Source organism: Schistocerca gregaria, chromosome 3 (assembly GCF_023897955.1).
Source record: "Schistocerca gregaria isolate iqSchGreg1 chromosome 3, iqSchGreg1.2, whole genome shotgun sequence".
Classification (NCBI taxonomy): domain Eukaryota; kingdom Metazoa; phylum Arthropoda; class Insecta; order Orthoptera; family Acrididae; genus Schistocerca; species Schistocerca gregaria.
Window position 1 is genome coordinate 894,223,658 of NC_064922.1, and position 121,896 is coordinate 894,345,553.

Genomic DNA, 121,896 nt, shown 5'->3' on the forward strand with positions numbered 1-121,896 from the left:
AAGTAGATGAGTCACATTCTGGAATGAGAAAGTACGAAAGGGGGCACGAGGTTGTTGGGCGTTGAGTTTTTGGGGTAGTAGTTTCTGAAGAAGATTGTGCTGATGTTGTATTTCGGGTTGTACCAAATCGAATAAAGGAAGACTTGACATCTTTAATAGAAGAACATGTGGAAAAAGGTTCTATAGTCATGTCGGGTTGGTTTGCTATGTTCATGGGGTTGGGTGAAATGGATTATCATCATTTGGTCGTCAATCATAATATTCAGTTCAAAGCTTATAAGAGGAGGGCATGTACTAATACTGTCGAGCGGTATTGGGTGGGGGGGGGGGGGGGCTGTGAGATCTGTTGCCGGGCAGGGAAAGAGGGGTGGGGGGGGGGGGCTGTGAGATCTGTTGCCGGGCAGGGAAAGAGGAGGATTCCAGTGTTGCAAGGCCATTTAGATGAATACTGTTGGAGGAAGAGTATTCCAAAAGGTTATTGTTTATTTCTTGTCTTTATGACTCTGAGCACTATGCGACTTAATTTCTGAGGTCATCAGTTGCCTAGAACTTAGAACTAATTAAACCTAACTAACCTAAGGACATCACACACATCCATGCCCGAGGTAGGATTCGAACTTGCGACCGTAGCGGGCGCTCGGCTCCAGACTGTAGCGCCTAGAACCGCACGGCCACTCCGGCCGGCTTCTTGTTTTTATGAAAGTAGTCAGCAAAATGTACAAGCCTCGTTTTGTTCGTTAGGTGTTGGTGGGTCTGATACTTTTTTCTTGTTTTACGTTGCGTTTTTTTATGTTACTGTACTGTGCGAGTGTTAGTTTTTTGGTTTCTCTGGAGGTAGGTTTTTCTGTCGTTTTAATATTTTCACGTTACAATGGTGGGCCGAGAGGTATTGCTGTGTCTCTGCCGGAGGGTGTATGTGACTGATTCGTGGTTTCATTTTTTTTATTATTTAAAATTTTGCGTCTGATTGAGGGCGGGTGGTAGGAAAGAACTGATTTGTGTGGTACCTCATTCGTGCCTGGCAGTTCGTGTTTCTTATTTTTATTTTCCTTAGTTATTCTGATTTTGCTTCCTTCGTTACAGTTTGAGCTTCAAACATTATTATTTCTTGTTATGTCCTTATTTTTTTCTTGTCAGCCTCGATCCTTGACTGCTTTGGAAGTTCATATGCGGTAAGTTACTATTTATGTAGCCACTTTCATGTTTTCCTTTTTGATGTTTTTGCTCTACTGCTCTTAATTTCACTTTCATTCCTGATGTCTCAATTTTACTGAGTGTTGTTTTGGAGTTACTGTACCTTGTGTCACTTTCGTGTAGTATAGTTATCGGTTCCAGGGTCTGGTCATTTTTGCGTTTCATTTCTTTGCATGTGCAGTAATGTGTGTAAAGATTTTCATTTTTGGAAGTCTAGTCGTATTCTGTAGTTTCCTAACAAAAGATCATTTTAAGCGAGTTGCTGATATTAGATTTTTGCATAACAAACAGTAATATTGGAATCGGTAACAAGAAATGACCTCCTACATAGGTTGCTTCTAGTTAACGATTCCAACTATTCTATGGCTCATTATTTAGATCGTATTTGCAGTACGTGTGGAAAATATAATATATGCACTAGTAATTGCTCTCGTGTTCTTATTTATTTCAGTCACCTTCAACTCGTTTAAATGAAATTCGCGCGTAAATAGTAATGGCTCCAGTTTTTGTACTGGCTCCAGTTTTAAATGAAGGCAGTATATGGTAATGGCTATAATGATGTCGTTAAAGATGAGACGATAAATACCATCAGATTCGTTTTTCTACAATATTTGGTGGCATCCAGTAGTGCTACAATAAAGAAACTGCGACAGTTTCTAGCTTTGTGACATTCAGCAGGTCGAACATTATATAAATGAACACGTTTGTTAGCAAGAAGCTGTACAAAATATTGACTCATGATACCACTGAAAATAGCTGTCCTGTATTTCACTACGTTACGACATTACCGTATCTACAAACATAGAGCTAATGCACATCATTGATTACAACTAGCAACATTATGATTTCGCATATACGATGTTCCAGGAGGAATAGTAAATATTTTATGTAGTGGTAGTATATTATAATTCAAATAAAACATTCCCCATAACATGTATCTAAATTTTATTTGCTACAGAGATTCTGAAGGCTACTAGAGTAATATACAGGGACAGAGAAACTATTTACAACTCGTATAGAAACCAAACGGCAGTTCTAAGAGTCGAGAGACATGAAAGGAAAGCAATGATAGAGAAGAGAGTGAGGGAGTGTTGTAGTCTATCGCCAGTGCTATTCAATCTGTACTTTCAGCAAGCTGTAAGGAAACCAAAAAAAATTGCCATAGGAAATAAAGTTCAAGGAGAAGAACTCTAAACTTTGAGAGTTGTCGATGACATTGTAATTTTGTGAGAGACAGCAAAGGACACAGAACAGCAGTTGAATGGATTGACATTGTCTTGAAAGGAGGACGCAAGATGAATTCAACAAAAGCAAAAATTGGATAATGGAATGTAGTCGAATTGAATCAGGTGATGCTGCGGGAATTAGACTAGGAAACGAGATACTTTAAGTAGTAGATGAGTTTTTTTCTATATGCGAAGCAAATTAAGTGATGATGGCCAATGTAAAAAGGACATAAAATGTAGATTGGCAATGGCAAGAAAAGCATTTCTAAAGAAGAGGAATTTAACATCGGGAATAGACTTTAGTGTAAGGACGTCTTTTCTGAAAGTATTTGTATGGAATGTAGCCATTTATGGAAGCAAAGCATGACCGATAAAAAGTTTAGACAAAAAGAGCACAGAACATTTTGAAATATGGTACTACAGAACAATGCTGAAGATTAGATGTGTAGGTCACATAACTACAGAACAGTGCTGAAGATTCGATGGGTAGGTCACATAACTTATGAAGAGATGCTAAACAGAACTGGGGAGAGAAGAAATTTGTGGCTCAACTCGAGTGAAAGTGAAAGTAGGAATCAGTTGATAGGAGATATTCTGACACATCAAGGTACCTCCAGTTTAGTATTTGAGGAAAGTGTGCGTGGGTTGGTGGGTGGGGGGGGGGGGAGTAAAATCGTAGAAGGGAGACGGAGAGATTGAATACAGTAAGCAGATTCAGAAGTATGGAGAGCTGCATCCAACCATCTTCGAACTGAAGACAACATCAAAATTACCCAAACAAATACTAACAGAAATTCTTAAGCGAAAGCAAATGATTAAGGTGAAAGTCAATTTTCATAACTTGCATCGCCTACTTCAATCTACTTTCGAATTCTCTTGGCAACACCATGTGTTCTATGGTCACCTTGGGGTTCTCCCTAGGGGGGTGGGGAGGTAGGGGGGGTGGAGCGACAGTATTCATAATCCGTTCGATCAATTCGTCCCTTTCGTTTATTTTTTCTATCTCGATTTTGCGTTTCAACCACCCTCGGGGACCCTGGTGGCCAAGAAACGTGGCCCTTTCTACCAATCCATCTTCTAGAGAATGTTAGGTTAAACGATGTGCCATCTGGCAGCCAGAATGCGCAGAGCCAAATTGCGCTGGAAGAAATTACTTCCCTCAGCGCCTAAGGAACCTACCAACTAAATGTCTTCTGTCCTATCCACACACTGTTCGTTAGCACGTCCAGATGAAATATGACTGCTGAGCTCAGCACCATTCTCACCCAGTTTACTGACAACACGAGTAGATACACATCAGTCTAGTACTCTGCGATTAGGAAGTTCTTTATCGTATTCTCTACAAGCATACAAGCAGCGTCGGTAACTCTATTACGAAACCCTTGTATAAATATCATATCGGCATACTCTGCATTTTTAAATACGTCCAGCAAGCTTAAACGATGCTATAGAATAGGCCAACAAATCACAAAAATTTAGAAGACATTTGCTTTTACTGCAAAACATTTATGTCGCAGACTACTACAGATGAAATTTTGTGATAATTAGCTTTCAAAACAGTGATGTGTGAGTCATTCATTTTAACAATGGAAACGCGTCATTTCTCAGAAATGTTTACTCACAGAAGGTTCGATGAAAGAATTTACTAGTTCCATTATTGTTTATTCACACTATTTACACGTTACGTGGACTACACTGATTGCACACCAAGCAAACAATACACTCAAACAAAATTGTAATCACATTTTTAATACTCAGAAAAGTGAAGTAAACACTAGAAGTTGACTTTAACTGCCACTAATATGTACTAAAAGGATAGTCTTTTAAGCTCAGATTACCGTTGTTGTTTCATAAGAGAGAAGTACTGTAACTGCTCGTTGCAATTTAATATTGAAGCACTTTTCCATGAAATTTACTGGTATAATATCACATTTTATTAGCTTAGGTGTACTAGCGGCGAATTTAAGAGAGACAGGACTAGCTATGGCGCTCTCTTTACGACTCTGCGATTGTATTTAACTGGTATCTGATATGCGCTAGTGATCCAGATATTACGTAGCCAGCGTAATTCCAGTGTCAAATTTATTCAGATGAATTAATATGGGTGAACTCATATGAAAGCTGGAGAGAGTATTTTTATTCGTATTAGTTCTAATGAATTTTTGTAGTTTCGAAAGATGGTTCGTTTTACGCATTTTCGCTGTTTGCCATGCATTTCATGTAATCTGCAACACGCCAAGGACAATAAGAGCTCTGTCAACTGTTATTGCAATTTATACGCTACATTATAACGACGGTTGTAGGCTCTCGTAGCTTTTTGTTTGAATGTAAATTAAGTGCTGCTGATATCCCAATTAGCGCCTTGTTTTATTTGTTTAAAATTTCAAATGAAGTCTTAATTCAAATTGAAAATGGAGTCTTAATTCATGCAACGCTTCTGATTTAACTGTGGGGGTTCTGTAGCACGTTATAATTCGGGGCTTTGATGCTAAGAGAAATTATTATTGTGTTATTTAGCTTTGACAGAGATCTATATAATAATAAAACTGATAACAGAATATAAATCGAAGCACATTTGCGTAAGTGGTAATTTCTTTTCAGAATACGTTTTTTAATACCTTTTCTTTTTTAAATCTCGTAGTTCTTTAAAGAAATACGCTGAATGCGTAACTAACTTCTTGTGTTGTCAAGAATCACGTTAATCAAATGAGCGTCACTTCCAACGCAATATGTTCAATATAAAACTCAGAAAATCAAATCATATAATAGTGTAGCAGCTTCAATTATAATTTCAGTAGTATTTTCATAATGGAATGCTGACTAAAGATTTGCCCCTCCCCCCCTATGAGTGTATCAAAATTCTACACAGGTTGACATTTGCACCGAATACAGTGTCATAGCATACGAGTGTACCTGCATGTTAGGACCGATAAACTGAAATGGTAACAGTAGGCCTACATTCATATTAGAAAATAAACCTTCGAATCTTGATTAATTTTCTCTCTGAAATCCAAAAACACATGAAAATAAAACCATTAACTACACTGTAATCCTGTTGTCTATTACAAAGACCTACATCTAACTTAAACATTTTAAGACACAAGCTGAGAAAAAAAAACGCTATATACAAATGTAAAACAGGAGGGCTTTCTTGTTATCATAACTAAAAAAGAAGAAGAAGAAGAACGGCTGTAATAGCAACAGATCATAAAAATAAAGGTGTTTGTGTACTACATATACATGTTTGTATTCATGTTAATGAAATTACCCTACCTTGCTTGCACTTCCGTCTTTTAATGTCAAATCTGAAACTGTTTAAGCCCGACAAGAAAAGCTTCCAATTTTTGCAGCAGATGTATTCTTCTGCCCACAATCTAAAACCCTTCTTCATTTAATAGTCTCAAAATACTCTGTGCTATTCGCAGATAGCGTAAATATTTATTGTTGTTGTTGTTCTGGTGGTGGTGGTGGTGGTGGTGGTGGTGGTAGCCTTCAGTCTGAAGACTGGTTTGATACAGCTCTTCATCCTGTTTAACCTGAGCAAACCTTTTCGTCTCAGAATAACTACTGCACCCTATGTACATTTGAACTGATTATTACACTCATGCTGTGGCTCCCTCTACATTTCTATCGCTCACGCTTCTTTTCATTACCAAACTGATTATTCCTTGATGTCTCAGGATGTATCCTAGCAAACGGTCCCTTCTTTCAGTCAAGCTGGAACACAAATATATTTTTGCCCCGATTCGATTAAGTACCTCTTCATGCGTTATTCGACCTATCCATGTAATCTTCAGCATTCGTCTCTGGTTCCACATTTCAAAAACTTGTACTTCCTCCTTATGTGAACCGCTCGTCGTTCATATTTCACTTGCATACAAGGTACATGACAGACAAATACCCACCAAAAGGCTTCCTAAGACTTAAATTTATAAAGCATTAATAAATTCCTCATTTTAGAAATGCTTTTCTTGGTATTGCCAATCAGCATCTACTCTACTTCGGCCAACACCAGTTATTTTGTTGCCAAAATAACAAAACTCATCTAATACTTTTCGTAGCTCATTTCGTAACAACGGATTATTCAAAATTATGTAGACACCTACAAATGTGGAGAGTATAAAACAGCCAACTGTCTGCAACAAAATTTTACTTTTACCATATTTCGACACCGAGCGTCTTCATCAGAAAATTCACAATTACATGTAATAACAGTCCAACAAATTTTAGAGAAATAATGCTGACGTCATATAAAATATTCATTAAGAAGTTGATATTAAAACCACATAAAATTAAAGACACTGAAACTGACAAAAATCTGGCAACCGCCAGTAAAATTGTAGCTGTATGGCGTAGCGCGTTACCGGTACACGCAGCAGTCGTACCTCCTCATCTGTTATGCGATATGCGCATCTAGTCTTCTCCAGTACCACATCTCAAACCCTTGTATTCTCTTCCTGCCTGAACTGCTTATTGCTCATGTTTCATTCATGTGCAAAGTACACATCAGACAAATACCCACAGAAAAGACTTCCTAACACTTAAATTTATAACAAACAATAAAGTCCGTTTGTTAGAAATGCTTCACTTGGTACTGTCAGTTAGAATTTATATCCTCTCCACCTCGGCCAACATTAGTTATTTTGCTGACCAAATAACAAAACTGATCTAGTACTTTCAGTATCTCACTTCCTAATACATGGGTATTCAAAATGATCTAGACCCTTAGAAACGACTGTAAAAAATGTATGTATATAATTCTGCAGGCTTTCGCGGCCGTTGTCACTGAAGTTAAAATCTTCTGGGTTATTAGGCCGCGTCATATTTCTACTAAAATGATCGATTTTCGACCCCTCTGCTGGGATCTTCCTCAGGCTTCCTCAGGAGCTTTTGGTGTCCACTACTGCTGGAACACTACAATCACCCGATTTGAAAAGCGATGCAGCTTTGTTAATTGTATTAATTAGCTTCTGTTTTTCTGATACGCTCACTGCCATTTAGCGTAGAGCATAGAAAAATAGTTATGTATGTGTCATGTACGGTAAAGTTACTAATTTTCTTTAGAATTTCTAGCGATATGAATACGATTCCCAGTTTCTAACTCAATGCCAGATGAGAGTTTGTTGAAGACATTTGCATCAAAATGCTGAACTCTACACAGAACCGTAAATAAGCACCTGAAAATTGCAAACACCTGTACCACATGTAGACGGTAACTTCCATATATTAATTAAATATTAGTGTTAAATTATTTCTTTTCTTTATGCATTAAAAGTTAAAAATGGTGTCAGCATATAAATAATCAGGAAGCTAAGTTCGGCAAGCTTTGCATTTAGATACATATTTCTTTGTGCTGACATAGAGACAAGGGTTTTGACTTATTCTGTATATTTCCGCTCTCTATCATCTTATGAAATATCTTCTAAATAACGCAGCTAGAGTAAATGAAGTGTTTAGTCAGCACAAGCAAGCTGTAATAATATTGTGTAAAGCAGGCAACAGCACAGGTTACAGATACCTCTTCAAGAATTTTGGATTTCTTACTCTCATGTCCCAGTACATTTACTCCTTTTTATTGCTGACAATCAACATTTTTACGTGAAGTATAATTATCAGAATCACAATACCAAACAGAAAAACAATTTTCTTGCGTACTTAACCATTGCATCCAGTGTTCAGAGTGATGTTATGGTGTATGCCAACTAAGGATAAAGCGACGTTTCTTTTTTCAAAGTTGCAGATTTCCTGCCAGTTCAGTAAGTTATATTTAGCTAACGTAAACAAAAATGATATTAACCAGTACAGTAATAGTTTATTGCTAATACAGACACTTTTTGTTAATGTATGATTAACTAATTCTGCTTAAGGTTCTCTTCTTGAAGTAATCTACAGAATTTGATAAATGAATACGAAATTCCACATCTTTGACGGCTTTCTTTCATGATCAAATGTGTAGAGCATGAATGAACGAAAAGATGGGTGGACAGTTTTTATTTCATATTAATAAACAATTCATTTACAATGACTAATTTGAAGCATAATAAATTAATTTACAAAGAAATTGCAAACATTCAGCCATTGTCACAATCTTTTCTTTCAAAAGTACATCAGTCCATACAAAGTCCTCTTATATAAAAAGCTTTTTTTGAGTTTAATGAACTAGTATATGCGTAAAAATCGTTTACAACCAAGGCAATGTCAGAGATATAGCGGCTAAAAAATAGCAAGTTCCGTCTACAAAAGTATCGATATGAATACAGCAGCATTGTAGTACTTTAAGCTCTCTTTGCTTCATTCAGACACATCAACTAGACACTCAAATCGTGACCATACTTGCAAACCCCGTCAGACAGAAACGAATCTCTATCGGCGTACTTCATCAACGACAGTTTTCTACAGCCCTATGTCATGTTATCATATGACATTCCTTGTGGCTTACATCCAAAGGCCTCAGCATGTCGACCTCAGGTGAGACCCGTATCCAAATACTACTTTGCTTTGTATGAAGCCTAAATATCAAAGCACTGTCTACGAAAACAATGTGAAAAGTTGACAGTCTAACATAAATATGGTGCTGACTTCAACCAAGGTACCTACCTAGTCTGCGAGAAAGGCTTGGTTTATAAAAGTTTTTAAAATAGCTGTGTTGCGTGCATTTCGTTCAGATGGATGTACTGGACCGCTATGCTAACGTAAAAACCTTAGTTCTCGACTGCCCACCACTCTAGTAAATTCATCCGAACTTGTTGAAGGTCTGTGACGAGTCAACGTATTTATTTTCTACAGTCAAGCGAAGGGCTGTTGATTTCAATGTGGCTGTCCACTTGGAGACGATACACGAAGGATATCCTAAGACTGCAGTCGCGAATGAAAACAGAGACTGTGCATAACATGGTACTGCACAACTGTTGATAAGACGTATGTGAAACAGATGACACCATTATTCCGCTCCAGGTTAACTCTGTCGTCTTTTGTTGTGCTGAATATGTATCTATTTATAATTGTATAGGTTACTGTAACCGTAGCCGAAACGTTGCTTTCTCCAGTATAGTTTTTTGTATTATGATGTGGTACGATACTCAGTAAACGTTTGTACCATGTAGCTATTGTGTGTGTGTGTGTGTGTGTGTGTGTGTGTGTGTGTGTGTGTGTGTGTGTGTGTGTGTGTTGAGGCTGGCTGTAGTTACAACTTTAAACAAAGTAATATCCGAAAAAACTGTACAGTCTATTTTAATTGAATAATTAACTATGAGAAAGATTTATGCATATTGGATTATGCAACAGAACGCTATCCAAAAGCAAAAGTAAGAACGAATATCTCAGCAGTGTTAACAATATTTCACCTGATATCGTACACAAATTTGCTACTGTGGTAGAGAGATAGGTTACGCAAGAAACGTAACACGAGTCAAAGTAGTGAATGGATTCCGGTGTCAAAGTCGATTTAAGATGACAGGAAGGTTATGGTTTAGAATTCAAAAGGGAGCCTCCTTATCGGTTACCGTGGAGAGGATAAAATGACTACTTTCAAGTTTGAGTATACCAACTAAGTTTCCGAGATTAAATGTCAGAAAAAATAACAGGAGACCTGGACTGCAAAAGAAAAAGTCATCTTCCACCACGACAGATTCTCTTCCTCCCAAGATTCTTTGACAACTTGAAAACTGAGTGGCCTGTAGTACGAAACTTCGAAACATTCACTCTATCAGGTCTGACATCCTCTGATTTACACCTATTATCAAATCTATAAAAAGAAAAACGTTTGTCTTTATTTTTATAACGAAGAGATTAGGGCAGATATAGAGCGATTTTTTGCAATCTCTTCCGAAATTGCGCTTCAGAAATGGAATCTATTGACTGGAAAAATTATGCATAACGTGCGTTGATTGAAAAGTCTAAATTTAAATAGAAAAGAGCAGTTTGTTTATAATAAAGAAAATCTTGCTTTGCTAAGTCGAGAAGTTTCCATCTTGGCTTCCTACCATAGATGAAAGTGGTCTTCTTACGGATTGGTACTTACAACGCTCTTTGAGGTGTCAGAAAGCATTTACCGTGAGCGATCGTGCCAACAGTGCATCAGCGTGTCAAAAATGGTACTGTTTTCTGTTACTGAAGTGACCGACTGTAAGAAGATTTTCTTTCAATGTGTTTCACTGTTCCGAAAGAAGGAGAAACTCTGATACAGCATAGTTTTTCCATCGCACCCACATACACTTCTTGGAATGTAAAGCATCATTTCCCTCAGGAAATCATACATCGAATGGGTATAGATACCTGTTTCTGCATAGCAAGTCCAACATAACTAGAGAGAAAATTTGTTATATGATTATCACAGCCCTTGGATCTTCGAAGAGAGTGGAGATTTATGTACCCACCACATCGCATCATGCCCGTCGACCTCAGACTAATCACTTCTTAGAGCAGACAGGGCTTCCCTCAATACACAGCCAGCAGGAATATCGTGATTTATTTCCATCATCCTTAAAACTACCACCTGGTCTGTCTCTCATCTTGGCCTTTAGGTCTTCAGTGAACTGAACTGTAGAGTACAGATTAATATCCCTGTCCATTAACCTGTAAGCAGTCGCTTGGTACATTAAGCATGACATCAATTTCAGTACAGCCAGGTGGAACATAGGTGTAGCAGCACAGTGTAACTTGTGATTCCCACAAATGGCATTTACAGAAACCAAGACAGCATCCTGTGGGAGCTCAGGCGCGCCGTGCAGAACGCTGTCGCCCTGACATGCTGATCATCTCCACGTCTAGGTTAGGGTCGTGTTCGGCGACGGCCTCTCCAGACTCTGGGTCTCCTGGGCAGTGCAGCGTCTCCAGCAGGTCCCAGTGCTCGTGCTGTGCTTGTCCGCACATCACGTCCTCTGGACAGCGAGTTGCGTCTGTGAAGACCCGCATGCAACCTCAGAACATACACCTTCCTTATTAAATATATGAAGATGGTATCAGTTCTTTCGGACATTGGTGACCATGCAGCTCTCTTAGAATGAAATCTAATCTGTCGTCAGGCGTTGATATACATCAACGGGGACAGTTGAAAATGTGTGCCCCAACCTGGACTCGAACCCGGGATCCCCTGCTTATATGGCACATGCTCTATCCATCTGAGCCACCGAGGGCACAGAGGATCTACATCTACATGTCTACATCTACATGACTACTCTGCAATTCACATTTAAGTGCTTGGCAGAGGGTTCATCGAACCACAATCATACTATCTCTCTACTATTCCACTCCCGAACAGAAAGCTGGAAAAACGAACACCTAAACCTTTCTGTTCGAGCTCTGATTTCTCTTATTTTATTTTGATGATCATTCCTACCTATGTAGGTTGGGCTCAACAAAATATTTTCGCATTCGGAAGAGAAAGTTGGTGACTGAAATTTCGTAAAAAGGTCTCGCCGCGACGAAAAACGTCTATGCTGTAATGACTTCCATCCCAACTCGTGTATCATATCTGCCACACTCTCTCCCCTATAACGTGATAATACAAAACGAGCTGCCCTTTTTTGCACCCTTTCGATGTCCTCCGTCAATCCCACCTGGTAAGGATCCCACACCGCGCAGCAATATTCTAACAGAGGACGAACGAGTGTAGTGTAAGCTGTCTCTTTAGTGGACTTGTTGCATCTTCTAAGTGTCCTGCCAATGAAACACAACCTTTGGCTCGCCTTCCCGACAATATTATCTATGTGGTCCTTCCAACTGAAGTTGTTCGTAATTTTAACACCCAGGTACTTAGTTGAATTGACAGCCTTGAGAATTGTACTATTTATCGAGTAATCGAATTCCAATGGATTTCTTTTGGAACTCATGTGGATCATCTCACACTTTTCGTTATTTAGCGTCAACTGCCACCTGCCACACCATACAGCAATCTTTTCTAAATCGCTTTGCAACTGATACTGGTCTTCGGATCACCTTACTAGACGGTAAATTACAGCATCATCTGCGAACAGTCTAAGAGAACTGCTCAGATTGTCACCCAGGTCATTTATATAGATCAGGAACAGTAAAGGTCCCAGGACGCTTCCCTGGGGAACACCTGATATCACTTCAGTTTTACTCGATGATTTGCCGTCTATTACTACGAACTGCGAGCTTCCTGATAGGAAATCACGAATCCAGTCGCACAAGTGAGACGATACCCCATAACTCCGCAGCTTGATTAGAAATCGCTTATGAGGAACGGTGTCAAAAGCTTTCCGAAATCTAGAAATACGGAATCAACTTGAGATCCCCTGTCGATAGCGGAGATTACTTCGTGCGAATAAAGAGCGATGTTTTCTGAAGCCATGCCATAGTGCTACTGCAGGGATTTATCCCTTGCACGCTCCCCGTGAGACCCACATTCCCAACTTAATGTCCACACACTACATTCGTAGTGACCCTGCCCATACATTCATTACTCACGGCAGACAATCTTCGAGTCCCGGTCAGGGCACATATTTTCAACTGTCCCCGTTGATGTATATCAACGCCTGTCGACAGCTTAGGGTCTTGATTTCATTATCATTTCATTCATAACTAAAGGCATACAATGCCCTGCCGGCGTTAGTAGAAACCTTAGTAACACACAATGATAAAGTGGTGATATCTGCTCTGCAGAAAACGGAGAAGTTTCTGAGCTATTGATACCATCATATCAGAAAATTCTTGCATCTATTTCCATCTGTAATTTACCAAATTTCGTGAAGTCAGGTAGTAACAACATAGGGTGACATAAAGTTGGTTAATCACAAAAAATTGGTTATAGGTAAATAGCATGATCTGTTTCGATACAATATTAGGTCACTGGGAGATTAACTGCTGTATGATTGCTTCTAAAACACACTTGGAGTGCTCCAATTACACCAAGTCAGACCAGGTATAAATTCTACTTATAAGTGATAACTGACATCTGATTTTGGCTCTTGAGGAAGAATCGGATGCTGTTCCTCGACGGACATTCAGACACCTCATTGAAAGTGACCCAAGAAGAGGTCTGTCGTAAAGGAGAACAATATATGAAAGTGAAACTATATAGTAGGAAGAGGGAAAAGGAATGCTGTTTCGTGTGTGATTGGTGTCAGTTGTACCGTACTGTGGATGACTGGTAACGAGGTCTCTAGAAGAGTGTAGCGTTCCAAAAGATTGAAAAAGGGCACAGGTCATTCAGTTTTCTAGAAGGGACGTCGAACAGATGTGCAGAACTATAGACCTATATCTCTAACGACGATCAGTTGCAGAATTTTGGAACACGTATTATGTTCGAGTATAATGACTTTTCTGGGGACTAGAAATCTACTCTGTAGGAATCAGCATTGGTTTCGAAAAAGACGGTCGTGTGCAACCCAGCTCGCGCTATTCGTCCACGAGACTCATAGGGCCATAGACATGGGTTCTCAGGTAGATGCGCGTGTTTCTTGACTTGCGTAAGCGGTTTGATACAGTTCACCACAGTCGTTTAGTGAACAAAGTAAGAGCATATGGACTATCAGACCAATTGAGTGATTCGGTTGAAGAGTTCCTTGATAACAGAAAGCAGCATGTCAGTCTCAATAAAGAGAAGTCTTCCGAAGTAAGAATGATTTCAGGTGTGCAGCAGGGGAGTGTCGTAGGACCGTTGATATTCGCAATATATCTAAATGACCTTGTGGATAATATCAGAAGTACACTGTGGCTTATTGTGGATGATGCTGTAGTGTATCGAGAGATTGTTACAATGGAAAATTGTACTGAAATGCAGGAGGATCTGCAACGAATTGACGTATGCTGCAGGGAATGGCAATCGAATCTCAATGTATACAAGTGTAACGTGCTGCAAGCTACAATATAGCAGGTCAGCAACTGGAAGCAGTTAATTCCATAAATTATCTGGTAGTAGGCATTAGGAGTAATTTAAAATGGAATGACCGTATAAAATTTATCGTCGGTAAAGCAGATGCCAGACTGAGATTAATTGGAAGAACCCTAAGGAAATGCAGTCCGAAAACAAAGGAAGTAGGTTACAGTACACTTGATCGCCCATTGCTTGAATACTGCTCACCTGTGTGGGATCCGTACCAGATAGGGTTGATGGAAGCGATACAGAAGATCCAATGGAGAGCAGCACGCTTCGCTACAGGATCATTTAGTAATCGCGAAAGTGTTACGGAGATGATAGATAATCTCCAGTGGAAGACTCTGCAGGAGAGACGCTCAGTAGCTCGGTGCTGGCTTTTGTTGAAGTTTCGAGAACATACCTTTACCGAAGAGTCAAGCAGTATATTGCTCCCTCCTACATATAGCTTGCGAAGAGACCATGAGGATAAAATCAGAGAGATTAGAGCCCACAAAGAGGCATACTGACAATCTTTCTTTCCACGAACAATACGAGACTGGAATAGAAGAGAGAACCGATAGAGGCACTCAAGGTACCCTCCGCCGCACACCGCCAGGTAGATGTGATGTAGATGTAAATCTAGATGTACATGCAGAGAGATTTGGACTGATGAATCATACTTCACTCTATGGCAATCCAAAGGAAAGGTCTGTGTTTGGCAAATGCCTGAAGAATGTTACCTCTCATCGGGTGTAGTGAAGTTCAGAGGAGGTAGTGTTACGGTACGTGGGTGTTTTTCGTGGCTTAAGGAGAAACGGAATCTGGAATGACATGAACAAATTTCACAGCATTGTGTGCCGCATGCAGTAGCGGAGGGTTCAGAGACAATGGTTGTATCAGTTGGGCAATGCACTCCTCAAATGGACTGCCAACCCACAATCTGGATCTGAGCCCGTTGGGGAGAGATAGAATGTCTGGTTTGTATGAGACCCTAGCGTCCAAGATGCACTATATTCACTCATTTCGGCCCTTGAAGAACAATGGGTTGCCATTCCTTCACAGATATTCAGACATCCCACAGAAAATGTCTCCAAAAGAGTTAAAGCTGTCAGAAAGGTGAATGGAGGACACACCCCATATTAAAGTCCACTAATCGGTGTCCAGATACCTTTCATCAGATACTATTTGTGTGGGCCGTCTAAGGCTTAGACGGTCTGTCTCTTGACAGCAATCGGTTATAACCAGCTACATACCTTCTCCAATGTCGATGGGCCTCCCCAAGACCTGGACAGCAGGGCTCCTGACTGCAGCCGCAGCGTGGCACCAGCGCCACAGCGGCCTGAGCCTGCAGTCGCAGCTCCAAGGGTTGTTCTGCACGCCCAGCCGCCGCAGATGGGGCAGTGTAGCCGTCAGGCCTTCAGCGTCCAGGCTGGTCAGCCGGTTGCCGTCGATCAGCAGGCGGCGCAGCCTGGGCGCGGCCCCAAACGAAGGCAGCTCACCCTCCAGGCCGCAGTGTCCCAAGTCCAGGCGCTCCAGTGCCGGAGCCGCTGGGAACGACGACAGCTGTAGCAGCCTGTTGCCGCGTAGGTTCACCTGTCAGCCAAGTCGTGGCAGTCTCAGTAACAGCTTCGTGGGGAACCCTTTCCACAAAGAGGGACATGCTACTGGATACCTAAGGGATGCAAAACCACAACCTGGCTCTGGAAAAGTTGACAGAAGGCACAAATTGCAAGAGTAGACACAAATAAAAGCATGTAGATCAGATTATCAATGAAGATAAGTGTGGTATAATTCAAAAATGAAATAATCTACACTTAAAAGGTAAGATAGAAGTTTATTGTCTCGTAAATCTTAAGCATGTTAGAGATAGAGTAAGAGCTCAAACGCACAAGAAATGTAAACAGTAACAGCCTTAAGGTATCTGAGGAAGTGAGATGTAAAAAGGTGACACAGTGTTCAAGAAATTGGATTCATATTCCAGAGGACCAGATTTCAAATACCTATCCAATCATCCTGATGGTTTTCTAAGGTGCTCCTCCATGGCAATGTCAGGATGGTTCAACTGAATAAAATTTTGCCGGCCGGGGTGGCCGAGCGGTTCTAGGCGCTACAGTCTGCCTCGGGCATGGATGTGTGTGATGTCCTTAGGTTAGTTAGGTTTAAGTAGTTCTAAGTTCTAGGGGACTGATGAACTTAATTGTTAAATCCCATAGTGCTCAGAATCATTTGAACCATTTGAATAACATTTTGATGAATTCCTTCACAAATGGTTTGTCTAACTGTAGTCCGCATCTTGCTTCATCAGACTGTTGGTATTGGATTAATTATTCTATAAATAACATAATTTAGTATGTTTTACAGACTAGACCATTTAACTAATAAGTCGTTTAATGCTCGTTGTACGTAACACACATAACAGTTACGAGAAACAGGAGTTTATTTACTGGGGGAGGGGGGGGGGGGGCTGCCAAGGACATCCACTTTGATACAGCTGACACCAAGCACACCTGAAACAGCATTCATTTTCCATCTACCTACAACATAGTTTCACTTTCATCTGACCAGCAGCCCGCAGAGTATTGGATCTTTGAAACAGTAATACGTACCCTGCTTCCTGTGACATTTCTCTCAGAACCTAAACGCAGTTAATATTAACACTGTAATTTTCGTACTGAATTAAACAGTTTTTTCGTTTTATTTACTGCCTGCACATTTACCTGCATATAATTCATTCCCTTATAACTGTTCATTTTTCTTCTTACTTGAGATATTTCTCATATCAACGTCACCATCCATCATACCACAGTGCCAGAACAAATAACAATATGTAACCGTACCAGAAAATTTAATGCAGAATACGTACATTTCTGACAAGGTCAAGATTTACCGCTTACGTTAGTGAAGCCATTATTTTGCAAATCAATTTCACGTAATTACATTTAAAACACAATTAACTTTCACGAAAAATTTAATTTAATACAAAACTTGGTACAAATAAATTCTATGTATGATATTTCAGTGCCACTGTACAAACCTCTTTCAATCTTCTCATATCGGTCATAATGTAATATAGTCTTAACTCAGCACCAGCACTTACATAGCAATGAACAAATAACAGTTGCAGTAATGAAGATACATCTGAATCTTGGTGTGGTAGTAGTGACTCCAATCTTGGTACTCTGCATCACAGTTCACTTTCAAGTAGCTTATTTTCAGTAAAAGAGGAATTTTGCGGGATACAGCTATGTACAGAGATATTAAGCAACTGTTCAATAAAAACTCTTGATGACGTGAAGTATTCCCCTTACACGTCTCGTTTTTTATGTTTAGGATCCCAGGAAATAATATCTTTGGTTAACCTACAATAGCAGTTACCATCATGCATCTCTCCTTTACTGGCTGAGCAGCCCTCATACTTTGATCATTTTCGTATTAAAAAGTCTGTCACATAGTCATAAGTGGCTATTGACGATACACACTCGTTTGATACGTATCTGAATCTTCCTTTTGAAAACACTATTACGTTTATGAAAAACACTAAAGACCATTTTTGGTTTTTCGTAGCCCATCCAGTCACTTTTCACAGCTGCTCTAAACACAAAAACTAAAACACATTAACTCTTTTTGTGACTCCATTGCCCATGTGTGCTATTTCTTTTTAAATGCTTCGAGTAGCCATTTTTATGTTTATTATATTTTCAAGTTTTTTTTTTCTTTTTCAAACTTGCACCATTGAGCTCATCCATTCGTTGTCGTAGATTATTTGCAGTAGAGGCAAACAGTACGACGTCATCAGCGAAATGAAGGTTCCTTTAGCAGGAATTTTTTCCGTTTTTCTAATTTCAGGATCTGAAAACTTTCTCACGGGCCGCTGAGAATAGTCTAGGTGACGGGGGTATCTCCTTGCCTGACAGCCAATTCACTTCTGAAATTTCACTACCCAGGTCTAAGGAAAGATTCACCATTGACGTATATATTCTTGACTTTGCAAATATAAGTTAAATAAATGTTTTGATTCTCTAAGATTGTTGAATCTCAGCCAAAAGCTTTCTCAGAATCTATAAATACCAGTAAGCAGTAATTCGTAGTCATTGCTCCATTTTACAATTTATTTGACGGCTTGTAAATAATTCTTAGTGCTGTATAGCCAGCATGTGTTTTTGCTTCATTATATCTAACACTTTCTAGGTATTCGTAGTTTTACCAAATAAGAGAAATTTATAATGTTTTTGTGTCTTGTCTGTCGTCTTTTTTAGCGAAGCTGAACATTTACAGTATTATCCAGTTTTCGGGGTAAAGCCAGTAAAAGGAAACTATTTAGTAATGGAAGAAAGTAATAAATTTCTAAGTAACAATCCATCTGTGATGTACAAATGTTTGCCCAAAAGAATTTTTTTGCTTTGTTATCTATCAGGAGTCCGAATTATTTGCCCCAAAGGGAAGAGGTGGCTGTGATAAGGTGTGGAAGACATAAAGAAGAAGCTACTATTAAGCGATTAAGCAGGGTGTACGACAGGACTGCTCACTCTCTCCAGTCATGTTCAATGGATACATTCAGAGGGCAATAGATGAAGTTAGGGAGAAAGTAGGATACATAGGAAGAATTGAAATTCGTGATAAGCGTGCGCACACAAAACACCTTTGGTCAATGCTCATATTACATTTAGCGATTGGATACCGCCTCCCTGAGGAGTAAAGTTAGGTCAGATGGAAGGTCGAGGAAGGATATCATAAGCCGAATCCACAAGGCAAAAGCTGCTATTAACAAGAAAAGAAATCTTTTCACATCCAGACAAACATCTCAGGAAAAAACTTCACAAAGACAAGCTCGTTTGATTGGCCATCATCCTCAAATAAATATTTGTTTTCTAAATAAAAACCGCCTTTTCTTGCTGCGCTTTATTTCGCTTTTTTCACTTTAAGGCATCTTCCATGGGTTCTAGAACGATACAGTTTTGCTTTGATATGGGTTATTTGTAGATCATAAAACAGGTCAGATCTAGTTTTTGTGTGAACAAGTGATAGCTTGCAGTTATTCACGTTTTTGGTGGGCATCTGCGTTTTCTCTCATCCAATCACATTCTGGAGGTGGCACTATAACACCATTTACGTTCTTACGTCCTTATGTCTCATAAATGGAGTTATAGCGCGGCCACCGGCATGCGAATAGATGAGATGAAACGCAGATGCGAACCTAAGAAGCGAAGTAGTGTAAGTAATTACTTATTTAGGTAAAAAGCGAGACGTGAACAGATTTATAATCTATAAATAACACATATCAAAACAAAAATGTAACATTGTATATACCACTGAAGTTGCCTTTAAAGGGAAAAAAGGTTAAACTAGTCTGGGAGAAATAAAATACAGTGCAGCAAGAAAAGCTCTTTTTTTAAAACAAAAACTCATAAAGACGTTTGCTTGGAGTGTGCTGCTGTGCGTAACGGAAACATGGGCACTTGGAGAAGCAGAAAATCATAAAATAAAAGCCTTAGAGATGTGGTGTTACCGCAGAATGCTCAAGATTTCCTCGGTAGACAAGATATCAAACGGAGAGGTGCTCCACAGAGCGGAGGAAAAGAAGCCTTGTCTCCTGAAGGTAATCGAACACAGAAGGAAAACATAGGTCGGCCATCCGCTGGGACATAGTGGCATCTTTAAAGGATCATCGAAGGGACAGCAGAAGGGAAAAATACAAGAGGTAGACCGAAATTAGAATACAGATCATGGAGCATCCCAGCTCCACCACCTATATTGCGCTCAAGAGGAAGGCTGAAGAAAGAAACTAATGCGAACCGCTGCTAACCAATCTGATGGTTGAAGACCAAAGAAGAAGCGTCAAGCAGGACTGGCCCATCAACAGGAGGTAGTTGGAGGATCAGGAAAAGACAGCGTGTGTCAACCAGCGAGCAGGTACGGTGTATTGTGGTGGTGTTCTTTCCAACATGGCTCAGAGACTACATCTGGATAACTTAACACGGGGGAGAATCATCGGGATACTGGAATAAGAACTGAGTGTGGCGAGTGCAGGCCAGGAGTTTAGAATTCCTCTCAGCATTGTTTCACGTGCATGGGGAGTGCTCCGAAGCACAGGCATTCCGAAACAGAGGCACTGCTTTGGGAAAGAGAGGACATCGTCAACCACGGTCGACTGCAACAGCAGGGCGCTACTCGTATAACGGGCAAGAAGGTACCCGCGTCAAACAGCGAGTCAATTGTAACCACATTTAAAGGGACTGCAAAGCAAGCAATCTCATGCTCCAGAATGGCACAGTGACTGTATCGGGATGGTATCTTTGTCGGACGACCAGTTCGTTCTGTTCCGTTTACAACCGCACATCAGCGGCACCATCTGCGACGATGCCAAGAGGGTAGAGGAGTGGGGTCCGCGTCCTCTTCTCGAATGAGAGCGGCGCAGTCCGACTAGTATTACTGAACGTACCCGCACATGGTGAGAGGTGGGAACACGTAATGCTCCCAGGAATATTGTCGAACATGAGCGTTTTGGTGGTCCATGTGTTATGATGTGGGAAGGCATAACGTTGCCCGGGAATACTGACCTTCAAACCTCTGAACACGGTAGACTCACCTGTCAATCTCATTGTGAGACTGTACTCGTACTCCACATGCGTCTTTTTGGAGGTGCGTTCGGCCCTGACCTTTTTTTATGGATAACAACGCACGACCGCTTCGAACAGTGCTAGTGGGAACACTTGGAACAAGAGGCTATTCGGCGAATGGACTGAACTGCCCGTTCCACAGACTTTAGTCCCATCGAGCGCTTGTGGGATGCATTAGAGACAGTACTGCAGCACGTCCACACTCACCACAGACCATTCATCGGTTGTCAACCGCGCTTTTGGAGGAATGGAAAGCGCTGCCACGAGAGCTTACCAACATTGTGGCCAGCATGGGGACACGTTGCGCAGCACGCACTGCTGTGTGCTGTGGGCACACACCCTATTAAGAACCACGTTCCGCCATTTGTAATGTTCAGGGAACCAGCAGAAATCTGAGCCTTCGGTGTAATCATGGTCTTTGAATAAAAGTGTCAGTTTTGTTCTTCTCATTTCGTATTTCTTTCAGTTAATTTCTGTACTGCACTGTGCTATACTGTAGAATTTCTCTCTTCGTACGTTGGAACTTAAATAGTGGCAACACTGCTGTGGAGACACTATGCCATTGAACCTACTATTGTCGCTGATAGCACACGTTCTTGACATACCTACCTTGCCTCCGAGAAAATGGACTCGCCCGTCCCACTTCACCAACGTGCGCACAATCGAGGAAAACATAGCCACTTGTGAGCGAGCGGTCTAACGTAACGGTGTCACTATGTTTTCGAAACAGGAACAACGGAGTTGGATCAAGATTGAATGTGCCAGAGGTCGTACAGCACGACAGTGTCATCAAGGTCATCAAGGGGCGTGCGGGGAATCGGCATTGCTGTACAGAACAGTGGCACGTTGGGTACAAGACTTCAACGAAGGTCAGCAGACTGTGGCAGACATGCATCGGGCAGGTCGTCCTAGCGTCTCTGAAGAAGAACTGCACGCTGTTGCCGCGTTAGTGGACAGTTACCGACGCCATACGATTCGTGAGCTCGCCCACGAAACTGGATTAGCGCATACAACAGTGCTTCGCATCCTGAAGGAAAGCCTGGGCATGCGAAAAGTTGCATCACCAAGCGTTCCGCATGACTTGACGGAAATGCAGAAGTGGATGCGTTACGACGCTGCGCAGACGCACTTAGAGGGATATGAGCGCGAAGGCGAGGCTTTCTTACGCCGTGTCGTAACACTGGGTGAGACATGGGCCACATCGTACGAGCCAAAACGGAAACGCCAATCCAACGAATGGCGTCATTATGGGTCGCCGCGAAAGTCGAAACTGCGCCAGAGCCCCAGTATAGTGATTCTCGTGTACGACTGTGATGGTGTTATCCTAACTCATTACGTTCCTCCACGGCAGACCGTCAATGTACAGTATTACTGTTCGTTTTTGGAGCATCGCCTGCGACCAGCTCTGCGAAAGAAGCGGTGACACTTTCTGCGCAACCCACCCATTATTTTGCGCGAAAATGCGTGGGCGCATGCCGCGCAAACTGTGGCTGCTCTGTTCGGTCGATGGGACTGAGAAGTCCTGAACCATCCACCATATTCCCCGGACGTAAGTTGTTGTGACTTTTATTTAATTCCGAAGATGAAGGAACCACTTCGTTGCATTCGCTTCAGAACTGTTCCACAGATTCGACAGGCAGCAGACCTCTCCATTCGCACCATCGACAGAACAGTCTCTGCTAACGGAATACTACGCCTTCCACATCGCTGGCGACTGCTGAAGGACAATAACAGGTGCAAGGATGTAACTCCTTTGTATCGGTTATGAATAAATAGTTGCCACTATTTAAGTTCCAACGCTCGCATGTACGGTCCAAGTTTCGTCTGGCTATGTTATTGGCAGTGACACACCATGCGGAAGTTACTTTCATTCCTATAGTTTGTTCGCCAGTGTAGTTCAAAACGGTACAAATAATGAAAACTCCAGACGACTTGAGCTAGCTACGAATGCTTGCGTGAGATATGCGTCCAACATTCGGTTGTATAATTACATCAGCTCTTCTAGCTCTCAATTAGGTTGAATGCAAGAGCATAGGTGACGCGGTTGTCACACTCTTTGTTTATCTCATCGGTTCCTTAGTCACTGGTGCCCTCAGTACCTATCAAAAAAATGGTTCAAATGGCTCTGAGCACTATGGGACTTAACAGCTATGGTCATCAGTCCCCTAGGACTTAGAACTACTTTAACCTAACCAACCTAAGGACATCACACAACACCCAGCCATCACGAGGCAGAGAAAATCCCTGACACCGCCGGGAATCGAACCCGGGAACCCGGGCGTGGGAAGCGAGAACGCTACCGCACGAGATGCGGGCCTCAGTACCTATCCTCGCGTATCAAATACCTCTCGTCATTCCTTAACTGTAATACCAGATTGGTTACTCCCAGCAATTTGGCTGCATCTCTGCAAAACACTAGATCCTCCTTCATCTCTTTATCGTGGAACAAATTACCCTCTAACCCTCGGTTTATCCAAAATCACTCTGCATTCAAGAGATAATTAAATCTTAATATCTTATCATCGGTATAGTTTCCTTGTTGACACATCCCAGCAGCTTTCTCTCTGTCCAACGGCGAATATGTAATTTCTCTCACACTGTAAATTATCTACGTGTTAAGCTTACCCCAATGCTTCTCACTCTTTCTCTGAGCAATCAACGTCTTGTCCCACTTTGATTCCTTCTGTCCGTTGCCCCGCCTTTTCCTTAGATGTTATTACTCACATTCCACACGAATATGATGAATAAATAGCTCTTAATACGATGTTATTAAGACTGACATTTCTTATTTTCCATATTATACATTACTCTACGAATGCTCATTATTCTTATTATAGTATTATTATTATATATTACTCCTGTACTATACAAACTCTAATGTTGACTCACCACATATGTCAGCTTAGATGTAAGAATGGCCCTGAAGGCCCTAAACTTGCCAGATAAAATAAATCCAAATGCAAATGCTTAGATTTGAAGCGTAGTAAGGTTGAATAGATTCACTTCGTGTAACTCCACTCCTCAGTATTTCATTTCTAAATATAAGGCAAGTTCTAACGTTGCGGTTGATAATGGAAGCAAGACTAAAGAAAAATCAAGACACGTTCGTAGGATTTGTCGACCTGGAAAAAGCGTTCGACAATTAAAGTGATTCAAGGTGTTCGAAATTCTGAGCAAAATAGGGGTAAACTATAGGGGGAGACGTGTAATACACAATATGTACAAGAGACAAGAGGGAATAGTAAGAGTGGACAACAAAGAACGACGTTCTCGGATTAAAAAGGATGTAAGACAGCGATGTAGTCTTTCGCCCCTCCTGTTCAATCTGTACATCGAAGAAGCAGTGATGGAAATAAAAGAAAGGTTCAGGAGTGGGATTAAGATTCAGGGCGAAAGGATATCAATGATACGATTCGCTGATGACATTGCTATCCTGAGTCAAAGTGAAGAAGAATTACATTATCTGCTGAATGGAATGAACAGTCTAATGAGTACAGAATATGTACTGAGAGTAAATCAAAGAAAGACGAGAGTAATGAGAAGTAGTGAAATGAGAACAGCGAGGAACTTGACAGCACAATTGATGATCACGAAGTAGATGAATTTAAGGAATTGTGCTACCTAGGCAGCAAAATAACTCGTGACAGACGGAGCATGGATAATATAAAGAGAAGACTAGCATTGGCAAAAAGGGCGTTCCTCGTGCCAAACGTAGGCCTCAATTTGAGGAATAAATTTTTGAGGATGTACGTTTGGAGCACAGCACAGTGAAACATGGACTGTGAGAAAATCGGAACGGAAGAGAATCCAAACATTTGTGATGTGGTGCTACAGACATATGTTGAAATGAGCTGGGCTGATAAAGTAAGGAATGTTCTCGGCAGAATCGGCGTGGAAAGAAATACACTCCTGGAAATTGAAATAAGAACACCGTGAATTCATTGTCCCAGGAAGGGGAAACTTTATTGACACATTCCTGGGGTCAGATACATCACATGATCACACTGACAGAACTACAGGCACATAGACACAGGCAACAGAGCATGCACAATGTCGGCACTAGTACCGTGTATATCCACCTTTCGCAGCAATGCAGGCTGCTATTCTCCCATGGGGACGATCGTAGAGATGCTGGATGTAGTCCTGCGGAACGGCTTGCCATGCCATTTCCACCTGGCGCCTCAGTTGGACATGCAGTCCGCGTGAGACGACGCTTCATCCAGTCCCAAACATGCTCAATGGGGGACAGATCCGGAGATCTTGCTGGCCAGGGTACTTGACTTACACATTCTAGAGCACGTTGGGTGGCACGGGATACATGCGGACGTGCATTGTCCTGTTGGAACAGCAAGTTCCCTTGCCGGTCTAGGAATGGTAGAACGATGGGTTCGATGACGGTTTGGATGTACCGTGCACTATTCAGTGTCCCCTCGACGATCACCAGAGGTGTACGACCAGTGTAGGAGATCGCTCCCCACACCATGATGCCGGGTGTTGGCCCTGTGTGCCTCGGTCGTATGCAGTCCTGATTGTGGCGCTCACCTGCACGGCGCCAAACACACATACGACCATCATTGGCACCAAGGCAGAAGCGACTCTCATCGCTGAAGACGACACGTCTCCATTCGTCCCTCCATTCACGCCTGTCGCGACACCACTGGAGGCGGGCTGCACTATGTTGGGGCGTGAGCGGAAGACGGCCTAACGGCCCAGCTTCACGGAGACGGTTGCGAATGGTCCTCGCCGATACCCCAGGAGCAACAGTGTCCCTAATTTGCTGGGAAGTGGCGGTGCGGTCCCCTACGGCACTGTGTAGGATCCTACGGTCTTGGCGTGCATTCGTGCGTCGCTGCGGTCCGGTCCCAGGTCGACGGGCACGTGCACCTTCCCCCGACCACTGGCGACAACATCGATGTACTGTGGAGACCTCACGCCCCACGTGTTGAGCAATTCGGCGGTACGTCCACCCGGCCTCCCGCATGCCCACTATACGCCCTCGCTCAAAGTCCGTCAACTGCACATACGGTTCACGTTCACGCTGTCGCGGCATGCTACCAGTGTTAAAGACTGCGATGGAGCTCCGTATGCCACGGCAAACTGGCTGACACTGACGGCGGCGGTGCTCAAATGCTGCGCAGCTAGCGCCATTCGACGGCCAACACCGCGGTTCCTGGTGTGTCCGCTGTACAGCCCTCTCGCAGTGTCCGGAGCAAGTATGGTGGGTCTGACACACCAGTGTCAATGTGTTCTTTTTTTCCATTTCCAGGAGTGTATATGTAAAACATTGATAAATAGAAAGGCCAGGATGATAAGACATCAGCGATTGACTTCCATGGTACTGTAGGGAGCTGTAGAAGGTTAAATCTGTAGAGGAAGACATAGATTGAAATATATACAGCAATTAATTGAGGACATACGTTGCAATTGGAACGATAAGATGGTTCGGACAGGAGAGGAATTTGTGGTGGGCCGCATCAAATCGGACAAAAGAGTAAAAAAAAATCTCCGTCCGAACGGGCCATGAAGGCCCAACACCACCGACCGACCGACCGCCGTGTCATCCTTAGTCCACAGGCGTCACTGGATGCCGATATGGAGGGGCACGCGGTCAGCAGACCGCTCTCCCGGCCGTATGTCAATTTACGAGACCGGAGCCGGTACTTCTCGATCAAGTAACTCCTCAGTTTGCCTCACGAGGTCTGAGTGAACCCCGCTTGCCAACAGCGCTCGGCAGACCGGATGGTCACCCAGCCAAGTGCTAGCCTAACCCGACAGCGCTTAATTTCGGTGATCTGACTGGAACCGGTGTTGCCACTGCGACAAGGCCGTCGGCCAGACAGAGGAATGATGATTAAAAACAAAGCCACATACTACGATTGCGTAAACGTAAACACCACTCAGGTATAAGCCCTTAGGCCTGTTCCGACTGGCTCCCTGCTGCCTCCAAGGCAGTACGAGGAAGGATCTAAGGTCATGGGACACGTGCGGTCGGCATATCGCTGGTCCCTCTAGTAGCTAGTGCTAGTAAATGAATCCTGATGACCACACTGCTTTATTCAATCAGCTCCTCATATGGCCACAAGAGGCTGAGTGGACCCCGTACCAGACCTCATTACCTAAGACAAAGTTATGTGGAGGTGCCGAGAGTCGAACCGGGTCCTTCCGCATCAAATGCAGCGACGCCAATCACTTTCCTCTTTCTTTTTTATCTGTTTCTTTGTCGTTGTTCTTCTGCAATTCTGTGCAGATATCGCATGACACCTCACAGTTTCCAAGGATGAGAACCTTATTCAGCTTTATTATAGACGCTCGACAGACCCTTGCCCCAAAACGTTGAACACACGTACCAGCAATCATTCAACCACAGAGGCAGTCTATCATGACTAATTATAACTCTAAATTCTTGTCCGCACTGTATTTCACTAAAACTTATTACTCAGAACGTAATTTACAGTCTGCTGATAACAACAGTGTAAATAAATTATGCAGAGATATTTTATTTAGAAAAATACTTAAAATTTAAGATTCACTGAAACAAAGCGCACTTCAAAATTCGGCCAAGTTAATAATTATTTCTTTAGTGTTAACATACATTACTGAAAAGTCCTCGTTCCCCTCAGTCAAACGAACATTTTATTTTTTCCGAGAACGTGGCATTTCTCAAGTTGTCACTCAAAATTATCGTATTCTAGAATGTTGGAATATTAAAATGTAATCCTTTCAAAAATCCTATGTTATAGTTCTGTATCCCCAATTTTTCTGTTTGCAAAATATAAATTTTTACTAACATAATAATCTTAATTAAAAAAGTAATCAAATTGGAAAATTTAACTTCCTAGAAAATTTATAGAGGGCTTTTGTAATTCAAAGTGAGTAGTGCCAAACCTCTGCCTCATAAAATAGAATCATACTTTTTCCCAGTTTAATAGGCTACATCTCCCATTTGATCAGAATTATTCCATTGCCTAATCTGTATACGCATTACAATTTTTCTATCTTTTATGACAATTTTAAATATTTAATTGGTGTGTATTTTAACATTTTGTAATATATGTCCAAGTGTGTCTTTAAATAATAACGATAATTACGCGCAAAGCCACAGTCAGCGGAAGGAGACCATTAAACCAATTCGAAAATTTAACTTCCTAGAAAATTTATAGAGGGCTTTTTTAAATCAAAGTGAGTAGTGCCAAACCTCTGCCTCATAAAATATAATCATAGTTTTTTTCAGTTTAATAGGCTACATCTTCTATTTGAGCAGAATTATTCCATTGCCTAATCTGTACGCATTACCATTTTTCTATCTTTTATGTAAATTTTAAATATTTAATTATTGTGTATTTGAACATTTTGTAATATCTGTCCAAGGTGTGTCTTTAAATAATAACGATAATTGCGCACAAAGCCACAGTCAGCGGAAGGAGAGCATTAAACCAATGTGTAGTCAGTATTCAAAATGTACAGTCACAAGTCTGTCGTAAGCTAGCATTCAAAAATAGCAGTTAATACGTTAGTCTGGGTACTTAAGTTACGTTTGCATCGACTTATGACAGTGTATATTTGCTTATTAGTCAGTCAACTCTGTGCCGGCCGCTGTGGTCCCGCGGTTCTAGGCGCGCAGTCCGGAACCGCGCGACTGCTACGGTCGCAGGTTCGAATCCTGCCTCGGGCATGGATGTGTGTGATGTCCTTAGGTTAGTTAGGTTTAACTAGTTCTAAGTTCTAGGGGACTGATGACCTAAGATGTTAAGTCCCGTAGTGCTCAGAGCCATTTTTTTAGTCAACTCTGTAATTATGAAAGGTTACTAGGAACTGATTTGGCTTCCCTCTGAAACTTGTATTTATCTCTAGAAGCCACAGCTATACTTACAGCTTACATCACTTGCAGAAGCTTAGAGTGAAAAAATATTGTTTATTTTAACGTACTGTAGAAGCTTGTTCCAAGATCTACATCTACATCTACATCCATACTCCGCAAGCCACCTGACGGTGTGTGGCGGAGGGTACCCTGAGTACATCTATCGGTTCTCCCTTCTATTCCAGTCTCGTATTGTACGTGGAAAGAAGGATTGTCGGTATGCTTCTGTGTGGGCTCTAATCTCTCTGATTTTATCCTCATGGTCTCTTCGCGAGATATACGTAGGAGGGAGCAATATACTGCTTGACTCTTCGGTGAAGGTATCTTCTTGAAACTTTAACAAAAGCCCGTACCGAGCTACTGAGCGTCTCTCCTGCAGAGTCTTCCACTGGAGTTTATCTATCATCTCCGTAACGCTTTCGCAATTACTAAATTATCCTGTAACGAAGCGCGCTGCTCTGCGTTGGATCTTCTCTAGCTCTTCTATCAACCCTACCTGGTGCGGATCCCACACTGCTGAGCAGTATTCAAGCATTGGGCGAACAAGCGTACTGTAACCTACTTCCTTTGTTGTCGGATTGCATTTCCTTGGGATTCTTCCAATGAATCTCATTCTGGCATCTGCTTTACCGACGATCAACTTTATATGATCATTCCATTTTCATTCACTCCTAATGCGTACTCCCTGATAATTTATGGAATTAACTGCTTCCAGTTGCTGACCTGCTATTTTATAGCTAAATGATAAGGGACCTATCTTTCTATGTATTCGCATCACATTACATTTGTCTACATTGAGATTCAATTGCCATTCCGTGCACCATGCGTCAATTCGCTGCAGATCCTCCTGCATTTCAGTACAATTTTCCATTGTTGCAACCTCTCGATACACCACAGCATCATCTGCAAAAAGCCTCAGTGAACTTCGGATGTCATCCACCAGGTCATTCATGTATATTGTGAATAGCAACGGTCCTATGACACTCCCCTGCGGCACACCTGAATTCACTCTTACTTCGGAAGACTTCTCTCCATTGAGAATGACATGCTGCGTTCTGTTATCTAGGAACTCCTCAATCCAATCACACAATTGATCTGATAGTCCGTATGCTCTTACTTTGTTCATTAAACGACTGTGGGGAACTGTGTCAAACGCCTTGCGGAAGTCAAGAAACACGGCATCTACCTGTGAACCCGTGTCTAAGGCCCTCTGAGTCTCGTGCACGAATAGCGCGAGCTGGGTTTCACACGACCGTCTTTTTCGAAACCCATGCTGATTATTTCTAGTCTCCAGAAAAGACATTATACTCGAACACAATACGTGTTCCAAAATTCTACAACTGATCGACGCTAGAGATATAGGTCTATAGTTCAGCACATCTGTTCGACGTCCCTTCTTGAAAACGGGGATGACCTGTGCCCTTTTCCAATCCTTTGGAACGCTACGCTCTTCTAGAGACCTACGGTACACCGCTGCAAGAAGGGGGGCAAGTTCCTTCGCGTACTCTGTGTAAAATCGAACTGGTATCCCATCAGGACCAGCGGCCTTTCCTCTTTTGAGCGATTTTAATTGGTGCTCTATCCCTCTGTCGTCTACTTCGATATCTACCATTTTGTCAACTGTGCGACAATCTAGAGAAGGAAGCACAGTGCAGTCTTCCTCTGTGAAACAGCTTTGGAAGAAGACATTTAGTATTTCGGCCTTTAGTCTGTCATCCTCTGTTTCAGTACCATTTTGGTCACAGAGTGTCTGGACATTTTGTTTTGATCCACCTACCGCTTTGACATAGGACCAAAATTTCTTAGGATTTTCTGCCAAGTCAGTACATAGAACTTTACTTTCGAATTCATTGAAAGCCTCTCGCATAGCCCTCCTCACACTACATTTCGCTTCGCGTAATTTTTGTTTGTCTGCAAGGCTTTGGCTATGTTTATGTTTGCTGTGAAGTTCCCTTTGCTTCCGCAGCAGTTTTCTAACTCGGTTGTTGTACCACGGTGGCTCTTTCCCATCTCTTACGATCTTGCTTGGCACATACTCATCTAACGCATATTGTACCATGGTTTTGAACTTTGTCCACTGATCCTCAACACTATCTGCACTTGAGACAAAACTTTTGTGTTGAGCCGTCAGGTACTCTGTAATCTGCTTTTTGTCACTTTTGCTAAACAGAAAAATCTTCCTACCTTTTTTAATATTTCTATTTACGGCTGAAATCATCGATGCAGTAACCGCTTTATGATCGCTGATTCCCTGTTCTGCATTAACTGATTCAAATAGTTCGGCTCTGTTTGTCACCAGAAGGTCTAATATGTTATCGCCACGAGTCGGTTTTCTGTTTAACTGTTCAAGGTAGTTTTCAGATAAAGCACTTAAAAATATTTCACTGGATTCTTTGTCCCTCCACCCGTTATGAACGTTTGAGTCTCCCAGTCTAGATCCGGCAAATTAAAATCTCCACCCAGAACTATAACATGGTGGGGAAATCTACTCGAAATATTTTCCAAATTATTCTTCAGGTGCTGAGCCACAACAGCTGCTGAGCCCGAGGGCCTATAGAGACATCCAATTACCATGTCTGAGCCTGCTTTAACCGTGACCTTCACCCAAATCATTTCACAATTCCAATCTCCGTCAATTTCCTTCGATACTATTGCACTTCTTATCGCTATAAACACGCCTCCCCCTTCACTGTCCAGCCTATCTCTGCGGTATACATTCCAATCAGAGTTTAGGATTTCATTACTGTTTACGTCTGGTTTCAGCCAACTTTCTGTTCCTAGTACTATATGGGCGTTGTGACCGTTTATTAATGAGAGCAGTTCTGGGACCTTTCTATAGACGCTCCTGCAGTTTACTATTAGCACATTAATATTGTTATTCCTTGTTGCATTTTGCCTACTCCTGCCTTGCCGCGTCTCAGGAGGCGTCTTGTCGGGCCTAGGGAGGGAATTCTCTAACCTAAAAAAACCTCATGTGCACTCCACACGTACTCCGCTACCCTCGTAGCCGCTTCCGGCATGTAGTGCACGCCTGACCTATTCAGGGGGACCCTACAGTTCTCCACCCGATAGCGGAGGTCGAGAAATTTGCACCCCAGCTCTCCGCAGAATCGTCTGAGCCTCTGGTTTAAGCCTTCCACTCGGCTCCAAACCAGAGGACCGCGATCGGTTCTGGGAACGATACTACAAATAGTTAGCTCTGATTCCACCCCGCGAGCGAGGCTTTCCGCCTTCACCAACTCCGCCAACCGTCTGTACGAACTGAGGATGACCTCTGAACCCAGACGGCAGGAGTCATTGGTGCCGACATGAGCAACAATTTGCAGTCGGGTGCACCCAGTGCTCTCTATCGCCGCCGGTAGGGCCTCCTCCACATCTCGGATGAGACCCCCCGGCAAGCAGACAGAGTGAACACTAGCCTTCTTCCCCGACCTTTCCGCTATTTCCCTAAGGGGCTCCATCACCCGCCTAACGTTGGAGCTCCCAATAAGTAATAAACCCCTCCCCCCGTGTGCCTGCTCGGACCTTGCTGAAGGAGCGGCCACATGTCCACTCACAGGCAGAGCGATATGCAGGCAGCAGCCTTCTGAAGAGAAATATTCCATTAGTAAGGGAGATTGCTCTGTGGTTAGCACATATGTCTTGCATTCGAGCCGAAGATGGTTCAAAGCCCCATTTTATCATCCAGATTACCCTGTGAAAGCCTAGAAAATTTGTGAAACACTGAGAGGATGGTTGTCTGGACTTCATGACAAAACGAAATGATACTACGAGATTTATGAGGTATCTTACCCAGGTACATTTTTTGATGTTTCCAAGGCGTTTGATTGTATAGATCATGATACTCTCTTAAAGAAACTCAAGTTTTATGGAACTGATGGTTTTATGCACAGCTGATTCGCATCATACTTAAATATAGGAATATAAAAGGCTATGCTGAATAAGTCAGACAATGTCAGAAAGGTAGAACATTTTAGTGACTGGGGGGGGGGGGCGGGGGGGGGGGAGGGAATCACAAAGGGAGCTCCACATGGTTCAATTTGGGTCGACTCTTATTCCTTACATATGTGAAATACTTGACACTTAACAACAAGAAAAATTGGTGCATTTTGTGGACGATACTAGTGTTACATTTTTGGTAAATGATATTTTTCAAAGAAGTATTAAGAGGTTCTCTGAAAATCGACTCTTCCTAAATTTTGAAAAAAAAATCAAACTATATTCAGTTCTGTACAACAAATAGAACCATACCAACAATTGATGTAGCACATGAGTAGGTGTCAGTAAATAGGATAGAATGCTCCAAATTTTTGGGTGTACATATTGATGAAAACTTGAACTGGAAGGAGCATATTACTGAGCTTCTCAAACAATCTAGTTCAGCTGTTTTTGCTCTTCATATAATTGCTAATGTTGGGAACAAACGTTCCTGCGTCCTGGCATTTTTGCCTGTTTCCACTCAATAACGTCTTACAGAATAATTTACTGGGATATCTCATCACTTAGAAAGAAAGTGCTGATTGCACGAAAACGGGCGATAAGAATAATATATGGTATTCGCTCATGGACCTCATCTAGGTTCCTCTTCAAGGTGCTATGCATTTTAACAGAGCCGCCGCAATACATACAGGGTGTTACAAAAAGGTACGGCCAAACTTTCAGGAAACATTCCTCACACACAAAGAAAGAAAATATGTTCTGTGGACATGTGTCCGGAAACGCTTACTTTCCATGTTACAACTCATTTTATTACTTCTCTTCAAATCACATTAATCATGGAATGGAAACACACAGCAACAGAGAACGTACCAGCATGACTTCAAACACTTTGGTACAGGAAGTGTTAAAAATGTCCTCCGTCAGCAAGGATACATTCATCCACCCTCCATCGAATGGAATCCATGAAGCGCTGATGCAACCCTGGAGAATGGCGTATTGTATCACAGCCGTCCACAATACGAGCACGAAGAGTCTCTACATTTGGTACTGGGGTTGCGTAGACAAGAGCTTTCAAATGCCCCAATAAATGAAAGTCAAGAGGGTTGAGGTCAGGAGGGCGTGGAGGCCAGGGAATTGGTCCGCCTCTACCAATCCATCGGTCACCGAATCTGCTGTTGAGAAGCGTAGGAACACTTCGACTGCAATGTGCAGGAGCTCCATTGCGCATGAACCACATGTTGTGTCGTACTTGTAAAGGCACATGTTCTAGTAGCACAGGTATAGTATCCCGTATGAAATCATGATAACGTGCTCCTTTGAGCGTAAGTGGAAGAACATGGGGCCCAATCAAGACATCACCGACAATGCCTGCCCAAATGTTCACAGAAAATCTGTGTTGATGACGTGATTGCACAATTGCGTGCGTATTCTCGTCAGCCCACACATGTTGATTGTGAAAATTTACAATTTGATCACGTTGGAATGAAGCCTCATCCGTAAAGAGAACATTTGCACTGAAATGAGGATTGACACATTGTTGGATGAACCATTCGCAGAAGTGTACCCGTGGAGGCCAATCAGCTGCTGATAGTGCCTGCACACACTGTACACGGTACGGAAACAACTGGTTCTCCCGTAGCACTCTCCATACAGTGACGTGGTCAACGTTACCTTGTACAGCAGCAACTTCTCTGACACTGACATTAGGGTTATCGTCAACTGCACGAAGAATTGCCTCGGAATTGCCTCGTCAATTGCAGGTGTCCTCGTCGTTCTAGGTCTTCCCCAGTCGCGAGTCATAGGCTGGAATGTTCCGTGTTCCCTAAGACGCCAATCAATTGCTTCGAACGTCATCCTGTCGGGACACCTTCGTTCTGGAAATCTGTCTCGATACAAACGCACCGCGCCACGGCTATTGCCCCGTGCTAATATATACATCAAATGTGCATCTGCCAACTCCGCATTTGTAAACATTGCACTGACTGCAAAACCACGTTCGTGATGAACACTAACCTGTTGATGCTACGTACTGATTTGCTTGATGCTAGTACTGTAGACCAATGAGTCGCATGTGAACACAAGCACCGAAGTCAACATTTTCTTCCTTCAACTGGGCCAACTGGCGGTGAATCGAGGAAGTAGATTAGATACTGACGAAACTAAAATGAGCTAGAACATGGAAATTAAGCGTTTCCGGGCACATGTCCACGTAACATCTTTTCTTTATTTGTGTGTGAGGAATGTTTCCATAAGTTTGACCGTACCTTTTTGTAACGCCCTGTATATTCGCTAATGAAATTCGTCGTAAATAATCTATTACAATTTGAGAAGAACAGTAATGTACATACATAAACACTAACTAACTAGCACGTTCTCGATTCTGCCCTGCTCGAGCTCCCCCGCTGCCGTCAGCCTGCCTACCTCGGCGAGCCGGTGGCAGCGGCTGAAGGCGGCGTGCGGCAGCGCGGTGAGCAGGTTGTCCTGCAGGTGCAGCTCGTACAGGTCGGGCAGGGCGGCGAAGGCGTCGTCGGCGAGGCTGGCCAGCCCGCAGGCGGGCGCGCCCAGCACGCTGAGCGCGGGGAGTCCCCGGAAGGTGTCGGCCCCCAGCGCGGGCATGCGCGCGCCGCCCACCTCCAGCCGCGTCAGCGCCGCCGCCCGCAGCAGCACCCTCTGCGCCCCCACCTCCAGCCCGTTGCCGCTCAGGTCCAGCTCGAGCAGCTGGCCGTTGCTCGAGAACGTACTCGCGTCCAGCGTCGAGATGGCGTTGTTGTCGAGAGCGGCCCTCTCCAACTGGGACAGGTTGGAGAACGCTCGGGAGTCGATCCAGCTCAGCGGCGTCTTGCTTATCCTGAAACCAAAAAAAGTACGAAGTGGTATCCGAAAGCTCCCGACGTGCTTCCGAATCGAGTGTGTTCAAAAAAACACCATCTGTCGAAAAACTGAAGCATGCAGAATACGTGATCATACATCAGCTAACTTCATACACGTAACATATTACTAGTAGGTATGTACAGGGTGGCGCACGAAATGAGTTACCATTTGTTTCTTTCACCATTTACGAGGCACATTAGATATCCTACTGGGATCTCTACAGCACTACCAGTAGAGCTTGGAAATGAGTTACGAAATGACGTGTAATTCACGATACTGCCGCTAGGAGACTAGAAAGCAACAATGGCTGACAATGGAAGACTGACGACAAAGCAACGATCGGCAATTGTGTTACTGTGTCATGAAAAGAAAAGCCTTGTTGTGACTCAGAGGCGTTTTCGACAACAGTTTAACACACGATCGGTCCCTTGCAAGAAGACCATCAACAGGTTGTACGATAAATTTGTACAGGAAGGAACAGTATTGGAAGCGAAGCGACCTCGGCCTACGCCTGTTTGTTCGCCGGAGAATATTGAAGCGGTACGAGTTGCCGTACAGAGAAGTCCCGGGAAATCGTGTAGAAAGGCAGCAGTGCAACTGGGAATATCCAGACACTCCGTTCAACGCATTCTTAAAACTGACCTCCATATGTACCCATACAAGATGACCTGTGCACAGAAGCTCACTGAAGAACACAAGCAGCAGAGACTACTGTTTGCTCAGTGGGCGGAGGATAGGGAAGAAAGTCTTGCAACGTTTGGTTTTCAGACGAGGCGCTTTTTCACTTAGACGGTGTGGTTAACAAACAAAATGTACGCTTTTGGGCCACTGAAAACCCACAAGTGCTTCATGAACGACTTCATTATGCCCCGAGGATTACAGTGTGAGCAGCAATTTCCAGTCACGGACTTATTGGACTCTTTTTCTTTGAAGAAACTCTGTACAGCGAGCGTTATTAGAACATGCTTCGCAATAGTTTCATTCCACAGCTTCTTGCTACTGCCTTGCCCTTCAACACGCAGTGGGTTCATGCAAGATGGAGCAAGGCCACATACTGCAAACACTGTGTTGGAGTTTTTACACGAGCATTTCGACATGCGGATAATTTCGCTCAGGTTTCCAGGTCGCTTCAATGACGGACAAAATTGGCCCCCCAATAGTCCAGACCTCAATCCATGTGACTTTTTTCTTTGGGGGTACCTAATGAAAAAAAATTTCCCGAAACGTCCACGTAATTTAATGGAGCTCAGAAGACTTATTCTTCAAGCTTGCAGTGAAATAACGGAAGACACGTGCCGTAGGGTAATCACTAACTTCAGTGTTCGTTTGAAGGAAGTTAGGAAACGAAATGGTGGGCATATTGAGCATGTGCTGAGTTACAACAAATCTCCATGGACGGCTCTTCATTCTAGTATATATTCCTTTCAGATTGTATTGACAATAAAATTTTCAAAAACAAAATGATAACACATTTCGTGCATCACCCTGTACCTGACTAGCGATTCTCTATGACCAGCAGAACGGCCACCAGAGTGCATTACTGATATTAGTGATTACTGTTATTACCACACTTCATAAGGTATCTAAGGGAATTGAACAGCATCAGATGCTGACTCATTACTGTTAAGGATATAGAGCTGCCATGTACACATATCAGACAGTGTCACCAGCACCTGCCAGAATTTGGAACCGGTGGTGGAGTGTTTGTTGCTGTTAGTAGTAGTTTATCCTGTAGTGAAGTAGAAGTGGATAGTTCCTGTGAATTATTATGGGTGGATGTTACACTCAACAACCGAGCTAGGTTAACAATTGGCTCATTTTACCGACCTCCCGACTCAGCAGCATTAGTGGCAGAACAACTGAGAGAAAATTTGGAATATATTGCACATAAATTTTCTCAGCATGTTATACTCTTAGGTGGAGATTTCAATTTACCAGATATAGACTGGGACACTCAGATGTTTAGGACGGGTGGTAGGGACAGAGCATCTAGTGACATTATACTGAGAGCACTATCCGAAAATTACCTCGAGCAATTAAACAGAGAACCGACTCGTGGAGATAACATCTTGGACCTACTGATAACAAACAAACCCGAACTTTTCGACTCTGTAAGTGCAGAACAGGGAATCGGTGATCATAAGGCCGTTGCAGCACCACAGTAAATAGGAATATAAAAAAAGGGAGGAAGGTTTATCTGTTTAGCTAGAGTAATAGGAGGCGGATTTCAGACTATCTAACAGATCAAAACGAAAAATTACTGTTCCGACACTGAAAATGTTGAGTGTTTATGGAAAAGGTTCAAGGCAATCGTAAAATGCGTTTTAGACAGGTACGTGCCGAGTAAAACTGTGAGGGACGGGAAAAACCCACCGTGGTTCAACAACAAAGTTAGGAAACTACTACGAAAGCAAAGAGAGCTTCACTGCAAATTTAAACGCACCCAGAACCTCTCAGACAAACAGAAGCTAAACGATGTCAAAGCTAGCGTAAGGAGGGATACGCATGAAGCGTTCAGTGAATTCGAAAGTAAAATTCTATGTACTGACTTGACAGAAAATCCTAGGAAGTTCTGGTCTTACGTTAAATCAGTAAGTGGATTGAAACAGCATATACAGACACTCTGGCATGATAATGGCATTGAAACAGAGGATGACACCGGTAAAGCTGAAATACTAAACACCTTTTTCCAAAGCTGTTTCACAGAGGAAGACCGCACTGCAGTTCCTTCTCTAAATCCTCGCGCGAACGAAAAAATGGCTGACATCGAAATAAAGCATCCAAGAAATAGAAAAGCAGCTGAAATCACTCAATAGAGGGAAGTCCACTGGACGTGACGGGATACAAATTCGATTCTACACAGAGTACGCGAAAGAACTTGCCACCCTTCTAACAGCCTTGTACCGCAAGTCTCTAGAGGAACGGAAGGTTCCAAATGATTGGAAAAGATAACAGGTAGTCCCAGTCTTCAAGAAGGGTCGTCGAGCAGATGCGCAAGACTATAGACCTATATCTCTGACATCGATCTGTTGTAAAATTTTAGAACGTGTTTTTTGCTCGCGTATCATGTCATTTCTGGAAACCCAGAATCTACTCTGTAGGAATAACATGGATTCCGGAAACAGTGATCGTGTGAGACCCTACTCGCTTTATTTGTTCATGAGACCCAGTAAATATTAGATACAGGCTCCCGGGTATAAGCCATTTTCCTTGACTTCCGGAAGGCGTTCGATACAGTTGCGCACTGTCGCCTGATAAACAAAGTAAGAGCCAATATCAGATCAGCTGTGTGGCTGTGTTTTTAGCAAACAGAACACAGCATGTTGTTCTCAATGCAGAGGCGTCTACAGACGTTAAAGTAACATCTGGCGTGCCACAGGGGAATGTTATGGGACCATTGGTTTTCACAATATATATAAATGAGCTAGTAGATAGAGTCGGAAGTTCCATGCGGCTTTTCGCGGGTGATGCTGTAGTATACAGAGAAGTTGCAGCATTAGAGGATTGCGGCGAAATGCAGGAAGATCTGCAGCGGATAGGCACTTGGTGCAGGGAGTGGCAACTGACCCTTAATATAGACAAATGTAATGTATTGCGAATACATAGAAAGAAGGGTCCTTTATTGTATGATTATATGATAGCGGAACAAACGCTGGTAGCAGTTACTTCTGTAAAATATCTGGGAGTATGTGTGCGGAACGATTTGAAGTGGAATGCTCATACAAAATTAATTGTTGGTAAGGCGGGTGCCAAGTTGAGTTTCAGTGGGAGAGTCCTTAGAAAATGTAGTCCATCAACAAAGGAGGTGGCTTACAAAACACTCGTTCGATCTATACTTGAGTATTGCTGATCAGTGTGGGATCCGTACCAGGTCGGGTTGATAGAGGAGATAGAGAAGATCCAAAGAAGAGGGGCGCGTTTCGTCACAGGGTTATTTGGTACGCGTGATGGTGTTACGGAGATGTTTAGCAAACTCCAGTGGATGTTGATGTTGGAAGGAGCTTCATTGTTGGTCTCCATTTGGCCTGATGGTGGATTCCGTGACAATCAGGTTTTTGGAGTGTTCAGATGTGACAATGGCCTAGTGTTGGATTGCATAAGAATGTGAAGGCAGGCTTACGCATTGTAAAGGTTTCAGTCGCCCATATCTAATCACAAGGGAGAATCATCAAATTGTGCACTGAGCACATTGTAACCTCTTTACACATCCGACTGTCATCTGGACTTCGTGCCAACATTCAGTGTCATCTCCCACCACAGTCAGAAACTAACAGCAGTGAGGCCAGGGAATTACTCTCCAATGCTTAGGTTGCCATTACGCAATGAAATGTCACAGACACCCTACGTCCCCACGTTTTACCTCTCATGGGACAGTTTTTGGTGCCATTTTTCGACAAGGCAATGCTCGGTCACATACGTCACGTGTGTCCGTGAACTATCTGCGTGGTGTCGTAACGCTGTGGCCAGCAACATCCCCAGATCTATCCCCCCATAGAATATGTGTGGGGCAGCTGTCCCAGTGCAGTATCCAAAACATTATGACAGTTGTGGGTTGGGCTGCCTCGCAGAAAATACAGTGGCCTTACGACGAGTTTTACAACTGAATCAATATGTGCAACCACGCAAGAAGTGGCCCAGTGCCATAGTGATAAGTGGATTTATACAGCCAGGCTCTTCGTAAAACGTACTCGATTTTGCAGTCGCTGAACTAACATCACATACCCTCTCAACCCGTGAAGTTCCGTTTCGTCTCCTCCTCCCTTCCTGCATGGTTCACTTTTTTCTCAGGCTTTGTAACATGGCCTGTGTTTATGGAGATGGCGTGGTAGAGGAGGCGACAACGTGGTAGCGGTGTATCTGTTGCAAACAATCACGGCCCAGTTGCAGATAGCCAGTGGAAACCTATGCACGAGCGTGTATCAAGTATAACCTGTAAACTGCAGCTGGAGTGTTTGCAAATGACCATACAAAGTGAGACAAAAAAAAGACGCACCACTAAAGAGTTATCTGAATGGGACAGAAATCGGTAGATGTGACGCACATGTACAGATAAACAAACGATTACAGTTTCAGAAAATTTGCATGATTTATTCAAGGGAAACCGCTTCATAAATTCAGCAAGTCAGTGATGCATCGGTCCACCTTTGGCCCTTACGGAAGCAGTTATTCGGCCTGACGTTGATAGAGTTAGGGGATGTCCTCGTGAGCGATATCGTACCAAATTCTGTCCAGTTGGTGTGTTAGATCGTCAAAATTCCGAGCTGCTTCGAGTGCCCTGTACACAATGCTCCAAACGTTCTCAGTGGGTGAGATACGACCATTGCGATAAAATAAGGTAAAGCAGACTCGCTGGGAGAGATTTAGGTGTTCATTTCCCCAATGTGTTGTTCGAAAGTGGAACGGTAATGAAGATATGGACGGTGTCAAAGAATGCCACCAGCTTCTGTGAAACGATACCTAACGAAATGTCTCTGTATTACGAATGTGTGCTGTATAAACCAGTTGTTTCAGCTTGCCGTACATATAAAAATTCGTAGGAATGAGATTGGGTGGACGTGTGAGCCATAGAAATGGTCCTCCCTTACCCACGAGTGTGACACATAAGATATCATCCGATGTCCACCAAACTCAAATAGTGCAGGAGACCTAATATGAAAAAAAAGAAATACGACTTTTATTAGCGAGACCGTATCCTGTTATGTCTGGGACAGTGTTCTGAATGGAGTTATTCTAAACATTTTGAACATCTGTAATGAGTTTCTGACTTCAGAACATCGTAACTGTTTACTTCACTAAGAAGGCAAAAAAGGCTGGATATAGTTTAAAGAGTGCAAGTGGAGTGGCAGTTATACACATACTGTAAACCTCGTGTGCAAGCATTGTAGCCAAATACGTTTGAAGTCACGGCCCTCTTCTACCAATGGATTACGCAGTACTAGACTTATTACGGTTGTTATGGTTCACCGTGATGACGTTTTTCAACTGCCGCAGCAGCCAGATCAGCATAGGTGAAAAATCCACGCCCCATGCTCAGATCAGATATTCGGACGTAAATTAATATGGACATTATTCCTTATTTTGATTTGAGAAATCTTCCCTAAAATTATGGAAAAGTATTAATTGCATAACTATTAATTTTGGATGGAGCAATATTGCCTCAGTACTAAAACGAAATGCGTTGTCTCCTTGTCTGGACCAGGTATTTTCAATGATTTCCGGTGATTTTGTGTCATACACTTGTACCATTGTTTCCCGATAAACTAATCAGCCCAAACAGTTACGTTTCTGAAGATGGGGAAGTGTCCTTACTCTGCCCAAAATGACTAGCAGTGGTATGGAAAACATCTGAGAGCAACTCGACAACCACATCAGCAATTGGAGATCTCACTAGGTAACATAGTGCTTGAAAACATTGATATAGAGACCGTTAGGTGTATTTTAATTGCGTGAATGATTGTTTGCACTATCTTTTAATTATTTCCAAAATAGAGGATTTACTAATTTTCTCGATATCCGTTGCTTTCCATTATACCCAGGGCCGATCCGAGAATTTTTTTTAACATAAGCGAAGTATCATATAGTGCCCTCTTCCCCCTTTATCCCTCGAACACTTTCTTCACTTTGTTTTCAGTGTTAATTGTGATATGCACTCTATACATCCCAGCACGTAGGCGCCCCTCTCAACGTGACAACTACAAATTATGATACATCCTGCATAAACATCTTACGAGAGTGTCAAAGTGTGCAATGTGATTGATATTATTGATATTTGTATTGTTCCCCTCCTTCTGAGGGGTATTTAGCAATAACGTTTTTTGTAAATCTTTCATTCTACCTCTGAAGGAGACAGTGGGCTGTACGAAAGCACAGCCCTTTTCAGCCAATAGTTGTAGTTTGTGCTGTTGTGACACCAATTATTCATGGCAAGTGGGTGCTTATTTCATTTTGTTGGGTCTTTAATTTCATATAAATGGGTAGTCGAGAGGAAGATGTTCTTCGCTGTGTTTCCTTCATTCCATATCCCGCCATTTGCCTCACGGCTGAGAGAAATACATCTCGGTCGGAAACACTCAAGCTGGGATTGATTGCCTGCAGTTCGGTTTATATATCTTCATATTATTCAGCGGTCTTGATGACGTTATGTCGCGATCTTTGATTTTTGTTGATGTAGAAAATATTCGTCTAATTCTGTAGTAGATGATAATCTTGAAGATCTGGTCGATGTAGAGGACATTGTCTTTTAAGTAGCAGTTGACTGAACATTTCTCACAATTTATCATATCAGGCTACTACATCTTCTCAAATCCTTTAGAGTATTCTTGGTGAAGTGACTGTGTTATTGATCTCACTGTTTTCCAAACACAAATGAGGAACGGAGAGGATGCACATGTGTATGTCACGAAGGTATTGACGTATTTATCGTTGACAAGCGTGATATCTTGATTTAATTGCCATATAATTTGACGGGCCTTTAAACTATGCCGTAACATATAAAAGTGAGTTTTAACAATACGCCTGTAAGAGAGCTCAGCAGCCTTTGGACTGCGGCGTTTACTACTAGAAATGACGATTTTAATACGTAAGAGGAAAATCATGTGTGGAAGAAGTGTACAGCTCATTTGAGAATATAATTTGCTTAGTATTCATAATATACGTTGGTGTTTTACTTGAATAAGGCACAAACTCACGGGTAGCATGTCGTTCGACGATTCACAAATCACTTGGATGTATAAAGAATGGATGTAGAGTTCAAACTTGCAACCATGGTTCTTTGGAAAATATTTTTATCTTTACGAGCATTTTATTATCTACGACAATTAGACGGGTGTCGCCCACTTTCCACCGAAAATGCCGTACTAGGGCGCAGGCTGATTCCAGGTGGATCTTCATCCATTAACGCATTCTTGTAGTCTACAGTCCGCCTCCGTAGCGTAGCGGTAGCGTCATCGCCTACCACGCACTGGGGCCGGGTTCGATTCCCGGCATGGGACTGGATGTTCTGTGTCCTTCTTCGTCATTTTCATCATCACTGACTCGCAAGTCGCCGATGTGGCGTCACCTAAAAAGGACTTGCAATACGGCGGCCGAACTCCCCCGAATGGGGCCTCCCGGCTAACAATGCCATACGATCATTTCATTTCATTTTTCAGTCTACAGATTCTAAACAAAGTTGTAGTACCATTGCTGAGACTCCGAGAATACTACGGGACATCTTCAGAAATGCTCTGCGACAACTCCAACAAACTTAGCAGCGCGGGGTAGCCGAGAGGTCTCAGGCGCCTTGTCACGATCCGCCCGGCTCCCTCCATCGGAGGTTCGAGTCGTCCCTCGGGCATCGGTGTGGGTGTTGTTCTAAGTGTAAGTTAGTTTAAGTTAGACTATACAGTGTGTAAGCTTAGGGACCGATGAGCTCAGCAGTTGTTCCCATAAGATCTTCCCACAAATTTCCAATTTCCAACAAACTTAAAACTATATCCATCCTTTTGATTTGCAACACCTTGTATTGGCCGTGTTTGCAGTTGAACACATTATGTTCTGATGTAGTGAAAAGTATTTTACTACATTATTTGTGGAAAATACTTATTATAGATACGTATGCATCACAACATCTCAGCATGATGCGGAGAATGGAAATGCTTGCCACGCGAAAACATGACAAGCTACCTGTAATAATTAATACAAAAGCGATCCAGAAAATTCATGCTCACCAAATGTAAAGAATAAATAAAAACGAAAACCCACTGATGATGGCACAGTGGTGCCGAAACATGTTTGGGTACTGAGAAAAACTGTGTTTTGCGTAACTGGCGGACCTCACATCCTAAAACTTCAAAGTATCGTTGCAAGCGTGTTTACAAGGACAAAATAAAATGAAAGAACGTCGTAACGTGAGCAATAAAATTAATAAAATATCTCGTCTCTTCTTATTCACAACTTAATGCAAAACCTTAACTTCTGTCTTAGCATATATAGGGAAAATGGTTAGGAATATGTTAATATTTGTGACGCATCTTACGTCCCTCTCACATTGGCGCCTTAAGTGTCGGATTGTGTCGCTTGGGCCGTAAATCGAGCCTTTTTAATCCCTCAAATATTGTTTCTGTTCACACTGTCAAATACTTTAACCAAATCTTAATTACTATGTTTTGTAGGCTTTGTTCTCGTCTTTCCTCTATTACTTGTTTCAGAACAAATACATTGTCCGTATTGGACAAGATGCCTTTACAGAATACAAGAACAACACAAGAAATTTTAATAAATAAAGGAGTAGGACAAGAGTGTCGAATATCAACAATTCTTTTTAACAATAATATTAATTACATTATCCTGCATTGGGGGCAGCACATACAGAAAGGTATTTAAAACACAAAAAGACATCGTGCAAGATGCTTCCAAGGTTCTCGGATGTGCTGTTGGAGCCGGTCATCAAAGGTCCACGATGTTTCGTAGAAAGACTGTTCCTCCATCACCAGGTGGTATTTACTTTGAGGTGACAACAGTCGTTGGATACTGATCTGAATGTATGCAAATGGCGGCAGTATTGAGTACACAAGGTGCAAAAGGACAGTGCATCGGCGGAGCCGTCATTTGTACTCAGTGAAAAGTGTACTCATGTGAAAATGTTTCCGACGTGATTATGATAGGTGTTAACAGACTTTGAACAAGGAATGGTAGTTGGAACTAGACGTATGGGACATTTCATTTTGGAAATCGTTAGGAAATTCAACATTCCTAGATTCACAATCTCAAGAGTGTGCCAAGAATACTAAATTTCAGGTATTACCTCACACCACAGACAACACAGTCGCCGACGACCTTCACTTAACGACCGAGAGCAGCGGCGTTTCTTGTCAGTGCTAACAGAGAAGCAACCTCAGAAGTTAGTGTGGTATATACAACAAACGTATCCGTTAGGACAGCGCGGCAAAATGTGGTGTTAATGGGATATGACAGCTGGAAAACGACACGAGTGCTTTTGCTAGCAGCGTGGCATGGCCTGTAGAGCCTCTCCTAGGCTCTTGCCCATATCGGTTGGAAACTATACGACTGGACAACCGTGGTCTGGTCAAATCAGTCCCGATTTCAGTTGGTAAGAGCTGATGGTAGGGTTCAAGTGTCACGCAGAGCCCACGAAGCCACGAACCCAAGTTTTCAACAAGGCACTGTGCAAGTTGTTGGTAGCTTCGTAATTTTGTGGGTTTGGTTTACATATACTAGACTGGGTCCTTTGGTCCAACTGAATCGATCACTGGAAACGGTTATGTTCGATTACTTGGAGATCATTTACAACCATACATGGACTTCATGTTCCCAAACTAAGATGGAATTTTTATGGATGATGCTGCACCCTGTCATTGGGCCACAGTTGTTGGCGATTGGTTTGAAGAACGTCCCGGACAATTCGGGGTAACGTTTTGGGCACCCAGATCGCCCGCCATGAATTCTATAGGACATTAATGGTACATAATCGAGAGATCAGTTCATCCACAAAATCCTGCACCGGCAACAGTTTTGCAGTTATGGACGGCTATAGAGGCAGCATGACTTAATATTTCTGCAGGGAACTTCCAACGACTTTTTGAGTCCGTACCATGTCGAATTTCTGCACTACGCCGGCAAAAGAATGTCCGACACAATATGAGGAGGTATACGATGACTTTTGTCACTTCAGTGCATACCTATCAGTCTAGAATTCGGGTCTCACCGGACCAGCACCGTGATAGATGATGAAAGAGCATGCGGCTGCGAATTTCGGAGAGAGTGTCAGTTGCCCGTTGTCTCTATCGCTTTTCGCGTCCGGATGTCACGTTCTCTTTTGAAAGAGCTTAGCCCCCACGCTTTGCTCAGTTGGAAGACCGTCTCCCTATTGATTAAATAATCCGACACCCAGATTTCAATTACTTCTTTGAAAACGCAGTCCCAAAATTTATCGGTGGTAGCCAGGACTTCCGTTTTCAGATAATTCATTTTATGCCCCTTTTACGAAGCAGTGTTCCGCTTTCACAGATTTGTTGGGCAGCAGTAAGCGCGTGTGGTGCTAATGTTCTGTACATCGATCTTCAATTGTGCGGGTAGTTGGTCAAGTATGTTCTTTCCGGGACCAACTAGGGCCGATCTAAGGACCGGCATATATAATTACCGCCAGCACGCAATACGCACTTCATTCCATCAGCACCACCTGACGATGGCGGAACGTTTCCTCGCCGAAATATCGTGGACCTTCGACCTTTGAATCCGACGGTACATCCGAGAATCTTGGAAGCGGTATATACGCCGAGAAAGCCGCATATTACGTATCTTGTTAAATTTTTACTTTGTGCGGCTGCTGTCATGATATTGCAAGAAAAGACGACGACTTACAACGTGTACTTTACCAACTGAATCATCTTCGTAAATAGTACTATGTTGATACTTCTAAAGCCAACACTATGGTGGTGGTTTTGGGGGAAAAGATCCCGTCCGATACAAAAATTATCGTAGATAATATGATTTTACAACAAGCGTCATCTTTCACTTGTTTAGGATGTTAAATTGGGCCTAGACGATATTAAAGATCTAGATGTAAAATTGGCTACATTTGGGAATATTTGTGGTACTACTGATAATGTATGTAAAAATAAGGTCAGACGAGAAACGACAGTAAAATTTTATATACTTATGTTCTTTGCAGCACTTCTCGGTTGCTGCTTACCTGCAAAAGGAACGTTAAGTAAAACACGGAGTGAAGGAATGAAATTTCTAAGGAGGACAAAATACTACTCAAGAAGGGACCACATAAAAAAAAACAGTACTAAGAGTAGAAACCAATTGAAAGCAGTGTAACCAAATACTACAATATCAGGTACGACCACGTACAAAGAATGGAGAGTAAAAAGCGTTCCAAACTAATCGTAGCTTACAAACCAGCAGAAAGAAATGTTGAAAGTCGTACGGAAAGATGGAGACAATTTCTGAAGGCAAAACAAACTCAATGCCTAACCCATGAAGCGTATAAGAAGAAAAACATGAAGAATTGAGATCAATCATTCGCACCTTTTATATGTAACTTAAAATAAAACCAGTCGTATTTTTATATTTTTGAGCCGTCGAAGTGATTTACTTACTTTAATAGGCGGCTGATAAGGTTGGAAGATCGCTTTAATGATATCTAGCACATGAAGACAAAATGTTGAACATAATGTAGAACGCCGATACACAGTAGATGATCAAATGCTGGAAGCTAAAATTATTTTATCATTTTAAAATGTAAGTGCTTTATATACAGTATATGAGGACGTTGATAATTTCCTTTGAGTTTTATTTATCAGCGAACCTTATTTAAAATCTCTGCTAGCTCTGAAAGCCATACATATCATAAAAATGGTTGTACGTATATGCTCAAAACCTCCTCCTCGTAAACTATTGGACCGACTTAAACCAAACTTGGTAAACATATGGCTTAACTGCCTGAAACACTCGCAGTGGAGTAGGAACTACCCACCTATCAGAGTTCAGGAGATATGACGTCATAAACAACTATCTGCGTGATAAACTATCGAAAATTCCATGACGTTTAAATTTATTGTTTCCCTGCTACTGACTATTCGCAATAAATTTCGCAGACAGTATTCACATATGTCGCTAAATGCACCAACGAAATTATACCATACCTACCACACACAATTCAGGAGAAATAACATAGCAAACATTGAGAATGAAGAAGTGCTGCATTGTTAATGGCGCTTAAATTCATTACTTTTTTGCTACAAACTCTATTCGCAACACATTTCGCATACAGTATCTACACTACTGGCCATTAAAATTGCTACACCACGAAGATGACGCGCTACGGGCGCGAAATATAACCGACAGGAAGAAGATGCTGAGATATGGAAATGATTAGCTTTTCAGAGCATTCACACAAGGTTGGCGCCGGTGGCAACACCTACAGTGTGCTGAAATGAGGAAAGTTTCCAACCGATTTCTCATACACAAACAGCTGTTGACCGGCATTGCCTGGTGAAACGTTGTTGTGATGCCTCGCGTAAGGAGGAGTAAGTTTCCGACTCTGATAAAGGTCGGATTGTGGCCTATCGCGATTGCGGTTTATCGTATCGCGACATTGCGGCTCGCGTTGGTCTAGATCTAATGATTGTTAGCAGAAAATGGAATCGGTGGGTTCAGGAGGGTAATACGGAACGCCGTGCTGGATCCCAACGGCCTCGTATCAATAGCAGTCGAGATGACAGGCATCTTATCCGCATGGCTGTAACGGATCGTGCAGCCACGCCTCGATCCCTGAGTCAACAGATGGGGACGTTTGCAAGACAACAACCATCTGCACGAACAGTTCCACGACGTTCGTAGTAGCATGGACTATCAGCTAGGAGACCATGGCTGCGGTTACCCTTCACGCTGCATCACAGACAGGCGATGGTGTGCTCAACGACGAACCTGTGTGAACGAATGGCAAAACGTCATTTTTTCGGATGAATCCAGGTTCTGTTTACAGCATCATGATGGTCACATCCGTGTCTGGCGACATCGCGGTGAACGCACATTGGAAGCTTGTATTCGTCATCGCCATACTGGCGTATCATCGGCATGATAGTACACGTTTCGGTCACCTCTTGTTCGCATTGATGGCACTTTGAACAGTAGACGTTACATTTCAGATGTGTTACGAGCCGTGGCTGCCGGCCGCCGTAGTCTCGCGGTTCTAGGCGCTCAGTCCGGAGCCGCGCGACTGCTGCGGTCGCAGGTTCGAATCCTGCCTCGGGCATGGATGTGTGTGATGTCCTTAGGTTAGTTAGGTTTAAGTAGTTCTTTGTTCTAGGGGACCGATGACCACAGCAGTTGAGTCCCATAGTGCTCAGATCCATTTCAACCATTTTTTTGAACCGTGGCTCTACCCTTCATTCGATCCCTGCGAAACCCTACTTTTCAGCAGGATAATGCACGATTCATGTTGCAGGTCCTGTACGGGCATTTCTGGATACAGAAAATGTTCGGCTGCTGCCCTGGCCAGCACATTCTCCAGATCTCTCGCCAATTGAAAACGTCTGGTCAATGGTGGCCGAGCAACTGGATCGACACGATACGCCAGTCACTACTCTTGATGAACTGTATTATCGTGTTGAAGCTGCATGGGCAGCTGTACCTGTACATGCCATCCAAGCTCTGTTTGACTCAATTCCTAGGCGTATCAAGGCCGTTATTACGGCCAGAGGTGGTTGTTCTGGGTATTGATCTGTCAGGATCTATGCACCGAAATCGCGTGAAAATGTAATCATATGTCAGTTCTAGTGTAATATATTTGTCCAATGAATACCCGTTTATCATCTGCATTTCTCCTTGGTGTAGCAATTTTAATGGCCAGTAGTGTACATATCTCGCTGAATGTAGCTGCACAACTATGTCATTGTACGCTACATAGTTCAAGAGACAAGAAGTCTTAAACACTGAGATGCGTGAAAAAATGTCACATCATGCATGAACTTTCTATACGTCATTTATTCTTTACTACCAAGACACTCCTACAATCGAGTCAGTTTAAGCACAGCGCTTTTGGCGGTTTTCAGCTGCGAACCGCAAAAGGCTGTAGGCGAGAACAATAGTTGTCTATAGAGCAATAAAGGGACGTTGCCATGGAAACGTTTACAAAAACTGTATTGTAGACAGGTGATGTAGATGCGCATATCGTACAGAAACTGTTCCATAATACATGCAATTTTTTTTTCGGTATTGCACTACAAACACATTTCATTTTAAGTTCTCGTTTCTCATAGAAAATTGCCAAAATGAGTACTCGAACACTGACGGATTTTCCAGCTAGCATAATAATAAAATTCTGAGCAAGTTCCATTCTTTAATCTGTTTCTTTCATTTATCCACTATGCCAAAATTAGTGAAAAATACGTTCAACAGCTGCATCAGCCGTCGAAAGAGCGCAAAAGTTTCCAGCAGTTTCCAGAAATTTCTATGCTTTCTGACGCTGAAATATCACACCCATTTATCCAAAAAAAATGGTTCAAATGACTCTGAGCACTATGGGACTTAACTTCTGAGTTCATCAGTCCCCTAGAACTTAGAACTACTTAAACCTAACTAACCTAAGGACATCAGACACACCCAGGCCCGAGGCAGGATTCGAACCTGCGACCGTAGCGGTCGCGCAGTTCCAGACTGTGTCGCCTAGAACCACTCGGCCACAACTGCCGGTACCCATATATCAATATAACTACAATTTCGAAACTTATGTCTCCGCCGGTTAAATTGTAATTGGCCTTTAAGTTCGTTTCTTCTTGTTTGAAGCACTTTGAAGAAGGAACATCTCAAACATTAATTTTTTCTTCAGAATTTTAGCACGGTGACTGGGAATGGGAAAAAAAAAACTACGCAGTACAAGGGAATTATGCGAAATGGACGGAAATCGATAGATGTGATGTACACATATAGACATATTATTACAATTTCAGAAAAGTTTGACTCTATTTTTTAGAGAAAAAGCTTAGAAAATTGGTCTTTACTGGTCATCGGAGCTCAGTTCGAAGCGGGACTCATCACTAAAGACAATTCTATTCCAGTCAATCAGATTCCAGTCCGAAGACGTGTCCGAAGACGCCAGGGACAGCAGTAGGATATCAACCTGAATGTCGCCTGCCGTATATCCCGACAACCAGAAATGGTGGTCCGGGAAGCCATTTCTTTTCATAGCAGGATATCTCTCATTGTCATCTGAAGTAAGCTTGCAGCCAACGTTACTTTGACGATATTCTAAGCCCCTTTTGTTGCCCTTCATGGCATTTCATCATAGGCTTACATTTCAGCAAAATAATACCTGCCCGCAAACAGCTAGAGTTTCTATTACTTGTCTTCGTGCTTTCCAAACCCAACATTGGCCAGTAATATCGCAAGATCTCTTCCCAACTGAGAACGTTTGGAGCATTATTGGCAGGGCCCTATAAACATCTCTGGATTTGACTATCTAACACGCCAATTTGACATAATTTGGCACTACTTCTCACAGGAGTATATCCAACAAGGCTATGTACCAATGCCAAAACGAATAGCTGCTTGCATAAGGGGCAGAGGTGGGGCGAAACTTTACTTACTTGCTCAATTTGTGGAGGGCTCTTGAACAAATCATCCAATATTTCTAGAATTGTAATCATTTTTCTGTACACGTACGTCTCATCTACCGATTTCCGGCAGATTTCAAGTGCTTTCTCTTCCTACTCCTCTCGAGAGACACCGAAAGGCTTCAGCTTTCAGCAAAGGGAGCTGCGTTGCCACAGGAAATGGTATACCACACGGCTATACACTTGGGCTGAACGTAGAATCACCAAAACAGATTGTAATAAACATTCAATTGTGTTTCAAGGTTGCAATAACATTAATGACAATAACACTAATCATAATAAAATTCCTCAAAATCGATGACACCAGAGATTATTCTTAAACTTCTCAGGCGCCGCTGGGAGGAACGTTCCAAACTTGCGCATATCCTCGACTTCCTGGACGCTTGGGGTAAACAGGATCTTACAAAATGCATGAGTAATGATTAAATTTAAACTGTTTGTATTACTACTGCGATTAACTGGGTGATGCCACGCAAGACAGACGTAACCCTGTCTTCCCAAGCTGGCCACTTCAACCTGTAACACTGGAAATGCATATCCTCCTATTTCCATCTATTGTACTATAATTTTTTTTCCTTATTTTGTTACCTGAAAATATGACATTTCTGTGTCTTTATGTATTGTAACTGTTTCGGTATTTGTATATATATAGGGTGTTACAAAAACGTACGGCCAAACTTTCAGGAAACACTCCTCACACACAAAGAAAGAAAATATGTTCTGTGGACATGTGTCCGGAAACGCTTACTTTCCATGTTAGAGCTCATTTTATTACTTCTCTTCAAATCACATTAATCATGGAATGGAAACACACAGCAACAGAGAACGTACCAGCATGACTTCAAACACTTTGCTACAGGAAGTGTTAAAAATGTCCTCCGTTATCGAGGATACATGCATCCACCCTCCATCGCATGGAATCCATGAAGCGCTGATGCAACCCTGGAGAATGGGGTATTGTATCACAGCCGTCCACAATACGAGTACGAAGAGTCTCTACATTTGGTACCGGGGTTGCGTAGACAAGAGCTTTCAAATGCCCCCATAAATGAAAGTCAAGAGGGTTGAGGTCAGGAGGGCGTGGAGGCCAGGGAATTGGTCCGCCTCTACCAATCCATCGGTCACCGAATCTGCTGTTGAGAAGCGTAGGAACTCTTCGACTGAAATGTCCAGGAGCTCCGTCATGTATGAACCACATGTTGTGTCGTACTTGTAAAGGCACATGTTCTAGCAGCACAGGTAGAGTATCCCATATGAAATCATGATAACGTGCTCCATTGAGCGTAGGTGGAGGAACATGGGGCCCAATCAAGACATCACCAACAGTGCCTGCCCAAATGTTTACAGAAAATCTGTGTTGATGACGTGATTGCACAACTGCGTGTGGATTCTCATCAGCCCACAGATGTTGACTGTGAAAATTTACAATTTTATCACGTTAGAATGAAGCCTCATCCGTAAAGAGAACATTTGCACTGAAATGAGGATTGACATTGTTGGATGAACCATTTGCAGAAGTGTACCCGTGGAGGCCAATCAGCTGCTGATAGTGCCTGCACACGCTGTACATGGTACAGAAACAATTGGTTCTCCCGTAGCACTCTCCATACAATGACGTGGTCAACGTTACCTTGTACAGCAGCAACGTCTCTCAAGCTGACACTGGGGTTATTGGTTATTGTCAACTGCACGAAGAACTGCCTCCTCCATCGCAGGTGTCCTCGTCGTTCTAGGTCTTCCCCAGTCGCGAGTCATAGGCTCGAATGTCTCCGTGCTCCCTAAGATGTCGATCACTTGCTTCGAACGTCATACTGTCGGGACACCTTCATTCTGGAAATCTGTCTCGATACAAACGTACCGCGCCACGGCTATTGCCCCGTGCTAATCCATACATCAAATGGGCATCTGACAACACCGCATTTGAAAACATTGCACTGACTGCAAAACCACGTTCGTGATGAACACTAACCTGTTGATGCTACGTACTGATGTGCTTGATGCTAGTATGTAGAGCAATGAGTCGCATGTCAACACAAGCAACGAAGTCAACATTACCTTCCTTCCACTAGTCCAACTGGCGGTGAATCGAGGAAGTACACTATATACTGACGAAACTAAAATGAGCTCTAACATGGAAATTAAGCGTTTCCGGACACATGTCCACATAACATCTTTTCTTTATTTGTGTGTGAGGAATGTTTCCTGAGAGTTTGGCCGTACCTTTTTGTAACACCCTATATATATATATATATATTATTTGTATTTTTACGCTGGGTCTTGCCTAGGGAAAACTATGCTATCGAACGACTACATCGGTAGCTCGTGTGGAAAAACAGTGTTTAGGATCTTTGTTAGTGTTCACTCTGCCGCGTGGAGCGAGGACAGAACAGTGTCTGGCGGCAGTAAGGCGGTGGAACAGGTGTGTTGTGTGACGCTCCCGCGAGTTGCTGCGCTTTCGGGGTTTGGCAGCATGTAATTGCGCTCGACTTGCTATGATAGTTTGTGACAAGGTGTCGCGGACGGGGAGCATTAGCTGGCGCACATCAAGAGCCCGTTTCGCCTGGTGACCGTGTCGAGATGAAGGCGCGCCAACATCCAGCTTCTGCAGCAGCGACGGCCGACAATGTGTGACTGTCGCCTCCTCCTCGGTCGACGACTTCGAACCTTCAATCAACCAACAAGGAAGACTAAAAGCACGTAAAGTTGTAGAACTGTATGGCAGACCTCAGCATTGCAAACCATTCCATTAGCAAAATACAGCAACTTAGCATGAACCTTCGTTGCTCATTGTCACAATTGCACTACCTTTTACGAAATGAACTCGAGTGTCGTTGAAATTCAAACGTCAGCATTAGAGAAATATCATTCGATTTCACAGTTTTAATTTCAAAGTTCGGTTAAGGTATTCATAGCTGTCTACAATATTTAGATTTCACAAGCACAAATTAAGAGTGCGAGTTTTGTTACCATATTTTAGCTTACCTGTGACAGCAGCTCGGCTTGGTACGTACTAAATTTTACTATTGTTAACTGTTCAGAATCATTAAATTCAAGTTCAAAGTTAAATCTCTTATCTCTAAATCCCGTAGATTCAAGTAGCTTTTGAAATGATTGTTGAGGTAGCCCAAGACTAACCTTATTTTATTGAATTTCGTAGTGCTTCAGAAACAAAGTTCACTCTGAATTTCAGTCACTAAATTAACTTTCAATTTTCCGGTTTTATTAATTCTTTTGCTAAATTAAGTCAGAGTGTAGCGAAATTTATTACTTCTGACAGACATTCAGTTTTCACACAACACGTGTCAACCTTCAGTTGCCACGCTTTTACTGCTTAATATATGTGCACTAATCTTTCATTTTCAGTTATTATAGTAGTTGTCCATAGGTCTGGCGACCGTAATTTTTCCCAAATCTCAAATATCAAATTAACGCCAAGTAATTGATAACGTAACGACGGCACATTTACTTTATTTATTAACTTTACTCCTTTTCGAAATTAATTTCCACCTATTTCATTTGCATTTTTCCTTTGATTTAGATGTAACCCTTTCCTCCCTCTTTACCGACAGATTAACTTCGGTGAAGATTGCTTTTCCCAAATTTCCATTAGGTACACGCGGTTTAATTTTTCACTGTCATTAAGGTCGATAAGTGAGGGTGAGGTTACACGTGGCGACCGTGACAGGACAATCTTCGGATTTGAGGTTGTTCTGGACACGAATTTTGCATTGTGCAAATCTCGTAACAAAGTACTGGTTACGAATAGGTCGTTACGTTAGCGAGAATAAGTAGTGGGAGGAATCCTAATTAGATTTGAGATTTGTCATTTATATTGAAAATTTGTAAAATGAGTGGAGACAACAATTACCAGAATTTGGTAGTCTTGGGTACGGAACAATCGATCGAACAGTGGGAAACGCCCACCGCGGAACCCATTGCTCAGGGGCAGGCGGCTAGCATGAAAGACGCGACCGCCGAAACGCAACAAAGAGCGGAAATGGAATTCCAAACTTTAGAAAATGTTTCGGAAGCGGAAATTAAAATCAAATCTGAACCAATTGATGAGGAATACGGGGGTACAATTAAAGAGGAACCAGCTATGGAAGTAAAACCGGTAGTTTCCGGGAATTTAACTGATTTAATGAATGTTTTGGTTAACGAAATCAACAGTCAATCGGCAGAAATTAAACCTCAGTCTGCCAAGCAGGAAGCGCAATCTGAAAAAAATTGACTGGAAGCTAGACAATCAGAACAAAGCTATTAATGTTGTTAACAACAATTTTGTAGTTGTTAACACAAAAGTTGATAAAATCGAAGAAGATATTGTTGTAATTAATACCAAAATCGGTAATATTAAACAGGAAATGATAGGCGTTCAGGCGGAAATTGGGAACATAAATACTCGTTTTGATTCCGAAATTAGCAGAATCGAGAAAAGTGTAGGAGAAGCAGTTGCTCCGATCATCGAGAATAAGGTGACGGAACAAATTCAATTAGTGAAAAAAGAGTATCAACAGAAGGTGGAAACTTTCAAGGCTTTAGTGTCCTAAGTAGATACTAAAGTGAGGAAGTAGTGTAATACCTGCGAAGAGAAAAAGAGGGAAGTGGAAACAATTTGCGACAACCACTTACCAAGTAATAACGAGTGTCGGAATTAGAAAAGAAACTTGATGAAAAACAGAGCTATGTGCCAATCTATGCACATAGTTCGGAATTGTTGACGAAAGAGGAGCAGTTCGTCCCCTTAAAGGCGGTATACACGCGACGGATTCCATTAAAAATTGTGAAGGAGTTTTACCCAGATCATGGACTAATGAGAGAAAAATTGATACAGTTATTGACATCTTGGCTGGTGATGCCAAGAGTTGGGGCTTAAACCTCGACATCATGAACCTGACTTTCGACGAGTTTAAAAATTTGTTTCTGGCTGAATACTGGTCAGAGCAAAAACAACAAAGTATCTGGCGCGAATGTGTCGTATCGAGGCCTTTCGATGCGAATTTGCGTGGCTCGATAAAGGAGTTTTGTGAGGGCTGGATCCGCAAGCTGGAATATTTGCGTGATCGCCGCACGGAATCCGAAATAGTCTGGGAACCCTACAAGAAGCTTCCAGATGATACAAAACGCTACGTAGGAAGCAATTACAGGACAATCAATGATTTCCTGGAAAGAGCTGAGGACGAGGACAATTGGCGCAATAATCGCGACAGTGGTAGAGGCCGTGGTAACAACACCGGGTACCACAACAACCACAACAACGATAACCATGGGAATAATGCACACCGCAACCATGGCAGCAATAACAATAATGGTTCGGACCGTAATAACAATCGGTACAATGCAAATAATGACAGGAATGACGGAAACCAGTATCATACTAACGTGATACGGGCGTCACAGAATAGTAATAACGCCAGAGGGTGTGACCAGTCGCCTCAGCAGCATCCGGGGAGCAGATCTGCTGGGACGAGACAGGGAAACCATTAGCCGCGCCGGTGAGGGGCCGACCGGGCGTGGAGAAATTTTGGCGGCCCAATAACAGGAGAAAACCCAGGTGTCGTCGTTATGAAAATTCCGTATGGAATAATCAACGGCGGGAGAGTGGGCCAGTCTTAGGAGAAAGGAGTGCGCCCACAAGTAGTAGATCAGCTGTAGACACGGCAGTAGAAAATACATTCACTGTCAGTGAGAACAATTTAAGTAGTGTTCCCGAAATCGATTATAAAGTGGCAGCTGTAACACCCACAGCGGAACCGGAGATTGAGTTTAAGAATGATTCACAAGTGTTTAGAGAAGATCATATGTCGGATAAAACGTCCTTCATCGAGCGAGGGGATGCAGAGAGGGATGAGGTCTGGTTAAGGCAGTTCGGTCGCTTATACGACGAACTAAGAGATTATAGGGGCCTGTATGGGAGAAGTGTTTATGGGGAGCGCGTGCAGGATTTGCCGCGTCTCGTCCCGGAGGAAGATATTGTTTGTGAAGTGATAGAAAGTTCTGGCCCTAACCGGCAGACTTTGCCAGAAATAGTTGATGTTAATGGGGAGCACGAGCAAGATTCGTCGTGTTTCGTCCCGCAGGAGTTGGATGTTGAAGTAGTAACGGAAAGTTCTGGCCCTAACCGGCAGACCTTACCAAAAATTATAGTCGTAGAAGTGGCCGACCCATCCGACGCAAAACTCCAATTTAAACATTGCGAAAGTATTAAGGAGAAAGATTACGAAAATTTTAGTGATAGCCTGACACTATTGGTAGAAAAGCACGTAAATTACAGCGTGTATGAGGTTAGAGCTGGCGTTATACGGTCAGACGGTAGCAGTGTGGGTTGCGGAGATACAGAGGAAGTAATTGCAAATACTACTGGGCACATTTCTCCAGGTATATTGGCAGATGAGATCAATCTGGCCAAAGAGGAATCAACGAAGGTGACAATTAGTGAATTGATAGCAAAGCAACACTCACTAGTTGACGAGTTGCAGGAAAAGGTTTCGGTATTGGAAGAGAAGCTACAGACTAAGCCTCAGGGCAAACATGTTGAAATTAAAACTGTATGTGAACAGAGGCTGAAAAAGCCGCCAGATAAACCGGATTTAGGATCAAAGCCGGATGGTTTTCTCCGGAATGACCTGGATATAGACAAGGATTTATTGTGGGAAAATAAAGAAACAGTCGAGGATAAGTGTAGACAGATAGTAGTGTCTGTTAATATGCACGACCTACAACTAAACCGGTGCAGAATTGAGTGCTGTATCTGGGAAAATATTTGAGTTACTTTAAGACAGACCTGGTATCGTAGTTATGCCAGTAACAGGAGTGAAAATTATCGATGCTACTGGGAAGGCCAGAAAACCGGTCACAAGACAGATTTTTGTCTGCTTTGAGATATGTGGGGTACGATTTGTACAAGAGTTTGTCGTCGTGCCAGACTTAACTACGGAAGTAACTATCGGGTTAGATTGGCTATTAAAGTACCGTGCAGTGATTAATTGCGAAAGCAAAACTTTGACATGTACGTCACAAGACAAAACAATAGTAATTATTTTTGACGAGGCAGGAGACGGTGTGCATAGGCAATACCAGCCTATACACTTTGTTAACTGGCCGGATGCCATTGACATAGGCATGAATTTGAACTACTGTAACGGAAGGAATCTCGGCATTGACAATGGTGTAGAAAGTGAATTGGAAAGTATTGTAGACGGTGTGCCAAACGTAACACGCGAACAAAGATGAGGCCTGTATGAAGTAATAATGAGGAATAAGAGTGTGTTTTCAAGTAAAAATTTAGTGGCAGAGATAATCAAATTCCCTCCACGGATTGACATAAGTATTGGTGTGAAAAAACATCGTTTGCGAGAAGTAATGAAGATAAAAGCCGATGTTGGCATGCGTCGTCATGACGCTAAAGCGCGTTTTGCTAAGTTTGCAATCGGAGACTTAGTACTTGCAGAAGCTCGTGAGAAATCGAACGAGATAGACAATGAAATCTCTAAATTTAAGTTTGTTTATAATGGACCATATAAAGTCATTAGTATACCTCACACAAATGCTTGTTGCTTAGAGTATCCAAGCTCTGGAAAACTATTAGGTATACAGAACATTGTAGATTTGAAATTGTAGCAACTTAGGATTGATTGATTCCACAGAATGGTTAATTTTTTACAGTATGTAAATATAGAGTGTAAGATTTAACGACTTGCTAGAATGCCATGCTTTTGCCTGACCAAGAGGACATTAAAGACATTGTAATTAATAAGTAATTAATTTTGATTAAATGATTTAAGAGTAACTGATTATTAATCAATTGAAAAATCCAAGCTGCTAGTTTAAGTTTTAGCTGAGTCACAGTAGATTAAGGACTGTGAATATGATTTTGTAACTAGCTGTAAGATTTTATGAATATGTGTTTTACTAGTCATTGCCGATGTACTTAGACGCTGTTTTAAGTTTCAGGCTAGTACATGCGTGTGATGATGGACAGTGTTGAGTTATCCACTGTGATATTATTAATGGACTCCTTGAGATTACTCGGGAGTGATTTTTTCCGAAAGAATTCAATGAAAACGGGCGTTCTGGAAATGCCGTTACACAAGCGAGTGAGATCAAGCGTGCCGCACAGGCGGGCGCAACAATACTGGCGAGGCGGAGCCGCTGTCGGCTCTTGTGCTGCTGTCGGCATTCTTTGTACTTGCGGGTACGGAAGGCGGAGCTGTTTTTCTTCCAGGACAGCTGATGTGAAAGAATTCTGCTGTCAATATTTATGTTTTTTTCGATCTGCTGTATATTATTTTCTTGTTTAGCGTTAAGTGCACTCTCATGACAAAAATATTGTGAAAAGGTTATATGAAAAATGTGTATTCTATGTAATTAATTATTAATTTGCGTATTTTGATGTAGATGTTTTTATGACCATGTACTCTGATTAATTTTGTAAATAGTATTCCATTTCTTGATACTGTTAGGAATTGTTTCTGTTTTCTATGAATTTTAATATGTTGATAGCCTGTTTCCTTTTGTGTAAGATGACAGAGAGGAATAAGGTTAGGAGTGTCTCCACTCAATTATTATGGTCTAAAAATTGGTTTATGGTTAATTAGCCTAATGCTAAATTTTCTTGATATTTTGAGCATGTGCATTTCCGCTGTAGTTTTTTTTTTCTTTTTGGGACATTTTCTGAGTCTGTTTAGGTTACACGAACATCCTCAGCCAATGTGGGGCAAGTGTAACGCCGGAAATGTATATCCTCCTATTTCCTTCTATTGTACTATAAATGTTTTCCTTATTTTGTTACCTGAAGATATGACATTTCTGTGTCTTTATATATTGTAATTGTTTTGATATTTGTCGCTTTCGGGGTTTGGCAGCATGTAATTGCGCTCCACTTGCTATGATAGTTTCTGACACGGTGTCGCGGACGGGAAGCATTAGCTGGCGTACATCAAGAGCCCGTTTCGCCTGGTGACCGTGTCGAGAAGAAGGCGCACCAACATCCAGCTTTGCAACAGCGACGGCCGATAATGAGTGACTGTCGTCACCTCCCCGATCGACCACTTCTAACCTTCAATCAACCAACGAGGAAGACTAAAAGCACGTAAAGTTTTAGAACTGTATGGCAGACCTCAGCTTTGCAAACTATTCCATTAGCAAAATACAGAAACTTCGTTGCTCATTGTCCCAATTGCACTACCAAGCAGGGTACCTTCGTTTTCCGAAATGAACTCGAGTGTCGTTGAAATTCAAACGCCAGCATTAAAGAAATATCATTCCATTTCACTGTTTTAATTTCAAAGTTCGGTTAAGGTATTCATAGCTGGCTACAATATTTAGATTACACAAGCACAAATTAAGAGTGCGAGTTTTGTTACCATATTTTAGCTTACCTGTGACTGCAGCTCGGCTTGGTACGTACTAAATTTTACTATTGTTAATTGTTCAGAATCATTAAATTCAAGTTCAAAGTTAAATATCTTATTTCTAAATTCTGTAGATTCAAGTAGCTTTTGAAATGATTGTTGAGGTAGCCCAAGACTAACCTTATTTTATTGAATTTCGTAGTGCTTCAGAAACAAATTTCACTCTGAATTTCAGTCACTAAATTAACCTTCAATTTTCCGGTTTTATTAACTCTTTTGATAAATTAAGTCAGAGTGTAACGAAATTTATTACTTCTGACAAACATTCAGTTTTCACACAACACGTGTCAACCTTCAGTTGCCACGCTTTTACTGCTTAATATATGTGCACTAATCTTTCATTTTCAGTTATTATAGTAGTTGTCCATAGGACTGGTGACCGTAATTTTCCCCAAATCTCAATATCTAATTAACGCCAATTAATTGATAACGTAACGACCGCACATTTACTTTCTATATTAACTCTACCCCTTTTCAAAATTAATTTCCACCAATTTCATTTGCATTTTTCCTTTGATTTAGATGTAACCCTTTCCTCCCTCTTTACCGACAGATTAACTTCGGTGAAGATTGCTTTTCCCAAATTTCCATTAGGTACACGCGGTTTAATTTTTCACTGTCATTAAGGTCGATAAGTGAGGGAGAGGTTACAAACCAGTGATTCGAGTGAGGGTACAGACCTGAGGACAGTGAGTGCTGGCGTTCCGCTGAAAACATCGGGGCCCAGACGTGTCACGTTAGTGCGACTCAGATCCAGAAAGGACAGGTGGGCCGCGTTCAGAAATGTTCCGCTGGACGGCACCAACAGTGGGTTGCTGCTCACATTCAGCTGCTTCAGCTTGGGCACAGCGATGAACGCGTCCGGTCGGATGGAGACGATCTCATTCCCGTGGAGATCGAGAACTTCCAGCTCCGGGAGGTCCGTCAGGCCGTCGACAGCACGCAGGCGGTTCTCCTTGAGACGCAGAGTCCAGAGGCCGGTGAGGTTCCGGAAGGTAGCAGGCGGCACAGTAGAGATGCCACATCGGCTGAGTTCCAGAATCCTCAGGTGCGGGGCCACCAGAAATGGCCCCCCTGTGACACATGTTACACACTCATAAGCAGACACGACGTACATGATTTTTCTTCTTTTCTTTGACGCGGAAAATAGTCCCTATGGTCAATGATAATGTAAATGTTTGTTAGTCACACCATGAGATTCAAATCGTTCAAATGGCTCTAAGCACTATGAGACTTAACATCTGAGGTCCATCACTCCCCTAGACTTAGAACTGCTTAAAACTAACTAAGGACATCACACACCTCCAAGCCCGAGGCAGGACTCGAACCCGTAACTGTAGCAGCAGCGCAGCTCCAGACTGAAGCGCCTAGAACCGCTCGGCCACACGACCGGCACGCTCAAAATGATGATCGCCAAATATGGTATGGTTCAAACAAGTGACCCCTGTCTGGGATGACGGGTATAAAAAGGTGGACCCGCCACCAAGTTGGAGGACAATACGATAGGCGTCTGTGACTTTACCCGTGTGTTGCTCGTTGCCACGCTGCAGACTTAGAATAGTTAGAGATGCCAGAGTGGTGCCATCAAGAAGGAGATAGGAGCGGTTTTGCTGGCAGCTGGCTTGAAGTTTCCACAGCACACTCATCTTCAAGCTGTAGAAGAAAGAGCAACACTTGCTCATCGAGGCCGCATGGGGTAGCCATGCGGTTTAGGGCGTCTTGTCACGGTTCATGCTGCCCCTGTCGGAGGTTCGAGTCCTCCCTCGGGCATGGATGTGTGTGTTGTCCTTGGCGTAAGTTAGTATAAGTTAGATTAAGTAGTGCATATGCCTAGAGACCGATGACCTCAGCAGTTTGGTCCCATAGTCGTTACCACAAATTTCCAGTTCGGTTTTCGAGAATGTTGAAATAAACCTCCTAGTTCATGTTCAACTAATTACAGAAACGCAGCCGGGTGAAGTCGTCGACAACCTTCGATATTTCGACAGGTGACCATCCTGTCGTTTTCAGGGCGAACCTGCAACAAGTAAGCGCTGTACGAGAGAATTTAGAACCTCGGTTTTCAGAGCAGTTCCAGAAAGACTACACACACTCATATACACACACACACACACACATACACACACACAAAGTACAAAACACTAGGGCCATCATAACGAAAGGTACCCAGCGCTAAACGTTATTGGTAATGGAAATTACTGACGTGGGAATTAACTCTGTACTTCTGTTTTTGACACGGAATACAGATTCCAAGCAGAGTTTAAGGAAAAAGCTCCACCTCTATTTACAATGAGGCTTGCTAATTTTATTTAATTACTTTCTTAATAACACTATTCCAATAGCTGAAAGTGCATGGCAAAATCTCCGTGTTGTTGTATTTCATAGGATGGCCGGAGCCACGACAATGTTCTGCAATAGCCGATTTGCTTGGCTGTTGTGATTGTGTTCAGTACACCGGTCCTCCACGGTCATGATAATCAGACGAGCATATGACAGGCCACAACTGCAAGCAATACGACACATACCCTCCTTACGCAAACCAAAACCATCTTAAACGGAATATAAAAGGACCCTAATCTTAGATGGAGGCGGAAAACACATTTTCCATCATACTGCCGCAAAATACGACCAGTCTTGTTGGAGATTTTCCCCTAGTAAGGTACGAAGTACGTAGACCTTGGTACCAACTCGATATTATCGTCATTCACCGTGTGCACCTTTGGTCGATATCGCAACGCTCGTCTAATCTATCTTAGCTGACAAACTCTCAGGGTCTGAAATGACGTGGGCCCAGTGAACCAAAGTACGAACTAGCTCTTCACACTGAGCCGGATGGTGACAACTATCGGCCCACAGATGCAAGTCATTGTGAGTAGGTTTCCTATAGACAACCTTCATCCTGACCAGCACATCAAGGAAGGGAAAGCAGCCGTCCTTTTCGACCTCTATCATGAAACTAATCGGGTCGATTGCATCAGGATATTCTCAAAGGCATTCAAATTCTCACTGTCAGAAGACCAAACAGCAAAAGAATAATCTAACCAGACTGTAAGGCAATAAAAACGACGCACCACGAAGTAATTGTCCGAAAGGGACGGAAATCAATAGATGTTGTTTACATGTACAGAAAAACAAATGATTACAATTTCAGAAATATTGGATAATTTATTCAAGAGAAAAAGTTTCACAAATTGAGCAAGTCAATAAATCTTTGCTCCACGTCGAGTACTTAGGCAAGCAGTTATTCGACTTCGCTTTGATTCATAGAATAGTTGGATATCCTCCTGAGGAATAGTGCCAGAATGTCCAAATGACGCATTAGATCGTCAGATCCCGAGATGGTTCGAGGGCCATGCCCGTAATGCTAAAGACATTCTCAATTTTGGAAGATCCGGTGACCTTGGTAACCAAGGTATGGAGTGACAAGCACGAAGGCAAGCAATAGAAACACTCACCGTGTGCGGGCGGGCATTATCTTGACTTGCCATGAAGGACAACGAAATGGGGCGTATAATGTCGTCGACGTAACGCTGCGCTGTAAGGGTGGCGCGAATGACAATTAAGGGGTCATGCTGTGAAAAGAAATGGTACCCCAGACCATCATTCCTGGTTGTCGGGCCGTATCTACATCTACATCCATACTCCGCAAGCCACCTGACGGTGTGTGACGGCCGACAGTCAGGTTGGTAACCCACCACTGTCTGGGGCGCCTCCAAGACACGTCTTCGCTAGTCTTTAGGGCTCAGTCCGAAGCGGAGCTCATCACTACATTTATCTACATCTACATTTATACTCCGCAAGCCACCCAACGGTGTGTGGCGGAGGGCACTTTACGTGCCACTGTCATTACCTCCCTTTTCTGTTCCAGTCGCGTATGGTTCGCGGGAAGAACGACTGTCTGAATGCCTCCATGCGCGCTCGAATCTCTCTAATTTTACATTCGTGATCTCCTCGGGAGGTATAAGTAGGGGGAAGCAATATATTCGATACCTCATCCAGAAACGCCTCCTCTCAAAACCTGGCGCGCAAGCTACACCGCGATGCAGAGCGCCTCTCTTGCAGAGTCTGCCACTTGAGTTTACTAAACATCTCCGTGACGCTATCACTGTTACCAAATAACCCTGTGACGAAATGCGCTGCTCTTCTTTGGATCTTCTCCATCTCCTCTGTCTACCCAATCTGGTACGGATCCCACACTGATGAGCAATACTCAAGTATAGGTCGAACGAGTGTTTTGTAAGCCACCTCCTTTGTTGATGGACTCTCCCAATGAATTTCAACCTTGTGCCCACCTTACCAACAATCACTGAAGACAATTCGACTCTAGTCAATCAGGTTCCAGGCGGAATTGTATTTGAATATTCCCCAGACAGCGGTAGGATACCAACATGACTCAAGTCCACTATACGGAGCAACAACCAGGCGTGTGTTCTGGGGAGCCATTTTTTTTTCATAGCGGGACTCACTCGGTTGTCATCCGCGACACCCTTACAGCATTGTGATACGTCCACGATATTTTGCTCTCCATTTTTTCTGTCCTTCACGGCAAGTCGTTCTGGGCTTACATTTCAGCAAGATAATGCCCGCCCGCATACGTGGAGAATTTCTACTGCTTGTCTCCGTGCATGCCCAACTCTACCCAAGATCGCTGGGTCACTCCGCAGTCGAGAGCGGTTGGAGCATTGTAAGGCAGTCATCTCGGGGATTTGCCGAGCTAAAGTGCGAGTTGGACAGAATTAGAGTATTCCTCAGGAGAACATACAACAGCTCTGTCAAGCAGTGCAAAGCCGAATAACTGCTTGTATGAAGACCAGTGGTGGACCAATACGTTATTGACTTGCTGAATTCTTGAAGCTTTTTCTCTTGAATAAATCATACAATTTTTCTGAAACTATAATCATGTGTTTGTCTGTACCTGGGCACGAACTTTTTTTTATATTAGAGCACTTGAAAAAAAAGTAGGTTCCAAACCCCTTGCGCAATTCTTACATCCTACCGTTTTGCCTTTGGTGGTCACCTGTCGAAATACCGGCGGTTGTCGAAGACGTCCCCCGGCTGCATAACCACAAGTTATTTGAATATGTAATGGTCGGGATAGCTCAGGTTTCACATCCTGTTGAGCATTTACGGTGACGTAAATCAGTGAGCCTAAGACTCCCGAAGTACCACAGCTCCAGCTCCGGCCTTATCTAAACCATCCACACACTGTGGATTAAACTCCCCATTGAGTTGTCAGTGCACTCGACGTTTTAGATTGTTTGAAAAGACGCCAAAGTGTGACTCGTTGGAGCCTACAACCACCTACTGTCTAGTTTCCGTGCCGTTTGTCTCACTGAAGACGTCCAGCTTTAAGTGTCTCTGTCAGCAAGTACGAGATAATCGATTCCGAACGTCCACTGCAAGCAATGTTCGGTCGGAAACTTGTTGAGATGGATCTCAATTTACTGATAGCAGCAGTTACTGTCGGGTTTGAAACCCGTTGTCACTTACATTCGTCTCCGCTCCCTGGCGGTTAGGATATTTTTATGGTCAACGCCCTTAGTCCATGTTACACCGTCAGGAGTGGTACACCAGTAATTGTTGAAAACTTGGACTGCGACGCTGATACATCAACAAATCTAATATCTTCATTGACGGTGTGAGCACGGGCAAGTCCAAACACGATAGTTCCTTTCTGTCACTGTGACACGTCGCCACTTCGAGCCATCTTACCGCGCTGGTCCCATAGAATTGATTCATACACACCACGTCACTGCCACATTTACGTCAGTGTTCGAGAGCCACGTGACCGCCTTGTATCAGTTCTTCACAATTTACAGAGCTCCAAACGAAATCAGTATGTTCTTCTAAGAGTTGAAAATACCGTTTCAGTTCTAAGGTTTTTTATTTTTCAGTGCTTAGACCACAACCGATTTCGGGCTATTTTCCACGCCCATTGTCAGGTGTGAGACTGGAAATAAACAAGAGACCGAACCCAATGATACTTTCCACATGCGTTAGCACACGTGAGAAAACGAAATAGGAGCACCATATAACATTTTAGAAAACATCGGTCGAGCTAGGTGCGGTAAAACGTAAGACAATGCCATAGCGACACCAGACAATACGATGGACGACTGCGTGTGTGAAGAAGAATGGAATGAACACCAGCACACTGACATTCTGTGCTGCGACCCTGACAGCCGCAACGGGGAGTATATCACGCTGTGTACCACCAGCGAGCGCAGAGTATGGAGTAGCGTACACAGTGGGGGTAGTAAACTGGTGAACTAGGCTGGCAGTAGCACTGCCATCTGTTGACGGGAAGCAGAACGAGGGACGAACTAAGCCGACCGTTCACAATTTGAATTGGTGATTTACATACAAAACGGAAAAACATTACAAAAAAGTTGTTGAAAATCGCTAAGAGTACATTATGAGAGGTAAAGAAACATATTGGAACAGGGGCAGAGCAGAACCATATTGAAACTAACTGGAAGCCGGCAACTTAAAGCTTATCCATAAAAGGTAGAACTAAATGAATGTTTTTCCCCTTTTACATGAGTGGCATGCAGATTTTTATGAAGTGCAGACTAAATGAACATAAACATGTATCACACATGATGATAGACCACGACCGGTTTCAGGCTAATACATGACTAAGTACTGGAAAATAAAAAAAAAAACTTAAAACTGAAGCGGTATTTTCAAACTTTCCTATAATGCTCAGTTGAGGATGTTCCTCCGGCAAGAATGTTTGCCTTTTAAGTGGCTGATTTCTGTTTGGTACTTGAGATTATATTAAGTTTGTGAAAGGTTGTTATTATAACAGTAGAATGTGCACTGCCTGACAAAAAAAAGTGAAGCACCCAGAAGACATGGTTGGATGTCAATGTACACACCACTGGTGCCTCTATAATGATTAGAGTTGCAAATTTCTGTGCCACCATAGTGTATACGTATTGCTCGTGTTTAGTGCTTGCTACCAGGCCTCGGTGTAGAAGGTCCGACAGTGCTATCAGCATCTGACAGAGTTTGAAAGGGACCTCATTGTGGGTCTCCATTTCGCAGACTGGTTGCTTGCTGTTCAGCCAATATTCTGACTCTCCTAATTTTTAAACGGTTTCTGCACTTACTCCACTCGGGTTTCATTCGCGGTCAGTTCTTATCTCATTTTCCTTGCACCAGACAGCAATGACCATCCTCGAGAAAACGCGGCTTCCCTTTCCTTGTTGTAGTTACATTGAAGATCCAAAGAAACTAGTACAACTGCATAATACTGTGTAGGGTCCCCGCGAGCACGTGGAAGTGCCACGACACGACCTGGCACCGACTCGACTAACGTCTGAAGCAGTGTTGGAGGGAACTGATGCCATGGATACTGCAGGGTTGTCCATAACTCCGTAAGAGTGCGAGAGGTTGGAGATCTCTTCTGAAAAGCACGTTTACATCTGCATCTACATGGATACTCTGCAAATCACATTCAGTACCTGGCAGAGGGTTCATCGAACCACCTTCACAATTCTCTATTATTCCAATCTCTATATCTTCTACATCTACATCTGCATCCATACTCCGCAATCCACCTGACGGTGTGTGACGGAGGGTACCTCGAGTACCTCTTTCGGTTCTCCCTTCTATTCCAGTCTCGTATTGTTCGTGAAAAGAAGGAGTGTCGGTATGCTTCTGTGTGGGCTCTAATATCTCTGATCTCATGGTCTCTTCGCGAGATATACGTAGGAAGGAGCAATATACTGTTTGACTCCTCGGTGAAGGTATGTTCAACAAAATCCCGTACCGAGCTACTGAGCGTCTCTCCTGCAGTCTTCCATTGGAGTTTATCATCTCCGTAACGCTTTCGTGATTACTAAATGATCCTGTAACGAAGCGCGCTGCTCTCCGTTGGATCTTCTCTGTCTCTTCTATCAACCCTATCTGGTACGGAACCCAGAATGCTGAGCAGTATTCAAGCAGTGGGAGAACAAGCGTACTGTAACCTACTTCCTTTGTTTTCGGATTGCATTTCCACAGGATTCTTCCAATCTTTGCCTACGAGCTCTGATTTCCCTCATTTTCCTCCCTATGTCGTTCGGTGTCAACAAGATGTTTTCGCATTCGGAGGAGAATGCTGGTAATTGGAAATTCGTGAGAAGATTCCGTCGCAACGAGAAACGCCTTTCTTTTAATGATGTCCAACCCAAATCCTGTGATAGATTTTCCCATATTTCTCGATAATACAAAACGTGCTGCCTTTCTTTGAACTTTTTCAATATACTCCGTCAGTCCTATCAGGTAAAGATCCCACACGGCGCAGCAGTATTCTAAAAAGAGGATGGACAAGCGTATTGTAGGCAGTCTCCTCAGTAGGTCTGTTACATTTTCTAAGTGTCCTGCCAACAAAACGCACTCTTTCGTTAGCCTTACCCCACAACATTTTCTATGTGTTCCTTCCAATTTAAGTTGTAATACCTAGGCATTTAGTTGAATTTACGGCCTTTAGATTAGACTGATTTATCGTGTAACCGAACTTTATCGAGTTCGTTTTAGCCCTCATGTGAATGACTTCACACTTTTCGTTATTTAGGGCCAACTGCCACTTTTCACACCATTCAGATATCTTTTCCAAATCCTTTTGCAGTTTATTTTGATCTTCTGATGACTTTATTAGTCGATAAACGACAGCGTCGTCTGCAAACAACCTAAGACGGTTGCTCAGATTGTCTCCCAAATCGTTTATATAGATAAGAAACAGCAAAGGGCCTATCACACTACCTTGGGGAACGCCAGAAATCACTTCTGTTTTACTCGATCACTTTCCGTCAATTACGCGTTGCAACGCACCCCAGTCATGCTCAATAATGTTCGTGTATGGGGAGTTTGGTGACCAGCGGACGTGTTTAAACTCAGGAGAGTATTTCTGCAGCCACTCTGCAGCAGTTCTGGACGTTTGGTGTCGCATTGTCCTGCTGGAATTGCCCAGGTCCGTCGGAATGCACAATGGCCATGAATGGATGCAAGTGATCAGACAGGATCCTTAAGTACGTGTCACCTGTCAGAATCGTGTCTAGATGTATCAGGATTCCATATACTCCAACTGCACACGACCCACACCATTATAGAGCCTCCACCGGCTTGAACAGTCTCCTGCTGACACTCAGGGCCATTTATTCATGATGTTGTCTCCATACCCGTACACGTCCATCCGCTCGACACAATCTGAAACGAGACTCGTCCGACTAGGTAATATGTTTCCAATCATCAACAGTCCAATGCCGGTGTTGACGGTTCCAGGCGAGGCGTAAAGCTTTGTGTCGTGCAGTCATCAAGGGTACATGAGTGGGCCTTCGGCTCCGAAAGACCATACCGATGATGTTTCGTTGAATGGTTCGTACACTGACACTTGTTGATGGCCCAGCATAAATCTGCAGCAATTTGCGGAAGGGTTTTCACTTTTGTCACGTTGAACGATTCTCTTCAGTCGTCGTAGGTCCCGTTCTTGCAGGATATTTTTTCCGGGCGCAGCGGTGTCGGTGATTTGATGTTTTACGGGATTCCTGATATTCACGGCGCACTCGTGAAAAAGTCGTACGCGAAAATCCCCACTTCATCGCTGGAGATGTTGTGTTCCATCGCTCGTGCGCCGATTATAACATCACGTCCAAACTCTCTCAAATCTTGATAACCTGCCATTGTAGCAGCAGTAACTGATCTAACAACTGCGCTAGACACAGGCTTTGCCGACCGCAGCGCCGTATTGTGCCTGTTTACGTATCTCAGTATTCGAATACGCATGTCTATACCGGTTTCTTTGGAGCTTCAGTGTGAGTACGACACAAGTAGCGTACAAAACTGCACAGAAATGAAGGCTGTCGATATCCAGATTTGTGTGGCACTCACATGTGCCAGTGGCCCAATGGGTGGTATGGGAACGAGAGGGCAGACTTACTCATCATACAGATTCCAGTCGATACTGCATGACCACTGCAAGGGAGGACGGCCATGTTGTGCACCAAGCACTTCGTAACCACTTCACACCTGCGCCTGCCATTCGAGAACAAGTAATGGACAATCTGTTACATTCTGCGTCATCCCGCGCCGTTGGTGAGAGTCTAGGACCAGTTGGACTAAGGAGTTACAATGCTGTGCATAGGCTGCCGTTAACACCGCACCACAAACGGCTGCATTTGGAGAGGTGCTGTAATCGGAACGCATGGACTGCCGATGATAGAGTCACGTTTTCTTCAGTAATAATTTGTGATTCTGCACTACCCCGCGTAACAATCGTCGGCGAGAATGGCGGCGACCTCGGAGAGATGTCATTCCTCCAATGTTCTGGAGGGGCACTATGGTGCTACTCCTACAGTCATAGTGTGGGGAGCCACTGACTACTGACTTCAGGTCACAGTTGGTATTGCTTGATGAACTAGGAGCTACGGCCGTGGCGTTTCGACCCTGTTGTAGGCGCTCAGATACTGTGGGACTTCCGACCAGTCGGTTTTCAACCGTGGTATTTCCGACAAGAGGCTGCCCCCCACTGCTGTCGTTCACCAATAGCGGACGTGTTCACCGCGTCGTTCCCATGCAGTTCCATACTTGCGTTCTATACACCATGAGAAATAACTACAACAACGAAAGGGGAGCCGTGTTTTCTCAAGGATGGTCATCGCTGTCGCGTACAAAGAAAATGTGATGAAGATAATAATTGATTGTGTATGAATTCCGAAGGGAACAAGTACCGATGCAGTTTAAAAATTGCAAAAGTCAGAATCATGACTGAACGTAACCTCCTTGAATTCTCAAAAATCCATTCATAACTTCGTGGAAATGATGTAACGAATGTACACCTGAATGTACACACTGAATCTTGACAGTATAATCAGATTTTACCAGATTTTTCTACTTTTCACTTATGAATGTACCAACCCCTCCTAGAGTCTTGTTGTTCGTACGTTGGAGCACAATCTACTAGCAGCTGCGCTGCAGGTGATGGTAGGTAAGTTGAACAAGTGGAGGATGTGTGGATGGTCCTCAAAGACGCAGTACCAACAGGTAGGCCCGAGATTAAATTGAATCACTGACCCCTGTTAGACTTCCGATTCCTGTTATAGGCAGTTTGTTCATGGTATCTTGTTGGTTGTATACCGATTTGTTTAGTTTTATCACCAAAAAGTCTTAATCAAATCAACCTCAAACACAACAGGAAGTAACAGAGATGTTTCAAACCAAATCTTCCAGTGATTAAAGTCTCATCACATAAATGTTCAAATTAATAAGGAATCACAATTCGTCTAACCGGTATTGGTGTAGTGGACGAACATTGAAAATTCAGGTCAGTTAGAACACTGCATGTTGTAGTTTAGATCATATTTTGTGCTTTAGAGGTGAACAAAATGTATGCTTATAGCCAGTTATTTCAAAACAGACTATGCCCCCGCGGACTGTCGTCTATTAATATTCCTCAAATTTCAAATCCTTAAAAAGGGTTCGTGTTACAGCTATACGATTTAATTTTACAGGTCTCGATCCTGGTGCGCTGCGACAACAATAAGTGAGCTTCGTCCAGTACACTAGTCTACACTTTCATGGCCAGTTTCAACTACAATACAGGTCATCCTTTGGTTGTTTGATTCTTTTTGGAAATTTGTGGTAAGCTCTTGTGGGACGAAACTGCTGAGGTCATCGATCCCTGTTCTATTCTTTTTGGAGATTGTGGTAAGGTCTTGTGGGACCAAACTGCTGAGGTCATCGATCCCTAAGCCTGCACACTACTTAATCTGACTTAAACTAACTTACGCTATGAACAACACACACACACACTAAGTCCGAGGGAGGACTCGAAACTCAGACGGGGGGGGAGCCGCACGGACCGTGACAAGGCGCTCCAGACCGCGCGGTTACCCCGCGCGGTGGTTGTTTAATGCTCCAGTTGCAAGCGTGATTGTAGGCATGTACATTGCTATTACTTTTGAATTCGTTCGGATTGTTAATAACAAATTTCATAAGTGAAAATATGTATTGTGAGGCTACAGTGAAGATCCCTAGCTCTTTAAATAAGTGTCTGCAAGATTATCTTGGATGAGCTCCAGCAATTATTCTGATTACACGCTTTTGTGCAATGAACACTCTTTTACTCAATGATAAGTTACTCCAGAATATGATGTCATACGAAAGCAGAGAATGAAGATGGGCATGGTAAGCTAATTTACTGAGATGTATATCGCCAAAATTAGAATAACATAAGTAGCTGAATTCAAACGTTTCAGCAGATCTTCAGTGTGTTTTTTCCAGTTCAACCCCTCATCAATGCATACATCTACAAATTTTGAATATTCTACCTTAGCTACCGATTTCTGAACGAAGTCTATATTTACTAATGGTGTCATTCCATTTACTGTGTGGAACTGTATATACTGTGTTTTGTCAAAGTTTAATGAGAGCCAATTTGCAGAGAACCACTTAATGATTTTCTGAAAAACACCGTTTACAATTTCATCATTTAATTCTTGTCTGTTGAGTGTGATAGCTATACTTGTATCAACAGCAAAAATTACCAGCTTTGCATCTTCGTGAATATAGAATGGCAAGTCATTAATATATATTAAGAACAGCAGAGGAGCCAAGACCGAAACTTGCGACACGCCATTCTTGATTGATCCCCAGTTTGAGAAATCACCAGTTTTTTGCATATTATGTGAACTGCTTATTTCAACTTCTGCTTGTTACAAACAAGTAACTAGACGTTTTGGACAGTGACGAAACGGTACTTCGAGTCTCGTCGGGTACCCTTTACTCAGTAACGAAGTACACATGATATGTCACATCTTTAAACCCCACTGGCGACGGCACAAGTGTGATGAAAGAAATTTGGCTAAGAAAAATAGACTATTTGATCAAAAGTAACGGCACAGCCCTAGGTACTGCGGAATTGATCGCCAGATGTCAGGAGACGTGGATCTCCTGATAATAAAAAAAGATGTGGGGAATATTGTGTTGTCAGAAGAGACGCAGTAACTGCAAAAGGAGTCGGTCGCGAGAGCTCAGTGACTTCCAATGTGGACTAGTTACTGGATGTCACCTGAGTAATAGATCCATCGTGGACATTTCAACCGTTCTAAGGCTACCCCGTTCGACTGTTTGGTAAAGTGACTGTGAAGTGGAGAACGGAAGGAACAGCTAGAGAGAAAACGAGACCAGGGAGACCTTACGCACGACGGACGGGAAGAGTGGCTGTAAAAAATTGCCTTAAATCAACGGAAGGAGTTTCAGAAGGCTACCAGCAGTCCAGATAGTACACGGACTGTAGGGATAATGGCGTATAGTGATCGGGCAGCTCCTTGTAAGCCACACATTTCTGTAGTCAATGCTGAGCTACTCTTGAGGTCGTGTAAAGAGCGACAACTGGAGCAAGTGATTCGGAATGATGAGTCACTCTGTTTCCTGTGGCAATCTTGCCAGTCTAAGGGAAGGGTCTAGGCTTGGTGAATGCCTGGAGAGCGGTTCCTGTCATCACGTGTACTGCCAACAGTGGAGTGTGGAGGAGACGGTGCTATGATATGAGGCTATTTTTCGCGGTTAGGGTGTGATGCCTTTATCGCGCTTAAGAAAACGCCAAATACGGAAAGACATTAAACTTTTTACAGCAACGTGTACTGCATTTAGTACAGGAACAGTTCGGATACGATGATTGTGTCAGCATGACTATCCAACACGTCATAAAGAGGAATTTATGAGGGTATGGACTGTGGAAAATAACTTTTCTGAAATCTATGAAGATAGTAACTGTTCTCGAAAGAACAGATACCATTGATGACTGTATAGCTTCTCTAGAATAAATCATAATTAATTGACACCCTCAGCTGCCGACAGGTTTTGTTGATATACCTCGATGGGGACAGCTCAAAATGTGTCTACCGACCGGGTCTCGAACCCAGGATCTCGTGCTTACATGGCAGACGCTCTATCCACCCGAGTCACCGAAGACACAGATGAATAGCGCGACTGTGCAGGGACTTATCCCTTGCACGTCTCCCGTGAGACTCACATTCCCAACTATCCACAAGCTACATACGTATCTGTTATTACAAGAACAGTTACTGTCTTCGTATGTAGTTAAAGGCTAACCGGCCATTGACCTTCATCTGTGCGTATGCGTACAGGTTGCCCGAACTCTTACGATAATCTCCACCTTATTTGACGCGAGTAACGAGTGGATAGGCAAATATCTATTAGAAACGTTACATATGTAGGTTGTGGACAGTTGGGAATGTGGGTCTCACGAGAGGCGTGCAATGGATAAGTCCCCGCAGTCTCGCTATTCATCTGTGTCCTCGGTGGCTCAGATGAGTTGAGGACTCCGGCACGGTAGCTCAGCGTGTTCGGTCAGAGGGTTAGCTGCCCTCTGTAATAAAAGAACGGAGTTAATAGATCAACGACGAACTTAAACGGATGTCTTACGACGTCCACCCCGATCAGATGCAACGAACGAAAACGAACAAAATGAGATATTTTAATAAGAAAAAAAAAAGATGGATAGAGCGTCTGCCATGTAAGAAGGAGATTCCGGGTTCGAGACACGGTCGGGGCACACGTTTTCAGCTGTCCCCATCGAGGCATCTCAACAAAACCTGTCGGCAACTGAGGGATTCAATTAATCATGACGTTTTCTGAAATCGATTTGCCTGCTCAGAGTCACGACCTGAACACCATAAAACACCTTTGGAATGGGTCAGAACATCGACCTTACTGCAGACCCAAGGGTCCGACACCACTACCTTCTCTAGTTTACCATCTCGAAGAAGTATGGGCTGCCATTCCTCCATACACATTCAGAGGCTGAAAGCGTCCCCATCAGAGTTCAAGCCATCAGATATGTCAAGGGTGGCCACACCCTACATTAATTTCCACTACTAGACGTCCAGTAGTGTTACTTAAACATCGATAAACTACCGATTAATCGATAGTACCTCCACTATATTCACAATCGGTAGGCTGACTTAACTATCGATAGTCCTGTCATTTTTAATGTAATTCTTTTTAAAATGGCACCTGAAAAATGGTCACTTCCTTATTACTTTATTGCGTTTGAAGCGCAGAGGGAAAGTAAATTGTATGGAGGTATTTAATCAACAACAAATATGGTGGCGCTTAAGCCAGTCTAATTTGTTTATAAACTGTGCTGTTAATAGATTGGTCGCTGTGGGGGAGGGGTCATGAAAAAGAAAATTTTCTCGTTTGTCTTCCAGTGATGGCAACTCACGGTCGTGCGCATCTCTTACCGGATATGTTTTTACGGCAGAATTTACACATGTAAATAACATGGATCAGTGAATGCACTTTTACTGATTTTCACCTTCAAATATTTGAGCTTGCTTGCTTGTAACAAAGAATGCAAATGTAAATAAGGTCGTTGTAGTACAACGCAGGTAGTAGAGGAAAAAATGACATTTTAAAATGGTTCAAATGGCTCTAAGCACTATGGGACTTAACATCTGAAGTCATCAGTCCCCTAGACTTAGAACTACTTAAACCTAACGAACCTAAGGACATCACACACATCCATGCCCAAGGCAGGATTCGAACCTGCGACCGTAGCAGCAGCGCGGTTCCGGACTGAAGTGCCTAGAAACGCTCGGCCACAGTGGCCGGCGACATTTTAAAGATTTGTTTCTGATTGTACTGTATAATGCATTTTAAAATAAATACAATTATTGTCGTTTTTAATTAAACACACAACTGTCCTCTTCTGTTTCTGAGTCCTCATTGTATTTACAAGTGTTTTCAGTTGTACATGTTAATATGTAAAGTGTTTCGAAAATACAAAATACTGACGTAATCCTAATGCCCCTGCGTCACTTCTGCTTTTGCAGGAGCACAAATACAGGGTGAAAAGTATTTAAACCGACAAACTCTGGAGGTTGTAGGTGACATCAAAACAAATATTTTTCCCCATGTCATTTTTTCCATTTTTTATGACCATGAGACAACACATTAACGCAGCCCAATTTCAATTACAGTAGATTTTCAAAACCCAGGAGTATCCTAAATTGTTCCTGTTGCTGCTACTATCCGGGCAATCAGATCCTCTTCTGACGCAACAGGAGTTGCGTAAACAAGGTTGCGCATCTCTCCCCACACAAAGAAGTCCAGGGGGACATATCTGTGGATCTAGCAGGCCATGGTACAGGACAACCTCTGCCAATCCACGTTTCTGGGAACCGTCGGTCCAGGAATCGACGCACACGACGACTGAAATGTGCCGGAGCCCCGTCATGTTGGAACCACATGCGTTGTCTTGTAGGGAGTGGGACGTCTTCCAGCAATTCTGGCAATGCTCTGGCGAGAAAATTGTAATAGTGCCTGCCATTTAATGGCCTAGGTAGCAGATACGGCCCAATTAAACAGTCCATAACAACACTGACACACACTTTAACGAAGGACCGCACTTGATGAGCGTTGGTAACTGTGGCATGTTAGTTATCATCACTCCAAACATGCGAATTGTGCACGTTGAAGACTCCATCATGCCCGAACGTTGCTTCATGGGTAAACAACACAGAGGATGAAAATGTAGGATGCATTTCACACTGTTCCAGGTACCAATGCTAAAACTGTGCTCTGGGTGGATAATCAACTGGTTCCAGGTTGTGGACGTGCTGTAAGTGAAATAAACGTAACTATTGCTCTCGAAGGACTGTTCTTACATTCTTCTGATTCGTCACCATGTTACGTGCAATTGCACGACTGCTGATTGAAGGATCGCGCTCCACATGATGCAAGACAGCTTCCTCTATTTGCAGCGTTCTTAGCATGCGACGGCGTCCCTATCCAGGTAATTTGCTAAATGACCCGGCCTCACGAAGACGTTGGTACACAGCAGAAAAGGTCGTATGATGCTGGATACGGCGATAAACCCACTGTGCAGCTCGTCCGTTGTGGTGCGCTACGTAGTGCGCACCAACCATATCAGTGTACTCCCTCCAGGTGTATCGCTCCATTAGTAAACAGAGACAATGCACTACTACATTGGTGGACAGCAGTTGCTTACAACCGAAGAGCGTAATATGCCCTCTAACAACTGAAGATCGTAATACGGCCTCTAACAACTGAAGAGCGTAATACGGTCTCCACCGGTTTAAATAATCCCCATAGGAACAAATGACATTAGGGAAAAATATTTGTTCTGGTGTCCCCTACAACCTCCCGGAGTTTCTCGGATTAAATACTTTACACCGTATATAGTTCACATGTCGGTTGCCCATGTTGTGGTCGATTAGCGGAGCTTGTTTCTTCAAGGACACACCAGCTCCCGCAAAACTGAATGTACCAAAAGCACAACCAGTCGAGTGTCAAGTTTTTTTTTTATTTGTGTTGTGGCTGGGCATAACAATTAAAATATACAGCTGTATTTACATGCTATCTGCTTTCACAGCATCGCAGTGCATATTCATAAGAAATTCGGGCGAAAATTGAATGTTTCAGTGGATGTGAAACAAAACTAATCTCTTCTTACCGAGAGTTGAATGTGAATGGTCAGGAATGTATTTGCAAAACTCCAAATCTTGCAGGTATTTCTTAAGCTCTTGCCCGTTATTGCTAAAACCATTTAGAAACTTGTGCAGCGGGCGAATGAGCACACCATTAATTTTATTTTTATTTTTTCGAGTTTACATCATTCTGCAATTTTTCGAGCGTCGCAAGGAATAAGTCTGCCTCAAAATCTTCTAGCTCTACGGGGTATCGTAGGAGGTGACTTCAATGTGCCAACAATGACTCATCGCCACATAACATCAGGATTATTCTTCATCACGCAACTATAGTGCCACAACTGCCGAATCTCTCTGTCATTGGCAGCAGTGAGACAAAGAGCACAGCAGCGAAGAAGTGTTCCGAATGGTGCCGACATGAAACGATCAGTGCTTTTCGCACGCCACCGGTAGTCTCTGTTGGCTGAGGAAATTCCACGCTTCCAAGATTATCTTGCTTATGTTCGAGATGCATAAAAGAGTTTTTTGTTATTATTATGAAAATGAAACGTAAAAATCAATCATCTGTGTGTAATTTTTAAGAAAGAGTGGGATGTGGGCGATAATAGTCAGTTTGTAAACTGTACCATTGCATTAAATATTATAAACATGATCAGAGAATAGGACTAATTTAAGAGACCACTACAAAGAAAACATGGTAAAAAACTAGGAATCAATAGAATTGAAAGGTGAGGGCTCAACTTGTGAGCTAGACCAAGTGCAAGAGGTGTAACCAAAAGAATCGAGAAGCTCTATAAAAGATCATTTTAACAGAAGTCAGTTGTACGATGCCCCTTCAAAAGTAAAAAAAGAACTTGAGTGTCTTTATGTATAAATGATTGCTATCGATATGCTGCCGTACAGAACTTCCATCCATCAAGGTTTGAAAAAAGTTGTTTATGCCTCACACAGCAGATAAGAGTTGCCAGATAAAACCAATCTTACATCTTTACTGATCTCTAAACTGTAGGAAGAGATAAAAATAAATTAGAGGAAGCCCTAACAAAATGTAAATTTATGTCCGTTTAGTGTTACAACGAACTTGTGGAGAATCAACGCGAATGAAGGCTTACTGCCATTGTCTTGCCACTTTGTTATAAACGAAAAATTAGTTTCGTCCATATTTAAAAAAAAATGGTTCAAATGGCTCTGAGCACTATGGGACTTAACATCTGAGGTCATCAGTCCCCTAGAACTTAGAACTACTTAAACCTAACTAACCTAAGGACATCACACACATCCATGCCCGAGGCAGGACTCGGACCTGCGACCGGAGCAGTCGCGCTGTTCCGGACTGCGCGCCTAGAACCGCGAGACCACCGCAGCCGGCTCGTCCATATTAAAAGTGACAAAAACTGCAAGTCATCACATGGCAGAATCTACGCACATGTAACTAACATTTTTTAAGTGTTTCTTTCTTTAAGGCAACAGTGTCATGCTAAGTTTCGTTTCATTCTTGTGGTCGCTACATGTCGGTGTAAGTAAAGTTGGCGTAACTTGTAACGTATTTCTTGGCAGTTCTAACCCTTCCCTCCCCACACCCACTCCCCATCAGCAGTCTTGTCGTTAGAAACCTGAAGCCGTCGTGTCACATGTGTTCTGTTTACGGACACTGCCAACCGCAACAAATCATTGAACAATTGCGTTATTACAGGCTTAATATTCTTTCTTATTCATTACTACAAATAAGCAACACATTTGAACATAGGTGACTCTATAATGCGCTTTCTCAAAACATCGTTACTTCCGCGCCCATAGTTTTCTCTTGAGACTTTTTGCGATAGCAGACTAACAAGTGAGAAATGAACGCGAACCCCAACACCACCTGAACCAAAATTAATACAGCTCATCAAAATCAGCTGGCAGTGACGTTACAATTATTGCTGCTGACTTCCGAGTATATAAGCAACTGGCTTCTGTGGTGACTTACATCTACATCTACATGACTACTCTGCAATTCACATTTAAGTGCTTGGCAGAGGGTTCATCGAACCACAATCATACTATCTCTCTACTATTCCACTCCCGAACAGCGAGCGGGAAAAACGAACACCTAAACCTTTCTGTTCGAGCTCTGATTTCTCTTATTTTATTTTGATGATCATTCCTACCTATGTAGGTTGGGCTCAACAAAATATTTTCGCATTCGGAAGAGAAAGTTGGTGACTGAAATTTCGTAAAAAGGTCTCGCCGCGACGAAAAACGTCTATGCTGTAATGACTTCCATCCCAACTCGTGTATCATATCTGCCACACTCTCTCCCCTATAACGCGATAATACGAAACGAGCTGCCCTTTTTTGCACCCTTTCGATATCCTCCGTCAATCCCACCTGGTAAGGATCCCACACCGCGCAGCAATATTCTAACAGAGGACGAACGAGTGTAGTGTAAGCTGTCTCTTTAGTGGACTTGTTGCATCTTCTAAGTGTCCTGCCAATGAAACGCAACCTTTGGCTCGCCTTCCCGACAATATTATCTATGTGGTCCTTCCAACTGAAGTTGTTCGTAATTTTAACACCCAGGTACTTAGTTGAATTGACAGCCTTGAGAATTGTACTATTTATCGAGTAATCGAATTCCAACGGATTTCTTTTGGTACTCATGTGGATCATCTCACACTTTTCGTTATTTAGCGTCAACTGCCACCTGACACATCATACAGCAATCTTTTCTAAATCGCTTTGCAGCTGATACTGGTCTTCGGATGACCTTACTAGACGGTAAATTACAGCATCATCTGCGAACAATCTAAGAGAACTGCTCAGATTGTCACCCAGGTCATTTATATAGATCAGGAACAGTAGAGGTCTCAGGACGCTTCCCTGGGGAACACCTGATATATGCGGAAGTGTTTCCATTGTTATAGCGAATCAGAACACAATTAAAACTTTCGGGGCTTATAAAACGGCGTCAATATTAATGCATATATTTACTAAAAACAGCTAAACCTGCCAAGTTGTAAACAATGGTAATGGAAAACTCTAGCTGCTGTGTAATGGAAGCTGCTGTATCGCCACTACAGTGAAGCCGACGAAACGTTATCTGTCATGTTCTGTCACGTGCAAACTCGAGCGGCGGGGGCATCTTATAGGAACACGTCGGTATGGTGTCTCTCGCCGCACCTTTCCTTATGCTTCATTAATACCGTATTGCGCCCTTCATACCATTCCACGCGCTTGCCCTGAAAGAAGGTGAAACACGCAACAAAACTTCTACAAGCTACACACTTTATGTCGACTGCATTAAGATCACACTTGCTGCCGATCTCAGCGATGCAGCAGCTGTAGCACTGCAGTAGAGTCTTGGCCCTTCTGTTTTGTACTGAGTTGGGTTGGGTTGTTTGGAGGAAGAGACCAGACATCGAGGTCATCGGTCTCATCGGATTAGGGAAGGACGTGGAAGGAAGTCGGCCGTGCCCTTTCAGAGAAACCATGCCGGCATTTGCCTGGAGCGTTTTAGGGAAATCACGGAAAACCTAAATCAGGATGGCCGGAAGCTGGATTGAACTGTCGTCCTCCCGAATGCGATTCCAGTGTGCTAACCACTGCTCCACCTCGCTCGGTGCTTGCACTGAATGTCAACTCAACTGAGAAAAAACATGAATGAAGAAGCCACCCTTGATCTCTTCAACGCAGTTTCAGTCTTATTATTCGCGTGTGCAGTTTATACCGTATCTGCTTCAGTTCATCAGCATGCATGTACACCTACTGTAGCAGCACTGCATGGCAGACCAGTATACACTTCCCCTCTCGTGTCCCCATTCCTTATTGTGACCTTCTTCTTCTTCCTCTTCCTCCTTTCCCCGCTCTTCTAAGACGCTGAAGCTCAACGCAACACCGACAAGGTGGTCCTTTCATCGTGACCGGGTCAAATATCTCACGAAATAAGTGTCAAACGAAAAAACTACAAAGAAGGAAACTTGTCTAGCTTGAAGGGGAAACCAGATGGCGCTATGGTTGGCCCGCTAGATGGCGCTGCCATAGGACAAACGGATATCAACTGCCTTTTTTTTTTTTAATACGAACCCTCATTTTTTATTACATATTCCTGTAGTACGTAAAGAAATATCAATGTTTTAGTTGGCCCACTTTTCTCGCTTTGTGGTAGATGGCTCTGTAACAGTCACAAACAAATGGCTCACAATTTTAGACGAACAGTTGGTAACAGGTAGGTTTTTTAAATTAAAATACGCAACATAGGTACGGTGGAACATTTTATTTCGGTTGTTCCAATGTGATACATGTACCTTTGTGAACTTGTAATTTCTGAGAACTCATGCTGTTACCGCGTGATTACCTGTAAATACCATATTAACGCAATAAATGCTCAAAATGATGTCAGTCAACCTCAATGCATTTAGCAATACGTGTAACGACATTCCTCTCAACAGCGAGTACTTTGCCTTCCGTAATGTTCGCACATTCATTGACAATGCGCTGACGCATATTGTCAGGCGTTGTCGGTAGATCACGATAACAAATATCCTTCAACTTTCCCCACAGAAAGAAATCCGGGGATGTCAGATCCGGTGAAAGTGTGGGCCATGGTATGGTGCTTCGACGACCAATCCACCTGTCATGAAATATGCTACTCAATACTGCTTCAACCGTACGCGAGCTACGTGTCGGACATCCATCATGTTGGAAGTACATCGCCAATCTGTCATGCACTGAAACATCTTGTAGTAACATCGGTTGAACATTACGTAGGAAATCAGCATACATTGTACCATTTAGATTGCCTTCGATGAAATGGGAGCCAATTATCCTTCCTCCCATAATGCCGCACCATACATTAACCCGCCAAGGTCGCTGATGTTCCACTTGTGGCAGGCATTGTGGTTTTTCCGTTGCCCAATAGTGCATATTATGCCGGTTTACTTTACCGCCGTAGGTGAATGATGCTTCGTCGCTAAATAGAATGCGTGCAAAAAATCTGTCATCGTCCCGTAATTTCTCTTGTGCCCAGTGGCAGAACTATACACGATGTTCAAAGTCGTCGCCATGCAATTCCTGTTTCCTTAAGTAATGTAACTATCCGGCGAACGTTCGGGGCACTTGGATGATGTCGTCCAGGATACCGAGCAACATACATAGCACACTCCCGTTGGGCATTTTGATCACAATTGCCATACATCAACACGATATCGACCTTTTCCGCAACTGTTAAACGGTCCAATTTAGCACAGGTAATGTATCACGAAGCAAATACCGTCCGCACTGGCGGAATGTTACGTGATACCACGTACTTATGCGTTTGTGACTATTACAGCGCCATCTATCACAAAGCGAAAAGAGTGGTCCAACTAAAACATTCATATTTCTTTACGTACTACACGAATAAGTAATAAAAATGGGGGTTCCTAAAAAAAAAAACGCAGTTGATATCCGTTTGATCTATGGCAGCGCCATCTGGCGGGCCGACCATAGTGCCATCTGGTTTCCCCCTTCAAGCTAAACGAGTTTCGTTCTTTGTAACGTTTTCTTTTGTCGCTATCAATGGACCACCCTGTATACGAAAGCAAAACGTTGAAAAAAAGAAATTTTTTGACAATATTTCGGAAAACTCCGGAGATACTGGCAGGTTACTTAAACATCAAAGTTTTTTCAGGTCAGCAATCAAATCTTATTAGACAATAGTAGTGGTTACAGACAACGCTGCAGTTACGAAAGAGCTGCCTAAATCTTGAGGATTCTAAATTCACCCTGTTTTGTCCACTGTGTCAATTTAACAGTACAAGATTGTTTCAAAGCAGAAATATTTACCAAAATTTCTTTAAAAAAAAAGGCCATTTGTGAGTTTCTTTCATAACTCTACACTAGCTAGTGACAGACTGCGCAGTGTTCAAAAAAGAGCAAACAAAAAAGAACTGAGAGGGAGACAAGAGATGCCGACTCGATGGACAGCTCAAAAGAATTTTGGAAGTATGAAGTGAGCTTGAGATTGCGATCTGTGAAAGTTCAAAAGCACCGCCTACCATCAGAGCAGAAAATTACTTTGTTATAAAGGAGAAATTAGATATTCATGAACCTTTTGAATTAGCAGCAACAACAATCTCAGGGAAATCATAAATCACTGCTTCCAAAATTATACTTCTATTACGAGGTATTGCTGTAAAGTTTTCAGACTAGTAAAGCACCTTAAAAATTGATGAAGGACAAAGTGTTCTGGATTTCTTGATTAAATTAGTCAATGAAAGAGTGAAACCATTTAACACATTGACTGCTGATATGCTTGTGACATTATTAGATCATAGGTCTTAAAAATTTGTTTCAGGACATTCCAGAAGGCAAAAAACGCTGTACAAGTACTTCAGAAAGAATATGCTGCTATCATCACATAAGCCACAAGAATGATATCTGTGGCCGAGCGGTTCTAGGCGCTTCAGTCTGGAACCGCGCGACCGCTACGGTCTCAGGTTGGAATCCTGCCTAGGGCATCGATGTGTGTGATGTCCTTAGGTTAGTTAGGTTTAAGTAGTTTTAAGTTCTAGGGGACTGATGACCTCAGATATTAAGTCCCATAGTGCTCAGAGCCTTTTGAACCATTCTGAATGATATCTGAAACAGGAACATCCATGAGCAGTGCTAATACGTCGATAGTCTAACAGTTTGAAATCCGATGATCTACTTTTTTGCTGAATTAGAAACAGCGTAACGTCGATGTCGTTTGAAACACCCCCGTTGTGTCCTTTATTTGGTTTTGTGTGATATATCGAAGCCGCCAAACAGTTAATTATTATGATTATATGAGCGTGTGCTTTATGGATGAAAGGCCATCGGTTTTTCTACTGTGGTTTCGGGGGTATTTCAACCGAGTGCGGCTGTTCTGAGACGAAATACTTGATGATTGAAAGTTTTCTATTATTGAAGGTCACAAATGTTGCGATGTACAAACTGATGTGTATTTTCTATTAACACACAAATTCTAAGGCAGTTGCTACCTTCGCCTTACACGTTTAATTACGGTTATATCTTTTATTGCTTGCTGGTTTTAAGTACTTCGTCACAGGCAACGATGATTGTTAACACTCACAACAATCCTCACTGCAATCTTTGGTTGTTGCTGCGCGACGCGGTCGGCACTTGTCACCTCTGGTTTTGCATCACTCGCGAATCGGTGTCGACGAGGGTCAGCCCCACGACGATAAGGGGGGCGCGTTCATTTGTCACACACCGGTGAATTTACGAGGTGCATTCAAGTTCTAAGGCCTCCGATTTTTCTTCTAATTAACTACTCACTCGAAATCGATGAAATTGGCGTTACTTCTCGACATAATCGCCCTGTAGACGTACACATTTTTTACAACGCTGACGCCATGATTCCATAGCAGCGGCGAAGGCTTCTTTAGGAGTCTGTTTTGACCACTGGAAAATCGCTGGGGCAATAGCAGTACGGCCGGTGAATGTGCGGCCACGGAGAGTGTCTTTCATTGTTGGAAAAAGCCAAAAGTCACTAGGAGCCAGGTCAGGTGAGTAGGGAGCATGAGGAATCACGTCAAAGTTGTTATCACGAAGGAACTGTTGCGTAACGTTAGGTCGATGTGCAGGTGCGTTGTCTTGGTGAAACAGCACACGCGTTTTTGTTACAGTGCAGGAAGGAATTTGTTCTTCAAAACATTTTCGTAGGATGCACCTGTTACCGTAGTGCCCTTTGAAACGCAATACGTAAGGATTACGCCCTTGCTGTCCCAGAACATGGACACCATCATTTTTTCAGCACTGGCGGTTACCCGAAATTTTTTTGGTGGCGGTGAATCTGTGTGCTTCCATTGAGCTGACTAGCGCTTTGTTTCTGGATTGAAAAATGTCACCCACGCCTCATCCATTGTCACAACCGACGAAAAGAAAGTCCCATTCGTGCTGGCCGGCCGCGGTGGTCTCGCGGTTCTAGGCGCGCAGTCCGGAGCCGTGCGACTGCTACGGTCGCAGGTTCGAATCCTGCCTCGGGCATGGATGTGTGTGATGTCCTTAGGTTAGTTAGGTTTAAGTAGTTCTAAGTTCTAGGGGACTGATGACCACAGCAGTTGAGTCCCATAGTGCTCAGAGCCATTTGAACCCATTCGTGCTGTCGTTGCGCGTCAACATTGCTTGGCAACATGCCACACGGGCAGCCGTGTGGTCGTCCGCCAGCATTCGTGGCACCCACCTGGATGACACTTTTCGCATTTTCAGGTCGTCATGCAGGATTGTGTGCACAGAACTCACAGAAATGACAACTCTGGAGGCGATCTGTTCAACAGTCATTCGGCGATCCCCCAAAACAATTATTTCCACTGTCTCGATCATGTAGTCAGAACGGCTTGTGCGAGCCCGAGGTTGTTTCGGTTTGTTGTCACACGAAGTTCTGCCTTCATTAAACTGTTGCACCCACGAATGCACTTTCGACATATCCATAACTCCATCACCACGTGTCTCCTTTAACTGTCGATGAATTTCAATTGGTTTCACACCACGCAAATTCAGAAAACGAATGATTGCACTCAGTTCAAGTAAGGAAAACGTCACCATTTTAAGTATTTAAAACAGTTCTCATTCTCGCCGCTGGCGGTAAAATTCCATCTGCCGTACGGTGCTGCCATCTCTGGGACGTATTGACAATGAACGCGGCCTCATTTTAAAACAATGCGCATGTTTCTATCTCTTTCCAGTCCGGAGAAAAAAAATCGGGGGCCTTAGAAGTTGAATGCACCTCGTACAATTCACCCCTCACTCACCACATCCGCCATTGACACCGTACTCAGCTCTATCATCATTCTTGTGTATTAGAATACTGTGCAAAATGTAATAGTATGTTGCGTGTAAAGGACATAGGTCCGACTTTCATCATAATTTCATTCTTCGAGAACTGCAAGATCACCAATGCTATCTATCTGTACAGGTACCAGCTTCACATTCGTATTTAAATTTTTGTGGTGTCCGGCAAATTAAGTTCGTGCACAGCGGGTGTTCTCCAAGGCAGGATAAATAGCTGCTTGAATACGCAACAGACTAAAGGAGAAGAATTTAAACACCTTACGTGTATCTTTCAATATTGCATTTTAAACAACAGATTAAAGAAGAAGAATTAAAATACTTTACCTTACTTTATATAAAACTTGCATGTCTTTTGTTGTATTTTAAGCAATAAAAGTTTTTGAAAGTTATTTTTCATTTGTAATGCCTGCCCAAAACCATATTTAATCGATATGTCGATAGCTTTCACAAATACTATCCATAATATTGGATGTGCCAACTATCGATATTTAAGTAACACTAAGTGATTTCAGGCGTTCCACAAGGTAGTGTTATAGGCCCTTTGCTGTTCCTTATCTATATAAACGATTTCGGAGATAACCAGAGCAGCCGTCTCCAGTTGTTTGCAGATGACGCTGTCGTTTATCGACTAATAAAGTCATCAGAAGATCAAAACAAACTACAAAACGATTTAGAAAAAATATCTGAATGGTGCGAAAAATGGCAGTTGACTCTAAATAACAAAAAGTGTGAGGTCATCCACATGAGTGCTAAAAGGTACTCAGACTTCGGTTACACGATAAATCAGTCTAATGTAAAAGCTGTAAATTCAACTAAATACCTAGGTATTACAATTATGAACACCTTAAATTGGAAAGATCACATAGAAAATGATGTGAGGAAGGCTAACCAAAAGCTGTGTTTTATTGGCAGGACACTAAGAAAATGTAATAGACATACTTAGGAGACTGCCTACACTACGCTTGTCCGTCCTCTTTTAGAATACTGCTGCACGGTGTGGGATCCTTACCTGATAGGACTGACGGAGTACATCGAAAAAGCTCAAAGAAAGGCAGCATATTTTGTATTATCGCGGAATATGGGAGAGAGTGTCACAGAAATGATGCAGGATTTGGGCTGAAAATCATTAAAAAGAAGGGCGTTTTTCTTTGCGACGGAATCTTCTCACGAAATGCCAGTCACCAACTTTCTCCTCCAAATGCGAAAATAATTTGTTGACACCGACCTACATAGGGAGGTCGAAGTAGAGAAGATATAAAATTTAGACTGGCAATGGCAAGGAAAGCGTTTCTGAAGAAGCGAAATTTGTTGAGATCGAGTATTGATTTAAGTGGCAGGAAGTCGTTTCTGAAAGTATTTGTATGGAGTGTAGCCATGTATGGAAGTGAAATATGAACAATAAATAGTTTGGACAAGAAGAGAATAGAAGCTTTCGAAATGTGGTGCTACAGAAGAATGCTGATGATTAGATGGGTAGATCACATAGTTAATGATTAAGTATTGAATAGAATCGGGGAGAAGAGGAGTTTGTGGCACAACTTGACAAAAAGAAGGGACCGGTTAGTAGGACATATTCTGACGCATCAAGGGATCACAAATTTAGCATTGGAGGGCAGCGTGGAGGGTAAAAATCGTAGAGGGACACAAGAGATGAATATACTAAGCACATTCAGAAGGATGTAGCTTGCAGTAAGTACTGGGAGATGAAGAAGCTTGCACAGGATAGGGCATCATGGAGAGCTGCATCAAACCAGTCTCAGGACTGAATACCACAACAACGACAACACATAGGGAGGAACGATCACCGCCATAAAATAAGGGAAATCAGAGCTCGTACAGGAAGATATAGGTGTTCATTCTGTACGCGCACTGTACGAGAGTGGAATACTAGAGAATTGTGAAGGTGGTTCGATGAACTCTTTGCCAGGGACTTAAATGTGATTTGCGGAGTATGCATGCATATATAGATGTCACGGTCAGATACTTTTGATCAGATAAAATGATTACGTGGGCTGTATAAACAGTCTGAATCCGCATGCTATAAAACAGCGATGTTTTCAATGTGTAGCAAGATTTAGCAAATGTGTAATGAAAGCAGACATGTCGCTCACCATCCAGTGGGAGGTGCAGAGGGTTCCCACTGAGGATCAGCTTCCACAGCTTTGGTGCGCCCGAAAACGTGTACGGGTGAAGGTTGTGCAGGGCATTGTTCTCCAGGCTGAGCCACCAAAGCTGAGAGAAACCCTGGAAGGCGCCCGACTCCACCTCGGCTATAACGTTCTCCAGGAGCACCAGCTTCTGGAGGCTGGAGGACACCCGACTGAGGGAGCCGTTGCGCAGCGCCGCCAGTCGGTTGTAGGACAGGTCCAGGATGGTGGTGGCGGCGTCCAGGCCGGCCGGGGCGCTGCTGAGCGACGAGCTGGAGCAGTCGGCGGCGGTGCGCGTGCGAGACTGACCGCAGCGGCAAGCCTCCGGACACCTGATGGCGGCGCCCGCAGAGGACAGCGACGCCAACACCAGCAGCTGGAGGCCCAGCGGAGGCCAGCGGGACGGCATCCTCCCTGTACACGATGTGGTTCGCGTATTTCGTTAGAAACTCACAGCGTACTTGACAATCATCATTTGGATGTTAGACCATGGCAATATAAACTATAACACGACCAGGGATGGAAAAACAATTAAAATCGCTCAAAATAGGAAACGCCGCTGGTGCTGATGGGATACCAGTTCGATTTTACACTTGCCCCCCTTCTTGCAGCGGTGTACCGTAGGTCTCTAGAAGAGCGCAGTGTTCCAAAAGATTGGAAAAGGGCATAGGTCATCCACGTTTTCAAGAAGGGACGTCGAACAGATGTGCAGAACTATAGACCTATATCTCTAACGTCGATCAGTTGTAGAGTTATGGAACACGTATTATGTTCGAGTATAATGACTTTTCTGGCATTAGAAATCTACTCTGTAGGAATCAGCATAGGTTTCGAAAAAGACGATCGTGTGAAACACAGCTCGCGCTATTCGTCCAAGGGACTCAGAGGGTTATAGACACGAGTTCCCAGGTAGATGCCGTGGTCATTGACTTCCGCAACAAGTTTGATAGAGTTCCCTACAGTCGTTTAATGAACAAAGGAAGAGCATATGGACTATCAGACCAGTTGTGTGATTGTGGATTGGAGAGTTCCTAGATAACAGAGCGCATTAATGACCTTGTGGATAACATCCGAAGTTCACTGAGGCTTTTTGCGGATGATGCTGTAGTATATCTTGAGAGGTTGTAACAATGGAAAATTGTACTAAAATGCAGGAGGATCTGCAATGAACTGACGCGTGGTGCAGGGAATGGCAATTGAATCTCAATGTAGACAAGCGCAATGTGTTGCGGATACATACACTCCTGGAAATTGAAATAAGAACACCGTGAATTGATTGTCCCAGGAAGGGAAAACTTTATTGACACATTCCTGGGGTCAGATACATCACATGATCACACTGACAGAACCACAGGCACATAGACACAGGCAACACAGCATGCACAATGTCGGCACTAGTACAGTGTATATCCACCTTTCGCAGCAATGCAGGCTGCTATTCTCCCATGGAGACGATCGTAGAGATGCTGGATGTAGTCCTGTGGAACGGCTTGCCATGCCATTTCCACCTGGCGCCTCAGTTGGACCAGCGTTCGTGCTGGACTTGCAGACCGCGTGAGACGACGCTTCATCCAGTCCCAAACATGCTCAATGGGGGACAGATCCGGAGATCTTGCTGGCCAGGGTAGTTGACTTACACCTTCTAGAGCACGTTGGGTGGCACGGGATACATGCGGACGTGCATTGTCCTATTGGAACAGCAAGTTCCCTTGCCGGTCTAGGAATGGTAGAACGATGGGTTCGATGACGGTTTGGATGTACCGTGCACTATTCAGTGACCCCTCGACGATCACCAGAGGTGTACGGCCAGTGTAGGAGATCGCTCCCCACACCATGATGCCGGGTGTTGGCCCTGTGTGCCTCGGTCGTATGCAGTCCTGATTGTGGCGCTCACCTGAACGGCGCCAAACACGCATACGATCATCATTGGCACCAAGGCAGAAGCGACTCTCATCGCTGAAGACGACACGTTTCCATTCGTCCCTCCATTCACGCCTGTCGCGACACCACTGGAGGCGGGCTGCACGATGTTGGGGCGTGAGCGGAAGACGGCCTAACAGTGTGCGGGACCGTAGCCCTGCTTCATGGAGACGGTTGCGAATAGTCCTCGCCGATACCCCAGGAGCAACAGTGTCCCTAATTTGCTGGGAAGTGGCGGTGCGGTCCCCTACGGCACTGCGTAGGATCCTACGGTCTTGGCGTGCATCCGTGCGTCGCTGCGGTCCGGTCCCAGGTCGACGGGCACGTGCACCTTCCGCCGAACACTGGCGACAACATCTATGTACTGTGGAGACCTCACGCCCCACGTGTTGAGCAATTCGGCGGTACGTCCACCCGGCCTCCCGCATGCCCACTATACGCCCTCGCTCAATGTCCGTCAACTGCACATACGGTTCACGTCCACGCTGTCGCGGCATGCTACCAGTGTTAAAGACTGCGATGGAGCTCCGTATGCCACGGCAAACTGGCTGACACTGACGGCGGCGGTACACAAATGCTGCGCAGCTAGCGCTATTTGACGGCCAACACCGCGGTTCCTGGTGTGTCCGCTGTGCCGTGCGTGTGATCATTGCTTGTACAGCCCTCTAGCAGTGTCCGGAGCAAATATGGTGGGTCTGACACACCGGTGTCAATGTGTTCTTTTTTCCATTTCCAGGAGTGTAGAAAGAAAGACCCTTTATCATTTAGCTACAATATAGCAGCTCCGCAACTGGAAGCAGTTAATTCCATAAATTATCTAGGAGTACGCATTAGAAGTTATTTAAAATGGAATGATCATATAAAGTTGATCGTCGGTAAAGCAGATGCCAGACTGAGTTTCATTGGAAGAATCCCAAGGAAATGCAATCCAAAAACAAAGGAAGTAGGTTACTGTACGCTTGTTCGCCCACTGCTTGAATACTGCTCAACAGTGTGGGATCTGTACCAGATAGGGTTGATAGAAGAGATAGAGAAGATCCAACGGAGAGCAGCGCGCTTCGTTACAGGATCATTTAGTAATCGCTAAAGCGTTACGGAGATGACAGATAAACTCCAGTGGAAGACTCTGCAAGAGAGACGCTCAGTAGCTCGGTACAGGCTTTTGTTGAGAACATACCTTCACCGAGGAGTCAAGCAGTATATTGCTCCCTCCTACGTTTATCTCGCGAAGAGACCATGAGGATAAAATCAGAGAGATTAGAGCTCACACGGAGGCATACCGACAATCCTTCTTTCCACGAACAATACGAGACTGGAATAGAAGGGAGAACCGATAGAGGTACTCAAGGTACTCTTCGCCACACACCGTCAGCTGGCTTGCGAAGTATGGATGTAGATGTAGATATATCACTGATTTCTGACCGTCCTCGTAGAGCTCATCTTCGGAGCGACCAACTGCCAGAGTCTGGAGGATGTTCTTCCCAGTACACTCTCTAATGGCATCCCAGAATGTGACGTCGAAAGTCACCCGACAACTGACCATCCCCAGAACCTACAAGTCGGTCACTCCACAGATGACCGCTGCAAAGACAGTCGATACGTCCTTGGTATAGTTGTTTCAGCGTTTGAAATGATGCGTCCTTACACTCGAAAGACGTTATTCAAATTGACACTGCCTAAAAATTGACAGGATACTGGTACGAATCTCAACCCAAAGAAAAAATGTTTCCAGTAGTTGGAAGAATACTCATGTCACACTCATCTACATGAAGAGTAGTATAAGTGATCCACAAACTGCCGTTCAATGTCTGTTTCATCCATCTGCTGTATAAACTTAGATTATATTCTGAGCTCAAACGTAATAAAGTTTCTAGAACAGATTGACGTCCTCCACTCCAAAGAATGTGGATTCCAGAAACATCAGTAATCCAAAACCGAACTCGTGCTTTTCTCAAGTGACACCCTGAATCCATGGATCAAAGAAGCCAGGTAGATGCAGTATTTAATAACTTCCGAAAAGCATTTGTCTCAGTATCACACCAACGCCAGTCAACATTGAATATTTGCAGAAATTTGATGAGGTACTGTAATATTTCTGGCTTTGCAGCCATCATATTCAGCTACAAGAAGCTCTTCTGAGAGCAATTGAGATGGAAGAAGTGGCAAGATGACGTAATGCAGTGTGAGATACCAATGACAGATAGTTTGTTCGGTATGGGTATAGTGAAAAACACCGCCTAAATCGTGGTCCATCTCAGCGATTGGCTACTGCATTCGGAAGTTGCGCGCCAAATGATAATTTTCCGCTATTAATATTAGACAAATTAAACTGCGTATTTCCTTGAATTTCCAATTAAAGCATCTCTCAACAGCGTGCTATCATTCCATTATTTCACAAGCATTAATAATCAGCAGAATAATAAACAAGTTCTAAACTAAAACGCAGACGAAGCACTTCAGTAATATTCGGATCGTGCCCAATTTGGAAGGCGGGTGAAGAAGTTCGGCTATAAGATAAGAGCTGGTTAGGAAGCGACGGTGGACAGACGTGTTGTCTGCAGCGGTCAGTGTTAGTTAAGAATTTACTAACAATGTATGGTTATTTGAAACATATAGTGGAGGGCAGTGTGATAGTAGTTACGGAAATGTGCAGATCATTAATTTGTTGAAGAATGGAAATTATTTGTGACTCTAAAGTGGAATGTAACGTGCAGTTTCTTTTGTTCTGCCAATAAAAACCGAGTGGCATCCTGCATAAACAAACTGATTAGAAATTTATTTATTTCTAAAATAACGGTTCCTGGTTAAAAAGTTCTTGCAGCCTCAATATAACGGATCCATGACCTACGTGCCGTTTTCTGTGTAGGGGACAACAACTATAGAAGACTATAGGTTGGTGAAGATTCATTAGAACTTGTCCATTCCACTCAGGGAGGAGGAAGCAAATAGGCATCTCGCGTGTACTACAATCTTAGTACAAATAAGATCAGTTCAAAATGGTTCAAATTGCCCTGAGTACTATGCGACTTAACTTCTGAGGTCATTAGTCCCCTAGAATTTAGAAGTACTTAAACCTAACTAACCTAAGGACATCACACACACCCATGCCCGAGGCAGGATTCGAACCTGCGACCGTAGCGGTCCCGCGGTTCCAGACTGTAGCGCCTGGAAGCGCTCGGCCACACCGGCCGGCTGAGATGAGTGACACGCCATCTGTGGTAATACAGATGGGGTATGAAGAAGAGAAACATTTTCTCTTTTTCAGCTCACAGCTTATTTATTTATTGTTCAATGGGACTAAATTACGGAGAAGTCTCCATGGTCATGGAACGAGTCAATACATGAAATTATAACACGATAGTAGAAACAGATAAAATGAAATATTAAAAAAACATATTCAGGTGACAAGTCGTAAGTTTAAATAAAGAAAATCAACAATGTAACACTGGAATTAGCTTAATTTTTTAGCTCTTCCAGGAGCTCCTCTACAGAATAGAAGGAGTGAGCCACGAGGAACTCTTCAGTTTATACTTAAAAGAGTTTGGACTACTGCTAAGATTTTTGAGTTCTTGTGGTAGCTTATTGAAAATGGATGCAGCAGAATACTGCACTCCTTTCTGCACAAGAGTCAAGGAAGTGCTTTCCACATGCAGATTTGATTTCTGCCTAGTATTAACTGAGTGAAAGCTGCTAACTCTTGGGAATAGGCTAATATTGCTAACAACAAACGACATTTAAGAAAATATATACTGTGAGGGCAATGTCAGAATTCCTAGACTATTGAATAGGGGTCGACAAGAGGTTCTCGAACTTACACCACATATAGCTCGAACAGCTCGTTTTTGAGCCAAAAACATCCTTTTTGAATCAGAAGAATTACCCCAAAAAATAATACCATACTACATAAGCGTATGAAAATATGCGAAGTAGACTACTTTTCGTGTTGAAGTGTCACTTATTTGAGATACTGTTCTAATGGTAAATAAAGCAGCATTTAGTTTCTGAACAAGATCCTGGACATGGGCTTTCTACATCAGCTTACTATCTATCCGAACGCCTAGGAACTTGAACTGTTCCGTCTCGCTTATAATATGCCCATTCTGTCTCATCAAAATATCGGTTCTTGTTGAATTGTGAGTTAGAAACTGTAAAAATTATTTTCCACAAGCCACAAACTTATTTCATGAACTACATTATTTGTTATTGTTTCAATATCACACAGAAGATCCTTCACTATCAAGCTGGTGTCATCAGCAAACAGAGATATTTTGAATCACCTGTAATACTAGAAGGCACATCATTTATATAAATAAGAAACAGCATTGGCCCCAGCACCGACGCTTGGGGAACGCCCCACTCAACAGTGCCCCATTGGGACTGAACATCACTACCACTCTCAATATTGCGGAGAATTACCTTCTGCTTTCTGTTCTTAAAGTAAGAGGCGAACCAATTGTAAGCTACACCCCTTACTCCATAATGGTCCAACTTCTGCAATAATATTTTGTGGTCAACGCAGTCAAAAGCCTTCGTTAAATCAAAGAAAACACCTTGCGTACGCAACCTTTTATTTAATCCGTCCAAAACCTCACAGAGAAAAGAGAATATAGCATTTTCAGTTGTTAAACCATTTCTATAACCAAACTGAATATTTGACAGCATATTACGTGAATTTAAATGCTCCAGTAACCTTGTATATACAACCTTCTCGATAACTTAAGCAAACACCGATGGCACAGAAATAGGTCTAAAATTGTCAACATTATCAATGTCTCCCTTTTTATAAAGTGGCTTCACTACCGAGTACTTTAATCGGTCAGGTAACCGACCACTCCTAAAGGAAAAGTTACAGATATGGCTAAGTACTGGGCTAACATACATAGAACAATACTTCAGTTTCTGCTAGATACCCCGTCGTATCCATGAGAGTTCTTGGTCTTTAGTGATTTAATTATTAACTCAATCTCCCTCTTGTCAGCATCATGGAGGAGCATTTCAGGTCTCGGAACACTTTTTTCTAAGAGCGCTATATGATTCCCTGTTGGGACTAGGTTTCTATTTAGTTCACCTGCTCTATTTAGAACGTGATTATTAACTACTGTACATATATGCGACTTATCAGTAACACGGACATTCCCACTACGCTCTGATTCTATATCCTCAACCTGTCTCTGCAGACCAGCCACTTCCTTTACCACTGACCATATGGTTTTAATTTTATCCTGAGACTTAGCTATTCTATCTGCATACCACATACTTTTTGCCTTCCTAATAACATTTTTAAGCACCTTACAATACTGTTTGTAATGGGCTGGTGCATTTAGATTTTGACTGTTTCTAACGTTTTGATATAATTGCCACCTTGTTCTACAAGATATTCTCATCTCTCTAGTCAGCCACCCAGGCTGCCTGTTTGTGCTATTACCCTGTTTTGAACTTTCTAACGGAAAGCAGCTTTCAAAGAGCATGAGAAAAGTCTTGAGAAAAGCTTTATATTTATCGTCTACTGTATCAGCGCTATAAACATCTTGCCACTCTTGTTCCTTGATAAGGTTTACAAAGGTCTCTACAGAAACTGGATCAGCTTTCCTAAACAGCTAATGACTATATTTAACACGTGTTGCAGCACAAAAATCTTTTAGAGTTAAAATTTGTGCATCATGATCTGAAAGGCCATTCACCTTTTTGGTAACAGAATGCCCTTCTAGTAATGAGGAACGAACAAAAATGTTATCTATGGTTGTTCTACTGTTCCCTTGCACTCTCGTTGGAAAGAATACGGTTTGCATAAGATTATATCAATTAAAGAGGTCTACCAGCATCCTCTTCCTAGCACAATCATTTGTACAATTAATATCGAAGTCACCACATACAACTAACTTTTTGTATTTCCTATAAAGTGAGCCAAGAACCTCCTCCAGCTTTAGCAAAAATGTTGTGAAATCGGAGTCTGGGGATCCATAAATAACAACAGTTAGAAGTTTAGTTCCTTTAAATTTAACCACACCTGCACAAAATTCAAACATCTATTCAGTGCAGTACTTTGAAACATCAATTTACTCAAATGGGATGCCGTTTTTCACATACATGGCTACTCCCCACACCGCAAAGAGCTCCTCGAAAAGCTGTCAGCCAACCTGCATCCTGGTAAAGGTAGCCTCTGAATTATCTCCTTATTCAAGAAGTGTTCAGATATACCAATAACTTCAGAGTCAACATCTATAAGCAGTTCACTAACTTTATCTCTAATACCTTTTATATTTTTAAGAAATATACTAAGTTTCTAAGTTCCGCTACTACAATAAGAATATGTCAAAAACCTGACTACAATAACCACAAACTTACTCTACAAGTGTAGTAACTACTATTATTCCCTCATTACTCGGATACCTAAGCTTTGTCAAAAGTGGTTCCTTTGTTAGAGAGACTGCCCTTAAGCAGGAATACCTATCATCTGAATTCAATCTAAAAAAGGTGCAGCTCTAACACCCACTACTGCAGGAATTTATTCCCTCATTACTCGGATACCTAAGCTTTGTCAAAAGTGGTTCCTTTGTTGGAGAGACTTCCCTTAAGCAGGAATACCTATCATCTGAATTCAATCTAAAAAAGGTGCAGCTCTAACACCCACTACTGCAGGAATTTTCCCATGAGTGATCCCACCAACCCCACCTATGCTGTCACCTATAAGCTTTGCCAACCTCCCTTCCCATACCTGTTGAGGTGCAGGCCGTGTCTAGTGAAACGCTTCCTGCTGATAGACTCCACCGACACCACTGAAATGTGACCAATGCTTTCTGTCATCAGCGTACCCCCAAGTCTCATGTTATTACGCCTGACGGCTGTATTAAGATGAGGCTGATCGTGACGCTGAAACAGTTCCACGAAATGCACATTCGTGTTGCCAGGCTGAGTGGCTATCTTTTCCAGGTCACCATCTATGTCATACTTTCCATCCCTATGAATACTATTACCAGCCCCACCCACAATCACTAACTGATACTCTTCAGTAAAATCCCTACATAACCCCCCTATGTTAACAGCACTTTCTGCAACTCCTGGCCTACACCTCTGCCACGAGAACTACCTAACAGCAGAGCCTTCTTCTTCCTCTTCGACTTTGCAACTGTTCTAGCCACCGTAACTACTGAGGTCTGCTGCATACTTCCTACATCTACAGCTACTAGAGATTCCTGTCCACTAGACTGTGACAGTTGGTCATATCTATTGTAAACACAAATAGTAAAACTATCTGAAAATCTTCTTCTCCTAGCAGACCTCTTGCCAACAGCCAGCTCCCATTCCCCAACCCCCTTCTCCCTCCTTATCCTATCTAGCTCCTTCTGTGCGTTTTTCAACTGCACCTGAAGGGCACAGATCTTACGCTCCTGCTCCTCTATCAACTTACTCTTGCTACATAACGTGCAGTTCCAGGATAGGATCTCACCAGAATGCCCACTGGCTTCCCCACTGCATTCCCCCCAGTGAAAATACTTCGAACAACTCCCACACCGCAATCCACTACTCACGAACCTACGGCAAAGCCCACACTTCTAACTCATGGTAAAATTTTACTTTTTCTAAGTTCCGCTACTACAATAAGAATATGTTAAAAACCTGACTACAATAATCACAAACTTACTCTACAAGTGTAGTAACTACTATTATTAAAAGTATTAATACACAACAAACGTGAATATAACAAAAGACTAATACAGAAAGAGAATCAAACGTCTAATGACACAGTAACGAAGCTGAAAACAGTTCCCAAAAGGTTCTTCTGAAATTATTTCGCCAGAAAACACAAAAAAACTTCGGTTGAAGACTACTGAAGTTCCTAAATAAACCACTATACACAAGCAATTAATTAGTACTTAGCTTTCGATGCGCCGCTACAGCTACAACTGATAATTGCGGAATGTAAACACAGGTAAGAGGTTACGTTTCACGATACGAAACACTCACAAATATCAGGTCACAGCACAAGAAAGGCAGAGGTGAATGAAGAAACCACTAATACGTCACCTATATAGTAAATATTATCTTAAAAACCGTTAAAATATGTATCTGAAACCTAAAAATATATAAAAACTTGGAGAGTGATCTCGCACGCAGTCACTCGCTTATGACGTCACAGAACTGATGAATACTTGAACTGTACTGAACTTCTGAAGAGCCGTGCACACTGCTGTCTCAGTCCAGGTCTCAGTATTTCTAAGTCTCAGAACCTTGAATCATCGTTACCATTTGTTTGCTACTTACGTTCCAGAAGATATCTCGTGGCTCCAGTAACATCCACGAAGTCCTGAGCGTAACAAACCTACACTCTCCAAGCTTTTAGCAGTGCAGGGGGTAGTGACCAGGCCGCGTGTACTTCTTTCTGATGGTTACCACATGGGTATCACCAGCTGCGCAGCTTGGATTTCCGTATTTGTCACTGGAATTACTCTAGTCGGATCACACCCTCCTTCCACTCCCCAGCCCATCGCCACCTATCCTTATATTTCTCAGTAGGTTGGTTGGTTGTTGTGGCGGAGGAGACCAGACAGCGAGGCCATCGGTCTCATCGGATTAGGGAAGGATGGGGAAGGAAGTCGGCCGTGTCCTTTCAAAGGAATCATCTTGGCATTTCCTTGAAGCGATTTAGAGAAATCACGGAAAACCTAAATCAGTATGGCCGGACGTGGGATTGAACCGTCGTCCTCCCGAATGCGAGTCCAGTGTGCTAACCACTGCGCCACCTCGCTCGGTTTTCTCAGTAGGGTCACCTATTGCAACCCACTACTAAATTTTATTCACTGACAGTAAATTGCATGACTTTATGGTCCAGAATTCGGTTACTGGATTAGGAAGAGTAATTAAATAAGAATAAATGGGATATAATAAAACAAAATAGAAATAAACAGAAAGTGTTTCCATTAAGGCGGACCCACAATCTCACATTGTTTCACGCAGACACAGGTCAGAGGAAGTTAACAGCAGTGATGTAAAATGGTTGTTATACATGCGCCGATGAAATGAAAACTAAATTAAACAAAAATTTGGTCAAATGTTTTTATTACAGAACTAAACACTAGGGAGGAAACTCTACTGTACACTTTATCAGAAACAAAAAAATTACAAGAATATTAACTGACGGAATCTCAGGTCTCAGGCTGAACAAAAAAAAAACAACGAGCGAAATATATTACGTAGTAAGCATACAAGTCTGTGCACCAATGGGTTTACATTAGTATGGGGAAACAGAAGATCTCTAAGAAGGGTTGCAGGAACTGAGATCTGGCACGAAGTCCTCAAGCTGCTTCATAGTATTGGAGGTTTCTGACAGACAAGCAGTATGAAAACCAAATAAAGATTTTTCAGTGGTGAACTTGAACACCAGAAATGATAGAGAACATGCACTACTACAGTTTGTCGGAAACGGTACTTTTGTCGCTCATATACCGTTCCAAGAGAAAATGTATAGAAAAGCGAAAGAATAAAAACTGAACAAGGCGTGAAGATCCTCTGTTTTTAATGCTATTAATACATCTTCCATTACGTCATCTTCTAGGTCTTTTCTTGTCGATCGAAATCAAACGAAGAAATTCCTTGCCCATCTTCCATCCTCTCATCTGTTTACTGGTTACATATTCCAACCATCTCCATTTCATTTTTATCAGTCTTAATTCTATATTCCACTCCATTCTGCACTCTGACCTAATTGTCTGTTTTCCTGATTCCCATACTAACACATCAGTCTATCGCTCATTGAGTTACTATCTGATTTCGAATAGTTTTGTAGGTAAACATCATGGATCTCCATCTTCAGACAAAAGTGTTGGAAATGTTCATTTTCACACACGTTGGAAGCCTGGCTTTGAAAAGCCTATTTTGTTTTAAAGTGTGCTCCGGTCCATTTTTACACTTCTGTTTAGTTCTTTAAAAAGCCAATGCGACGAAAGGTTAATTTGGTTTACATATTTCTCTGTTTACAGCCTTAACTAACTGTGCGTTCTTGTACCAGTTGGTACGTGTGAATTTAATCAACTCCAGTGAACAGGTGTAGTACCCAAGTTTCGTGAAAAGTATAACACTGACATTTGGCTACCAAAGAAGATAATAATACTGTATTATTATTTATAGTTTTCTCAATAACAGCCGCCGATGGAAATGGTAATTTTCGTGTTCCCGACTTTTCGAACATGTAAAGCCTTGAACTGAGACGCTATTGCCTTGAAAAGTAGCTACCGTGAGCTGGCGAATGGTGCCGGGGAAGCCCTCTAACTACGCCCCTGGCAGAAATTGCGGAACTGTAGAGTGAATTTCTTTTGTGCGACAAGCTCTTCCTACCTGAAAAGAACAGGCCGCTTCAGTCGAGACGATAGGAAATGTGCGGACCTCCGATGCCGTTTCACGTAAAATATAGCATTCCAGACAAAGGATCTGTCTCTGATCTGTAATAAAGAACGACTGGCGTACACTGGGTAGCAGGTTGAGCCGGTTCGTTTTGGGCGCGCCAAAGTGGAAAGCTGTAGGAGAGGTCGGTGTCCGGCTTTGAATGCGTACTCTCGGTTCTGAAACTATTAGTTTGATTTAAGGCTGCAACAAAGCCCTAGCAACTCGCATAGAACTAAGGTGGCGTCCGGCATCAGTTGGTAGGCGTTGACCTTTCATTAGATTCTTGAACTGCGCAAGACGTAGTCAAAAAGTTTAATTAACACCTCGAAAAAATTGTTACATAATTAATTATGGTTCCGTGCCTCAGTCGATAAAAACGGAACACATACAGGATCTTATAGGATCACTTCTTATTGTACGTCTGTCTGTCGGTGCGTCTGTTAAGACTCCTTTTTCTTAGGACCTGATATATGTATCGAGTTGAGATTTATGTCACGTACTAAAGCCTAAGGTCCACTGGCATTTTGAAAAATTGAAATCCTAAGTTAATGCAGTCAAAAGACACGGGCAATTACGTCACACATTTTGATACTCGCAAACTCACTCATTAAACCCTGTAGGATACTTCCCGTTGGACTAGACTCATGAAATTTGCCAAGAAGCAAAGTTTTACAGTAAAAACCAAAGGAAAAAAATGAGAAAACTCTAAATTTGTGAGTATATGTCACGAAAAAAAGTTTTTCATTTGTTATCTGTCTGTTGTGCATCCCTCTTTTAAGACCTGTTTTAGTCAGGAAGGGATAGACGCTATCTGCGTGACATAATAATGTCGATGGTCCCTTGGGGGTATAATAAACGTTAGCTTCTAAGTCAGTAAAATAAAAAGGTACGGCTATTTATGTCACACATTTTGATAGCTGCAACCCACGTATCAAAACCTAAAGAGTAACTTACTTCCCGACGGCGTCGGAGCAACTGACTTCCCGATGACGTCAAAAAATTGAGCTGACGCACTAGTGTCCTGAGTAGCAGTTCTTTGTTCAGCGGTGCGTAATGGGGTTCTGCAGAGACGCACAAACGGACGTTTTGTTACCCGATTTGATACTAGAAGGAAATACGTTTCTGAAAGTCGATTTCTTCGGTATAGGGAAATGTCCAAGTATTCTATTGAAACGGAGAGAACCGTTTCAAGAGCTTAATACACTGTACATGACTTTAGGATAAGATACGTAAATCCCATAAATTCACGAAAATATGTGTATCTACATTTGATTACGTTCTGAAAAAGATTGGTGCATGCTCGAGAGTACCCTGAACCAATTTCCATTCAAGTATATAGCCAGAAGAAAAACTTACAGTTACCTAGCCTTAAGTAAAAGTCAGTTCAACTTTTCTTGTTTTTTAAAGTATTATATAAACGAAAATACTATTATACAATTCAGACAATTCCATCTAACATCACTAGCTACAAGAGACATGCTTGAAAATTAGTGTTGCCGGAATAACGTTACGCATCATTGCTATTTCGCTCCACATCCTCCTTTCCAATCGACCTGTTATTACACTAAGAACGACTAGATTTCTAAATTTCTGACGTTTCGTGTACCACTGTGATGTTGTTGTTGTTGTGGTCTTCAGTCCTGAGACTGGTTTGATGCAGGTCTCCAAGCTACTCTGTCCTGTGCAAGCTTCTTCATCTCCCAGTACTTATTGCAACCCACATCCTTCTGAATCTGCTTCGTGTATTCATCTCTTGGTCTCCCTCTACGATTTTTACCCTCCACGCTGCCCTTCAATGCTAAATTTGTGATCTTGATGCCTCAGAACATGTCCTACCAACCGGTCCCTTCTTTTTGTCAAGTTGTGCCACATACTCCTCCCCAGTTCTATTCAATACTTCATCATTAGTTATGTGATCTACCCATCTAATCTTCAGCATTCTTCTGTAGCACCACATTTCGAAAGCTTCTATTCTCTTCTTGTCCAAACTATTTATCGTCCATGTTTCACTTCCATACATGGCTACACTCCATACAAATACTTTCAGAAAAGACTTCCTGGCACTTAAATCTATACTCGATGTTAACAAATTTCTCTTCTTCTGAAACGCTTTCCTTGCCATTGCCAGTCTACATTTTATATCCTCTCTACTTCCACCATCATCAGTTATTTTGCTCCCCAAATAGCAAAACTCCTGAACTACTTTAAGTGTCTCATTTCCTAATCTAATTCCCTCAACATCGCCCGACTTAATTCGACTACATTCCACTATCCTCGTTTTGCTTCTGTTGATGTTCATCTTATATCGTCCTTCAAGAGACTGTCCATTCCGTTCAACTACACTTCCAAGTCCTTTGCTGTCTCTGATAGAACTACAAGGTCATCGGCGAACCTCAAAGTTTTTGTTTCTTCTCCATAGATTTTAATACCTACTCCGAAATTTTCTTTTGTTTCCTTTACTGCTTGCTCAATATACAGATTGAATAACCCTGTCTCACTACCTTCCCAACCACTGCTTCCCTTTTTATGCCTTTCGACTCTTATAACTGCCATCTGGTTTCTGTACAAATTGTAAATAGCCTTTCGCTCCCTGTATTTTACCCCTGCCGCCTTTAGAATTTGAAAGAGAATATTCCAGTCACCATTGTCAAAAGCTTTCTCTAAGTCTACAAATGCTAGAAACGTAGGTTTGCCTTTCCTTAAACGTTCTTCTAAGATAAGTCGTAAGGTCAGTATTGCCTCACGAGTTCCAATGTTTCTACGGAATTCAAACTGATCTTCACCGAGGTCGGCTTCTACCAGTTTTTCCATTCGTCTGTAAAGAATTCGCGTTAGTATTTTGCAGCTGTGACTTATTAAACTGATAGTTCGGTAATTCTCGCATCTGTCAACACCTGCTTTCTTTGGGATTGGAATTATTATATTCTTCTTGAAGTCTGAGGGTATTTCGCCTGTCTCATATATCTTGCTCACCAGATGGTAGAGTTTTGTCAGGACTGGCTCTCCCAAGGCCATCAGTAGTTCTAATGGAATGTTGTCTACTCCGGGGGCCTTGTTTCGACTCAGGTCTTTCAGTGCTCTGTCAAACTCTTCACGCAGTATTGTATCTCCCATTTTACCTTCATCTGCATCCTCTTCCATTTCCATAATATTGTCCTTAAGAACATTGCCATTGTATACACCCTCTATATACTCCTTCCACCTTTCTGCTTTCCCTTCCTTGCTTAGAACTGGTTTTCCATCTGAGCTCTTGATATTCATACAAGTTCTCTTTTCTCCAAAGGTCTCTTTAATTTTCCTGTAGACAGTATATATCTTACCCGTAGTGCGATAAGCCTCTACATCCTTACATTTGTCCTCTAGTCATCCCTGCTTAGCCATTTTGCACTTCCCGTCGATCTCATTTTTGAGACGTTTGTATTCCTTTTTGCCTTCTTCATTTGCTGCATTTTCTATTTTCTCCTTTTCTTAATTAAGTTCAATATTTCTTCTGTTACCCAAGGATTTCTACTAGCCCTCGTCTTTCTACCTACTTTATCATCTGCTGCCTTCACTACTTCATCCCTCAGAGCTACCCATTCTGCTTCTACTGCACTTCTTTCCCCCATTCTTGTCAATTTTTCCCTTATGCTCTCCCTGAAACTCTGTACAACCTCTGGTTCTTTCAATTTATCCAGGTCCCATCACCTTAAATTCCCTCCTTTTTGCAGTTTCTTCACTTTTCTGTGATAGTTTCCTCAAAAGCCACGACTCGCCGGTCGCTGCACGCTAGAGGAACACAAACTGGTTTACACCTCACTTGCGCGCTCGGCTGATGCTGTTACCGCCAACTGCTGTCGCCTGCCGAAAATTCATGATTTCTGGTTTTTGTCTTAAAAATTAAGGAAGCAAGATAGGTTAAGTAGGTGAATAAATAAAGCTGGGATATTTAAATTTAAGTAGAAGGGAGATCCGCTATATTCATAAAGATGTGAGAAGTTTCAACTGAATAACTATAAAACTATAGCGATAGCGTATCTCCAAAGGGCAAGTTCAGAGCTCGTTCACTGCGTGTAGTGTAATTAAATTAATTCTCTCGCCCAAAATATTGGACTTAGCCACGTCATACTTTTATTATGATTACTTACCTGTGCGCTGATTGCACATTTAAATTGAGAGCTTCATTGGCCATCAGCAAAGGAAGCAATGATTTATTCGATAACTTAAAGTGGTGCATTACTAGCCCAGCGGCTAGTCGGGAGAGCGGATTTAATCAGGCGTTCCCTTAGCCGTTCGCACCACGGCTTTATACACTCCTGGAAATGGAAAAAAGAACACATTGACACCGGTGTGTCAGACCCACCATACTTGCTCCGGACAGTGCGAGAGGGCTGTACAAGCAATGATCACACGCACGGCACAGCGGACACACCAGGAACCGCGGTGTTGGCCGTCGAATGGCGCTAGCTGCGCAGCATTTGTGCACCGCCGCCGTCAGTGTCAGCCAGTTTGCCGTGGCATACGGAGCTCCATCGCAGTCTTTAACACTGGTAGCATGCCGCGACAGCGTGGACGTGAACCGTATGTGCAGTTGACGGACTTTGAGCGAGGGCGTATAGTGGGCATGCGGGAGGCCGGGTGGACGTACCGCCGAATTGCTCAACACGTGGGGCGTGAGGTCTCCACAGTACATCGATGTTGTCGCCAGTGGTCGGAGGAAGGTGCACGTGCCCGTCGACCTGGGACCGGACCGCAGCGACGCACGGATGCACGCCAAGACCATAGGATCCTACGCAGTGCCGTAGGGGACCGCACCGCCACTTCCCAGGCCGTCTTCCGCTCACGCCCCAACATCGTGCAGCCCGCCTCCAGTGGTGTCGCGACAGGCGTGAATGGAGGGACGAATGGAGACGTGTCGCCTTCAGCGATGAGAGTCGCTTCTGCCTTGGTGCCAATGATGGTCGTATGCGTGTTTGGCGCCGTGCAGGTGAGCGCCACAATCAGGACTGCATACGACCGAGGCACACAGGGCCAACACCCGGCATCATGGTGTGGGGAGCGATCTCCTACACTGGCCGTACACCTCTGGTGATCGTCGAGGGGACACTGAATAGTGCAAGGTACATCCAAACCGTCATCGAACCCATCGTTCTACGATTCCTAGACCGGCAAGGGAACTTGCTGTTCCAACAGGACAATGCACGTCCGCATGTATCCCGTGCCACCCAACGTGCTCTAGAATGTGTAAGTCAACTACCCTGGCCAGCAAGATCTCCGGATCTGTCCCCCACTGAGCATGTTTGGGACTGGATGAAACGTCGTCTCACGCGGTGTGCACGTCCAGCACGAACGCTGGTCCAACTAAGGCGCCAGGTGGAAATGGCATGGCAAGCAGTTCCACAGGACTACATCCAGCATCTCTACGATCGTCTCCATGGGAGAATAGCAGCCTGCATTGCTGCGAAAGGTGGATATACAATGTACTAGTGCCGACATTGTGCATGCTCTGTTGCCTGTGTCTATGTGCCTGTGGTTCTGTCAGTGTGATCATGTGATTTATCTGACCCCAGGAATGTGTCAATAAAGTTTCCCCTTCCTGGGACAATGAATTCACGGTGTTCTTATTTCAATTTCCAGGAGTGTATATAAGAAAGCTGCGCGAGAAAGAATGGCCCCAGTTCTCTCCAGACGCTGATCAGCCCACAATCGGTGCCGGGAGTCGTGTCGCGTCGGTATCATTGCTATAAACAGCCTCGGACGCCGTAATAAGTTACTCGTGATACGCGTAACCATGAAATCGTTTTCGAGTGAAGTGTTAATTCTGGGATGACTTTGATGATCTATCTTCAGTTCGCGTATGTCGTATTTTCACGTGCCGCCGCGGGACAGACATTCTACCATTATTTAGCGTGGCGTTTGATGAACATTATCATCAAATTATGGCGAGCATTCACTTAAACATTTAATTGGAACAGTTATAGCTGCATCAGCGCATTAGACTCTGAACTGGTAGCTGGACTGTGTGGATTCCTTTTGGTCTGTGACTTTCATAATATAGTGAACCTTTTAGAGTGAATCGTTTTTGATTACGAATCCCAGACAATCTCCTAATTCCTCAGAGCTATAAGCTGTAGCTGTAAGGGTATTTCTCAGATGAAGTGGGCACTAGGAATTCTAATTACAGGCTTCACGTTTTGTTAATCACTTTCTGGTTGCCAATATTGTGGTTCGAGAGCCAGTGTTGAGAACGGCAAACAACAGCATTAAATAAATCATAGGAACATTTTAATAATAACAATAATTCCACCCGCCGCCCCACATATGTGGCTAATCGGCCGGGAAATGCATCTTTTCTTCATTTCATTTCCACATTCATTAACAAATATTTCCACCCGCCGCCCCACATATGGTGCATCGTTGGGAAAGACATATCATTCCATTATTCAATCATATAAATTCCACCCGCTGCCCCACACGATTCTCTTCTGTTCCGGTTTTCCCGCAGTCCACGTTTCACAACCGTACAATCCTGTACTCCAGACGTACATTATTAGAAATTTCTTCCTCAAATTAAGGCCTATGTTTGATACTAGTAGACTTCTGTTGGCCAGAAATGCCCTTTTTGCCAGTGCTGGTGTGCCTCCGTTGTCCTCCTTGCTCTGTGCATCATTGGGTATTTTGCGACCTAAGTAGCAGAATTCCTTAACTTCATCTACTTCGTAACCATGAATCCTGATGTTAAGTTTTTTCGCTGTCCTCATTTCTGATACTTCTCATTACTTTCGTCTTTCTTCGATTTACACTCAGTCCATATTCTGTACTCATAGGACCGTTCATTCCATTCAGCAGATCATGTAATTATTCTTCACTTTCACTCAGGATAGCAATGTCAGCACTGAATCATGATATCATTTCCCCTTGAATTGTAATTCCACTTCTAAACCTTTCTTTTACTTCCATTAACGCGTCTTCGATGTGTAGATTGAACAGTCGGAGGGGGGGGGGGGGGGAGACTACATCCCTGTCTTACACCCTTTTTAATCCGAGAACTTCGTTCGTTGTCGTCCGCTCTTACTATTCCCTCTTTCCCTATAGCCTACCGCTATTTTTCTCAGAATTTCTAACATCTTGCACCTCTACAATGTCGAACGCTTTTCCCAGGTCGGCAAATCTTATGAACCTGTCTTGATTTTTCTTTAGTCTTGCTACCATTATCAACCGCAACTTAAGAATTGCCTCTCTGATGCCTTTACCTTTCCTAAAGCGAAACTGATCGTCTTCTAGCTCATCCTCATTTTTCTGAACATTATTTTTGTCAGCAACTTAGATGCATGAGCTGTTAAGCTGAGTGTGCGATAATTATCGCACTTACCAGCTCTTGCAGTCTTCGGAATTGTGTGGATGATTTTTTTTTTTCCCCGAAAGTCAGATGGTATGTCGACATACTCATGCATTCTACTCACCAACGTGAATAGTCGTTTTGTTGCTAGTTCTCCTAATGATTTTAGAAATTCTGATGGAATGATATCTATCCCTTCTGCATTATTTGATCTAAAGCCCTGCAAAGTTCTTTGAAATTCTTATTTCAAAAATGGATCCTCTGTCTCACCTAAATCGACTCCTGTTTTTTCTTCAATCATACCTGACAAATCTTCCCCCTCATGGAGATAGTCAATGTACTTTTTCCACCTGTGCGCTCTCTCCTCTGTATTTAACAGTGGAATTCCGTTCCACTCTTAATGTTATCACCCTTGCTTTTAATTTCAGCGAAGGTAATTTTAATTTTTATATGCTGAGTCAGTCCTTCTGACAGTTGTATCTTTATCGGTTTCTTCACATTTTTCATACAGACATTTCGTCTTAGGCTACCTGCACTTACTATTTATTTCATTTCTCGCGACTTGTATTTTTGTATTCCTGAACATCCCTTAACATTTATGTACTTCCTTCTTTCATCAATGAACTGAATTATTTCTTCTGTTACCCGTGATTTCTTCGCAGCTACCTTTTTGTACCTATGTTTTTCTTTCCAACTTTTGTTATTGCCCTTTTTAGAGAGGCCCATTCCTCTTGAACTATGCTGCTTACTGAGCAATTCCTGCCGGCCCCTGTGACAGAGCGTTTCTATGGGCTTCAGTCCAGAACCGCGCTGCTGCTACGGTCGCAGGTTCGAATCCTGCCTCTGGCATGGAAGTGTGTGATGTCTTTAGGTTAGTTAGGTTTAAGTAGTTCTAAGTCTAGGGGGCTGATGACCTTGGATGTTAAGTTTCTTAGTCCTCAGAGCCATTTGAACGATTTTGAGCCATTCCTTATTGCTGTTGCTGCAGCCCTAGAGACCTTCAAGCGTGTCCCGTCATTTCTTAGCACTTTCGTATCTCACTTCTTTGCGAATAGGTTTTTCCTGACTATATCTGTTCCTGGGTACGTTTCCTACCTGTCTTAAAGGGAACATCTTCGATAATTGTTTATTACCAGTTTTGACTTAAGATGGAGATCCGTAGTATTCTCAAGCAAAAACCATTCGAAATATGACAGAGACTCAACGAGGGACAGAGAGACGAGTTAGTAGAAGAGACAGGGAAACGGACAAGTAGAACAGAAGGCAGCAAGGAGTGGAAGGCGGAATTATGAATATAATGTCAATGAAATTGAGATGGGTGAGACATGTAGCCAGGGTAATAGACTAAAGATTGGCCAAGAAAGTTCTTTGGTTGATTAAGATCGATAAGAAAACACATAGGGGACGACGTAGTGGAAGATGGTTAAATTACATCAGAAACGTAGGACCGTAGTATTCTGAGCATTTTTTTATTGTGTCTTATTTTCATTTTGGAAGGATATTTTAAGGACGAGCATCTTGTTCTCGGCTACTTCTATTAACGTACGCGCTCTGTCATTTCTGGTGTTATATCTGAAGTTCTCCACTGAAACACATTTCTTTGCCTTTCCTCGTACTTTTGCGTCAGAATCACCAATGACTATCGAGCAGTAGTAGGACTTCCTGTCAATTATCTGTTTTTTGTAACTCCTTGTAGGCGTCTGAAAAACCAGAAGTCAAGTCCACCGAGGCTATGGCTCTGAGCACTATGGGACTTAACATCTATGGCCATCAGTCCCCTAGAACTTATAACTACTTAAACCTAACTAACCTAAGGACAGCACACAACACCCAGTCATCACGAGGCAGAGAAAATCCCTGACCCCGCCGGGAATCGAACCCGGGCGTGGTCCCAGACTATGACATGCAGTTCTTTTTGTTAAACGTTGATACAGAAAAGGATATAAAACCTATAAAATCTTAATTCAATGGGCTAGTCAGTGAAGCCAAAAAATGAGTGTTTTAAAACACTCCTCAAAGACATGAACTGCGTTTTGCAGCTCATAGAGACTACTGCATGCGGTGGAGCTGTTTGTGGTTTTTGAAATGGCCTGTCAACCCACGGTGCAGGAGACAACTTTACCCCAGACTGAATGAACCAGAGCTGTATGAGGCTCGACAGAGGACGCTTGAAAAACGGTTTGTTCCCCTTTCCGATCATGTGTCTCTATGTGTTTACCATTCTCCTTTATGTGTCCCAGTCCAAAATACCACTCGAAATTGGCGGAGAACTATCCTACAGCCGATGCCAGAAGTATTGCCTCCTACCTATCTACAAGTGTATTACTGTTGCGGAACTTGTACACAAATACGCGGTAAGAGAATAGGACAGCAGCCTATCACTGAGGTGTAGGAAGAGCAGCCTCCTACCGATCTGCAAATAGATATGGCTGCTGAGGAAGTTGTACACAGATACATGTTTTGAAGGGACGAGACAGCGTTACTGAAGTATTGGAGGAATTGCTTCCTACCAATCAACAAATGAAATAGCTGCTGACTGATATGTTCACAGATACATGGTAAGAAGGGATAGGACAGAAAATTAGCACTGAAGCGTTGAAAGAGTTGCCTCCTATCGATCTACAAGTGAAATAGCTGCTGAGGAATTTGTACATTTACATAGTAAGAAAGGGTAGCACAGTAAATTATCACTGAAGTGTAGGAAGGGTTGCCTCCTACCAATCTACAGGTGTATAGCTTCTGACGAAATTGCACACAGACGCATGGTAAGAAGGGATAGGGCAGCAAACTATCACTGAAGTGCATGAAGGACAGTACATGCTGTCACAAATGACGGAAAACGCTTCATTACTCTGATTACACATCAAGACTGTCATGAAAAAACCACCACTCATAAACAACGGATAGTAGCACAACACTGGAAATTTAGAAAAATCATTTTCGTAACCACCACAAAAAACCAACTTGAAAGAGAGAATGGCGGCAGCTGCACATGTAATCACCTCGATGTGTAGATACTGATTAAGCAGTTTAGAAACTGTGTTACCTTCCCTCCTACCTCCCCCATAGCTAGGGATACCGATTTTTCAGGCCAGTTCAAGTCTGTCACTGACGTCACATAAAGAGATCCATCTGCTGCCACTGATATATCAGTCACAGGTGGACAAAAGACTCAAGAATCAGTTGCTTCCTGTAAGTCGTTACATGTATTTCTCGAAAGAATGCCCTCCACCTCCTGGAACAATATCGAAATACCTGACTATCAATCATGGATGCACAACTGAAGCCGGTCGGTGTGGCCGAGTCGTTCTAGGCGCTGCAGTCTGGAACCGCGCGACCGCTATGGTCGCAGGTTCGAATCCTGCCTCGGGCATGGGTGTGTGTGATGTCCTTCGGTTAGTTAGGTTTAAGTAGTTCGATGTTCTAGGGAACTGATGACCTTAGAAGTTAAGTACCATAGTGCTCAGAGCCATTTGAACCATTTTTTAGCACAACTGAATGGTCAACAGCGGCGTGCTCACAAAAGTGTTGATTATGCACGCACTGGCCGAAAGTGGTCCCCAGCTAAGTAAAATTGACTCATGTAGGAAAAGCATTGAGATAAGACCCCCTGCATAAATCAGATACACACGGAATCTTATACTAGTCATCTCACTGTGCTCCAATACGTCTGCTCTTCTCCCAAAAGGTGGAGAGCAGTACTCACACTCGCTAGCATGCAGTTGTAACCTATCGTCGCTAGTGTTTATTTTACTTTCTCCGGTAAACTTCCACAGACCAATTTTGAGTGTTCGGGATCTAGGAGAGTGTCTGTGCTTTGGGAGGTTGCAGTGGAGGCGGTCGGCGCCAGCATATTGAACGGCGATCGTCCCCAGTGACAACAACGGCTTGTGGTCACGGCGCCCGCCCCTGTGGCGAGCGCAGCCCTTGCAGATGCCTCTCCGTACCGAAAATTGTAGACAAAGGCCGTAACATGATGTTGGGTGTTCAGCTCTTTATCCGTGATGAACAGGTATTTCGCAATCGTTCCAGGAGTCGGCATTTCCTAGAAAAACGTTTGATTTCTGCAGATCTGAAACGATGTATCACTGTCAACCCAACACCGACCAAAGCAGAGCACAGCTAGCACATGCATCTCTTTGTGTACCGTGAGAGGTTAGAACAAGCCTGGCAAAGCAGAACTACCACTTATGGGAGCGTCCAGCTGCAGACTGGAAACAGTATATCATTGTCGACCCGAAACCAGGCAAAGATGAGCAAGTGCAGTGGATGGATCTCTTTGCGTACCATCAGGGATAGGTTAGAACAGGACTGGAAAACCCGTTTCCCTAAGTACAGCAAGAGGAGAGGGAGGAAGGAGGGGATGTAGGAGGTGAGGTAGGACTGGTTCTATGCTGCTTAGTCCATATCCACTCATCAAGGTAAGACACACCCACTATTTCGCTGGATTTTTTTTTTCGATAGTTGTGTGATGTTATTACAGTGTTTCGTCTTCCTGTAGAACCAGGATGTACAAGTAACGAAACGCCTAACTATTTGTCAAGGATGAAGAACTGAACAGCCAACAGCATGATACACCCTTCACTACATCTCGCAGTAGGGAGAGGCAACTGCAGGGGCTGCACTCGTCAAAGGCTGCGGGCGCCGTGACCACAACCCGTTGTTGTCACTGCAGGCGATCGCTATTCAATATGCCAGCGCCAACCACCGCTGCTACTGGCCGTTTCGAGCAGCCTCCCATAGCCCTCACACTATCATGGCCTCTGAGCATTCGAAATTAGTGTCTGTGAAAGCCTTGTTAATAAATTGTAATGCATGTGAGTGTTATATACATACCAGACGCACAAATATCAACACAGAACAGCGGCTTTCGCGATATCTACTCACATATCGGAAAAAGTACAGTCATTTTTGCACTGATAGCAAGTTACAATTCTCACTCCCCACCCCTCCTCGTTATTTTGTAACATCCAACTGAATAAAACCACAAACTCGGTCTACGACACTGTTGCCAATGACGAATGAGCAAACTGCCAAGGTTGGAGCTCTATAGCGAGACATCTGATACATTTATTAACCTGTCACACATTTCTTGTATATGTCTACCATGTATAAAATCGATAACACATCCTAAGTGAATCGAAAACTTTCACTGTTTTAGTGTGAAAAATATCGATCACTGCAGAATGTCCTTGTTATTTTGGAACATCCATCTGATTAAACGTGAGAACTTTAGTTTCTGAAAACATTCAGTCTTCCAAAACATCTAAGTTATAAGCTGTTTTGTTACGGAAATTTTGCCGGCCGAAGTGGCCCAGCGGTTCTAGGTCCTTCAGTCTGGAACCGCGCGACTGCTGCGGCCGCAGGTCGAATACTGCCTCGGGCATGGATGTGTGTGATGTCCTTAGGTTAGTTAGGGGACTGATGACCTCAGATGTTAAGTCCCATAGTGCTCAGAGCTATTTTCTGTCACGGAAATTTTCAGTGGAACAGTTGTATCTAATGTCAAATTACCTATTATAAACGTCCAGCTATTAAAAAAACAATCATTGTTCCACAGGAACAGAAACATCTGATTTCTTTCAGTTTGGCATAGTCGAAAGCTTTCCTCATGCACAAAATTAGTGTCTATGAAATCTTGCAAACAAACAGTTGTGCACTTTGTATTACATGCAAGTCAGACACATGAATATCTTTCACGCAATCTATTCACATGCCCGGAAAAAAACAGAATCATTTCTACATTTAACAGGAAGCTTCAATTCTCTCTCTCTCTCTCTCTCTCTCTCTCTCTCTCTCTCCCTCTCCCCTCGTTAATTCGTAATATCTGAAGCAAAGCTACAGACTATAAAAATTTCACTGATGCACCTGGTAGGCAACCCGATAAGATTTTACCACATCTCTCTCTTCTGATATATCGAAAATAAACAACTTGTGCATGTTGACATCGAACATATGTCATGATCCCATTAAGTATACATGTACTGGTCCACTGGAACAGGTGGACAATGATCGGAGTCGCTTCCACAAACCTGTGTAAACTTTTGTCACCTGTACTGGGACACGAAGATATCCCACATAACATCAATTACAATATAGAGTTACTGTGTTTTAGTTTTTCAAGCAGTTTGATGCTTTTTTTCTGTAACACATCCAGTCAGTGTACGACTACAGATTTCTGCACCGCCTTATGTTCTCTTTTTTCATATCATGGCTTTAAGATCTATGTTAGGTCCTAAGCAGACATTAACACATTACGATCGATTGGCTCTCTTAGAAGGGTGGACATTGCATGGTGTAGGGTGTGCTGCTCCCACAACACGCAGAGTGATGGAAATAAAGACAGAGGCAGTGTTTCTTATCGAGAAAAATGTGGAAGTCATCACAACATATCAAACTGGAAAAGTTTGCAGCATTATGGAGCGTTTCCAAATGACTGTCCAGAGATGACGACCTCTACATGTAATCTCATGTTCCACAGTGATGGGACAGCAGACGTCTTGGTGTTCTGTTTCTGAAGAGACCAAGAGCATTGAGTCCTCAAACAGCATCCAGATACATGATTATTGCTTCGGTGTTCCAGGTGTTGGTTATCCTGACCCCCTAATCTTTGGATAGTGTGACCTTCATTTTTATAGCATACAATGATTAACTGAATGTGGAACAAGGTGTATTCTACAGGACATAAACCCATAGAGCACAGATAGCATGCGGCAACAGCTGTCATTCACAGTGATGGAGGAATGGTTCAAATGGCTCTGAGCACTATGGGACTCAACATCTGAGGTCATCAGTCCCCTAGAACGTAGAACTACTTAAACCTAACTAACCTAAGGACATCACATACATCCATGCCCGAGGCAGGATTCGAACCTGCGACCGTAGCGGGTGGAGGAATGGAATGATTTTCATACAACCTTGTGAACATGTAAGTACCAACATTTTTGTTGTATCTGCCTCATTATTACGAATTTTCCATCCATTTTTGCAGTTTTACCAGTTTTTACATAATTTCAATGCATTTTACACAATCATTCCAGTTCCAAACCACTACTCTCGACGACTTGCTGCATCAACAAAACGTCTTATTGTGTCGATCCTGTGATGCTCTCAGCCAGTGACATTGCAGCACGGTTCTCAATTGCTAAACCACCCCTCCATTACTAACATGTGTGGCACTGATTGAAATAGTATAACGAGCAACATCCCTGATGCACACCGGAACGTTCTGTGTGCGTGTGCGTGTGTGTGTGTGTGTGTGTGTGTGTGTGTGTGTGTGTGATCTTAAAGCTGAGTGTACACGAGAAAATCAGATCTCATCCCAAATGTGCTTGTGCTTTCAGACCTGTAGTGGCGACTTCAGTGTTTTTCTTGAATGGATCTAGCACTTAAACGTCACTCAGGACGACCAGAAATGCTAGCCTCATTGAATGTCCTGACCCCAAAATCTTTGGACACAGTGAACATTACTACAACACTTTGCATCTTTCAGGCTGCATTCATTTCTATGGCTTGCAATGCATAACCGCATGTGTGGGGAGCTCTTGATATGAAGGCAGTCATGATCTGATGTTAGATACTTCTGCCAATGCATAGGTGGGTATGACAGTTTTCTCTTGACACCATGTTTCTATAGTGCACCGGCCTTCCATATATATATATATACTCTCACCCCAGAACATGCAATTGTATTCTTTTCGACCAGTACTCCAATATATGCCCAGTTTCTGTTACTGTTTACTTTAAATGTTAATAGTCCCCTCTACATAAGATTTCCCCCATACACGATGTTTAAAGTCACACATAAACCCTGCTCGCACATCTGCAGTTGCCTCTCCTTTTTCTAGTTACAGTTGTCTTCACCATATACCCACGTTCTCCTTTCATCACCCTAATGTTGTGTAGCTTCGTTCTGAACACATAACACATTAGCTGCACTTAGAGGAGTAATTTCCTTAATAAGGAATGGTTTAAGTCTGTTCGATACGTTGGTTCTTCTACTTAATACCTGTGGGAAAAACATCATTTGCGAGAACCAGCTCTAAATCAGTAATATCTGTATTCGATGGTATGGTGGAGAACAATGTCCTAGACTGAGGAAAATATGTTTCTCCTACTTCAATATAAAGACTTTCTGGAGTCGCTGTTACGAATCTCCAGGTAGTTTACAGGTGGATAATTAAAAGTAAATGCGGCAGAGTATAAGTTACAAGTTTTTCTCGGTCTTTAGTCTTTGAGAGGTAGACATGCTCCCAAACCCCATCAAAATATCTGCCAAATATATCCAAACTGCAATAAACTGTTTCCAAAACACAAGAACGACTTCGATCACAGACCCATACATGGAGAACGATAGGTAAAATCCCACGCAGTTATGCTGTGAACTGATGCATTTCCACTAAATTGTAAATATAAATGCAGGTATCCAGCAGGAATATGTTGTAGCAGAATTTTACTGATTTTGTGACATTTTTCCAAGCATTCGATATTTATTGATATGTATATACACTTATTGCTTACTGGATGTGGCTTGCTATTTCTAATTATACCATCCACCTGCAATATGTAACCCAGAAAGTCAGTCATGGTATCTACAAACTACCACAAAATGCCACACACATATACTTGTTTCTCTTTAATTACTTCTCATTTCCAAAACATAATTCATTATGCTTTGTTAATCAGCTCCTATGTATTCATTTGCTCTTTGTCTAGAGTGATAACCGATGAGAGCACATTTAGTTGAATCCATACTGGCTTCAGTGTAATTGTGTTCAAGCTCCCATCAGCATATTATACAGTGATTTCTTAGCACGGATATTACAGCAAGAATAAGGTAGATCTAAGCTGCAGAGAGCTTCCAGATTCATGCTGATTCCGAATATCTTGAGAGTGAGCACTTGACCGCGAAAGGCAAAGGTCCCGAGTTCGAGTCTCGGTCGGGCACTCAGTTTTAATCTGCCAGGAAGTTTCATATCAGTGCACACTCCGCTGCAGAGTGAAAATCTCATTCTGAATAATAATATACATTAAATGTGTCCTATTTCGGAGACCATTCGGAATGGGGTATATGTCGGTATGAAGTTTCTTGCTTCAAATCATTGTTCCTATCATATCCCTGAATATTGACCACTCCTCCTGGGACCCTCTATATAACGTCACGCCACTGACGGAAAAGTAAGATCATGCCGTAACATATTCCAAACAACTAAGCTTTGTTTGCCTAATTCAGCACGATAGTACTCTTGCACGTAGCTTCTAACCGCTCCTTTCATCCATTCGAAAAAAAAGGAAACAAAAAGCAATATTGAGTTCGTTCTCCTGCTGTCAAATGTATCGATTTCGGACTGAAACACAGGACGTTAAAAAAAAGTCGACTATTCTGAGACGTGGTAGTAACCATAGAAAGAAGAAGAAAGCAATAGAAGAGGTGTGTTTCACACTAGCGAAGATGAACAACTGCTCATAGCTCTTAAGGTAAGCATTTTGGAATGTATGTTTGCTGGACATTTTTTCTTATTTTGGTCCATACCAGCTCCCCCCAAGTTTTGGAAAGCAAAATGCTAACGGAGAGAGAGATTGTTTCACAGTATCAAAGATAAATACGTTCTCATAGCTCTTAAGGTACGCATTTACTGGACTCTTTTCTTGTTTTGATGGTTACTACCATCTCTCAAAATATTCGACACCTTTTTTTTAACTCTTTCATATTTTTCATTTACGCTTTGTTCTTGTATACTTTCGTCTGGACACTGTGTGCATATTTGAACGCGGGTGGATACATTCCACTGTGGCTAGCTCTTTTCTCCAAATATAAACCCGAGTTTTAAATAAAAATCGCGGAAAATAAACGTGTGAAAAATCACAGTACTTACAGAGACTCTTTGGTACACAAAGCAACACGCACTCGACAACCCGCAAAGTACTGATCGCGTGTGACACAACACGGCGAATGCAGGACTCAGCATTATCTGTGTGTCCAGCTGATACGTCCCTGACCCTGCGGTCGATAACCCGCGGGCCGCCAGTGACCCAAGGCGAGAGGCTCACAGGGATGGATGACTCCAACGGAAAGCTCAAGCCGGCAGTCCGACATTTATTTAACACTTCTGAAAGGAGGGTATAAGACGAACACCAACAAAGGCAAAACGAGGATTATGGAATGTAGTCGAATTAAGTCGGGTGATGCTGCGGGAGTTAGATTAGGGAATGAGACACTTAAAGTTGTAAAGGAGTTTTGCTATTTGGGGAGCAAAATAACTGATGATGGTCGAAGTAGAGAGGATATAAAATGTAGACTGACAATGGCAAGGAAAGCGTTTCCGAAGAAGAGGAATCTGTTAACATCGAGTATAGATTTAAGTGTCAGGAAGTCGTTTCTGAAAGTATTCGTATGGAGTGTAGCCATGTATGGAAGTGAAACATGAACGATAAATAGTCTAGACAAGAAGAGAATAGAAGCTTTCGAAATGTGGTGCTATAGAAGAATGCTGAAGATTAGATGGGTAGATAACAAAACTAATGAGGTATTGAATAGAATTGGGAAGAAGAGAAATTTGTGGCACAACTTGACTAGAAGAAGGGATCGGTTGGTAGGACATGTTCTGAGGCCTCGAGGGATCACCAGTTGAGTACTGGAGGGCAGCACGGAGGGCAAAAATCGTAGAGGGAGACCAAGAGAGGAATACACTAAGCAGATTCAGAAGAATGTAGGCTGCAATAGGTACTGGGAGATGGAGAAACTTGCACAGGATAGAGTAGCGTGGAGAGCTGCATCAAACCAGTCTCAGGACTGAAGACAACAACAACAACAACAACAACATTTAATTGTATTGGCATTTGGTATACACACACCGACGGAAAAAATAACAACACCAAGAAGGAACTGCGAGATGTAAACAAACGTCTGTAGGCGTGTTTCCACATCTGAAAGATGACGTCTATTAAAATTTCGCGCCAGTCGCATAAGACAGCTGCTAATAGCGCCACTATGCGGATGCGTATCAGGTTTGCTTTAAATACACGTCGTAAGTGTCGTGAGCATGTTACCTTTGAGAATAGACGTGGTGAGTTGATGGTAGTCAAGAATGCCTTTAAGGTGGCAAAGACAACACTATCAACACTTCACCAGTTTGAACGAGGTCTTGTGATAGGACTACGAAAAGCTGGATATTCCTTCTACGATACTGCAGATAGACTTGGCAGGAATGTAGCCACTGTACATGATTGTTGGCAGCGGTGGTCGCGAGAAAGTACGCTCGCAAGAAGCCTGGGCTCCGGACGGCCATATGGAACTACCGAGAGTGAAGACCATCGTGTTCGGCGTATGGCTCTGGCGCATCGTACTGCACTTATAGCAGTAATTCGAGGTGTAACTGGCACCACAGTGACGAAATGAACTGTTACAAATCCGTTACTTCAAGGACAGCTCGGAGCCAGACGCACTGTAGCGTGCATTCCACCGACCCCAAACACAGCCATCTGCAACTTCAGTAGTGTCAAGCGAGAGCTCATTGGAGAGCACGGTGGAGGTCTGTTGTGTTTTCTGATGAAAACGGGTTCTGCCTCGGTGCTAGTGATGCCCGTGTGTTGGTCTGCATGCTAGACACTTTAAAGGCACATTTTTAGCCATAGCATATAAATCTTTTTTTTTTTTTTTTTATCAGGGAACCCTGTATAATAAAGCATGAAAGCCAATGCAAGTTACCTTGTGCGCGGTCGCATATGATCGCTGGTGAGACACAGAAAGGATGTCTAGTCTTTTGTTCGTTACTTCTTCTGTTGTCTGTTCTGGAATGGAGTTGAGGGAGAGCCTCACGCGTTAGGCTGACCGCTCTAATTTAAACTCTTTAATTTTATAAAAAGTCACTGCGTACTGCAGGGCGCATACTCGCGCATACTAGTAATTATATAAGGAAGTCTCCACTGCGCACGGACGAGATACCAACGTGCGGATAATCAACATATCACTAGTGATTAATATTGTATTCCCAGTGTAAGTAGCATAGTGCACTTCAGTAGTTATAGTTATGATTAACGCTATTGCGATTTCATTATTTGTTTAATCCATGATCCTAAAATTTCAACATTATATGTAAACTGTATTTTCAGTATTTATCTCATTTTAGCTCAGAAATAACGTGGCCCACGAACCTCCTTCTCACGGCGACGAAATTCTCAAAGTATATGTCCGATGTCACCTTATCATAGTTTAAATATATTCACTGATTTTTAAATATTTCCATCCATCTCAGTTCAGTTCAACGAAAATTATAAAAAAAACAATAGAATATATACATATAATTATTTGCAACACACTGGGCCTACACCTGGAGTAGGAGCAATCTCGTGTTTTCGTGGTTATCCCACGCACCCTGATGCAGGTCTCTACGTCAGTCTCGTGATTCAACCTGTTGTGCTGACATTAATGAACAGCAGTCCAGGGGGTGTTTTCCAACAGGATAATGCTCGCCCACATGCCGCTGTTGTAAACCAACATGCTCTACAGAGTGTCGACATGTTGCCTTGGCCTGCTCGACCACCAGATCTGTCCCCATTCGAGCACACGCGAGTATGGGACATCATCGAAAGACAACTCCAGCGTCATCCACAAACCGCGTTAATCGTCCCTGTATTGACCGACCAAGTGAGAAGCCATTGAACTTCATCCCACAAACTTGCATCTGGCACCTGTACGACACAATGCGTTCACGTTTGCATGTTCGCATTCAATATTTTGGCGACTACATCGGTTATTAATGTACCAGCGTTTCACATTTGCAAGAGCTTATCTCGCGCTTACATTAGCCTGTGATC

The 121,896-nt window shown here is 42.9% G+C and overlaps 1 protein-coding gene across 1 annotated transcript; it reads right to left on the reverse strand.

Annotated features, from left to right (window-relative positions):
• Positions 1–8,212: 8,212 nt before the first annotated feature.
• LOC126355140 (insulin-like growth factor-binding protein complex acid labile subunit) lies at positions 8,213–119,049 on the reverse strand. Its single transcript, XM_050005327.1, has 6 exons — positions 118,956–119,049; positions 89,427–89,876; positions 61,738–62,131; positions 35,074–35,500; positions 15,492–15,831; positions 8,213–11,317 (listed from the first exon to the last, which is right to left on the reverse strand). The coding sequence occupies exons 2-6, from the start codon at positions 89,869–89,871 to the stop codon at positions 11,133–11,135; spliced, it is 1,791 nt and encodes a 596-aa protein (XP_049861284.1). The 5' UTR covers positions 89,872–89,876; positions 118,956–119,049; the 3' UTR covers positions 8,213–11,132.
• Between the last annotated feature and the right edge of the window lie 2,847 nt (positions 119,050–121,896).

Excerpts from the sequence above, each read along its gene's own strand:
- LOC126355140 (XM_050005327.1), bottom strand. The coding sequence starts at position 89,871 with ATGCCGTCCCGCTGGCCTCCGCTGGGCCTCCAGCTGCTGGTGTTGGCG. Across the intron at positions 62,132-89,426 it reads TCTGCACCTCCCACTGGATG|GGGGGCCATTTCTGGTGGCC; the intron begins GTGAGCGACATG and ends CATGTGTCACAG. Across the intron at positions 11,318-15,491 it reads GCCCATCGACATTGGAGAAG|ACGCAACTCGCTGTCCAGAG; the intron begins GTATGTAGCTGG and ends GGGTCTTCACAG.